Genomic DNA, 143351 nt, shown 5'->3' with positions numbered 1-143351 from the left:
TCTGGAGAAGACGTAGCAGGGAGAATGGCACACTCCATGAAGGCTTTATGGAGCCTTGGGTGTTCATTGGTCTGTCCCAGGCTTCAAACCCTTTGTGAACAGATCTCCCCAGATGCAGGTGAATGGAGCCCAGAGAGTGGGCCTGGCTCAGATGGCCACGTGTGGGTGGGCGCCTGCCTGCTGGACTATGAGGGAAAGTAGGCTAGATGGGGGACACTCACAGTCTAGGCAGAAGAGGTGGCTCCTATGGCCCAAGAGATGGGGGGAAGACAGGGGCAGTGGTGCCTGGGGAGGAGCAGCCATGTTCCTCAGGTCATCAGGGTCCGTGAGGAGGAGCAGGGATGGTGAGCTAGGCCTGAGGGGAAGGGGCTGGAGTATGTGGGGGGCGGGGCAATGTGAATGTGTCCCCTGAGGAGAGAAACAGTCAGGACGAAGTGGAGAGGTGCAGGGTAGAGAAAGGGCCTGCAGGAGGGAAGCATGGGAGCCCAGGGACTGGACACCGGAAGTCTCTTTCCGGGGCAGGCCAGGAGGAGGATGGCAGTGAGAACAGGAAGTTGGGTGACAGGAAGTTGGGGCACCTTCCCTGTGAAGCCAAGAGCGTCCTGTCTGATGAGGGCCAAGTGCCTTGAAGGGTTGATGGTGATGGACAGGGAGCTGACCAGAGCACACAGAAATGTCACCACCAAGGACCAAGCAGCCCACGATGCTGGTCATAGTTGTGGCGGAGGCAGTGGCCCCACAGCGTGAACTTTCATAAGTGCTACTGATATTTATGGAGAACTCTGGAAGCACAGGGCACGGCACCAAACCCTCTCAAAGCGTTAACTTGTTTAAGCCTCCCAATGGCCCCGCAAGGCCGGATCGGTGGATGCCACACACCGACACACACAGACACACCCGGAAGCATGAAGACATGCAGATACGCGTGGATGTGCAGACACACACTGGTTTCTACCCAGCCTGGAAAGGAGCACGTGGGGAGGGCTGGGAGCAGTGGGTCGGGAGGCCCCTCCTGCCTTCTAGCTGTCGGTCATTCTTTACCTCCCCACCCTCATTCTCCAGCAGGCACCACACCCCTCTGGTCTGTGTCTCCCTCGGACTGAAGATCCTTTGTCAATGGTTTTCAGACAATCCTCCCTTGCCCCCCAGAGCCCTGACTCATCCTGCTGGGAGAGTTGGGAGGACTGAGAAATCTAAGCCCCAGGCCCATGTGATGGAGGGTATAAAGCCCTCACCTCCAGTGTAGGCTGCCCGTTGTCGGCACGCCCCCATCTCTCACCTGTGGCCCAAGCACTTCTGGGAGAGACCCCCAGAGTTGGGGTGGCTGGTAGAGCAGAGCAAGACCCCTCCCCCATTTGACTGCTATGTAGCTGCCAAGTTCATTGTCCCTGCGCAGTGCCTGACTAGCCAGGAGGGAAAGGGGAAATTCTGCAGCAGCTGCCTGACCCCCAGCACCCTCTGCTACCTCATGGAAGCCCTTTCTCCCCTTCTCAGCCCCCAGAAATCACTGGTTGTCCCCTTCCCTGCCTCCAGTCCACCCAATCACACAGGCTAGAACACTTTCCAGGGGACCCTCGCCCTGGGCTGCAGATCCAACCACATTTCAAATTCTTCCTGCCTGTGTCCGGATCCAGTTGCTTGCCGCCCACCCATGCACCCACGCAGCCGTTGGACCACCCTCCCTTTACCCAGTGTTTAGAAGAGGGTGCCCGACTAGATACAACAGTGAGTGACATAGATACAAAATCTCCACCCTGTCTCTTCACCAGGCTGGGGTGAGGCTTGAACAGACGAATGTTGTGGATTGCATGCAAATAGCCATGAACACAGAATGGTCTCTGCTTTGGGACAGGCCTATTGCTCATCTCTAGGGCGGGGCGGAGCAGGGGGGCCAGTACTCCTCAGACTTGAAGCCACCTGGTGCCTTCTGGGAAGGGAAAGATTCAGTCTGTCTGGAACCCAGAGGTGAATTGAGGCTGGAGGTGGAGACGGGGCCAGGCAGGCAGGGCCTTGCGGATGGGAGAGGGAGCTCTGACTTTGTCCTATGGGTGATGGGGAACAGAGGAAAGGTTTCTAGTGGGGATCTATAGGACCCGATCTGTGTGACAACTGGTGGGGACAAAGAAGGAGATGATATTGGAAAGTGAGGACCGAGTCTCATCAGTGGGTGCAGAGGGAACTCTGGTGGTCCTTCAGTGTTGGCATCTGAAGCCATAAGCCAGGAGTTAAGCTGGAAAATTCTAGAAGATCCATAAACTTGGGCATTGTTCTTCCCCCTGCCCATATCCCAGGGAGCATCCTGACACAGGATGAAAGCCTGGGTTGGTCCTGGAGAGGAAGAAAAAGAGATTGGAGAGAGGGTGTCACTGCCAGCCACTCTGGGGGAGCCTCAGAGATAGAGTGGGACCCAGCTGCGTGGGGAGTGGAGAGGGGGGCTGGGCAGGTCCCAGCTGTGCAGGGTGTTCACTGCACAAGGTCATCTGGCTGAGGGGGTGATTGGGAGGTGAAATCCTGGCATGGGGCTGCATCTGTGCAAACAGGGCACCTTTCTTTATAACTTTCACAAAAGCACCATAGAGACTTGGTGGGGCCTTGAGGCCATGGGAGAGCAGAAGGAGCCCTGGAGGGGCGCCTGGGGGCTCAGTCAGTTAAGCGACTGCCTTCGGCTCAGGTCATGATCCCAGAGTCCTGGGATCGAGCCCCGCATCGGGCTCTCTGCTCAGTAGTGAGTCTGCTTCTCCCTCTCCCTCTGCCTCTCCCCTATGACCCCCCCGCCCCGCTCATGCTCTCTTTCTCTCAAATAAATAAAATCTTTAAAAAAAAAAAAAAAGTGGGAGGTGGGCTGAAACAAATTCAGAAGTTAAGAAAGCAGAAGCTTAGTTGTACCCATCACCATCTCTCTTTCCATCTCAAAACACAACCTGATTTTCCACTGGGCAAGGAGGGGAGATGACCCTTCGCTGAGAACCCAGCGTGAGGAAATGGGGCTGTGACAGAGGCCCTGGCTCCTTCTGGAGTCCCCAGCTGACACAGGCACAGGGTGGTCCCATGCAGAGCTGTGTGGGTTGGCCAGGAGAGGGGAGGTCTGGCGGCCCTGCTCCCCCACCCCCCGAGTTCTGCCGCCCCCATACGGGGCACTGGCAGGCACTTCCTAGATGATTCATTCGAAAGGGGAGACATCTGATGAGGCAATGACCGCCCCCCCGGTGTTTGTCTCCTAGAGGCAGTGTGGGGTGAGGAAGGCCTGCAGGGGGTAGAGTTCAGTGTCTGGCCTGGCCTCAGCTGTCTTTCCAGCAGGGGCTCATCACTGTCCCCCTTTGTAGCTCAGTGTCCCTCGTCTACATGGAGATGGTGTCTGAAGCCTGGCCCAGGTCTTCTCTCAGACCAGAATCCTTAACCTTTCACCCCCATCACCTCATCTGCTTTCATTCCCATCCGAATTAGGCAGAGGGCATTAGCCCTGTTTAACAGGGAGAGAAAATGAGGCCCCAAAACAGAGCCCCAAGACCACACAGTGGGCAGGCAATGAATCTGGAATCTGCTCCTGGAGCCTGAGGCTGTTCCCCTGCCCCTTGGTGCCTGGTGGCTGCTGTGAGCAGGGCCAGATATACTCCTGCCCCAACTGGAAGGATTTGGTAGGAAAGCTTAGCTGGACCAGGACCTGGAACAGGGAAAGGTTCAGGAGGCAAGAAATCCCTCAGGGCAAGTGGGGGCACCTTCTCCCCTGACTTCTGGGGAGCCCTGCCCCCTCCAGGAATCCCTGCAGCACCTCCTGGCTCCCAGCCACCCACCTTCTCCACTCCCCAGATTCCAGAGGCCCAGTCTGGGTGCGGGAGCCAGGCTGCCGTTTTGAGAGCACAGACCACACTAGGCCCGCTACTAGGCACGATATACGCATCATCTCATTTAAGCCTTGTAAAAACTGGAGGTAGTTTTATTCCCCGTTTATAGATGTGGAAACAGAAACCCAAAGAGGTTAAGTCACTGCCTGAAGCCACACTTGGCCCATGCTGGTTCTAGGAGGACACTGCTCCTCAGAAACGTGGCATCCTGTGTTCAGGCCAGCATGGCCCACCAGGCAGGCCCAGGTGCCCCACTCTCAGAGCGAATAGGCCAGCCGGCCCTGCGGGGCTCACACAGCACGGAGCCAACACAGGGCTATCTTCTGGATTCTGGCCCTCAGGCTAGGAGGCCGCATAGTTGCCCACCCAGCTGGCTTGAAGTCTGGGCATTTTTCTGCAGCTCTAAAGACAGAAAGGGAAGCCCTTGCTGGACCTGGCCCAAGGTCTTAGCTTGAAGAGGTTGCAGCCCATGAACTGCCCCTGAGGACCATAGGGTTTCCAGCCCTCTGTCCTGTCCTGGGGACTCCAGCTGCACAGCCAGAGCCCCAGCCCTCTGGTGTCTGGGGACGAGTTTTACACACATGGACGAGAACAGCTCCAGTGAGGAAACGTTTCTGCTTCTGCCTGGTCTCACACTCCATCAGGGTAAGTCAGTGCTGGAAGGGACCCGGGCACCCCTGAGTACAACCCCACCACCCAAAGGGGAAACTGAAGCTCCGGGAGGGGCCTGGACTGGCCCAAGGCCGCATGGCCTGGGAGTCCTCTTCTCTTTCCCCTCCCTTCTGCCAAGCCCTCCTGCCCCAGCTCAGCCTCCTCTCCCCACCATGGGGCTCCCACTTCTCCTGGCATGTCAGGGTCTGGTCTGCCACCTGTTCTAACCAGGTCTCCCCTAACTGCCACCACAACTCCCCTCAAAGCCAGGCTTAAGCCCCTTGCAGACCTTATCTCCCAGCTCCAGCGCTGGTGACCCTACTAGTGTGCGCATCCGAGGTCCAAATTCTCTTGAGTCACATGTCCTCCTAGGTCCAATCACCTATGGCTCTGTCTCACAGTCTGCTGTGGTGGCAAGACCACTGGGATACGGGGAAGTTCTCTGAGGAGTGGGAGTGGGCCCCAGGGCTATGATCACAGTGAAGACAGGACCACTGATGGGGCAGGCCAGTAAGGGCTCTCAGAGCTCCCAGGCCCTTGGGCTCACCTAATCCCAACTCTGCCTTGTTGACGTCAGGAGCTGAGTCCAGAGAGGGCCAGGGACGCGTCTGAGGCCACACAGCACATGTGTGATGACGTCACATAGTAGGGGCTTCATGATGACTACTGAGGCGGTCCCTGGTATCCCCAATTTCCAGATGGGTAAGCTGGGCCTCACATGGCTATGAAGGGGGAGAGCCAGGATCTATCTGAAGGCAGGGTCTTGGGCTCCTATGGTTGCAGACACTGCGGATATAATTAACGTCACTGAATTGTACATTACACAATGGTTAAAAGAGCAAATTTGTTCTTATATATATTTTATCAATTAATTTTTATAATTAATAATGTAATATAGCAAAAATCTCTGTATACTTCAAATGGATGCATTGTGGGGCGCCTGGGTGGCTCAGTTGTGTAAGTGACCAACTCTTGATTTCGGGTCAGTTCATAATCTCAAGGTCATGGGCTCGAACCCCACATTGGGCTCTGTGTTCAGCACAGTGTCTGCTTGTCCTTCTAACCTCTGCTCCTCCAGCCTGCATGTGTGCTGTCTCTCTCTCTCTCTCTCAAGTAAACAAAAAAATCTTTAAAAAAATAAATGGGTGAATTGTTTGATATGTGAATTATCTCTCAAATGCAAAACTGTTTATACAAAAGTCTTGGGCTCTTAACCAGGAAGGACACTCTGCATACTGTTGTCTCAAAAAGCTCTCCGTACAGTGAGGGGAACAGACCCCTGAACAGACATTCTCCAAATGAGAAGGAAGGAGCTTCGCAGGGGAAGCACAGAGAAGAAGGGTCCACTTGAGTTGGGGTGCTCAGCCCTAGCTGTGAGGCCGGTTCATCTGTGGAGACTTGTAGCTGCTGATTTCATCACACTGAGACCACTGCCCTATCTCATAGCAGAGGGTACGCTGAGTGGGTTTTGAGGGATGAATAGGAGCTCCAGTCTGGGGAGGTTTGAGGGAGAAAGGGAGGTCCAGATACAGGAAACCGAGGTCTAGGTGTGTGAGCACGAGGGCTTGGGTGTGGCGGATATGCTCAGACCCTGCCAGCAAGCCCCAGAGAACCATGTGACCTGCTCTAGAGCTGAAAGCAAGAGGGGCCCAGCAGACTTCCTCCCTGTCACCTTCCCCGCCCACACTGCCACTGTCACCTGAGGCCTTCTCAGCGCTTCAACCAATAGCCTACGTATGCTGGGTGACTGAGACTGAGCTCTGAACACAGCACCATCTCTCTGGCTTCTCAACTACCAGTAGCACCAAGTCTGCTGGGGGGTGGGGGTGGGGCAGGGCATCTGCCACAGCCTCCAAAGACACCTGGACACACGGCTCTCAGGTGCTGCTCTGTGGAGAGTGGGGGCACCAAGTTACAGGGGGAGGGGGACAAGGTGTACCAGCCATGCACACATGCGGTCCTCAGTTTCCCCCTCCAGGGACCCGGGGATCATGTGTCCTGCTTGGCCTGTATTAGAATCATCATTGAAAATGCTGTGAGGAGACTTGAGGTTGCCAGGGACCAGGAGGAGAGGGCAAGGGTGCAGGGTTTCCTTCTGGGGTGATGGTAATGTTCTGGAATGAGAGGATGGTAATGATTGCACAGCACAGTGAGCGTGCTGAATGTCACTAATGGCAGCGTTTCTGTGTTGTGTATTTTACAATAATAAAATGTTTTAAGTAAATGGACGGGTGAAAAGAGAGCGGTGAGGACTACCATGATCAGAAGTGGGGGCAATAATGGTTGCCCCTCATGGAGCACCAGGGACTGCTGAGTGCAGGAGGTAGGGTGTGTGGGGTAAGGGAACCCCTGGGGTAGTCCACAAACCTTGAGCCCTTAAGAGAAGGAGGGGTAGTTTCCTGGACCCAGTGGCAGGGCAGTGAGGCACAAACAGAAGGATCGTCGTCAGGGGTGCCAGCAGCACGGTATTTCTGGGGTACAGAGGGAGCTTATGCTGTTAGCCAAAGAGCCTACCCGCAGGCCCCCTTTCTGTCTGGGGGGAACCATCTCTGGATGAAGTCTTGGCAGAAGGCTGTGCTCCAGGCCTCCGCCTGTTTCCTCTCCCCTCAGCCTCACCCCTCCTGGTACCCCAGGGGCTGGCTTGGGACCCAGAGGCTGGCTTAGGACCCAGGCTCGGCCAAATTAGGGGCCCCGCCAGGGCTTTACATCTTGAGGTGACCTCTGTGCTTCAGAGACAGGGTGGGAGGGGAGAGGGGCAAGGAAGCAAAAAGGAGTGAATTTATTCATTCAACACATTTTGACTGAGTGCTTACTACGCGCCGAGTACCGAGTGAACGAGTGAGTGGGACAATCAGTGGGTGGGGGTATCTCCCAAGACCTCCGGGTCTGGCAGCCAGTGGGGCCAAGGGCCCGACGGGGGACCCTGAAAGGGCATCCTGGCTCAGTCTCTGCTTTCTCACAGGGGTGTCTGCTGGTGTTCTCTTTCAGAGGCAGTCAGGGGGTCTGGGCCCTGACAGGCCTCTTGCCCCATAAAGGCCCTGATTTACACCGCAGCCGCCTGCCGGCCGCCCCTTGTTTATTTATTTGTGGGAGCAGGCTGGGGTCTGGCTGCTCAGGCCTTCTCAGCACCACGTGTTCTAGCCCCACATGGTGAGGAAGACAGATGCCTTGGAATTATTTCACATTAAATGGCCGTAGAAAACTATTTGGCCTGCATTTGATTTCACCTCTGGTTACAGTATAATTTGTTATCCTGAAACGCGCAGCAGCTGGAGGCCAGAGGAACAGATGTTCCTGGGGCAGTGGGGGCTCCCCAGGCAGGGGAGGGGGAGTGGCAGGGAGGCTGTGGAACACTGCCTCTGCCCCAAAGGGCCTGGCCCTGATCCTGCCAAAACCCTTTCCAACACAGAAGCTCGTGGAGCCCTATCTGGGCCTCGGTGTCCCCATCTGTATAATGGGGATGAGAACGCCTAACTCCCAGAGCTGTTGTAAGGACTGAATGAAGAAAAAATAAGTAGAAGTGGACCAGAAAAAGTGCTGTATTTTCCAGCAGAGCGTGAGGGAGGACATGGAGGGGAGAACCAGAGCTATGGTTTGGGGTAGCCGAAACAGGAAACAAGGCCAGGACCAGTGATGGGGGGTCGTGGATACCAGGACAATAGGGAGCCATAGAAAAGGTGTGAGCTGGGGAGGGACCAATCCTAGCCCTGCTTTAGAAAGAGCACGTGGGCTGAGAGGAAAGGCAGGGCAGGTCTGCCAGGTCTGAAAGGCCCTAGGCCGTTGGCAGGGCTGTCACGATTGGGTGGCTTAAAACAGTAGCAGTGTATTCCGTCACCGTTTTGGAGGTTACGAGGCCAAAATCAAGGGGTCAACAGGGCCATACTCTCTCTCTCTCTGAAAGTTCTAGAGAAGAAGCTTTCCTTTCCCCTTCCTTCTTTTGGTGGGCCAGCCGTCCTTGGCCCTTCCTGGCTTGCAGGGGCCTTGCTCCAGTCTGGGGCTCTGCCGGCCCCTGGCGCTCTTTCCTGACTCCTTGTCCTCTCTTCTTCCTAGAAGGACAACAGTCATACTGCATTTAGGGCCTGCTCCTCTCCAGTATAATTGTAGCTTCTCTGATTAACTGCAAAGACCCTACTTCTCGATGCGGTCATGTTCACAGGTACCTGGGGTTCCATCACCCTAGCTGCTTGGGTCTCTTTGCTCTAGACAGAGAGGGGCCTCTAAAGCTGCCCCATTTAGTACATGGGACAGGGAAGTGGTGTCATCCGTGGGGAGGAAGGATGGGAGGACTGCTTGGGGCGGGGGGCTGGTTACTAGAGGTGAGGGCATAAAAATGCCTATGGAATAAAAGGAATGATCACTCTTTCAACCTTGGGCAGGGCATGTATCCTACAAAATCCAGAATTTCAAGGGTGATGGGAGATGGGGATGTCAGTGGGAGGTGATATTGGAGTTTGGATCCTTCTGGAAGGGTAGGGGTAGAAGAAGGTATGTCCGGGTGTTATGGCTTAAGGCACTGGACACAGGTATGTGTGTGTGCGTGCGCCTAGAGGACATGGCCCCGTAGGGAGAGAACACTAAGAGAAGGAGGAGGGTTTTATTTGTGGGGCGGTCTTGGAAACTGTGGGCAAGGCTAACGGTGGGTAATGTTGCAGTGAACTCTGAGACAAGGCCCAGCGGGATTAAGTTTTCAGATGCAGTAAATCCTCTGTTAAGACTCGCATGGCCAGCATGGTTAGTCACCTTGAGGACATGGTGTTCTGCAGACCCCCTGGCAGGGGTGAGGACCAGCATTGGTCTCCTGAGGGCTAGAAAAGCAGCCAAGAACTGAGGAGGGGGTCAGAGTACTTCTTACCACTGCCTCTCTCTGCAGCGGGCTTCCCGACAGACGCCCCTCAGCCCTCCCTCCATCTCTCCCGTAATATCAGCCAAGCTGCAGACGGAGGGCCAGGGCGGCTTTGAACCCCAAACCCCAAATTCAGCAAGAGCACACGTGACTGGGCCAGTGTGGGTCACGCGTGTCCAGCTGCCCCCCCCCCGCCACCGGAGTCAGGCTCACAGGTGGGTGAACGCAGCTGTCTGTACCCCACACTCAGCCTGAGGCCCAGGCCCGCCCAGAAGGGCTCGGCGTCCCGGCAACTACCAAAGCACAGTCAGTGAAGGGGAGAAGACAAGTTCAAAATTATTTTGAACTTGTTCAAATCAAACAAGTTCAAAATCAAAATTATTATACAAAAGCAGTAGAAATGACACTTGAGGAGAGAAAATCCCTAGACCCAGAGGGAATGCAAAGATGAAGAAAAAGAGTCAGACATGTTCAAAGCTCTCCACAAGGACAGTAGGGCCACAGCTGAGACCTCGTCCCAGCTGGCATTTCATGCTGGGTGTGAAGGGGGAAGGAGCGGGGAGCAGAGGCCTTGAGGCATGGCACAGTGGGGACACCCCCACCCGTGGCTGTGACCCCTGTCCCCCACCCCACTCACCACGGTGGCCCCCTAGCAATCTGCCAAGTGGGGGCTCTGGTCAGCCTCTCAGGCTGGGGTCAGGACTACAGGAGAGAATGTTTTCTCAAGGGACTGGCCCAGGGACCCAGACACAGTCGGCACTTGGCACTTGCTGGTTCTCTCCGTTCCTTTCCTCCTACACCAGTGTCCCACAGACTTGAAGTACAGAACCTGCCCACTTGGTGAGGCCTGGCCTGAGGTGCTGCTCACCTCGTGGTGTGAGTATCAGGACTGGTTTCCCTCGGAAACCAGGAGCACATGGGTGAGCGCAGACTGTGGGCCGGGAGGTGGGGGGGTGGTCCCTGACGGAGCTTTCCTCTAAACTAAGCACCCTAGGAAGTACTAAGGGCCGCCATGAGTCCTCCTCCCGTCAGTGCAGTGTGCCCACAGCCTTCATGTGGCTTGTCTGGAAGCACTGCTGCTGGCCGGGTCCTCCCACCCACCCCATTCTCTGGTGGCCGCTGGGAGACAGCAAGCCCCCTGTGGATGTTTGTCTGGCTGTTGTAAACACAGGCCCAGAGCAGCTCTCCCGCACTGGCTGACTGCAGGCTCCAGGCATGGAAATTCCATCTGCCTGGTTCTCTGAGGGAGGGCTGCTCAGCAGAGGCCTGGGAACCGCACGCCCCTTGGGGAGCCCTGGTTTCATCCTTTGACCCCCTCCCTGTCCCAGCCTAGCCTGGGGTGGCTTAGGACATCCAGTTCCTCCTGGAATCTCTATTTGGGTTTGATTTGGAGTTGGTGTTTGTTTCCATCTCAGGGCAACTTGATCCCAACCCAGCGCCCCACCGACCCCCACCACCACCCCCCACATCCCTGCCCCTCCGGAGGGGCCTTGACTTTGCTGACATGCTGATGGGGCAGGTCCTCCAGACCTCCCACCAAGGGCACGGGAGGCTCAGTTGACTTTGATGTCCTAAAAGGCGTCCCCCCTCAGCTTCAACCCCCTCTTCCCTAATATGTAAACAAGTTAGAGACTGGGAGCCAAATGCCACCCAGTGGAGGAAAACAAAAAAAAGAAAACAGCCTGAGGGAGACAGAAGACTGGGGTCCAGACGCCTCTTGACCAAGCTCTTGCTCTGTGACTGAGAAGAAAACCACCACTCTCTCTGGGAGGGGGCAGGAATGACAGCCCGAGTACCTGACCTGTGAGAAGACACACGTGACAGAGAAACCAGGTGAGCCCTGCTGTCCTTTCTGACGCACGGGGATAGTCTGTCACGTGTGTCAGGGCCTCTGGCCCACGCTGTGCTGTAGATTAAAAAGTGCGCAAATGTAAGCCTGCCCATGGGAAACTGTAGGCCTGGGGACTGAGTCCTGGATGAGCAAGCTGAGCCCTGGAGAGGAAAGGCACGGCCGGGCACGGTAGGTGGCTGGAGACTGAGCCAGGACCGTGGCTCTCTGGATTCCACGGTTGAGGAAACTGAGGCTCAGGCAAGTAAGTGAATGTCCCAGCTCTACTGTCAGGGAGGCTTTGTGGTTGGGAGTAGACGCTCAAGAAAAGCTTAACCAGAGGCCTCATTTGTGTCATTCCCCAGCAGACCTGAGATCAGCGTCCTCAGTGTGACCCACAGCCTGAGCCCGGCTTTGTCCCCAGGAAGCCAGTTTTCCCACCCTGCACCTCTGAACCACATCAGGTCACCAAAGCTTTTCAGAGAGCCTAGCACTGTTTAAAACCCCGAGTGCCTCACGTCAGGAGAAAGCTTAGAACAATGATAAGACACGAGCTAAGAGTTTGTGGATCACCTAAAATTCCCCTGTCCTTGCTGTATTGAAACTGTGGGGGGCGGTGTCAGAGAGCTCGAGTGCCTTGTCTGCTATTGTATGCCAAAGGATCATGGAGCTGGGGTCAGCCTCGGGTCCATCTGCCCACCATGGTCTTCCTCCCAGCCCCAAGGACGTGTGGGTCTTGTGTAGGGCAGGGGCCTCCCCTGGGAGGACCACAGCCGTCCCCACCTCTCACCTGCTGTGAGCCCAGGCAGAGGAGTTTTCATGGTGTCTTAAACCACACACATTTATTTCCCGTAGTTCTGGAGACTGGGAAGCCCAAGGTGCTGGCTGATTTGGCATCTGGTGAGGGCCCTCTTCCTGATGTGCCAATGGACATCTTCTTGCTGTGTCCTTGCTTAATAGAGAGGAAGATCATCTCTCTTGTGTCTCTTCTTACAAGGGCACTAATCCCATCCACGAGAGCTCCACCCTTGTGACCTAATTACCTCCCACAAGCCCCCTCAGAATACCTTTCATGCTGGGGATTGGGGCTCTAAGATATGAATGTGGGGGGTGGGTAGGGCAAACATTCAGTCCATAGCACATGGATATTGAAGAGGTGAACTCTTGGATCCAAACCAAAGTTTTTGGCAACAACAGGCTGGGATTCTAGGATTCCATAGACAAAGATTCCATGTTGTAAAAGGAAACTCTGGCTTCAATAATACTAAAATATCATTATTGTGGCTTTTTGTGATGCAGTGATTATAAGATTCTAGCATTACATTAGTCTAAGGTTCCATTATCCTGTTATTCCAAGATCCTAGAATTCTACATTCTCTTGAGGGCTTGGGCTCTGAGGAATAGGAAAATCCAGCTGGGGCAGGACCATGGTGGGAGGAGGGAAAGAGGCAGCTTTTCTATCCTACTGACTTTTCTAACAATGACAAGCAATGTGTTGTTTGGTTTTCATTGCGTTCAAAAGAAAGCACTGGGCTTGGCCAAGCCACATCAGAGTGTGAGTTCACCCACCCCCCGGGGCATGACAACCCAGGAGCCAGAGGAGGAGGAGGGGGAGGATGGGGAGAAGGAGGGGAGGGGGAGAAAGAGGTGGCATCACCTTCCCAAGCTGGAGGTGGCCAGTGCAAGGGTTTGTGTCATGCCTGACACTGTGCGGGACCCTGCAGCCTTGTGTCACCCTTCCCGGGTCCCCATAGAGACCCATGCCAGGAGAGGCCAGCCAAGTGCAGGGACAGGCGACGCAGATGAGAACAGTGGGCTGTTTGGATGAGAAAAGGAGTATGGGGTGTAAAGGCAGTCAGGGAGGCCTTCCAAGAGAAGATGATGTCTACGTTGGGAGTTGAGGACAGCAGATCAGCAAGGGAAGGGTGCCTGTGTGGCTGGGGAGTCACAGCCAGCTGCATGCTACTGCCACCTGAAAGGAGAAGGTGGGCAGAGGTGAGAGTTGGAGATGCTGCACCATCAGTGGTTAGCTCAGGCATGGCCTTGACTGCCATGCTGAAGAGCTTGAACTCTACTCTGAGGGCAGCTGGGAACCAGGAATGGCTTTTGTTGGTAGAGGGAGGCCACTGGGCACCCTGAGAAGGTAACTGAGGAAGGGCCTGAGATTGTGGGGTCCAAACCCTTACTGTAGAGTTGAGGAGATGAGTCCCAAAGAGGATTGCTCACAGCTGCCCAGGGCATGAGCTCAGAGCTAGGAGACCTCCCCACACCCCACCCCCCTCCCTCGCCACCGAAGATTCTGACACAGGCGGCGCTGGCAGAACAGGGAGTATCTCCTGGAAACCTCCACTCCTTGGTACCCAGGACCCAGAACCCAGCACGCAGGCCCTTCCTTTGGTCACAAGATGCTGTCCGTGTCCCTCGTCTCACACCCAGTGGGCCAGGTAGAGGCTGCCACGACTGGTGGGGCCAGGATGCCCAGTCTGAGCCTTGAGAGGAACATCCACACCTTCACGACAGAGGCCCTGGCCACACCGGGCCAAGACAGCACGAGCTGAGCCATCTTTGGTAAAGGGGAGGAGAGAACAGAAATGCAATCTCACGAGGGCACAGAAGTTGAGTGACAAAAGCAGACAAGAGCCCCGGGATGGTTTGCACATCTTGGGCCTGTTTCATGTTTCATTCTGAGGCCGAAGGACATAGCCACAGTGACCCGCGTGCCCGCCAGGTCCCTGCAGTCCCAAGCCCACAAACCCTGCCCCCTCTCCACTCACAGCCCAGATGAGGGGGACCCAGGTGGGGACACCTGGTTCAGAGGCCAGAAAGAGAAGGAAGGTCTGGGAGAAGGAAAAGGACCATGCAACACCCCTCAGCAATAAAGGGAGGAACATGGATGTGCGCAGCAGCATGCGTGATGCTGAGTGAAAAAGCCGATCTCGAAAGTTTACACACTGTCTGGTTCCATTTACATAACATTCTTGAAATGATAAAAATTACAGAGATGGAGAAGAGAGTAGTAATTGCTGGGATCAGGGACAGTCAGGCTAGAATGAGGGCATCTGGTGACACAGGTGGGACAGGAGGGGCAGCAGGTGTCCAGAGGCATGGAGACCATGAGGGGTGGGTGAAGGGGGAACCAGGGAAGCAGGGGAGTGCATAGAGCCCACACGGAGGGCCGGTGGTTGAGACCCACTGCACCCAGGGAGATCTTTGCCAGCAGGGGAGGCAACAGGTCTGTATCTTGACTGTGGTTGCTGTAACACGGGTCTCCACATGAGATGAAAGGACACAGAACCACACACGTGCATTCTATCAATGTCAGTTTCCTGCTTTTGATATTGGACTAGAATGATGTAAGATGTAACCATCTGTGGAGATAGGGTGAGGGGTACACAGGACCTTTCTGTACTATCTTTACAACTTCCTGTGAATCCATGATGATTTCAAAATAGCTTTTTTTTTTTTTTTTTTTTTTCAAGAGTCTAATGGCTAGGGGCACCTTGGTGGCTCCGTTGGTTAAAACGTGTCTGCCTTCGGCTCAGGTCATGATCCCAGAATCCTGGGATGGAGACTTCTCCCTGTTGCTCAGCTGGGAGCCTGCTCCCTCTCCCACTGCCCCCCACTTGTGCTCTATCTCTCATTCTCCATCTATCTCAAATAAATAAATAAAGCTTAAAAAATAAGAATCTAATGACTTTATTTGTGAAGGTCTATTTGTGGACTTTATTCAATGATCTATTTATTTGTCAATAGTATGTCGTCTTGGTTACTGTAGCTATATACTAAGTCTTGAAACCAGCTAGGTGATTCCTCCCACTTTATTATCCCTTTTCAAAGTTGCTTTATTCAAGTTTCTTTACCCTTCCTATAAATTTTGAAATAATCTAGTCTATACCTATTAAAAGAAAAGCCTTGCTGGGAATTTGATAGAAAATGAGTTAAACCTATAGATCAACTCCCTGTGAATTAAGTATTTCAATATAAAAACAAACAAACAAAAAGCCCATTAAAATATTAACACAGAGGACATTCAGGACTGAGGGAGAGCAGAGAGGAGAGAGTGATGCCTGTTCTCTCTGAAGGGTGCCCTGAGGCAGGGGTAAGGGGGCAGGAAAAGAATTATTTTGTGCTATTCTTCAGCTTTGCAGTGTGTGGAGGCCCATCATCTAATATGTACCTTTTCCTGGTAACGTGGCAATGGACACACATTCCCGCACTCCCATCCATGTGAGGTGAAATCAAAGAATCCTGTCTTGGGGCACCTGGGTGGCTCAGTGGGTTAAGCCTTTGCCTTCGGCTCAGGTCCTGATCCCAGGGTCCTGGGATCGAGTCCCGCATGGGGCTCTCTGTTCAGCAGGGAACCTGCTTCCCCTCTCTCTCTGCCTGCCTCTCTGCCTACCTGTGATCTCTGTCAAATAAATAAATAAAACTAAAAAAAAAAAAAAAAAAAGAATCCTGTCTCTGCAGAGGTCACCATGCTGATGGTATAAGCCAGAGACCTTGAAAGAAACCCTTGACTGTGTTGTGGCCTCCTTGGTCTGCAGAGCCCTTCCCAGAAGCTGGTCTGCCCTGGTCTTCCCAGGGGACTGGACAGAAACCGTTCCTGGAGCAAACCGAGGGTCAAGCAGCAGCTTCCACTGTTCAGCCCTGCACCCTGGCCCTTTGCACCTCCCCCACTGTGGGCCCCACCCTCTGGGTCCTGGCTGCCCCTCTTGGTCTCACCCACGTTGCCAGGTCCCTTCCTACGTCCAGCCCAACTACCTACTGGTCTCTCCTGGAAATAGAGCTTCTCACAGACCCTGAGCCTGACCTTCTCCACCCAGGTGCCTATTATGGTTTGGGTCATGGGAACAGTACCCCAAAACCTTGGCAATGCTACCAAAACCTCCTTATGATAGGATGGAGCCACCACCTGGTCCACCTGGTCCCCCTGGCATATTCTACCAGCAGGAGGAGGGGGCTTCCCCTGTCCTCAGTCCCTTGCCAGATGTCATGCTGCTGGAGGAGGTTACCCTTCCCCAAGCCCCCTTGGCTACCCAGGAAGCCCCTAGGGGTGAACTGAGTAGAGAGCACGGGAGAATGGCACGGCTAGCTAGCATCTGACATGACAGAAATAAATGGAATGTTGCTGATTTCCATCCCTTAGCTTGATTCTCCTTGAGAAAGGATAGGACACTTGGCAAAACTTGAGGCAATCAGTTGTCTTGCCCTGGGTGCTCTGGCCAATGAAGGGTCCCATATTCCCTTTTGGGCCATTCCCTAAAAACTGTCCTTTACAAGATGAAGAACTCTGAAATCTCCTGCCTCACTGATGCCCGCAATATAAATGAAGATCACACATCTGCAGGTACTAAGGCCGCAGTATCAGACCTTGTCAGGACATTCCTCACTCCCTTCAGAGGCACAGACATTGCTGGTAGTCACCAAGACACCATTTTTACTTCTCAAAATACACAATTCTGGCCTCTTGGAAGAGGCATTCAATCAAACCTTCATGTCTCCAACAGATCCCAGATAGCCAGTTTCCCTGAGGAACATAATTGTTCTCCTCAAACAACTCCTTTTAAAATTCCTTTTAAAACTCCTTAAAAACTCCTTTTAAAATTCCAGTCTAGCAAATAGACCCCCAAATGAGTCTCCATCTTGCCCTAGGCCTTAACCTGCCTTTATAAATTTTGTTGTTCGTTTTTTAAGATTTTATTTATTTATTTATTTGAGAGAAAGAGAGGGAGAGTATGAGTGTGCGTACGTGCGTGCGCATGAGTGAGAGAAAGAGCACAAGTCGGGGGAGCTGCAGAGGGAGAGAAGGAAGCAGACTTCCCACTGAGCAGGGAGTCCTGATGTGGGACTTGATCTCAGGACCCCAGGATCATAACCCACATTGAAGGTGTGTGCTTAACTGACTGAACCACCTACACGCCCCTCTTTATAAATTTTTGAACTTGCCCCTACCCCATAAGGGCCGGAGGCCAAACCTCGGGTACACCCTCCCATGGGACACATTAACCACAGATTGTCCAACAGGCCAGGCAACTGCTCACCTGCCATGGGACCCCTCAGAACTGGAACTTCCACCGAAATAAAAAAAACCCGTCAAGTGTAACCACACACCATTCTGGTGACTATGGTCTTATTACCGTGGGTCTGGCTGTGCTCATGGATTTATAATCTGGAGACCCGAGCCTTCCAAAGAAGTCATCATTGCAAGCAAACATGGCAGGTGCTGAGGCCCACATCAGCTCCATGGGGACCCACCTGGAAAGGATCCCTCAGTCCCACGTCCCAGATGACATCGCCCTGGCCTGGAAGCTCACTGCTGAAGATGACATCGTCTCAGACGCTCAGTCACGTCTGTAAATTAAAGTCCTGCAGGTAATGAGTGAGATGTCCTGCCCCCCATATCCTGCATCTGACCTCACTCTGCCTGTCCATTCTGGCAGGACCCACACCAGCTTCTAATCTCAGCACTGTCCCTACTACCTCTGAGCCACTTCGGGCCACTGGGTGGGGCTGTCCATTTTCCTGATGCCTTTTGTCCGGCTAGATTATGATCAGTGAGGCCTCCCACCTCTCTGACTTCCAGACCTCCTCCCCAGACCTACTGGGCCCCAAAGCCTTGGTGGCCGCAGAGTCTTTTGACCGCTTCTGCCCTCCGTGGGAAGGGGTACATCTGTCTCTAAGAGGAAGGGATTGAGCTTAGAGAGGACTTCACCCAGATCTAGAGGAACTGCTCATCTTCCCAGACCATTTGCTTTCATGGAAGCCACTGAACTTGACCCAGTCATAGTGTAAGGCTCTACTGCCTGGTGGGTGATTGTGCCCCAAACATACCACTCTGCCAGGGGACTTACTGGGGACAAACCAGACCCTGGAGAGTATCTCTAAGGGTGAATTTTGAGACAGGGGTCGGGCCGGAGGAGGTGATACTTTTAGGCTATGGAGTCACCAATCCTCCTAAAATCACGTAAGAGCAAGGTGTCAATCACCGGCTGAACTTGAAAGCACATCATCTACATCCATGACCTCATTGAAATCTTCCAACACTTTTTAATAAGGGCAGGAATGGATTTTCTCATGTCATGGAAACCGAGGCCTAGGGAGGTGTGGTGACTCACACAGTGTGCTTCAACAAACACAGACCAGTGCCGGGGTCACGGAGAAACCACAGGCTATGGGCAGACAGACCCTGGTCCAAATCAAGATCCTGGGTGACTCTGAACTAGCCTCTTCCCTGCTCTGGACTTCAGTCTCTTCATCTGTAAATGAGGCTAATAATCCCACTTCCTACAACTATCGGGAGATCAAATCCGCAACTGTCTGGAAAGCCCTGACGTATTTCCTGGTGGCTGGCCTTGTCACTGTTGTCATTCTTAGCACCTGGCTCCCCTCCCAGGATCCACACTTGCTCCTCAGGGAGCAGGCCAGGGGATGGGCCCTGAGACGGCCCTGTGCCTCTCCAGCTCTGCCGATGGATCCCCCAGCTGCCAGGTGACCAGCAGCCTATCAGTGACATCATGATGGAGGTCGTCAGATACCCTCCTCTCAGGCTCAGAGCGGCTGGGCCACAGGACTTGGTTTTCACCGAGTGCCGCCATCCTCTGCAGGTTGTTACCTCAATCTCTCCAAGGCTGACTGAAGAGTCCTACTCCAGCTGACACCATCCTCCAGCTCAAAGTACCTTCAGAATGTGGCACAGGCTCTTCCCACTGGCCCCTGGGTATGGATCCTGGACAAGTTGTTAAAACTCTCCCAGCCCTCGTCACCTTGTCATAGAAACATGAAATAAAAAACCTATCTGTGAAGGGGTGCTGGGGTGGCTCAGTGGGTTAAAACCTCTGCCTTCGGCTCAGGTCATGATCTCAGGGTCCTGGAATGGAGCCCCGCATCGGGCTCTCTGCTCAGCAGGGAGCCTGCTTCCCCTTCTCTCTCTGCCTGCCTCTCTGCCTATTTGTGATCTCTCTTTCTGTCAAATAAATAAAAAAAGCAAAAAACAAAAACCTATCTGTGAGATGGAGATACAAGAACGCACGGACTGTGATTAGCTCAGTGCCTGAAACATGGTAAGCCCTGAATTATTAACTTTGATGACTGGGGACTCATCTGAGTTTTGCCAAATGGATGAGCATCCCTCTACCCACTTCTCAGAGGAGGAAAACTGAGGCCGGGCAAGGGAAATGGCTGGCAAACACTAGTGGCTAATATTGAGTGTGCTCAGAAGCCAAAACTTTGGCCAAATCCTTCCCTGTCTCTCTTCCTTCCAAGGAGGCCCTTTCTGATTGGATTTTGGGGAAACCTTGGTCTCTCTGTCCATCTGGCAAGTCCCGGAACGTCTGGATCCGCCCACACAGCTGCAAGTGGACAGGCCTGGGGAAGGGGAAAGCAGTCCCGAATCCTTCCCTCTCTCCAGCCCGTTCCCAAGGCTGGACATTCCGGAAGCCACACCCTGTCCCCAGGTCCCTCTGGAAACTTTGGCAGCCTTATCTGCCAAGGCGGGAGGGAGGAGAGGGTCTGAGGTCAGCCAAGGAGTTCAGAGGGAGGAGGTAGGCAGGTCGGAGAGGGACGGAGAACACGCCATGTGACCACAGCCACAGCTCAAAGCACTTGCAGTCCTCCCAGATTGTGCACAGCCAGCAGGAGCTGGCCTCTAGCCCTGACTCTGTCCTGAACTTGGTGGGTGACCTTGGGTAAACCATTTTGCTTTTCTGGGCTTCGGTTTCCTCATCTATGTAATGGGAAATGAACTTGTGCAGGGGTCCTCAGTCCATTGGCAGGAAACAGAGTTTCCAGGACAAGGCCCGTGACCTCTCAGCCCACAGGCCTCACGCCCACCCGCGAGTGTCCAGGAATTTGGCAGTGGCATTTCATTTATCATCCATGCGGTTTACAGGTACCATGGCCGGCAGGCTGATTACTCAACGGGCTTATTACACTCCTTGGTGACTAATAGATTCTTTTTTTGTTGTTTGTGTTTTAAAGCCATAGCAATAATATTGGCTCTCCGTGACACTGCTGAAATCACCATTATTCAGCCTGACCCTACCTACACGATAAACACCAACAGAAACATCCCTTCTTAGAAAAAAGAGGCCCCTGCCTCTCTCACAATGGGAACAGGTTTTCTAATAGTAAAGCTGCTGTATGTTGGGGGTGGGGTGGATTTATGAACTGCTGAGGCTCATAGAATTAGGTCATTTCTCTGGTCCCTTCCAGCTCTGACCTACACACTGGACCTCACCAAGGGAGGAGTTGAACAGATACCATCTTCCCTTTGAAAGCTCGAGTGTGGGGCTGAGAGCCCAGTGGGGAGTCAGACAGCCTGGGTTCTGGTTTCACCACGTGCGGTCTGGGTGACCCTGGGCAAGTCATGCCCTCAATCTGAGTTTGTCTCCTTATCTGAAAAATAAGAGGACTTCCCATGGGAGGTGGAGGGAGCGGGATAACAGCAAACACTTAGCACAGTGCTTGGCATACAGCAGGAGCTCAAAAAGCTGGGCGGTGCTCATATTAGGCAGATGCTGAGTCCTTGGAAGTGGGCTGGAGTGCGACAGGGAGGGGAAGGTAAGGGGGCAATTTGATGGAGGGTCAAAACTCCCAAGAGGCCAAGTCAAGGGCAGGCCACTATCAAGGCCATCTGGCTTCTCCTTTTCTGACCAGCTTTATGTGTCAAAATAGAGAACAGCACAGGTCAGCCTAGGGAGGGAGCCATGGCTGCCTTTGGTCTGGCTCTGGTCTCCGGGGGTGGGGTTGGGGGTGGGCAGCCCCTCCTGTGGTTGCTTGATACCCCCACCCAGACCTCCTCTCAGGGATTTAATCTCCCTTCTGCAGGAGGCCACTCCTTACCTGCCCTGGGCAGGATATCCTTACCTATAAGCATCTGTAGCTCTTTTTCCTCCCTCTGTGGTTTTCCATCTATGGGGTCCAATGCCTCCTTTATTAGGCTGAAATGGTCTTCCTAGATAATGTAGTCTGCCTCCGGACACAACGAAGAAAGCTAATGTCACCCGTGGTGGACTGGTAAAATTTTAACAACGAAATTTCTGAAGGAAAAAAAAAAACCACCAAAAACCTTTGATTTACACCCTTTGCCAAGTTGCATGGTGTAAATACTTCCACCACGGCTAATTTCAAAACTGCTGACGTGATGACGCTGAACTCCGAGCTAGGGAGAAATACACGCGCTATGCTGTCGTGTGACTTGGCTCCCGCACACCACCGAGTAAAACTGAAATGAAATGAATGGAAAGTAATTTATAACAAAAATACGTATTTCATTATTTTCCTGCTCAGGGCCAGCTCCCCTAAGAAGCCATACTAGAAGGGCCTAGATGGAGGCTGGCCGAGTTGTAGGTCACTCTAGAGTCGTGAGAAGGGTTGCCATTCTATGGTGATGTCATTTTTCTGAAACGGTGAATCGGCCTCCAACATGTTCTAAAAAAAGGATAATCTTCCTTCAATTTACAAAGTAGTCACATTCCCAGAAAATCCGGGGTGTATCAGAATCGTGCAAAAAAATTGTTTGCAGGATGCCTGGGTGGCTCAGTCGGTTAAGCCACTGCCTTCGGCTCAGGTCATGATCCTAGGATCCTGGGATCGAGTCCTGCATCAGACTCCTTGCTCAGCGGGGGAGCCTGCTTCTCTCTCTGCCTCTGCCTGCCACTCTGCCTGCTTGTGTGCTTGCTCTCTCGCTCTCTCTCTCTCTCTCTGACAAATAAATAAAATCTTTGAAAAAAAAAATCCTTTGTGCTCATACAGAAAACGGAGTTAGGTTTGAGGCCTAGGCTTTTCGTTCACTCAAATGTTCTAAATGATTTTCAAATGTCCCCACTTGGGAGATGCTGGTGGACACCCCCAATCATTGTGACATCCAGAAATCATTCCCTCGGATCCAGTACAGCCCCTGGGCTTGGTACTTGGCACCCGCTGAGACCCAGTGCCCCAAACATATACCCCTGCACCCTGGACTGGTCATTCCCTGAGACCTGACCATGCCAGGCGCTTTGCTAACTTGCTCATGCACTTCCTTGGTATCCTGCCTTCCAGATTCTGAGCTAGACTTTACCCAGCCAGCCGGCCATCTCCTCCATGTCAGGCCCAGTACTGGGAACTAAGGACCCAGGATAAGACCCCCCTGCCTCCCATCCTAACAGAGCTCCCAAGTAAGCATGGAGACAACCAAACAGAGACATCACAGCGACAATTGTGGCGTGCAGGATAAGACAACTTAGGTGAGCACTTTACACCAGTATCGCTTATAGGCAAGAACACCAGCTTTGGGCTTGAACAGAAGTTTGATCCCTCCCTGGGCAGGTACTCACTGTGTGATCTCAGCAGAGTGACCATGATCCCTAGACGCCAGCTTTTCTTAGCCATAAAATCAGGGCAAGTAAAAAGTCCAATCCTCCATGGCTGGTGTGCAAATAAATTGGGATAAAGATCATGATGGGCCTACAGGCCCTGGCAGCGGCCCCAGAGAATCCAAAGTGGCCGGTCACTAGGGCTGCCTAGTAGACCTGTGTGGTTGGCTGCTGGTTCCTGAGGTAAAGTGGCTGTTCTGTGGAGACCAGGGTGGGCAGATTTCCACTGAGGGGACAATTAGTAGGTGGTCCTGAGTTTCCCACACCAAGAGGCATGGGGACTTAACTTCTAGGGCTGGCCTAATGGCAGCACGGTGCTCTTGGCTGGGTGGTGGGATGGTTGGCTGGGTGAGGGCCCACCACTCATCACGCCGAGCCCCTGCTCTGGGCCAGCCCTGATGTTTGATGATGCTGGTGATGTCAAGAGAAGCCAGACAGTCCCTGAGCCCAGGGAGCCTCCCTGGAGAGAACAAACTCATCACTGGGTCATTGGCCCCACCCTGTCCTTTTGGCTTGTCCATATCCCTCCCTAGTGGCTTCCTTCTTATTCGATGGCCAATGGCTACGCTTCCATCCCCATCATCTACAGCCTCTCAGATGCCTCTGGCCCTGCCGACCTCCCTCCTTCTCGGCCCCTGCAACAGCCCCCACGCTTTCCCAGGCCAGGGCACCTCCCTCAGAGGCAAGCTCCTAACTCTGGTTCTGGTCGTCCTCTGAGGCATGACGCCACCTCAGGGAGGAGGAAATTGCCCTACTTCCCTGACTTCCCCCAGCCCCAATACATTCCCGGCCCCACGGCCTACAAAATAGCAAACAGCTGCTGTGACCATGGGCTGCCCAGACCCCAGGGGCCTTGGGGGAAGCGGGCCAACGGGAACTTGGAGAGAGAGCTCTCTCTCTCTCTTAATAACATACCTTCCCCAAGCTGCTTCCAAAGAAACTTCTCCTCACAAATCATTCCATAAACACTTAGCAGGCTCTCAGGAAAGCGTGCACAGCTCTTACCCAGCTATTAGGAGGCTCCTCACAAGTAAATTGAGACCAGGCAGCAGAGGCCTGTGCCAAATCCCTATTCCTGCCCTCTTCCCACACAGCGTCCTCTTCCCCCACCCTGGACCCTTCAGCTCCAAGGGCCGGGGTCTCCTCCTTTGCGGCTTTGGCCTCTCCTCAGGTTCCTGCCCTCTGCCTGCCGGCCAGCGGGTACACTATCTCCCTGGAAACCAGCCCCCTACCCAGGGCAGCTCCTGGGTTTCCAGCGGCCTCTCCTGGGCTGCTGGGTAGGCTAAATCCTACTAAGACTTCTGAGGGCTACACCATCAGGCGAGGCGTGGACAGGCTGGGCTGGCCCACTCCCCGGCCCTGTCCCAGCCACCCTCAGCCGAAGCTGCTGGAGCCTCTCAGGCTGGGGCTGCTCAATGGGGAAATAACTCCAGGTTCATCCAAGTCACGAGCTGGAAAATCCCTCCCATCCAACAATCCCCCTCCAGGGAGAGTGTTGTGCAACTCGCTCAGCTGGCTGATCTCCAGCCCCTGGCTAATATCCAGCATGGATCAGGGAATTACTTGATTGTTGGTAAGTTGACACATTTGCTTACAGGTTAGCAGCTTGGCTTGTGTAATGACTTCCATTAGGGTCTTTGGGAACAACAGCAGGAGCTGGCATCCCAATATCGTCCCCCACCATGACTGGCTGTGGAAAACACTCCAAGAATGCTTGCCCCTTTTTCTAGTTTTGCCCAATAGCATTTTGAGAACAAAAACTCTCTAGCCCGGGCGCCTGGGTGGCTTCATCGGTCAGGCATCCGGCGCTTGATCTCAGCTCAGGTCTTGATCTCAGGGTACTTGAGTGTGGGCCCCATTCTGAGCAGGGAGCCTACTTTAAAAAGAAAAAAAAAAAAGCTCTATTGCAAGCAGAAATCATTGGTGAAATAAATAGAACATCCAGATGAAAATAAACACGCCGATTTGTGGGCACTGAAAATAGCATTAGATGGGCTTCGAGAGATAGGCCCTGGTCGCAGGTCTTGGATCAAGTCCCAGCCCACCACTCACTGGAAAGCTGATCTGGAGCAAGCCTTTGTAAACCGCAGTTTCTTCAACTCTAAAATGAGGATAAATCCTACCTGTCTCGGAGAGCTGCCAGGAAAAGCTCCCCTCACTCCACCATCCCTTCATGAGTGGCCAGTGGTGGTCTCCCAGGACCTCAGAGGCTGGGGCCTTTGCCCGTGGCCCTGGTGCCACTGTCTGTTCACTCTGAGAGTTCAGAGTGGGTCCTTGGGGTCTCAGGGGTCCCTCATTCGATCTTTCTCTCAGCAAATATTTAGGGAGCCTCATGCATACACCAGGCACTAAGCAGGACGCCGACCAAGACAGATACGTGCCGGTCCTTTGAGAAGTGAACAGAACAGGGGAGATGAATGTGAAAGGACATACACATGATGCGTCACTGTTGTGGTAACTTACAACATCCCTGAGTCAAAGGACTGAAGATGTTCTTTTACAGGCTAGGAATCAGACTCCAAGCTCCAAGTTGCTGGCAACAGGCGTTCTGGGCCCAAGAGACAGCAGGGAGAGAAATCAGGCTGCTGGTCCGTCAGCTGCCCTGGGAGAAAGAATGGGAAGGAGTGGGCCCACCATGATGACGACAACGATGTTGTTGAGGATAATCATACTAAGAGCTAGCATTCAGGGGGTGTCTGCTCAAGCTAAGATGACAGCAGACCCTTTGCCCCGATCTGAAACAGAGGGGTCCCCTCAGGAAACTGAGCAAAGCGGCATCACCCCACAGTGTGTGATCCGTGGGACCCGGGACAGACCCTATTGCCTCTTCCAAAGTCCATCTCCTCAGACATCAGGGGCCTCAGTTCCCACCAGCGGTGCTTTGCCCTCTGGGCTTAGCTTTGCCCCTTGGGACAGCTCAGTCCCTTATATCTCCCTGGGTCGGGGGGCACCAGGCCGGGCCAGCCTGCCCTGAACCATGTGTCCATCCCACTCCGTCACACACACTGCCACCTCCTGGTTTCAGCCTACCTGTTTCTTTCCTGACGATGTCCTTCCTGCTTTCTCCTCTAGGAACCCTACCTAGTCGTCAAGGCTCAGTGCAAACTCTACTTCATCCCAGAACTGCTTCTGATCCCTCACTTTTGGAGCAGTGACACCAGAGGGGAGAAAAAGTGTAAGTTTCAGCTTAGGAAACCTGACCCTGGAGTGTAACTAACGCACAGCCATCAGCAAATCAAATCCGCTCTCTAGGGCTATATTTTCTTATCCATGATCTAGGGCTGGTACTCCTTACTTCAGCTCAGCGATTGCTTTCCCAGAGTCATGGATATCAGAGTTCTTTGTCAATGATAGAGCATTTGTAAGTAGATCATTTATAATCACAGTCCATTGCCATATAAGTGACCAAAATTGGCTTCAGAAAAAAAAAATTTATTCATGGATCTAAAAAGTCCAAAGGGATGAGAATTTCAGGCATGGCTTCATTCAGGGGCTCTAATTCTGTCTCCAGAACCTGTTTGCCCCACTTCTGGATTCTCCTGGTTTCCACGTTGCTTCTTCTCATGCTCCAGGAGGTGGAAAAAGAACTAGGGGGTATATTCCTAACTCAGGTCCCACAAAACAGAGAGAGACAGTAGCGCCAGCAACTTATTCCAGTATTTCTGCCCTCTAGGTTCTGAGGCCGGGAGTGCCACCGTGGTCTGAAAGATGGACGCTCTGATGGCTCGGGCTTGTGTCTCGCGGCCAGTTCTGGGATTGGGGGTCGGGACTGCGCTCTCGGAAATACATGAAGTGGGGTGTGGGAGAGTGCATGAGAGGGATGATCGCCCCAAAGCAAAAGCAGAGTGCTGTCACCAGAATAAAAAGGGAAATGACACTGGTGGCAAAAATAAGGTCTGTCCATCCCAGTGATGGACTGGCATTCACAAATGCCCTTCTTCAAATGCAAGGTAAGACCTTTCCCTCTCATCCCTCTCCCCGGCTGGGAGATGAAGGGAAGACTCATGTATATTAGGTGACTTATATTCTTCTCATTCAGAGTCTGATGTGTCCTGGAGGCCCTGCACTGTGTGGTCCCCCCTCCCCCCGCCAATAACCCTGCACTTGGGAGAAACTGCAATGTCAACACCCATTTGAAAGAGGAAAGAAAGGAAAACAGCACTGGGGCCACCAGTCCACTAGTCTGCAGTACTGATGGGTTCCCACCGAACAGGAGTGGCAACGTTTCCCTTTCCCGAGGCAGGAACGTGGGACGAGAGTGGAGCAACAGGGAGAATAATGTCCCCCACGAAGCTGTTCCCCACCCTTGGAAGCCATAAATAGGTCACGTTAAATGGTGAAGGGAAATTAAGAGTGTGGATGGAATTGGGGTTGTTAATCAGCCAACCTTAAAGGGGGTTACCATGGATGACCTGGATGAGCCCACGGTCATCACGAGGGTCCTTGGACACGGAAGATGGGGGCCAGAGAAGAGTCTGAATGGTAGGCTGCCAGGCGGACTCAGTAGGCCACCGCTGGAGGGAAAAGAGGCCATGGGTACAGGAAGGGGGTGGCCTCTGGAAGCTGGAAAAGGCAAGGGAGTGGGTCCTCCCTAGTGCCCCCAGAAAGGAACGCAGCCCTGCTGACACCTTCCTGTTAGCTCTCTGAGACCCATTTTGGACATCTGGCCTTCAGAACCGTAAGATAAATTTGTGTCGTTTCCAGCCACGAATTTGTGGTAATTCATGACAGCAGCCACAAAAACGAATTCAGAGAGCGAGACAAAAAAATCCCACTATCACAATATTCCCTTTGATCTTATTTTTATGCCTCTGGTTGGGCACTTGACAGACATGGTCACTTGTGGTCCCCTAGCCATCCTGGGAGATGGGTATGATCATAGTTATGGCCCAGTGGAGAACACTGAGGCTACAGGCACAGCCTGCTTTCCAGAGTCAACCAGCTGGTAGAAGAGGGGGCCAAAATTCAAACACTTGTCCATCTGGCCTCAAGTCACACTGGGGTCCTCATTTTACTTCCTTGCCCCGGGACATCTCACCTCTGTTTCAACCCTGCAGTGCCAGGGGGTCACGTCCTGCTGAGGCCACCCTCCCCTTCCTGGATCTGCTCCCTGTGTGGTCCTGACATAAGGACCCCCGAGGAGGGGTAGCTAGAATGTCCCCTGGGCCAGCTAGTGAGGAATAAATGGGGGACGAGTTTGCCTGGATAGTGGGGATGAGACTGAGATCTCCCACTCCCGGGGAACAAATTCCTTTTATCCACATCTAGATTTCTGCTCCCCTCTGCGTCCCTAGCTCCAAGCTCCCCCAGCCGCACTGAGTGGGGATTGGAATGCACGACTTTGTATCAGATGGAGGAAAAGTGCAGCTTTGTCTTTCAGGATTTATTCTTCTCTCTTGTCACCTCTACTCTCGTCCGATCCAGGAATGTCCCGGAATTGGCTGAGGTGAGGAAGGGCAAGTCTGGCTCCTCCAATTTCTCCCTGACAAATGTGAACTGTGTCGGGGACCACAGGGGAGGTAAACAGATCCCTAAAAGTGCCTTGCACGCAATCTGGGGCTAAGCAGAGACTTCATGCTGAACTAAGGCTCAGCTGGTCCATCCCCAGGGGCAGGCCCAGTTGACTGATAGCCAAAAGCCAGCTGCCTACCCAACCCCCAACACACACAAGTCACAGAGGCTTAGACCCCTTGACTGAGTAGAAGCAGTCAGGGTCCCCCAACCTCAGACTGCAGAACCTAACCACAGACTCCAAGAGGTCAAATGAGACCCAGGGGAGCATCTAATTTGACTCCTTCTTTGGCCCAGAGAAGAGATGTAACTTTCCTAAGGTCACACAGCAAAGCCAGGGCTCCTGCCTCATCAAGCCTCAGTTTCCCCAGGGGTAAGGTATGGGTCTATTGATGAGGCAGAAATAGCTAAGTGTCAGACTGTGAGAAGGAAATTATAACAGCCCGCCATGGGTGGAGTGCACACAGAATGCCGGACACCATGACAACGCTCAAGGAGGCTCCTGGGCAGCACAGTCAGGTAAGGGTCTGACTCTTGGCTTTGGCTCGGGTCTTGATCTCCAGGTTGTGGGATCAAGCCCCGTGTTGGGCTCTGTACTGCTCATGGAGCCTGGCTTAAGATTCTCTCTCTCTCTCTCTCTCCCCCTCTGCCCCTCCCCCACTTGTGCTCCTGCTCTCTGTCCCTCTCTCTCTCTCTCTCTCAGAAAAATAATAAATAAATAAATAAATATAAAGAATAAATGCCCAACAAGCTTCCTCTATCTCATCTCCACCACACTCTGTGAGGCTCTTATTTCTCCTATTTTGCAGATGAAGAAACTGAGACTCACCCAGGGAATTTTCTAGGGGGATGAAAATGGGTATCTTAATTCAGGTGGTGGCTACACAGATGTATACATATGGAAAATGCAATTGAGATGTACACTCCAGATTGGTGTACTTAACTCTGTCAATTGCACTTCTGCTTTTTTTAGTATCCTGATTAAAAAATAAATAAATAAATAAGCTGAGGCTAAAGGAAGTTAAGTGATTTTGTCAAGCTCACACAGCTTATCAGTGGTAAAGCTAGGCTTTGAACTGGATCAGTCTGGGCAGAGAGCCCCCAGTTACTACCCTTGCCATATTGTTATGTCACTTTTTGGCATCATAGTAACTCTATCCATATCTCAAGTCTGCAGCCCTCTTCCAATGGCCTGAAGCCAGACTCAAGTGAAGTTTGGGGAGGCCTGGAAGGCTCTAGAGAAAGGTCTAGGTCTGGACAAAAGCTAGGGGCAGGGTTGCTGCTGCCCCATGTGGTGTCTCAGTACAAATAAAACAATCGCCTCCTTCCCCCTGGCAGTGCAGCCTCACTCCAGTTTGGACTACAGCTCCCAGCCCCTCAGGTGGCCCTTTGTGCAGTGCACAACCTGAACACCCATACACAGCCCTAGCAGGAGTGCCTCAGGAAAGGTAGATTGTATGTCACCCACACTGTGGGCTTTGGGCAGGAGAGGGGAACACCTTTCCCAACCCACTGTACTCTCCTACCTGGGCATTTCTGATGTTCTCCTATCTCTCTATCTGTCTGGGGCTTGAGGGACCTCTTTTTGGTTCAGGCCCTCACAGGGTTCTCAGCTGCAGGGCACACCCAGGGAGTTACTCAGGCACTCAGCAAATGCTTGGAAACAGTCTTCTCTGTGGCAAGGCCTGTCTTGGTGATCAGACCCAGCCCTTGCCTTCTAGTAGTCCCAGGCAGGTGCAAGAAATGCGTAAGAGAGATGACAAAAAGCAGGGAGCTGGCATCTTTGTATATAGACAAAAGGCGCCCCTTCCTCAGAGCAGAAATTTGTCTTCATATACAAATCACAGAATGACTGTAATGGAGAGGGTGGACCCTGGCACGGGGCCAGCCAGCAGAGCTGTATGGCCCTCCTGTGCCCCCTGTCTCCAGGCCAAAATTTGACCTGAGGCCTCTCTGACTTGCTGTACCTACCCTACTGCCTGACTCCAACCTCTCTCCCTGCAGCACACGCCTGCTGCTTCTCCCCGACCTGGGCCGGGAGCTCCCCATCCATGTCTCTCTGCCTCTGCTGAGTAAGCAGGGGCTGGATGAGGGATCCGCAAGGCCCCTGCCTGCTTGGATGGTCTGGGTTCTCTGCATGGGAGTGTGTGCAGACTGGCCCTCGAGCCAGGGCAATGGTCCTTGAAGCTCACGGGAGCATTCCTCGTCAATGTGACGTGACCACAGGGGTCACTGGGAAAGGGCGGGAGAAATGGGTCATGGGAGAGAGCGCAAGCATAATGGGAGCCCCTCCCATCCACACAGCGGTTTACCCCGTGCAAAGCCTATTTCCACACCTTGGTTCACTGAACCTGCAAAAGAAGAGGTGAGGCAAGGGGGGCTCAGAGAGCTCAAGTCACTTGCCCAAGGTCACACAGCCACACCGCAATCCAGCTGAGCCAGAACCACCAGCCTGCTCCTTTGTCCCAGGCTTCCTTCGCCACCCCTGGCCCCTATCTGGCTCACACGGGTGGGCTCAGGGAGGCAGGAGGCTGGGCCCCACCAAGCGCACTGAGGCGTTGGAGCGGGCGATGATGACGGAGCTGCCGTCTGCTGGGAGGAGGTCACGGTCTGCAGATGCCACGGTCTGCTGGCTTTGCGAGCAGGATGAACTGGGAGGCCCACCTGGGGCTAGGCAGGCCGGGGCCCAGGACTCTTACCTTGGGTAGGTCAGGGGGCTCTCTGCAGAGCCAGGGGAGACAAGCAGCACCACCCAGGCCCTCCTGCTTCCCCCTCTTGCTGGAGTGTGGGAGCAAATAGCCCATCAAAGCCTACTTTGCTGGGGCAGGTGGATGGGTGGTGAGCCAGGCAGGGGGTGGGGGAAAGTGGACCAGAGGGACCAGGGGGGACGTCAGGCTAACCGCAACATTCCCCAGCCCCACTGAAAGGCCAGCAGGCAAACTCTGAGTCAGTTCCAACTAGCAAGAGCAGAAGAGCTTAGCATGGGAGCTGTGGACCCGCACGAATGGGTTCAAATCACAACCGGCTCTGTGTGACCTTGGGCAAACCAGTTCGCCTCTCTGGGTCCCAGCCGATACGCAATATCTTGATAGAAGATATCAATGTCTACCTCATAAGGTTGCTCTGACAATGAACCACTAATCCTCACAAAGCAGGGAGTCAGTCCCGATCCTGGGATCAAGGGCTAGGTCTCCTTTCAACAGAGAAGCAGTGTTTGTGGGAGAAAGGTTGCCCTAGAACCATTTCCAACAGCCCTTCCCATTGCTGGGTCTTAGTCTTTCATCTGCAAAGTGAGTGGGGCAGCCTAGGAAGTGTCCAAGTCCCTGAGGATCTAGCCATACTGTGTCCTGTGCCCTCCTCGAGCCCAGCTGGGGAAGCACTGGCGTCCGATTATACAGGTGACCTACAGGCCCTGGGGCTGAGGACAGGTGATCCTTGCCAGAGGCTAGGGAGGAAGGACAGTCTCTTTGAGGTCACTGGGAGAGAGGCAGAGGCAGAGGGGTTTCGTGTGAGTGGGTGGGTACCGAGTCCCCCGCCCAGATCCCTGAGACTAGGTCCTTCAGACAATGAGAAGAGGATCAGGATTGGGGCACCCAGAGTGGCACCCAAATCTACCCTTCCAAAAACAAAATCTGGAAAAGTCCTCCTCTTCGGGACTAGATGGACGAGAGCCGTAGTGTGGTTTGGGGCCAAACAAACGTGGGTTCCCAAGCCACCTTTTCTACCTGCATGACACTGGGTAAGACAGTTGACCTTTCTGTGCCCCCATTTCCTCATCTGTAAAATGGGAATAACGGCCCTCCCCTCATAGGGAGATGACATATGCAAGAGTCCTAACCAGAGTGGGTCCTTGGAAGACAATGCTCCTTTCCCTCCTCTAAGTGACCTTGAGGCCACCTAAAATGACCGAGGACCTAGTGTGGGCAGAGGCACCCACATGAACCAGTCTCAGTCCCTGCTCTCCATGAACTCAAGGGTCCCTGGGGAAGCAGATGCTGTGGCCAGAATGCTGGGGTTGAGTGAGAGCTTCATGCCAGAGGTAGAGGTGATCGGATGTGTATCCATCATTGTTGAAGTTGGGGGATCAGTATGTGGGATTCATGATACCGTTCTATGTGCTTTTTATACAGGGTTTACATTTTCCACAATTAAAGTTGGTGAAGTCCCTCATGGATCCGCTAACATTTTGTTAAACACCGCCAACTATATGAAACAGGCTTCCAGAAAGACCAGACAATCCCCAGCTCAAGGATATTACCCTGGAACCCCGGGGTCGTCCGTCTCCCTCCGTGAGCCAGATCCGTCTTTCGGCCTGTGTTGGTAAACAGAGATTTACTGAGACCCAGCCCACGCCTTCACTGATTGCCGTTGGCTGCTCTCACCCCACAGAGACCACATGGACCACAAACCCTAACAACTTTACCATCCGCCCTTTTAGAGTGAACGTTTGCTGCCCTCTGGGCTGATCTCCCACTCACCTGCTCATCCTCCACAGTACACCCATAGCTCTGCTCTCAGGATCCAGCTGTCCTGTCCAGCCCTGGCCTTGGAGGGAGGTGGGTAGGCAGATCCTGGGTGATGGCTTGGACCTGCCTCTCACTTCCCACTGTCATCTCCACTTCCTTCGGCCCCTAGTCCTGCAGCCTCCCCTCAGCCCTCATCACTTGCCACAACAACCACCTTCAGGATCTCCGGTCCACACCCCACTGCTGCTACAGACACCCCCACTTCACTTGGTGCTGCTGCCCGCGATCTTCCTCTTCTTGGCTTCCACCTTATCCACAGTCCCTCATTCCAGTAACACTTCTGCTGATACCCCAAACCCGTTGCCTTTTTCCTTTGCACCAAATCTCAAAAGCATCTAGGGGTGGAGGAACCCAATGAAGCGTTCTTCAATGCCTAGACCAGCCAACGCTGTTCAGGGGACAAAGCCACACAGCAGGGCCACTTTGCACTACAGTTTCGTACCACACCCAGACAGACAGGCCACGCGGATCCAAACTCCAAAGACGCTGACCTAGTTAGCTCACATCTACCCTATTTCCAGTAGCTCCTTCAAGCCTTCTTCTAGTCCCAGGTGATGGAGTTTAACAGGCTGAGGTGGGACGGGAAAGGCATTGCAAGTGAAGGGAGCGGCAAGAAAAGGATGGGGGGTCGGGGGTGGGGCTATGGTCAGAGACAGTGAGAGTGAGGCTGGAGAGGGAGGCCAGCCCAAGGAGACAGTAGGCTATCTCCTTGTAGGCTGTAGCCTACATGTCTGTAAGAATGTTGTGGGCACTGGGCAGCCACAGAAGGTTCTGGAGCAGGCAGTGGCCAGATGGTGGGTGGGGAGTCAGGCAAGCGGCATGGGAATGGGGTACCCATTCACCTCATGCTCTGTGTTCATCTGACAGGTTGGGACTCCCCTCCAAGGGGAGAGTGCCTTTAGAGGTCTTTAAAGGCACCCCCGGTGCAGGACCCCTGACTCCTGACCTTCCCAGGGAGGCCCAGTCTGTCCACAGCACGTGGCTTCCTCGTCCCTCAGCCAGGTGGTACCAGCAGCTGGGTACTCCTGAGGGGACTCGCGGACAGATCACCAAACTGAAGGGTGCTGTAAAACAGGAGTAATTTCTTCCCATATCCAGCTTGTCTCTATGCGGTAGATGGAAACGGACATTTCCAGAGCACCTACTGTGTGCTGGGCCCCCTCTCACCCACTGCTCCACAGCTCTCAGAGGTGAGCATGAGCGTACCCACATGACAATTAGGAAACTGAGGCTCGGCAGGCCGGGGGACCTAGGTCAGAGCCCACAGTCAAGGACAGCGCCAGACCTGGAGGCCACGTGTCAGACTCCCTGCCTGGTGCTCTTTCTCCCCCACAGCTGCCCCCGCTGGGACGCACCGACCGTGACCAGTCAACACCTCGGAGCAGGAATTCGCATTTATCACCTCACACACCATCCGTGGAGGGAGCTCACCTTCACCGGGAAGCCCCCTTCCCACGGTGGGCTGGCTCCATCTGGGAGAAAGTCATTTTTCATGGCCTTCCATCCTCCCACCTTTGCCTCTCAGTCGGCCCTTCTCCCGGTGGGCAACCCCATCCTCCCAGCCAGATGTCCCAGGATGCACTTGAGGACCCAGCCAACTTAGTTTGTCTCCTCTGGACAAGCTCCAGTTTATCTACAGAGCCCAGAGGGCCTCTGTGCTCCTCAGTGACCCAGCCAGAGACGATCCGGGCATCCTCTGTAGCCTGGAACCTTGGCTCACAGCCACTAACCCCTCTGTTCCTACCCTGGGTGGCCTGCAGGTGGGCCGAAGCAGAGGCGGCAAATATTTGCTGACCGAGGGAATGCATTGTCACTGAAGACCCCTCGGCAGGTGTCTGCGTGCATGGGAGGTGAAACAGGGGACAGTGGCTGGGGAAGGAATTGAAGGAATTGCCCCAAGCTTCACACCTGTGGGGAAACTCAGACATTGGGTGACCCAGCCCCAGCCCTGGTCAAGTTCAAAGGCTGAGGGAGAAGGCTGGGGCCAGATGGGACACTTAAACAACGGAGTCCAGGTGAAGATATCTTTCAGGGCTGGGACGACAGCTTTGCAGCTGCGTCTAAGTGAGAAAAGTCTGAGTGTAAGATGGTTCCCGAATTGAGCTCCTGTATCCAGAGAGGGTGTATGGAGGGCTGGGGGCAGAGAAAAGGGTTCCAGGTGAGAGCCTCAGAACTTGGGATCTGGAAGGGGGTCTTGGGCAAGCCCCTTGCCTTCTGAGAGCCTCAGTTTCTGCCTGCTGGCCCTTTGGTTGGCGGAAGTATCCAGCAAGACGATGTATGTGAACTCCATTGGTGGTGGTGGTGGGAGGGGTCCCCTGTGTATCCTTCTTACTGTTGTTGGTGGTGGTAGGTCACCTCAGGGCACCCATGGGCAGGGCCCCAGGTGGGGGCTAGAGGTGTGGTCTGCTCAGATAAGGGGCCCCCCAGCTCCCTAACAGTATGGCAGGGGCCCAGTTAAGTGATTACTGGAGCCATCTGAACAGTAAAGGGAGCCAGGAAATTGTTAATCTGGCTGTTCCTTCCTGCTGTCAGAGACCGAAGATGGACAAGGGCAGGGACTCCTGGGGAAGGCCAGTTCCCTTGTGCCTGCCTGCTCGGGGACTCCTGGGAATGTTAACTGGGGGAGCCTGGGTGCAGGACGGGTCTCAGCTAACGGTGCTTCCAGCCTTCCCCTCGCATGGGCCTCTAGGGTGAGGGGAAGTCGCCAGAGCATTGCAGGGGGGTTGGCTGGGCTGGCCTGAACTAGGAAGACCCATGTCTCTGTGACTCTCCTTCTCCAAAATGTGTGATCCTGACCAAGGTTGGGGGTTAATGTACGGAAAGCTCCGTGGCTGAAACAGGCCTAGGAGAGAGCTGGGGTTGCTCTCTTGGGCCTCTGCGACTCGCTCCCGCCTCACCCCACTGTGGCCTCTCCTGCGTGTCCCTCAGCTGGCCTGTGCCACATCATTCCACAGGCTCCCTGCGCCCCCCCCGCTTCTGCCTCACTCCTGCCAGAGGCTGCAGGCATCACCCCCACACAAACAGGGCTCCTCAAAGGGCGGTCTCTTGTGGGTGCCTGGCATAGAAGAGGCCCCCAGGGTGGTGTGCACTGAAGGGACAGAATCCAGGCAGAGAGAACAGCAGGCAAAATGTTCACAGCCCGAAGACACCCGGTCCATTTGGGCCCCGAGTGTCCCTGGTGTGGCTCAAGGACCTCGATGGGTTGGGGACAGAAGTGTCAGAGCGCAGGGCTGGAGAGGGCGCTGGGGGCAGATTGAGATGGCCTTGAATGCCTGGTTGAGGCCTGGTGATGCGAGGCCACCTTACAGGACGCATTTGCTCCTTCAGACCCATCTGCTCCAGGAAGGGGCTGTCTGTCCACAGCGTGGAAGGCACAGCACAAGCCAAGAGAGGTGGCAAAGAGATGGGGGACAGCAGCCCTGGAGAGTAGGGCTGGAAGAGGAGGGAGCATTCCAGAGTCTTTCTAGAAGTGTCAGGATGGCTCAGAGAGTGGGTGCCCACCCCTCTGGATAGGGGCTTTGTTGAGCCGCACGGTCTCTCACCACAGGGCAGATATGGAGAGGGGTGTGGTGCTCAGTAGCCTCAGCCCATGGGGCCCAGGACAGCCTCTGGGGTGGACTCCACAGTCTAGGAGAGTCCCCTTGTGTGGGGCCTGGAGTAGGAGCCGTCACCACATACCCCAAGACGAGCTTGGCCAGTGTGCATTGGGAAGCCCTCCCTCTCTGCCAGCAGCCCCCTGTCTCCCCAGCCTGGGGCTCAGTGTGTCTGCGTCTGCCCTGTCTGTCTAGTCTAACACCCAGGAGTCTCCTGCCAACCAGCCCTCCTCCCCTGAGCTCCTCAGAGCTCATCTCCACACTTAAGACTCAGACTGACCGCCTCTGCTCCAGGCAGCCCCTCTGAGTCTCCCCCCAGTCCCCTCCTGGGAGTCCCACAGTCCCTGGGCTTCCCAGCTCTGATCATGCTGAGTCCGCACCCATTACCCGGGGCGCCTGGGGTCAGCCTGAGATCTGGGACTCCTGGGTGTGACTCCTCTCTCTCCCTCTCACCAGCACTGGGCCTGGAGCCGTGGTGTCCAGCTCAGTGCAGGCCAGCTGGTGGCTGGCTGGCCGGGTGGGGACAAGCAAGCATGTGACAGTACTTAGTAGTGTGAGGTCATGAGGGTGAGCCACGAGAAGGAGACACAGGTGTGTCCAGCTCCCAGCACTTTAGAATTCCCAGGAAGCATAAGAGAGGCTCTGGGCTCTTGATGGCAGCCATTCGGTGTCAGAGACCATACCAGGGACCCCAGTAGGACCCCCAGCAGATGGCCCCTCAAGGGCAGAGTCTGGAAGCCTGTGCTGGGCTGAGCCTTCCTTCCTTGCCTCAGCTGGCCAGACTCTGCTGACTTCACAGGGGGCAAAAGGGGTAGAGAGGAGGGCATGAGGAGGACGAGGGGATGGGGAGAGAGACCACTCCTGTGATGGGGTCTTCACCAGCGGCATCTAGTGATGTCCTCACAGCAGCCATCAAGGGAGGCAAGAGAGGGGAAGTGATTTGTCCAAGGTCACCCAGCAGGAAGGGGCAGAGCTGGGATTTGAACCCATGTGGACTTGACCCTAAACCCACACCCTTTCCATCTTTCTGGACTACTGAGAGACAAGAACACCAGATCACTGGGGCCCCTCACTCTGCAGCCTTGAGAGCAACCCAAGCAAATGGATGGCCTCAGTAGGTGGGAGGGGAGGGGAAGGCGGAGTTCACAGAAGCGTGTGCAGACCCACCGGGCACCTGGCACTCGGACCCTGGGCCAGGGAACCCATCGCACCCTCATGGGGCTGACGGTGCCTGCCTTGAGGTGACTGGCCTCTACCCCAGGTTCTGTGGAGTTGAGGTGAGAGCCCAGGAGGAAGAGTGGGCCATGGAGGTGTCTGAAGGGAGGGCCTGTGTGATGCCAGCAAACACCGCACCAGGGGTGTGCGTCCCAAACATGCTGACAGGCTGTCTGGGGCCTGTGGAGACTGAGGGGCCGGGCACGTGTGGGTGTTCTAAGCATCCCCCACAAGCGGGGATAGCAGGACCAGCAGCCTCCACACCCACTCCAGGAGAAGGGAGGCTACTCCCTGTCTGCTCTGTGGTTTCGTCTGAACCACCCTACCCTGAGGACCTTGTGTAGCCAGTGCCCAGCCCTGCCCCTCCCGGCCCTGCCCCCTCTGGTCCCAGAAGCCCCCACCCCCAAACCCCCATTGTTCCCAGCCCTGCCCCTGGGATCCCTGGGCCTGGAACTTGGAAGACAATGAACATTCCAAGGATTCCGTAGACCCCACCCCTGCCCTCAGCCTCCTTCAAAGAAGCCGCTGGGGTTAGGGTCTGTCTTGACAGAGGTGCCAAGCCACATGGCCCTCCCAGCTCTACCAGCTCAGCCCTTCTGAACTTCTTCCAGGGGCACAGAGGAAGGGCCCTGTGGTGGGCGTTGCAGCTAGGAAGGCCCAGCTGGGATGGTTTGCTTGACCTGGGCCCCAGGCCGGGCTCTTCCTCGGATAGGCTGGGCACCCTCGGGTAAGCCACTGTGCTCTTGGGACCTTAGTTTTCCCCTCTGTCAAGTGGAGCAGACACAGAAGGATGTGGTGGTCATGATCTTGGGCATTGGAATCCCTGATACTGGCTTTGACCGAAGAAGGTGGTCAGGCCTCCCCATGCCTCCATTTTCTCCTCTGTCAAATGGGAATGATGGCAGCACCCACCTCACAGAGGGCTGTGTGGTTTAGAAGAGCCAGGGCAGGGCCCATGCCCGGCCACGGTGAACTCAGAGGGAAACGGCCATCATTCTGAGGCCTTCCCAGAGTCCCTCTCATCATGTCACCTCCTAGCGTTCTTTGTTCCCCATCCCTGACTTTCCATGGGGTCCTGCTCTTTGTCTTTCCTCAGACTGTTGCCTACTGGGTGTGCTTCTCTCCCTGGTAGCTTTTGTCTCCCCAGAGACTTGCTGGGCCAGCCCAGCCCAGCCCACACTGATCTCTCCCAACCCAGACATCCCCGTCTGCTCAGTCTCCAGGTTGAGCACCCACCATGGACCTAGCATAGTCTACACCCCATTCCCCCATACCCAATCTTGGCTCAACAGAGGCATTTCCTGCCGGACGATTCAGCTCCCCTTCTGACCTCCCTGCCGGACGATTCAGCTCCCCTTCTGACCTCCCACTCCATAAGGTGTCCTGAGGTTTCTCCCAGTCTGCTGAGAGGACAGGTGTAGGACACCCTCTGAAACAGTGAGCTGAGCTTGTGGGAGGCCAGGGGCCACCCAGAGGAGTGCGTGTAACTCTGCTGGGAAAGGGGCTGATCAAGGAAGGCTGCTCAGAGGAGGTGTGCTAAATTGGATTTTGAATGATGCGTACATCAATTCTTCAGATAGACACAGGGTGCCAGTGGGAAAGCACATTCAAAACCCCAAAGGCTGACACTACCAATAGGAGCTGAGGAGAGCACGGTGGAAGGGCTGGAAGAAAGGAGAGGCCTAGAGAGGCGGCTGGGCTGGATCCAAAAGGGATCCACAGTCAAGGTCGGGCACTGGGGAGCTCTGGGCAGATGGAATTGGTTGGGGGGACAAGGACCCTCCTGGCTGCTGGCAGGCGATAGATGGGAAGGGGCAAGACTGGAGGCACAGGGGAAGGCAGAGGCCATGGCCTGGGCCCCACTGTGGAGGGAACAAGGGGACAAATTCATGGGAGCTTCTCAAGCTCTAGCCTGAGCCTCTTCCCTACGTGCCCGGCGTTTCTCCTCCTGGGCAACTCCTCACCCACCCTCAGCTGGGCCTGGAAAGCTCAGGAACCCCTCCAGGCTGGGGAGCTGAGCCTCACTGAGTCCTTGTACACGGTTCCCAGAGTACGTCAAGGCCTCCAGGGGCTGAGCAGGGCATGGGTGGCTCCCAGTGGGCCTCGTGTGGAGAACCAGGGTCCCAGGGAGGACAGAACCCAGGCCAGCCCAGGGATGTACCCACAGCCCTCTTCTGCCCTGCCCTTCTCCTCAGAGTTCCCTGAGGCCTGAGGATCTAGGCCTTTCCTCGAACAGTGCCTGAGAGGGCTGTGTCCTCACCTTCCCCTCTGAAGTTCTCCTCCTCCCACCAAAACCCAACTCGGATGTTACCTGCTCCCTGAGTCCCTGCAGACTGCCACTCAGGGTACCCCCATACCATTCCTTAGCTGTCTACCAGGGGCACCTCCCCTCCACATTAGGTCTGCAGCCCCTTGATGTCAGGCCCCGAGTCTGCATCTCCCTATCACCCAGTCGCGGCTCAGAGACCTCAGCGGGGTGCACGCGGGCGGCCTGGCTGGCTGGTGCAAGGACGGTGAGCCAATGGAGTGACCAAAGGAACACTCCAGCTTCCAAAAGGCCTCCAGCTAATTCCCGGGCCTTTCTGGCACCCCTGCGCTGGCCTCCCAGGCAAGACAACAGTGGGCCTTGCCCTCCCATCACCAGCCCAGATCTGTGGGGTCTGCAAGGTGGTACGGAGTCTGGGCGCCCTTCCCTTCCTGCTTGGTCCCCCTGCACCTCTTAGAGTCTCCAGGGTAGAGAACCCCCTCAGGAGAGGCATCTCTCAGCAGCGTGGGAAGGGACACGGGGAGCCCATTTGTCAACCTGCTGGTCCACACCTGCCCCCCACTCGCCTCACAGAGGAGGGGAGCTGCTGGCTCTGGCCCTCACCCCCTGCCCCCCATCCCATGGCCTGTTTCCCTTGGAACTGTTTCCCATAGCTGTCTGCTCCCCATGAGTAAAATCCACTCATTTCCTTCTGAAAATACAAACCGTTTCCTGGCTTCGCAGTGAACTGCCTGGGTGAAATGGGCCATGGTCTCAGCGTAATCTGTGTACAACACCCCCCCCGCCCCACAATGGCCCAGCTGCTTGGGGACGTGTCCCCCTCCTCGCCTCTCCCCTGCCCACTCCCCCATGCTCCACCCCCCACGCATCTACTTTCCCCAAGACGCACACACTCGGCCCATCCGCAGGCCCCATTCCTGGACTCTGCGGGGAGCCCTGTATGGAAGACTGGGCAAAGGTGTTATCAACTTTTATTCAGATTCCATCAGGCATCTCTTCCATGCCAGGGCCCGGGCGGGGCACTGGGGGGATGGGGAAGCAGGCCACAACCCTGTCCTAAGATGTCGCCAGTCTGGATAGGGACACTGAGGTAGGGAGGAAAGTGGAAAAGGAGCGAGAAGACACACAGAGGTCCGGCATGAAGTCTGGGGGAGCTGAGGAAGTACGGGAGAGCAGTGAGTAGAGGCGTGCAGCACACTCACCCCCAGGCCCTGGACCACATGCTGGCTGCTGACACACACATCTGGCAAACCCTGGACATCCCACAGGCCCTGCAGACCCAGCCCTGCACATCCAAAAATGCCCCTGACGCCTAACTGCGGTCTCCCCCTGTGTTCTCTCTGCCCCCCTGCAGGACCCCAGACAGAGGGTGGGCTTTCTCCAGGGTCCTGGCTCACCCTCCCTGCCCTTCGTGAGCCTGTCCACAGGATTGGCAGCCCCACCTCATGACAGCCTCTCCACAGTGAACGTGTGGACCCCCTTAAATTCTCACATGCTCCTGGGGCAGGGGGTGCCAGTTGGTACAAGAGCTTTGGAAAACTGCATTGCTTTTAGGGCGGAACATATCCAGGGGGCCAGCAATCCACTTCTGGGGACATACCCGGAGGCAGGCGGGTAAATGCTGACCTGCCAGCCCTTGGGGGGAGAAACAAACTCCCTGATTTGTGGCGTCTGCCAGTTCCCATGGTATAAATAATCCCAGCACGGCCCGTGGCAGACCGTCAGTGTCACGGCACTGGGCACAGCGTTGGGAAGAGATGCACTGAATGGGGTCTTGGAAGCCAGAAAGGGCGGTCTCCTGCCCATCACTGGATAGAGCCCGCACAAAGGGACTAGAACATTCGCAGCAGCCGAATTCCTGCTAGCCACTAAACGCCCACCAACAGCGGGAAGAGCTCACGAACCGTGCTCTGGTCACACAGCAGAATGACACGTGGCAACAGACATGAACACGGCACTCCGAGACAAGCAGTCCTGATTAACCCTCCTGGACACCGAGGCTCCACCATAGCAGCCAGACGCACGCAGGCACATCCTGGATGAAGAAGCCCCAAGCAGGCAAAAGGAGGCCGCAGTGACTGCAGATGGGACAGTGGTCACTTCGGGAGGAGGTCCTGACCTGGCAGGCGCGGGGCCCTGGTCTGTTTCTGGATCTACGTGGTGGCTCCTCAGGTGTGTTCACTCTTTTTTTTTTTTTCCTTATTTAAGATTTTATTTACTTGACAGAGTACAAGCGAGCATAAGCGGGGGAGGAGCAACAGGGGGAGGGAGAAGCAGGTCCCCGGCTGAGCAGGGAGCCCGATGTGGAGGTTTGATCCCAGGATCTTGGGATCATGACCTTAACTGACTGAGCCACCCAGGCACCCCAGGTATGTTCACTCTTGATAATTTATCAAGCTGTTACAAATTGTGCATTTTCCTGCGTGCGTGTTATGTTTCACGAACGAGTTTTCATTAACACAAACACACAAACACCTCATCCTCTTGGCTGTCCTCTCCTCTCCTCCCACAGCCCCAACCATCATTCAAGCCATCATACCAGGCCCTTATTACCTCCCTCCTGCACCACTGCCGGGCCTTCTCCTCATGGGTCTACCTCCCCATTCCTTCCACCCCTGCTCCAGATTAAGGTTGCCAAGTACACAAACACCAAAAAAAAAAAAAAGGAAAAAAAAAAAAAAGACTCAAACTGTTTATCTGAAAGTCACATTGAACTTGGTGTCCTATATTTTATTGGAAACTCTACCCCAGCCCATTTCCAGCCCTACCTCCTGAGTGCCCTTTCTCAAAGGCAGATCTGGCCACATCTCTTCCCCACCCCTTCAGCTCCCCCGTGGCCACAGGGTCCCACCCAAACTCCTTAGTATGGCCTTTAAGACTGTCTCAATCTCTAGCCCCTCTCCAGTTTCTTCCAACCCCCACACCCCCCCCAAAACTCCCACACTCCAGCTACACCAAACTTCTTAACACTGATTTATTCAAAAGATATTTACAGAGCACTTACTATGGGCCGGGCTCTCTTACTCAACCCCACTGTACCACTGTACCCTCTAAAGGACTGTTATTTTGCAGGTGTGATGCCTTAGGCCTTAGGGGCTTTCTCATAGCTGAGTTGTTGGATTAACTCATCTTTAAAATTCAGTTCTTGAGGCGCCTGGGTAGCTCAGTTGGTTAAGCCTCAGCCTTCGGCTGGGGTCATGATCCTGGGATCCTGGGATTGAGTCCCACATCAGGCTCCCTGCTCAGCCAGGAGCCTGCTTCTCCCTCTCCTTCTGCCTGCTGCTCCCCCTGCTTCTGCTCTCTGTCACACAAACAAAATCTTTTTTTTTTTCTTAAAGATTTTATTTATTTATTTGTCAGAGAGAGAGAGGGAGAGAGAGCAAGCACAGGCAGACAGAATGGCAGGCAGAGGCAGAGGGAGAAGCAGGCTCCCTGATGAGCAAGGAGCCCGATGTGGGACTCGATCCCAGGACGCTGGGATCATGACCTGAGCCGAAGGCAGCTGCTTAACCAACTGAGCCACCCAGGCGTCCCACATAAACAAAATCTTAATGAAATAAAATAAATTCACTTCTCCTTCTAGGGAACTCCTCCACCCTCCTGACCCCAGGCTATGCGAAGGGGACCCTCCTCGAGGCTTCCAGAGCCCCTGAGCTTCCCTGGGTCCCAGTACCGAGCACAGCGTTCTGTCACTGTCATTGCCTGGGTCCACACCTGTCTCCCCACCAGACTGTGACTTCATCCTGGTTAAAGGCCAGGTCTGACTCATCTTGGGGTCCCCAGCCCCAGCTTGGGGCTAGAATGGAGCTGCTTTCAGGAAAGGTGTGTGCAGTAAGTGAAGGGACTCAGTGATAAACGAGGTGGGAGAGAGTCCTAGAGTTTTCAAGGTGGTTGTGATTTCAAGGTGGTTGTGTTTCTTTCCAGTTGCTCCCATAAGGACTCAGATACTGTCACGCCATGTGTTTCGACTGATGTTTTGGAAAGCACCATCTGTATCTAAGGGAGGGCAAGGGCCTGTGGCAGGGATGGAATGCAGGGGGTGCCGTGTCCTCCCCAAGCCTCAGTCCCCCATCTGTGAAAGGAGACTAGCCGGCGAGGGCCACTGCCGTGCAGCCATTTCAGCCCCAGCTCTGACTTCTCCATGCTGCCCTGTGGCCTCACGCTTCAGCGCCTGCGGCTCTGGGAGGTGAGACCCATGGCAGCGGAGGTGGAGCCCCCCAGTACATTAATGAGGTCCGTGTTTACCCAGGCTGGCCCATAAAATGCTTCAAGCGGAACCGAGCTCAGCTTGGAGCAATCTGGCATTGTCCGTTCCGGCTCTTCAACCTTGGAATGGGCCACCCGGGTGGGCATCTCATTCCCTAGACATCTTGGAAAACTCCAGAGGGAGGCTTGGCACTACCTTGGAGCAGCGAGTGGACAAGGATGGGTTTGCCAGGCTTCGGGACCTGAGAAGTTGGTTTACCCGCATATCCTGCCCCCCACCCTTACCCAGCCCACGCAAGACTCCCCTGGGAGCTGCAACGTGGTGTGAGGGGAGGATTTGGGCTCATCTGTTTACGAAACTTCCAGTAAAAACAACTGGGCACCCAGTGCACCAGAGGATAAGGCAGGAATCTGTCCAACTCATCCACCCAACTCTTGACAACAGTCCCACCAGCTTCTGGGCGGCAAAGCTACCACCAGCATCGGCTCTGGAGTCACGTGGTTCTGAATTCAACACTATCCTCTGTTGTATGACCTTTGGCTTCCCTCTCCATCTTTCTCAGCCTCATCCTTAAAAATCGTATCTCGCAGGGGCTTGGGTGGCTCAGTCAGTTGAGCATTTGCCTTTGTTCAGGTCATGATCCCAGGATCCGGGGATCAAGTCCCACATCAGGCTCCTTGCTCAGCTGGGAACCTGCTTCTCCCTCTGCCTGCTGCTCCCCCTGCTTGTGGTCTCTCTCTCTCTCCCTAGCAAATAATATCTTAAAAAAACAACAATAAAAACCCCTACCTCACAGGGTAGGTATGAGATTTCCCAAGACAACACATATAAACTGACTAGAACAGTGCCTGGCACTGAAGCAGCTTCACCCAGGAGGTAACAAAGTCAGCATTTCAAGGCCCTTTGCTTGCATTTGTCCTTTTTCAAGAAGATACTCTCAAAATGTGCTCGCATGGCCAAACATCTTTGGGAAATTTTGTAAAATGGAAGCTATTTTAACCATAAAGTGTTGATAGCATCCTCTCTTTCCACCCCGAATCCCCCTCCATCTTTTTTCCCTGTTGAAGGCTGTTGTGGGGCTAAGGCCTTTTGGAAATCTAGCTAAAGGGAAGGTGAGAACACATTTACAGTAATTTGGGATTAATGGTTTATATTTATACGCTTCACAGTCACTTATAGGTATAGTTAATGCCAGCTGCCCTGGTGTATGTAGGAAGTTTCCAGAACCAAGTTCCCTGCTGCCCACTGAGCCCACTCAACTAGCACCAGGCCTGTGACTGGCCTTGGAGGTCTGTGGGTAGTGGAAGAGAAACAGGTTCGAAATGTATGGAGCTGTAAGTTCATCTGGGTGATATTCTTTTAAGCATCTGATGTGGCAAATTGCATGCAAATAATTTAGGCCTCATCAAAACAGAAACTCGTCCATCTATCCTGTCACTGATGACCAAGCCAATGGAATTAGACATTATAAATATGTCCTTTTTTCCTTGATGGGAATCTTGTGAAACAGAACTTACCAGAAGTTTTGGATTTGTGGAACACAATCTGTAGCAGGACAACAAACAGCAAGTGTATCTGCATGTAAAGTGGTGTATTTCATGCATCCCAACTACCCTAACAATGAGTATTCAGTAAACATAACCATACAAGAAGGGAGACTCAGTTGTCTTTCTAGTCTTTCCAGAGAAAACCTTGTGAAAGTTATTGTACTATGAGGAGGCAAATAAAGAGTATGTAGTCCAAAGTTGTAAAAAAAGAGGTGTCCAAAATACTAGCCAATAGGATCCAACAGTACATTAAAAGGATTATTCACCACGACCAAGTGGGATTTATTCCTGGGCTGCAAGGTTGGTTCAACATCCACAAATCAATCAAATGTGATACAATACATTAATAAAAGAAAGAACAAGAACCATATGATACTCTCCATAGATGCTGAAAAAGCATTTGACAAAGTACAGCATCCTTTCCTGATCAAAACTCTTCAAAGTGTAGGGATAGAGGGCACATACCTCAATATCATCAAAGCCACCTATGAAAAACCCACAGCAAATATCATTCTCAATGGGGAAAAACTGAGAGCTTTTCCTGTAAGATAAGGAACACGGCAGGGATGTCCATTATCACCACTGCTATTCAACATAGTACTAGAAGTCCTAGCCTCAGCAATCAGACAACAAAAAGAAATTAAAGGCATCCAAATCAGCAAAGAAGTCAAACTATCACTCTTTGCTGATGATACGATATTCTATGTGGAAAACCCAAAAGACTCCACTCCAAATCTGCTAGAACTTGTCCAGGAATTCAGTAAAATGTCAGAATAGAAAATCAATGCACAGAAATCAGTTGCATTTCTTTACACCAACAACAAGACAGAAGAAAGAGAAATTAAGGAGTCCATCTCATTTACAACTGCACCCAAAACCATAAGATACCTAGGAATAAACCTAACCAAAGAGGCAAAGAATCTATACTCAGAAAACTACAAAGTACTCATGAAAGAAATTAAGGAAGACACAAAGAAATGGAAAAATGTTCCATGCTCATGAATTGGAAGAACAAATATTGTGAAAATGTCTATGCTACCTAAAGCAATCTACACATTTAATGCAATCTCTACCAAAATCCCATCAATTTTTTTCAAAGAAATGGAACAAATAATCCTAAAATTTATATGGAACCAGAAAAGACCTCAAATAGCTAGAGGAATGTTGAAAAAAAAAGCCAAAGTTGGTGGCATCACAATTCCAGACTTCAAGCTCTATTACAAAGCTGTCATCAGTATGGTACTGGCACAAAAACAGACACATAGATCAATGGAACAGAATAGAGAGCCCAGAAATGGACCCTCAACTCTATGGTCAACTCATCTTCGACAAAGCAGGAAAGAATGTCCAATGGAACAAAGACAGCCTCTTCAATAAATGGTGTTGGGAAAATTGGACAGCCACATGCAGAAAAATGAAATTGGATCATTTCCTTACACCACACACGAAAATAGACTCAAAATGGATGAAGGATCTCAATGTGAGAAAGGAATCCATCAAAATCCTCGAGGAGAACACAGGCAGCAACCTCTTCGACCTCAGCCGCAGCAACATCTTCCTAGGAACATCACCAAAGGCAAGGGAAGCAAGGGCAAAAATGAACTATTGGGATTTTATCAAGATCAAAAGCTTTTGCACAGCAAAGGAAACAGTGAACAAAACCAAAAGACAACTGACAGAATGGGAGAAGATATTTGCAAATGACATATCAGATAAAGGGCTAGTGTCCAAAATCTATAAAGAACTTAGCAAACTCAACACCCAAAGAACAAATAATCCAATCAAGAAATGGGCAGAGGACATGAACAGACATTTCTGCAAAGACGACATCCACATGGCCAACAGACACATGAAAAAGTGCTCCATATCACTCGGCATCAGGGAAATACAAATCAAAACCACCATGAGATACCACCTCACACCAGTCAGAATGGCTAAAATTAACAAGTCAGGAAATGACAGATGCTGGCGAGGATGCGGAGAAAGGGGAACCCTCCTACACTGTTGGTGGGAATGCAAGCTGGTGCAACCACTCTGGAAAACAGCATGGAGGTTCCTCAAAATGTTGAAAAACGAACTACCCTATGACCCAGCAATTGCACTGCTGGGTATTTACCCTAAAGATACAAACGTAGTGATCCGAAGGGGCACGTGTACCCGAATGTTTATAGCAGCAATGTCCACAATAGCCAAGTTATGGAAAGAACCTAGAGGTCCATCAACAGATGAATGGATAGAGAAGATGTGGTATATATATACAGTGGAATACTATGCAGCCATCAAAAGAAATGAAATCTTGCCATTTGCAATGACGTGGATGGAACTAGAGGGTATTATGCTTAGCGAAATAAGTCAATTGGAGAAAGACAACTATCATATGATCTCCCTGATATGAGAAAGTGGAGATGCAACGTCAGGGGGTTGAGGGGTAGGAAAAGAATAAATGAAACAAGATGGGATCGGGAGGGAGACAAACCATAAGACTCTTGATGTCACAAAACAAACTGAGGGTTGCTGGGGGGTAGGGGGGTAGAGAGAGGGTGGTGGGGTTAGGGACATTGGGGAGGGTGTGTGCTATGGTGAGTGCTGTGAAGTGTGTAAACCTGGCAATTCACAGACCTGTACTCCTGGGGCTAATAATACATTATATGTTTATAAAAAAATTTTTTTAATTATTAAAAAAAAAGAAAAAAGAAAAAAAGAAAAGAGGTGTCCTAGAGGTACTTACGGCACTTAGGAAAAATATAATTTTTCTGAATTTGGTGAAGTTTGTGGTGTTTTTCCACTCTGAAAAATGTGTAATTGATTGTGAATTCTTTTTGCATTTGAAATAAATATTCACTTCTGGGCTTGATTTTGTATTCTTCTTAAAGAGGGCTCCCAAAATTGTATAAGTTTCAGGTTTCCCAAATCTGGATCTGACCCTGCCTAGCCCATAGTAAGTCTCATAAGTGCCGGAAATTTCTGACTTGGTCCTCTTACCCTGGCCAGGACTCCAGTCAAAGTCTTCCTCCTCCTCCCACCATGGAACTCAACATCTCCTACCCATGTTGCAATTATAAATATATAAATGGAGGAAGGTAAAGGGGCAGATGCAAGGTGAATGCTGGCTCAGCCAGCCAATGTCCCTGTCACACATCTGTCTCTTCCGCCAGGGAGGAGGCTCCCAGGCAAAGAAGGCCTGACTCATCTGGGTCCCCAGTGCCCAGTCCAAGCCTGGCATGGAGGAGGTCCCAGAGGAAGAATCAGTCTTGGGCTCAAGGTCAGCCAAAGCTGGGTCCCCTAGCTTCCTTCACTTTTCAGCTAAAGGACAAAGAAGAGTATGGCTTGGTAGTCTTTTTTTTTTTTTTTAAGGTCATATTTATTTATTTGTCAGAGAGAGATAGAACACAAGAGCATGGGGAGCAGCAGGCAGAGAGAGAGAAGCAGGCTCCCCGCTGAGCAAGGAGCCCAATGTGGGACTCAATCCCAGGACTCTGGGATCATGACCTGAGCTGAAGGCAGACATTTAACTGCCTGAGCCATCCAGGCATCCCTAGCTTGGTGTTCTTAAACTGAGCCCTCAGGATCCTGAGGGTACCAGGAACAGCCAAGAGGGTTGAGGGAAGGCTAAGGGGTTGGGGTTCCAAGCCCCTTCATCTCCTTTCACCCAGAGCATATGCACTGGGGTTCTGCTTGAGAGTTCATCGGAAAACAGAGTTCATCTGGAGACACAATGCTAAAAACTAGATGGAAAGCCACTGGTGTCTCTCCTGCCTCATGTGGGCTCCCAGAAGGCCAAAGCTGTGTTCCAGACTCATATCTGATGTGTAGAGAGAACCTCCCACCTGGCCTTTTGTGAGTTGACCTCACCCCCTGTATCCTGATATTTTTTTTCTTTCCTTATTGTCCCTTCTTCCTTTAAGAACTGGTTGTTTTCTACATACGTCTGTGGACCGCCTCCCTTTTGCCACAAGATGGGCCAAAAATAAATTAATCTGGAAGTTTAATAAAAGTCTCTTGAATGAAGAGTCCTGAAAACATCTCTTCTCTTCCAGTCCAGCCCTCCTCATGATCCTCTCCCTCTCCCTCCTTTCCGGCCTTCCTCATGCAGTCAGCTTCCTGGCTGTTGTCCCCTTGAGCTCCTTGAGGGCAGGGGCCATATGTACCCACCCAACACCCACCCTGGATGTGTTTACAGAAAGAATGAAGGGGGGGGTGTCCCACGAAATAAACATCTCTCACTCATGGTGCAGTAGCGGGAACACACTTGGGACTCTGGAATCACACACACCCAAGTTCAAGTCCTGGCCCCACAGTTGGCAGACTGGTTAACCCTGTAAGTCACTTCCTTTTTCTGAACCTCATCTGCAAAATAAGAAAGATAACCCTGCCTCGAAGGTCAGTGAGCAGTGAGACTGCATAGCCAGGGCTCGGCGCACAGTCGGTGCTCAGGAAAGGGCTGGAGAATGAGCTAAACCAACTGGGGAAAGGGAAGGGGCATCTGTGCACAGAGCCTGGCCTGAGATGGGGCCTTCCCTCTCCCATGAGTTCCTCAGCCCCAGGGACTCCACATCCAGTGGGGCAGAACCTTTTAACTGGGCCAGGCCAGGAGGGTGGGTGGAGGTAATCAAGCTTGCCCAACCTTGGCAGAAGGCCTGGCCCCCCGAGCCTGCCCGTGCTGGCCTCCAGACCTCCAACAGCGGGGTGTTCCAAGGCCAGTCTACTACCACCAGCCGGCCACTGGCCACTCAGCCTGCTTGGCTGCCCACCCTATGCAGTCGTTGAGGATTAGGAAGCACGGTTAGGAGCCCAGTAGGACAGGCAGGACGCACAGATAAGTTCAATACAATTACATTCTGCAGGCGCATTCCATAGAACACACACTTATTAAAGAAATGCTTGGCCCTATGTGGGAAAAATAAAACAATATAATAATATATATTGTATAATATAATTCAATGTAATTTATTGAATGCCTATAATAAGATGTATTTTTATTATTTAACTCTGCCTCTGAGTATTATTCCCATTTTATATGAAACTGAGACTCAGGGAAGTTAAAAACTTAAAAACTTGCTCAAGTTCACAGAGAAGGCCTGTGCTGTGGTCAGGATTCAAGCTCTATCACCCTCCCCCAAAGTGTGCACTGTCACCCTGCCCGGGACCACCCACCTCTCAGTTCACTCCCATGCTAACTAAACCCTCCTCTGTCCCCAGCCTGGTGTTGGGGCAGGGGTCCAGGACAGACCTTCAGGGCTCTTCCCCGGGCAGGTTTGATTCAGACAGAGACAATACTAAGAAGAGGTAACCATTCCCAGATAAGGAACTGAAAGACTATGAGCAGGGCCTCGGAGGGCTAGAGGTGGCCTTTGTCCAGGGCTTTGAGGGTCAGGGAAAAAGGATGACTGCCTCAATATCATCTGCTTTAAATTCCCTATTATACAGAAGAGACACATTTCTCACAGGGCACCCAGGCAGGCCCCCAGGGAGCAGACACAGAGCTACCCCAGGCCCAGAGCTAACCCCAGTCCCTTCACACCCCCACCTGGGGCTCTGGGACGGTGTGAGGTCCCAGTGGGTAAAGTGGGGGCCAACAGAAAAGCAGCACAAGGAAACAATAATTTGAACCAGTGTGTGGGAGGACCTGCTCCCAGGCAGAACAGCCCCACAGGGTGCAGCCCTGGGAGGAGTGAGCTCCCTGTCAAGGAACGGTGGAAGAGTCACTTTGCAGAGGACACTTGGCTAGGATTGCTAGAGCCAGGGTTCCCTCCTGAAGATCTGGTGTCTCTGGTTCTGAGGATTCTTTCCACAGAGCTGCTGGGGTCTAGAGCGGGCTCCCATCTAGAGGAAGAAGAGCTTGTAGGCCAGAGATCAGCCAGCTGAAAGGTGACCTCCCGGAAGGCCCAGAGGGGGTGGGGGCCTGCTGAGAATGACAGGCCTCCACACCAGACGGTCCCCTCGCCCAAATGGCCCCGGCCAGCCTGCCACCAGGTTGCCATGTGGCTTCGCATCGGGCCATCCCCTCCATGCCCTCCCCTTCCCTGTCTGCTCTCAGAGCTGTTCTGAGGCCAAATCAGTTCTTATTATCCACCACCCTGGAGCCTAAAACCTTGTTCACATTATTTCTTTCATATACAGTGGGGGGGGGGGATAAACTCTGCTTTGAGTACAATTTCATAGGGACGAGAACCCCCCTCTGTAGTGGGGGGTGGGAGGGGCCCCAGGACCAGCCCGCCTGGGTCATTTCATCGTCCCCAGCCCCCCTCACTCCTCTCTCAGCATCAGCTTCATCTCCTGTGAAAGGAGGATATGAGATTATTTTACAAAATTGAAACAGACCAAAATGTGTTCTTAGAAACGGAAGGGTCCCTGCCCTGAGGGCTCCAGGGCTGAGGTGCCTTGAAGGAGGCAGGAAGCCGCCCCCGGGCCCCTGGCAGGCACTAGCCCCGCAGAGATGCCGCTCCCTGGGGCTCCCTCTCCTCTGGCTTTGGCCTCGGGCCTGGGAGATGTGGAAACTCTGAGGGCCTCCAACTCCATGTGTTTTATGGGCCCAGAGAACACGGCTGCCCCATAAAGTCACTACAGGCGGCTTACAAGCCCTGGGACCGCCTGGGATCCCCTTACCCATGGCACCCCGAGCTCTCTGGGGAGCGACTGCACCCCCTAAACCAAAGAGAAGCTGCCAGGGCCCCTGTGACTGGACCACCGAGGTAAATCCCCCTGCCTGCCCTGCTGTTTCTGTGGCCCTGTGGGGAAAGGATCTCTATCCCGCCAGTCTGATGGAGGAGGTCCTGCAAGACTGCTGGTCTGGGTGATGGGTGAGCTGAATGACTGGCTGTGTTCCTAAGCAGAGAGAGCCCTGGATGTTCCTCAGGGAGCTGTAATAGGGCGGGAACTAGACGGGCCTCCCTCTGCTTCCTTTCTGTGGGAGGCCATGGTTAAAGATGCAGACTGACACTTTCTGTGCGGGTCACCTGTCCCTGGCAGGCAGCAGACCCCCAGACTCGTCCTTGCTAAATGATTTGTGCTCCCACTCCATTCCAGAGTGTCCACTTTGGCCCACAGGCAACTTCTTTCTTCGCCTGCCAAACTCTGCCAAAGCAGGGCTGACCATGCAGCCCGCTCTCCTCTCCCTCCAGTCTCAAGGCCTCAGATGGTGTTTTAGGGGAGAATCAGACACACGTCTCTCTGCCCCCAGACTCCAGGACTAGCCAAGAGGAGGGGACAGTCTCCTTGCACACCACGCCTGTCTTTCCAGCCTCTGCTGTATCTCATACTTAGGTTGGCAGTAAGTGCCCATCACAGAACTACTTCAGGGCCGACCCTTTCTCCATCTCTGCGTAGATGCCTTCAAATGTGGGGTACTAGGCATCTACGGGGTGCAATTTGGGGCCTCAGCACCCAACACAAAGAAGGTGTCCATAAATAGTCCCAGACCCTTCTCTTCCTAAAACAAGGGAGGAAACAGAAGAGCAGAAAGCAGGGCTACACGTAACATCAGGCAGAACAGTCTCCACAGGCTTCCAGAGACGCACGGAAAACCAGGATTGGGAGGGATTCGTATTTAATTAAAAAGCAGTTGAGGCCCAGATATAAGGTATCATGACACTAATGGTCCAGGAAATCTGGAACCTTAAATCACAGCAATCTCTCCCTGGAGGGCAGGCCTGGGACCCCAGGATGAGATCGGGGGCTTGATGTGTGCCAAGGCAGGAAATGCTGAAGGTGAGTTCAGATTCCTCCCTGCTAAAGCATTCAGATAAGCAGCTGGTGGGAGCCCAAAGGCCCTGGAGTCCAGTTTGGCACCATCCTTTCATAGCTGGGAAACTGAGGCCCGGCGAGGGGTGGCTCCTGCCCAGGGTCCCATAGAGAGCAGGGGCAAAGCCAGAACCAGCACCTGAACTGGAGGCTCTCTCTCCCTGTACCAGCCCTGTGGTCGTACTCTAGGATGGATGCTTTCCCATGGTCCCCTGCCAGGCTCCTCCAGCAGGGTGTGGGGCCTGGGACGCTGCCAGGGTCACTGAGCTGAGAGATTTTTTTTTAGTTTATGCAGGGTTCTTGGTGGTAGTAGTTGGGGGTAACCTCAAGACCTCAGCAATAGGATGAACCAGCTGTCCCCCTGGGTCCGGGGCCACCCACACTTACATCACCAACGTGGTTCTCACCACCTGCCAGCACTGTCTTCCATCAGGAACTCGCTGGTTGGTTCTGGGAGACCTTTGCCAGCCTCACTCTCCTCTGGCCTTGGTTTCACCCTCTATATGAGAAGGAGGTTGAACTGCACCCTCTGTGGAGGCCTGCAGAACCGACAGCCTGTGATTCCTTGAGTCTATTAGTCTTATTAGCCTGTGCCTCCATCCCCCAAAGAGGGGCATTATGAAGACAGAAAGCAACAAGCAGGGTGGGGAGATGATGAATGGGGAGACAGGAAGTGTTCTGAGCTCCCAAGGAAAGACTGCAACATGGCCCCCAGCCTAGGATCCTTCTGCGCCCCTAATTCTCTGGATTTCCTTCCTCAGGGCTGGCCTGAGCCAAAAGTCAGACACTTTATTCATTCATCCCACAAGGATTTATCACTTCCTTGGAATGCTCTGTGCTTCTACAAATCTTGAGATGTCTGAGAGCATTTAGCCGAAGTGGGTGGGTCTCCAGAGCTGCAGCTGAGTGAAAAGCAGGCTGCCAAACAACCATTGGCTTCTTTGGCCACATCAATAGAGGTTGTGCCCAAATCCAGGGAGGTGATTTTCTCAATCTACTCCATGCTGACTGGATTCCTAGAGAGTGGTGACCTGTGTGGGAGTGGAACTGTGTGGTCAGAGGAGGGATCTAGGGAGGTGAGAGTTCTGGAACCCAGAACATGTGGAGATGTCGAGGTTTCTGGGCCAGGTCACCCTGGAGAAAAGCAAACTTGGGATAAGGGTGCTAGTTCTAGGCCTCAATAAGGATATCTCAGGATAGATGGCCATATGTGTTTGGCTGAATTATAGATCTGAGAACTAGAAGACCTTAGAGATTTCTGGTTCAAGATCTCTGTCTATTGCCTCCTAGTGCAGCTCACATACCTCCCGTAACAGGGAACTTACTCCCTCCTTGGCAGCTTCTTCCACAGTAAGAAGATTCTGACAGATAGGAAACTATTTGTTGTGCCCCTACTGGTTATATGTGCACTGACCTCAACCAGACGTGGAGCTGGTGCTTCCTCTACCTCCTTTCGTGTAATTCTCACAACCCTGAGAAGTAAGGATTATAGCCCATTCTCTACAAACTCTGAGCCACAGAGCAATCAAGCAACCCCCCCTCCCCCCACCGTCCCACAGCTAGTGAGGATAGAGCAGGGATTTGATCTCGTGTCTCTCTGGTTCCAGAGCTGTTTACACCAGAAAACATTCATGTCTTCCCAGCTCTAGCCACACACAACCGTGTGTCCTTCTCCAAACCCACAATGCTCTTTCACGAGTCACTGCCTTTGCCTAGAGCTCTTTCTGCCTGGAATGCCCTCCCTCCAAGTCCATCTGAAAACTTTTGTTCTTTCTTGGTCATTATTTTACACACACATACAGAACAGTGAGAGCGGCAACACTTAGTGTATTTATGGCATACAATAGGCATCCCATGTTTGTCTAATCAATACACGAATGCATCAGCAATTCCAGTCCTCCACTCAGCTCTCACCCACGGTGGGCAGTCTTGCTGGCCTCCTTCCTCCGGCCTCCAGAGCGAACAAGTATGTCCTGGACTTCTTCAGCCCCACTCCCTGTCCCCCTCCTCACTCCCACACACCAGCGGGCCCTGGCATCTCTCTTGACCCTGGCCTTGGCACAAAAGAGAGGCTCAGAAAGGAATGTGGAATGCGGTGGAAAAAGAGACAATCAGTGAAACTTAACAGACGACTTTATCTAACCCCCTGTTGTTGAAGAGGAGATGAGGCCCAGAGAAGACAGAGTTGGAAGGTTGGGATTCTAAGCTCTAAGTCTCCATCCCATGAGCTGTCCTGACCAAGGAAAGACGCAGAGGAGGCCTGTGGAGGTGGAGGGCCCAAGCTGGCTCTGGGCTTTCAAGCCAGCCCTTCCTTAGCTCAGCTAGCAGGGGCTGCCTCTGGGGCCCGGGAGGGGTGAGCTGGGGGTCAGGGGGAGTGACGCAGGCTCCTGCTTCCCCACAGACGCCTTTCATTTTCCAGGCCAAAGGCCTGCTCCTCCTGCGGGCTGGAGGAAGGGCCCCTGGTGGGTGCTGAGTGTGAGGCTGAGGTTCAAAGCCTGCCTGCAGCCGGCCTGGTCCTCTGCTTCCGCTGTAAATTTACAACCCCAAAAAGGCCTGGCATCTTTGGGGGGTGGGGGTGGAGTTGGGAGAGTGGTGGGGGGTCTTTCCATGGTTGGAAATGCCTTGTTGGAAAGTCTAAGGAAGACAAAATAGCTCATCTATGCCAGAGGAAGAGATGGGCCTGCCCTGGGGGGAGCAGAGCCTGCCCACAGAGACCCCACGTGGAGGCCGCTCCGGACAGGCTTATCGCCCAAGCCCCGGGCCAACCAGGGCATTTCCTGCTTTTCAGACACCCACTTTTCTCAGGTGAAGTTCAAACTCCTCGATCTGGATTCAAAAAACAGGGGGTCCAGTCAGCAAAGAGGGGAGATTGATTCCTTATCCCTAGACCCTTTGGGGCTCTCTGGGGCTCAGACCCATGTGGGCCTGGGAGAAGCTCTCAGTCTGCAGAGGGCAGCGAGGGCTCCAAAGTGGGGATTCAGTGGCAGAGGTGGAGGCAGGACCAGCACACAGGGCACCTGATAAATACTTGTGGAATGAACCCCGTTTGCCAGGGAAAAGACAGCAAGAGAGTCGGAGCTCCCGGGCAAGCCCTCGAGCAGTCTGTAGGTTGAGATTCAGTTCAGAGGGCCCACCTTTGCCGCTCCCCCTCCACTTCACAGCAGCAGCACCGGCCTCCCCTTGGTGCAGCAAGACCTATGCCAAAGGCTGCCTGAGTCCCTGCACCCAAGCAAGTCCCACTTTTTGCAGAATGGGAACCTGAAACTGAGGAAAAGCGAGTAACTCATCTCAGGCCAGTGAATGAGATGGGCCACAAACAAGGCACTGGGTTCTTTATACAGGGTAGCCCGCGCCGCTGAATGATCGCCCCAGGCCTGGGCTAGAGGCCACGATATAGTCACGACACTAGTGCTGCAGGGGACACTTGAGATTACCTAATCTCCCCCAGTGCCACCTCTGTGCCAGGCCCTATCATGGCCCTGAGGCCATGGGGGCCATCAGATCTGCCCCTGCCCTCCAGACGGCCATTTCCTGGAGAGAAGACAGAACCTGAGACAGACCCCCACATTCGGAGTGTTAAGTGCAAGGATAGGGAAAGAATCAGGCACTCTCTAGGAAAAGTGGAGGGAAAGGCCATCCTGGACAGAACAGCAAGTACAAAGGCCCGGGGGAGGGGGTTTGCAGAATGGCAAATAGCACCAGCCAGGAGAATGGCAGGTGGATTCAGGGCAGCTAGAGAGTAGGGGGGCAGGCAGGTAGCACAGAAGGACGAGGGCCAGGAGATGAAGCAGGAGAGACAGACTGCGGCTGGATTGGGAGGGCTCTGTGATTCCTTCACACAGCAAGTTGCCATGTCCGGGGAACCTGGCCCTCCCTTTTACCCAGCCACTCACCACCAAGAGCCACATGTCCCCTTGACTGCAATAGTGAGGGACACAGGCCAGGTCACGGGCCAAGGGCGTCCCCAAATGATCCCTTCAAGGACCCTCCCTAGGACCTTGGGAATCGGGCCTCAGCCAGACCTACCGGTCCTTACCTTTGTTTCATTAGGGTCATTTTCTCTCCCAGCCTGCACATCAGATGGAAAACAAACACAAAACAACAATCCTGGCTTCTGCTCCCTCCCTCCGCCCCCTGCAGCCCCAGCCCTGCTGTTCCCATCATGGAAGGAGCGGCCTCAGCGCCCAACGCCAACCGCTATCCAAAACTCCCAGCGTGGGCTGGGCCTGAGGGCCAAGGTGCGGTGGGTCAGGCCTGCCCCGGCACTGAGGGAGGGGCCCGGAGCACAGAGTCCATATAAATTAATTTAATTGAGCCCTATTATCACTTTGCTCCAAGCCTGCAAGTCTAATCTAGCGTTGAAGTAATTCACTGGGTGTGAATGTCCTGGAGCCAAGACTTCCCTGGGCTCTCTCGGAACACACGCTCCCTGCCTGGCCCAGGCCCCCGGCCACGGCAGCCTGGCTCAGCAGAGGGGCTATGTGGGGAGCAGGGAAGGCCAGGGAGGCCTTAAAATAGCTCTTTACTTTGGCTGCATTGCCTGACTTTCCCAGAATGAGGCCCCAGTCCACACCTCCAACACATACACACACACACTCCGGCTACACAGTCACACATGGGCGTGACACTCCAGCCCTCACAAGCCCCAGAGATGGCCCAAGGGGTCCCAGGAGACCTGGGTGAACCCTGATTGACCACGAGCTGTTGGATAAGTCCATTTCCTCCTTCTGTGCCTCCGTTTCTTTCCCTTCCTGCAGACCTTCCTGGCTTCCCACTTGAGGAGCTCTGTCACCTTAGGCAAGGGATTCAGCCCCTCTGAGACTCAGCTTCCTTATCTGCAAAGCAGGGAATCCATGAATGCTTATCTCACGGGGTTATTAGGAGGATTAAATGAGTTAATAAACGCAACCATGCTTTCCCTATCACAAGTGCTCCGTAAATGGTTGCTCATTGTTATTGCGAGACGGGAGGTGTGGGGGGCAGGGAGCCCTTTGTGCAACCGTAATTGCTGAGGCCAAGGTACACACTGCAGTTATAATTTCAGAAAAGTGGGAGGGAGCTGGGCAGCGTGGTTCCCACGGAACTTTCGTCCCAGGATTAGGGCACCTGAGAGCTGAGAGAATGCGGGGTTGCCCAGCGTGGTGCTGTTATGATTAGATTTACATTCTTTATGGTGCAATTATTCAAACCCTGATGCCAAGCTCATTAAGCAATCAGGCACCATGAACAGAATCCTCTGGGTTGAGCCCGATCTAGAGGGTAGACGTGGCCTTGGGGGCCCTTGGGGCCCTGGTCGGAGGGCAGAAGCAGCACACTCATGCATGAAGGCAAGTGTGTGCACCACACACCCACAGTGGGGGGGGGGCGGGGGGGAGCGGGCAGGTCCTGCTGAGGACCTTGTCAAGAAGAGACAAGGTACACGGGCCCTAAAGGCAGCGCAGAGGCTAAGTATTTGCTGGTCTGTCTGCTTCTTCCCTTATCTACCCTGAAATACCAACCAACCTCGGTAAAACCCTCCTGTGCTCCAGACCCTCTGGCCATGCATTGAAGGGTATGGGAGCCCAGGGATGGCACTGAGGCCCGAGTGAGGACAGGGATGAGGCTATCAACACCAGCAGGAGGCCTGGAATCTCCCCCTTCCCTCTGTGCCCCAGAGATGACTTCGGCAACGCCTCTCTGAGCACCAGGTGAGACCATGTGATGGCGGGAGCACCCCCTCCCTGTCCCTGCGCTGGGATCATTGGATTATTTGAAGTATCCCTAAGACCCACTGGTGCTCGGCTGCCTCCACGGTCCTCCAAGTGCAAAGCGATGTCCACTTTATGGTAAGCTTTATGGTAAAACGTCCAGACAGGACGTTTGGGAGTAGACAGATAACTGAGGCTGAGAAACCATAGTCCCAGAGCAATCAGAGGCAAATCTCAGAAGCTCCGTGACCTCGTTTCCCCACACGCCATGGGCTATGCTGAGCCAGCCAGATCCCTCTGATTGGGCTGAAGGGCCCAGAGTCCTGAAGGACTGAAGGGCCCAGAGTCCTGCCTCAAATGCCCACCTTTGGGAGACTAGCTCTGCTAAAGACAACTGTGTCGCCCGAGGTCATACCCACTCCCAGGGCCAGGCTTTACCAACAACCCATCAACTTGCCCAGCTCCTGGTACCCCAGATTGGGACAACTCAGAGGTTCCTCCTCGTTCTAGAGGCCCCATGGGGTCAGCAGAGGCCTTCATGAGACTAGATCACAGTCTTGGGGGAGGGAGGCAGTCAGAGAGTACATACAGGAACCTAACTAGATTCAGGAGGTTGAGTAAGATAGCTCCAGGAAGGCAATGAAAGGAGGAAACTGGCCAGCAGTGGATGCCGTGAGGGGAGGGCAGAGGGGGCAGAAAGGCAAAGGTTTTGAGGTCGGAGTTTGAGGAGGTAGAAGAAGGCCAGGCGTGAAGAGCAAGGGGCACGATACAAGGCTGGAAAGGTGGCACAGCCAGTCACCGACCCATAGAACGTGGTGATTGTGTGTGGGCAATGGGGAGCCTCAAAGAGCTTCTAGCAGACATGGTTAGGTCTAATTTTGGAAAGCTATCCCACTGCCACGTGGAAGATGGGGGAGAGGGACTGGCTGGGCAACTGTCCTGATCACAGGGAAACTTTAGCGATGAGGGTTCAACAAGGTTAGTGATGGTAGAACTGGAGAAAACTGGAAATAGTGGACACTTATTTGGAGGGAGTCTCCCCAGAGCTGGCTGCGTGTTTGCTGAGGTGTCACAGTTGGGGGAGAGGGAGAAGGAAGTCTGTAAGGACGCTGAGATGGCAGGGGTCATTCACTGGCCCCAGGGAAAGCTGGAAAAGAAAGAGGCGGAGTGTGGCGGTCCTCAAGTGTTCCTGTAGTGGCTCCTCCATCTCTCCCAGCACCCTCAGGGCTCCTGGGCAAGTTATCTTCCCAAAACAGATAAAGAAATGGGGCCCAGAGGAAATTACCTACTTGCCCAATTTCACACCTTCCAGCGGCACTGGGGAATGAAATAAACCAGTCTGGAGTTTATAACTTGATTTCAGACTCCTGGCCAGGCCACCGGGCACTAAGCACTTGGGGCCAGTCCAGACCCTCCCTTTGCAGGTCCCATTTTCCTGGGTGACCAGATCTGGCCACCTGGGCTGTGGGGAGAGTGGCTGGGGAGTGGCGCAGGCTTGGTAACCTGGAGAGCACTGCAGATGCTGTCTGCCCCTGGGGCTGCATTGCGGAACCTGTCCCCAGCAAGCCCTGGCTGGTGTCTCCGGGTGGGCCGGCTGAGCAGGCTTGCTCAGGGCAGAGAGAGCAGAGCTGAGATGGAGCATTTTGGGGATGAGGCCATATGTAGCAGCGAGGGCCTGAAGTGACTTGGTGAGTCCTTCCACCACCCTCCCTAAGTGGGGCTTAGGACTCAGTGGATGGTGACAGCAGGGCAACTTGAGAATCTGCAGGTGCACTCCACTCTGCCCTCACTCCTGGTTTCTGAGGGACAGCTGGGAAGTTCCATGACCCCAGTGGGGAGATGGGGTGTTTGAAACCAAAGTGGAACACGGCTCTGACCGGTGTCCACCAGCCAACTGGTGCAGAATGGAGGCCCCAGGCTTGCCAACTGGGAATATTTGTGCTGCGCCTCTCTTCATTCATTCATTTCTTCATTCATTCATTCCTTCACTGGTTCAGCAACCTTCCTTCCTGGCCTTGTCATGGGAGCTGCCGACAAGCCCTGCCCTCAGGGAACTCCTGGTCCTACGGGGAAACCACCGCATAACTAGTCAATGACAACAGGAGCTTGGGTGGCAATTCCCAAGGCTGAGGGAGCCTGGGGGAGGCCCACCCCAGGCTCTGGTGCAAGGTGGAGTCTTCAGGAAAAGAGGGGTTCCTAGGGGTGTACTCCCAGCTGAGCAGGGAGGACAGAGGTAGGAAAGCAAGACACAGGAGCTCATGGAGGGGATATCCCACTGTTTATTCAGCCTCTGTTCATATCCTGGCCCTCATCCCCTCCTTTGAAGGTAGGGGACAAAGGGAGAGGAAATGCCACCCCAGCTAGTTGTGAGGGTCAAGGGTGGCTCTGCCCTCAGGTTCCCAAGGGGACTTTCCTCTCCGGGCAGCGGCCTGAATGCCAGTAAGGACAGGTCCTCATCCAGCACCCCCAACCACTGAGAACTAGTTCATCTACTCACTCATTCCTTCAACAAATTTTTATTAAGCCCCTACTACTACGTGTTAACTGAAATATGTGACTATTTGCACCAGTTACAATCACTTGAAGAAAAAACAATAATGATCTTCCCCCCAAACACAAATAGGGACATTCAAGTTCCCATTCCCTCCGCCACTTAATAGCCTGGCAGCTTGGGGTCTCAGCTGCTCATCTGGGATGGTGACACCCACGCTACACAGAGTAGCTCCACAGACTGCCAGAGAAGGCAAGGACCCTGGGTACCAGCAGGAGCTCAGCAAATGCTTGTCCCCTCCTCCTCCTGACAAGTGGGGTAAGTGCCCTCAGTGTGCCTTTCCCTGGAAGGGAGAGGCTGTTTCAGGGGTGAGGCAGAGCCTGAGGAAGAGCGAGGAGGCCAGGAACAGAGGCTCTGTGGCATGTCAAGACCTGCCTGAGTCCCCTGCTTGGGGTGGGATGATGCTTTGCCCCTCAAAAGGCCAGCTGGAGGCAGCTGGGGATTAGTGGCCAGAGGCCCCAGATCCAGGATGGGGTGTCACGAAGAGGCAGTCCCTCTGGATGTTGATGACCCAGGAGAAGAGTTACCTTCCAGAAGTGGCTGGACCCCTTTGCTGAGTCAGGCGGAAGACCTGACTGGGACCCTATGGGAGCCCCAGGGAGCAAGCCTCCCAGAGAGAGGATGACCTCATCCACCAGCAGGCGGGCAGGCATGGGGCTGAACTGGGTGTTGTCACCAAGCAGACACCCCACTAACCAGCAACTCCTCACACTGTCCAGCCCCAAACACTTCTCCAAGCAGATGACTGCGGCTAGAGGGACGTTCTCCAGTACTACCAGGAATGAATTTCCACCAGTAAGGCATTTTGAACCCTCCTTCCTTGGGGGTGCGGTTTAAGGTGGGGCTGCCCAGTGGTGGGGGTTGTACCAAATGACCTCCCCAAGGTCATTTCTCCAAAGAATCAGACCAAGTCTTGAAACAGCAGGAGAGAGTGCCCTTGGAGTCACCACCAAGTCACACCGGGAATCGGGAGACCTGAATTCTGCGCCTGGCTTACTGTGAGACTGGGCAGACACAGTCCTTCTTTGAGCCTCAGTTTCTCCTTCAGATAAATGAAGGGCTCCGGCTTAAGCGCGAGGGTCCTTCTATTTCTGACTTCTGTGTAACTTCAAGACTGGACACCCAGACACAGGGGTCCTTTGGGGGACTCCAGGCTAGAATTTTCCTTATGGGCGGCTAGAACACACCAGTGTTGCACAGCAAGTTGAAGACAGCCCAATTATTGACACTGTGACCCAGAAACCTGAAACATTCTATAGGCCCTTCGTTGCCCATCCCCAGTCCCTGGGTTTCTCTGCAGCAAATATTTCCAGCTTCTTACCACGTCCTGCCTTCTGCGGGTAGCCTTGCCTCTGGCTTCCCAGCTTCCAGCCTGCTGACCACAGGTCTCCTTGGAAAGTCTTGTTATTTTGACCCAGCTTGATCCCAGACCATGAGCCACCCACCGAGCCGCCGTGCTTCTCTCTGGATTACCAGGTCAGCCTCTTCCTTGGCTTCCAGCCACTGGTCTCTGCTTATAGTTGCCACATGGACACTTCTGGTACTCAGGTCCCAGGCCCCTGCCTGGCTCAGAAGAGCTGGGAGCTCCCCATGCTCTAAGACAGAATGGAAGCCTTATTTATTGAAGGCTTTCTGCCCCAGGCACCCCCAAGTGGCCTCCTGATTGCCCCAGAGTAGCCTTACTCTTATCCTCGGGGACACGTGGCTCCCACAGGCCTGCAGCCCCCTTCAGCTGTGGCCTGAGGCCTTACTGTGCCGACAGCCTGATGAGCTAGGTCCCACTCGCTCATTCATTGGCCACGTGACGACCTGTACTTCCATCTCCCATCTCCTCTTCTGTAAAATGGAGATGACAATTGCAGTTGACCCATCCCTGGCCACAGCAGTGTGCAATCATCTAATAACCCTCATCCCAGTGTACCTATCCTCTGTCACTCACCCAAAAAGACTTGAGTTCTAACAGGAGGCCAAACCCTGGGCCAGCCCCCCCACCAGCAAAGGAGACAGGCACAGGACACCCAGTCACACAAAGCAGTCACAGTCCTGGGAGCCTAGAGGAGCCCCTGAGCCCCCACATCTCAGAGGCTCACAGAGTGGTAGAGGAAAAGCTGGAGTTTGACGGTAAAACAGGGAAGGGAGAATCAGCATGGGCAAAGTGTGAGGGGCTCAGAGCAGATGTGCATGGCTGAGGCCTGGGAAAGGGAGAGGGTCTTGCTCCCAAGGCCTGGACTGTTGGACTAAGGGATCTCCAGGGTGGCCTCCGTGAAATGGGCCAGAAGAGCCCTGGAAGCCCTCCCTGCTCACACGTCCGGTAGCTCTGTAAAGCCAAGCAAGTGGCTTTCCCAGCTTCTGGAGAAGAGAGAGCAAAGCCCAGCCCAGCCTAGCCCAGCCCTTCTCAGAGCCTCATCAGCAGAAGATGGGGTCCAAAAGCACTTGGGCCAAGCTGGAGAAGGAGTCTCACCCGCCTAGGTGAGGGGCAGGTAGGCTCACCCCTGAAGCACGATAAACAGAGCTTTAGCGCCACCTACTGTCCACCTGGGAAGAGGCCACCAGTCCCAGGGGCCTGGCTGTGACCTAAGTCAGTCCCAGTGGACACGGAAGGACTGCGATCCCACGGGGCTCAGTACCTCCTGGGAGCTAGGGAACTCCTCCAGAAACTGACCAAGGGCAACAGTGGGATCTCAGGGGCGGTCCAGCCTATTTCGTCTTGTCCAAGGTAGACAAAGGGGTCCTGGCTTGCTTAAATAGGAAGTCTTCAGCAGGAAGTCAAGCCTTCCCATCGCTGGCCTTAAAATCTTTCTGTTACCTCACTGTTACTAACCTCTATCCAAAAGGCTCCAGACAAGAAGTTTCAGGAGACACTGTAGAGACCCTCGTTTGTTTTTCAGGATGACCAACTCCAGAGGAGGGGAAAAAAAAAAACCTCACTCACTCAGCACATACCATATGCCAGTCATATAGAATATTAATCCTTCAAGGGAGGGATTATTATGTCCATTGTACAGATGAAAACAAGGCTCGGAGTAATTTTGACTTACCCAGATCACAGAGCAAAGTCTGCAGGAGAGCTAAGATTCAAATGTGATCCTAACCACCATGCGGGGCTCCCTTGAAGATGGATGCACACAGTTCTAGAACTAACCAAAGAACTAATTTAGAACTAATCAAAACAGAAATAACCAAATACTAGCTTTGATGTTCTGAGATCTGTAAGGGAGCAGGGAAAGCTTCCTGGAGGTGGTGAGGTAGGACATGGAGTGAGGCCCTAAATCTAAGCTCGATGGATATGGGAAGGAGGAGGATTTTTCCAGGAGGCACTCACTGTGGGAGGAGGCACCATCCTCCCTCTTGCTTCCTACTGGGGGAAAGGCTGGGTTATCCACCATCACTCACTTTCTGATCTCCACATCCAGTCTATCCTAGCGCAGAGTCCTACCCATTCCACTAAGAAATTCTCCCTCCAGTCCATACCTTTTTCTCCACTCCCACTGCAGCTACCTTGGCCCAGCTTTCGTGAGCTCTGACTACAGACTTCTCAGCCATGTCCCTGCAACCCCTCAATTTCACCTCCCACACCAAGCCAGAGTGGTCTTTCTTAAAAGCAAATAAATAATCTGGCCAAGTCACATGTTCTGTTAAGAACCCTACAGTACCTTCTTAGCATAATTCAGAAGACCCTGCCTCCTTGGCCCTTGATGGTCTTTCCAGTCCCTGACACTTTGCCTTTGAGCTCAATACTTCAGTGACAAACCATAATGGTAACTTCCTCCAAATACCAACCTCTTGGGCTTTGCATACTCTATTCCCTCTGCCCATGTCATACTCTTTCATCTTCCAGAGCCTAGCTTAGATATCTCCAAGAAGCATTCCCTTACCCCTGGGTCGACTGGGGAGACATCCTGCAGATTCCCGTGGTGGATCTGGTTGCTTTGCTGCCCTCATCCACCGCACCCTGAACAGAAGGCGCCCATGTCCCATGCGCGTATGCCCCTCGCCCCTCGGGCAGTGCGGTAGAGAGGGGTGACTCGACCAGACTTCTGCATACAAGGTTCTACGCGCCGGGGTGGGGGTGGGGGCTGGGAAGAGGTGGGCCAGCGCCAGGAGGCACGCTGGAAAGTCGGTTTCCGCCTTCTCAGGGCCCAGGGAATATTTATGGGCTGCCGGAGGTCGGGCTGGGAGGGAGGCAACCCCCCGCCCCCACTCCTTCATCCCGCCCACCAGCCTGGCAGGGGGGATGAGCCATGCACTCGGGTTCCCTGCGGTCCCCGGTGGGGGGTCGGCGCGTGCGGAAAGCGGCCCAGATTCCCCCAGTCTCAGGGCCTGTCCGCAGGCGATTAGGAGGCAACCGCAGCCTGGAAGCGGAGAGTCCCCAGCTGTTTCCTTTCACTCCGGCAGGGCGGGACGGGCGGGATGGAGGTGGGAAGGAGCCTGGGGAGGGAGGCAGGTGTGGAGCTCGCTGTGCTACCGGGATGAGCAGGCCATGCATGATTCGGCCCACTTCACAGGCGGAAAACTGAGGCGGTCCTGCCCCAGAATCATAAAGGGTGGTGCTGCCTCCTGGGTCCGTGCTCTGACTACTGCGCCATTTAGCATCGCTGCGGGCCGAGGGCAACTCACTCAGGTGAGCAAAGAATCACGGGGACAGTTGTTAAAACGCAGGTTTTTAGGACCCCATCTCCCAGAGATTAGGCAGGCCTAGCTTGGGGCCCAAACAAACAGGCAGGCCATACACCACATACTGTGAAATATTGGTGAAGAGGTATTTTAGAATAAGAAGGCTTCCCTCAGCTGATGGCCAGGATAAAGCTAGCATGGACAGGGTGGGGGAAGCAGAGAGCCTGAACTTGGAGGAGATGGGTTTGAATTCTGATTTTTCCGCTGGGTAACCAGGAGTTGGTGATCAACCTCTCTGTGCCTTGATTTTCTCTTGTGGAGCGAACAAACATGGAGCTAACATTCAGCCCACGTTTCTTTAATGTCAAAGAGATTTGTGTAAAAGTGTTTGCAACTAAACCGCTACCATCTTTATTATTCTCTGTCACTGCCAATCCTCTAGGCAAGGAGAAAAGCCAGCCTGATGTGATGATGAGCTCAGGGGCTACCTCCTCCATAAAGCCCACCCTGATTCAGTCCCTTAGGATGAAGTCCCCCTTCCTTTGAACTGCACACCACTCAACATCTTTATTCCTATTTTGTTTTCCTATTCTATGCCTGGGACTGTCTGTGCAGTACACCTGACTTGTGTTCCCCCCACCAGAATGCAAGCTCCTCCTTTGGGCCTCCTCAGAATTAACAATAATGTCAAAAGGGGTTCAGTGGTAGAGACAGACCTGAGTTCAAATCTCAGTCCTTTCACTCACTGGCTGTGGGATCTTGGTCTGTGGACCGCCCCCCTCCCCAGGTCTTATAGGTGTAAAGTGTAAAGATTTAGATGGGATAATGTCTATAAAGTTCTATATAATGTTTATCACTCAGTAGACCCAAATTGGGTAAAACCAGATAGCAGCTTGGGAGACTGAGGAAGGCATCACAAAGGATGGCTCTTGGACTGGGCTTTGAGGGCCAGGAAAGTTCTTACCAGGTAAAGAACTAGTGGGGGAGGCACTCTGCCACATGCTGGTTACACGGCTTACTTCTATAAATTGGTAGCAGAGAATTGCTGCTTGAAAATGTGTTGTTTCTACTCATTTAAAATTGAAATAGGATAAGGATAGCAAGTTGAACACACACTGTGGTCTTTCCTAAAACCAACTAAAACAACAGTCAAGGGATTTATCAAAATATTAGAAACCAGACGCAGCCAACAAAGAATAGGAACTGATTGAATCCTAAATAGGCAACAACAACAACAACAACAACAAAAAGCTGAAAAGCAGCCCAATTTACACTGTGAAACCTCCAGATGGTTCAGGAGTTGGCTGTACCAGGAACTTCTGGAAATTGGATGGGTGGGGAGGCTTAAAAAGAGGAAGATTACTTGAAAATCCATTTTAGAAGCAGTTAGACTGGGCTGCCCGAGTAGCTCAGTCAGTTAAACGTCTGCCTTTAGCCCTGCATGGGGCTACCTGCTCAGTGGGAAGTCTGCTTCTCCCCTGCCCTCTCCCTTCACCCTCGCCCCAGCTTGTGCTCTCTCTCACATTCTTTCTCAAACAAATTTAAAAAAAAAAAAAATCTTAAAAAAAAAAAAAAGAAGCAATTAGACTCCCAGATACACTCCTTACCTGGTAGAATACTAAAGGCCCATTCTCAGAAGAGAGTAGCAGAAGATCTCAACTCTGGGGGCATTCTGACAATGGGAATCGAGTAATGACATGTATTCAATGCTGAGGTCTCCAGTCTTTTTTCTCCATTCAGCTACCCAAACTCTGGCCGCCAGGATAGTACCCCCAGACAGGAGATTGAAGGAGTTTTTTTCTTGACCGGCTCAGCAGAAAAGACAAAGAGTGGCCCAACCAGCTCCACATACTCAGCCCCAGTTATGACTGTCTGGTATCAGGTCTTTGTTTTAGAGTCCCCTTTTTATTTTTATTTTTTTAATAAAATATTTCATTTATTTGATATGTAACGAGAATAGGAGAGAAAGAGGGTGCACAAGCTCCGGGAACAGCAGGCAGAGGGAGAAGCAGACTCCATGCCGAGCAGGGAGCCTGATGTGGGGCTCCATCCCATGACTCCAGGATCATGACCTGAACCGGAGGCAGACGCTTAACAGACTGAACAATTCAGGCACCCCTAGAGTCCCATTTTTAAATATGAGCAGACTGCAAAAAATGAGTAAACATTTGAGGAAATTCTCTAGTAAGAAAGAGGTTAGAAACACATGGGGCGGGGGACTTGAAAGATAGCAACTAGGCATAAAGCAGAAGACTTGAAAGAGAAAACCTTTGTTAATGTCCTAAGAAGTGAGGTATTGCATCCATGAGTAAGAATGGGGGACTACAAAAAAGGACTCTTGGAAATGAAAAATACTGTTGCAGAAAACAAAAAACTCAAAAGAACTCAGACATAAATTTGAGGAAATAGAGCAAAAAGACTAAACAAGGGAAAGCAGAAAAGACAAGATAATTAGAGGACTAGTTTAAGCGAACTCAGCATGTGCATAACAGGAGTTTGAGGAGGAAGCAGTAGAGAAAATGTCCCAGAGCTGAAATACGTGAGTGTCATGGGGCGCCTGGGTGGCTCAGTGGGTTAAGCCGCTGCCTTCGGCTCAGGTCATGATCTCAGGGTCCTGGGATCGAGTCCCGCATCGGGCTCTCAGCTCAGCAGGGAGCCTGCTTCCGTCTCTCTCTCTCTCTCTCTCTCTCTCTCTCTCTGCCTGCCTCTCTGTCTACTTGTGATCTCTCTCTGTCACATAAATAAATAAAATCTTAAAAAAAAAAAAAAAAAGAAATACGTGAGTGTCAGACTAAAATGACCCACTAGGACTCAGCACTGAAGATGAACATAGATTGATACCATGACATCAGAATTTCAGAACTCTGAGAACAAAGAGAAGATGGCAAAAACTTCCAGGTAGAAGAACAAAAAAAAAAAAAAAAAAAAAGGCAGGCTTCATGCAAAGGAGTAAGAAGCATACTGGCATTGGATTGCTTTTCTTTCTTTCTTTCATTTTTTATAAAGATTTTATTTATTTATTTGACACAGAGAGAGACATCACAAGTAGGCAGAGAGTCAGGCAGAGGGGGAGGGGGAAGCAGGCTCCCCGCTGAGCAGAGAGCCCAATGTGGGGCTCAATCCCAGGACCCTGAGATCATGACCTGAGCCGAAGGCAGAGGCTTTAACCCACTGAGCCACCCAGGTGCCCGCATTAGATTTCTTAAGAGCAAGATGGGTCCTAGGAGCCAATGGCAAGGTGCCTTGAAAATTCTGAAGGGAATTCCTTCCATCCCAGAATTCTATGCCTAACCCAATGATTATGAAGAGTGAGGACAGGATAAAGACATTTAGTCATGTGAAGTCTCCTTGCCCACTTTCTCAGGAAGCTGCTAGAGGATATGCTTCAGGAGAAATGAGCAAGGGAGTAAACCAAAGAAGAGGAGCACATGGTATCTAAGGAGAAGATGCCATAAAGGAGGGGACAGAAGAGTCCCTGGGCCAATGGTTGCACAATAGAAAGCAACTAACCCCTCCTGGAACAGGATGGAAGGCTCTGGAAGAGATTTCTTCAAGAAATGAAACTGGTAGGCTATCCAACACATTTAAACATATTGAGAGATTACATAACTGTAATTGTTACGCAGGAAAGGAAAAGTAATCACAGAATATTACACGGCTCACTTGTCAGCAGCATTTATATGCCTAATAATGCAAACGGTGAGTACTCTTCCAGTCAGACTTGTAACATAATTATACTGGACAAGACAGACGGGAGGTGGAGGGGAGACAAAACGGACATGTGGGTATAGAGAGAGCAAAGAGAAAGAAGTCCAAAACTGACACATCGAGAAGGAGCAACGCAAGTAAAACGCAAGTTACCTCTGTAGAACAGAAAACGCGTGTGCGGGTGCGTGTGTTTTAAGCAGAGAGAAGGCTGCTTTCCATTACGAGACTTGTAGGCTTCCTAAACTGAGCTATGTGTGTGTGCAGCTAACTTTTTTTTTTTTTTGAGTGACAACAAGCCCCTAAGCCCAGGCCACTAGTGGCAGGAGGGCAGTCATTTTTAGCAGAAGGGACCAATACGGAAATGCTAGTGGGAGAGGAACATTCTGGCGGACTCCGGGGAGCTGAGTAGGTGGACTGTAATTCCTGTATTGAGAGCAAATTCAAATGCCATGCCTTCCAGAAGCCTTCCATGGTCCCTGCCACCTCTTGTGACACCTCCTTTCCCCCATCCCTGATCCCACTCTCATCACTGCCATCACTGTCTAGCTTCATCTATAGACATTTTGTCTGCCCTTACTTTTCCACCAGGCTGTGAGTTCCCCAAGGAAGGTGACTGAAGCCAAGTGGCACAGAGAAGTTGCTCAATAAATATTTGCTGAATGCGTGAATGGTCAGTAGGCAGTGAGGGCTGGGTACATGCTCATTGAACAGAATAATACTTGATACTTATTGAACAGAAAGGCTCTTTTTCAAGAGCTCCTTTCCTATGTTTTTGGCACAAAGCCGGTCCTTGACAAATGTGCATTACCTTGGTGAGCGGGTGTGGACTCTTGGAATCCCGGCCCGCTGTGTGATTTTGGACAAATTTCTTAAACTTTCAGAAAGGTCCCAGGATTTCCTCCTAGATCAATAAAGAAGTAAAAGAGGTCAAAAATGATCTCCTGGGTCTGGGAAGCGTGACCTGCAAATTGGTTGGGGTGGAAGGGATGGCCACTTTGGGGCACAAAAGAGCCCTTAGGGATTCTTAGGTGTCCAGGAAGGCAGGTGGGTGGAGGGGCAGAGTAATGGCTAATGAAAATGGCTGGAGAGAGGCCTGAGTGGGAGAAATGGTTCATTACCAAAGCCATTCCTCTTCACTGTCCCTCGGCTCTGGCTCTCAGCAGCCAGCAGTGCTGAGTTCCACATCTGGAGGGACATTTGGCCAGATTCTCCCTATCCTCTGGCATTGGTTGGGCAGAGTTCCAGGCCAAGCCTACTTCCCTCTGGTTGGTGCAGCTCCAAAGACACTGGCTCCAAGGGCTCAGACAGAACGGCAGAGTGCCCACACTGCATGGGTCATTAGATCATCTAGCCCGGAAGATTCCCAAATGTTAGGTTTTACAGATGGATCCATTTTAAGTAAATAGTGGGAGAACAATGTAAAGTTGCCAACTTCTCATTTTGCTTGGGGAAGAACATTAAAATAAGAACTATCACTGTGTTCTGTTTCTTGATCTGGGTGGTGAACCCAGTGTGTTCACTTAGTGGAAACACACTAAGCCAGACACATGTGAACAAGACTATTCTATGTATCTGACTTTGTAAAAAATTAACTCAGAGAACTACCATGTACTATCATACCACCATTTCATCTGAAAAAAAAAAAAAAGACATTTCATGCTATAAAGGGCATAAAAAATGGGAAAAGCATAATCTCAGTAAAGGACAGTGGTGAGTTTACAACAGCATACTTTATCTGATGATAGTAAAGAAAATCATATGTTAAAAAAGGTAGTAAAAATATGATAGCAGAAAAATAAATGTGATATGATAGTAAAAACTGATATGATAGTGGGAAAAAAAATCCCAGGGGAGAAACAGTCAAAGCTTTACTTCACAATTTTATTCACACATTGGTTTGTCAGTTTAAGGATTCAGACGGGAAGAGTTCTATATCCAGCTTATTCTTGAGCTTTATTGCAGTTGTGGAGGAAAACCCTGTTTTACTTGGTTATCTTGAAGGAAATGGAGTGTGGTTTACCCAGTGGAGTTCCACTGATTTCAGAATGTTCCATGAGAGCTGAGAGAGGCTGAGGACTGTGGGGTGCAGAGCCAGCCAGCACCCTGACCAGCCAGGGCAGAGCAATCAGACCTTTACTTGAAACTGTGTTGGAGCCCTAGGCCAGTCCATCTACAAGTTTCAGGGAACCACTCCTCTATCGGACTCCCTTATGAGAAAACTGAGGCCTCAAGAGAGGAGGTGATTTACCCAAAGTCACACAGCAAGTTAGTGAAGCGTTGGGACTAGAACCCGGGTCTCTGGGCTGTCAGTCCCATCTCCTACCACTCTGCCCCCTTGCCCTGGCTCTAGAACTCCTGGTAGCTGTTTCTCTTGATCCTGAAAACTGCTCCCAGGTCCTGCCATGTGGCTGTAAACTCTCCAGGGCTCCAGCTCTGGTAGCAGGGATGGGCTGGGGATGGGCTGCAGAAGATCAAGTTACCTGCTTGGAGAGGGTCCCCTTCTGGAGCCAACCACTCTCCAGTTTGGCAGGAGGACAACTTGGCGAGCTGGGCTTGTGAAAGATGCCAGAATGTCTACAACGGAGGGCTTCAGCCATCTAACACCTTCTTTAGGGCTGCACTCACCAAACCCAAGCTGGCACCCTGGCTCTGGGCAGAGGATGGCAAGGGTGGGGAGGGGTGGGGGAGGTTGTCCAGAAGGCTCTGCCAGGCAGGAGAAGGTGGGGTTCTTGGCCTCTGCAAGACAGCTTCTTTCCCACCTCCAGGGCTTTGCCCAGGCCATGTGTCCTCCCAGCTTCTCTCTCCCCACAGACATGCCCGGTCTCTAACAACTCTGCAAAGACTCTTTTTGTGGTTGTTGTTTTTTAAAGATTTTTATTTATTTGACAGACAGAGATCACAAACAGGCAGAGAGGCAGGCAGAGAGAGAGGAGGAAGCAGGCTCCCTGCTGAGCAGAGGGCCCGATGCGGGACTCGATCCCAGGACCCTGGGATCATGACCCAAGCCGAAGGCAGAGGCTTTAACCCACTGAGCCACCCAGGCACCCTTGCAAAGACTCTTTGATTAATGATGCCATGAAGAGACTGCTTCAAGGGACCCATAGCCTGGTATACTCTTTGGGCCTTTGTCATCTAACCATCTAATATGGTTGCTTGTGAGTGTATAAGATAGCTCTAAGGTTCCTGTCACCACAGTGAGCTTCTCAGGCCAACTCTGATGGCTAGGCTCCCAGATGAGGAAGTGGACCCCTGGTAGCCCAGGTGGCCGATTCCCATCCTGAGCAGAGGGGTGGGGACCCTTGATTTCTCTACCATATGCCAGAGTGCCTCACAGTAGGAAGAAAATCCAATCAACCTTACCTTCCAGGCACCCAGAAGGTCTCAAAAATATTTGTTGAATGGATGAAAGAATACTGAGGTTCAGTTTAAGATTATTTTGAAGAAAAGTACCACAGCTTAAAAGGAAAATCAAAGACCTAGTCCAGCTGTCCTCATCTGACAGAAGAGGAAATAGGCCCAGTTAAGGCCATTTCTTGCTGCAAGTATCCTAGGAAATATACAGGGCAAGGTGGGTGTCCTGAACCCAGCCACGTGAGCACAGTTCTTTTTTTTTTCCTCTCTCTCTTTTCAGATTTATTTATTTATTTGGGGGAAGGGGCAGAGGGAGAGAGAAAATGTCTCAACTTCCATGGGAACCTCTCTCTGCACCAGACACGTGCAGGACACGGCCATTTCCTGCACAAAGGACTATAGGGTTTAAGGACGACAGAGTTAAGGTCAAGATTTGCAGGCAGGGCTGACCCGAGTTAGAATTCTAGCCCTGCTATTGACTCACTATCGTCACTTAGCCTTTCTGGGATTTTCTCTTCTTATGTGTCAAATGGAAATGATGATACCTGCCTTGCTGGATGGTTGGGAGGATTAAATAGGAACCCTACAAATGCCCTGTATGCTTGGCATACAGTAGGTGCTCAGGTCAGGGCAGCTTCTATGTGTTTCTCTCCCCATGAAGTGCCCGCTGGACCAGACTGTGCACGTGCATCCCCTCCCCCAGGTCCTCAGGTGAACACTGGCCCCCAGCATTGACTACATCTTCAGTGTGAGACTGTGGTATTTTACTGGGGTCTAACAGGGAGCGCTAAAAGAACGAGGAATGAGGAGGCCCCAGGATGGGGAGCTCGGAGTGGGGGTGCTGTGCTGGGCTGGCAGCCAGTAGGCCTGGCCCTGAGCCCTGGGCAACCACCTTTCTGAATCAGATCCTTCCCTCCGAGCAAGCAAGCAGGCAAGCGGGCTCTGGTGGAAGTCCTGGCCAAGCACAGCGGAATCTTTGTGAGCTCTTGGCTCTCCCCACAGGTGCCCCCCCCGCTTCCTTGTCATTGCCTACAAGAGCCCAGGGAGTGGGGCTCCAGGCAGGAAAGGAGCTCCCAGGCCTCCTGGCCCTCATCACCTTCATCAGCCTCTAGCCACCTTAGCCTGGCATTCCAGGCCTAAGAATCGGCCCTCTCATCAGTTCTCCCTCCTCCCTGCCTCATCTTCCCCTCTGCGGCTGCCACCCTGTCTAGTACACGTGGTTCGCTGTCTCTTTGATTCTTCTGCAGAGGTGTGAACCAGGCCAGGACTGTGGATAAGTAGGGAGAGGACTTCACTCCCGGAGAGATCAGCATTCTGCTCCCATTGTCTGCTGCTCCTAGGGCAACACTTCACCCCCGCTCCAACCAGTCCTAAGCACTCGGACTTTGGTTTCGTCTTTACTGGCCGTGGCTTAGCCCCGAGAGTAACTTTCCTCCTCTGTACAAAGAGACAAAACTCCTACCTTGGGCAGGCCCTGATAGGGCAATTTTCTGTCCACTCAGGAATTTGAGGAGACTCCCTGGACTCTTGTCCTTGCCTTGCCCCCCAATAGCCTGGTGTCTCATCACCACCCAGAATGGCTTGGGCTCCAGGAACCTGAACTCTGAAACCGCCACCTCTCTGAGGTCTAGCTTTATAGGAATCATTGCTCAGAACTCTCCTCCTGCCTCCTGGACCCCTGGGTGGTCCTCCTCACTCCTCAGTCCAACTGAGGGACGTATCCCTGTGACACTCTTGCGGACCACTATCCTACTCTCCCACCATCACCACCATGCAGAGCCTCTGCCTATCTTGTTCACTACTGGATTCCCAGTGTCTGCCCAGGATCTGGAACCAAACAGGGGCTCTGCAAACAAAAACTGCCTGCTTGGGCCAGGTCCTCCCACCTCCTATACTGTCAGCACTTGAACTCACCTTCACTTCACTAAGAACATTTCTGCATGGAAAAAAACAAACCCACAGGGGCACCTGGGTAGTTCAGTTGGTTAAGCACCGGACCCTTGATTTCAGCTCAGGTCATGATCTCAGAGTTGTGAGGTCCGGCCCAGCCTCAGGCTCCGTCCTCAGCAGGGAGTCTGCCTGAGGAGTTCTCTCCCTCCGCTCTCTCCCCACTGCTCACTCTCTCTCTCCCTCTAAAATAAGTAGATATATCTTTAAAAAAAAAACAAACCCATAAAGTCAGACAAATGACAAATGGAGGAAACATTTGTACACAAGACAGACAAAATACTAATTTCTTTAATATTTTTATAAAGCAATAAGAAAAGTACCTTTGTTCAATGTTCTTTATCCAAGTAAGAAGAAATAAAATTTACAAAAAAGAGAAAAATAAACATTTTTATATCTGTAAAAAGATGCTTGACCTCACTCAAAACAAAAGGAAAATCAACTCAACAATGAGCTATGCCCCTCAGACGGGCCTAGAGCAAATAGGATGTATTTACGAGACATCTGCTTGCACATGCTTGCAATAACGGGGAAGAATATTCATGACAGCATTGTTCGCAGCTATTAAAGGCCAGACTGTGATGACTTTAGCTAGAGGACCATAGAGTTCACTGCTTAAAAAAAAGAAGAAGAAGAAGAAGAGGAGGAGCTAGTGGGCTGGATTTATCAAGCCGTAGTTTACCAGCCCCTAGTTCAGATGAACAAGAGACTAGACGTGATCTTGATGCCTCACTACAGGAATGCCTAAACACTTATCTCACGTCCCTGGGATGAAATGGGCCTACGAAAGGGAGGTGCTTATCAGTGGCCTCCATGTACATTTTGAAAGGAAAATATGCACATGCGTCGTGTGTACCGTAGGATTCTCTGGAAAGATACAGAAGAGCTACCCTGTGGAAGAAGTAAACTAAGAGTCTAAGGGAGCCAAGGCTGGAAAGAAAACTTTTCATGGCATACCCCATTGCTCTGTTTGAAAGGTATTCACACTGTAAGTACACGTTAACATTAAAAAAAAAAAAAATTAGCTCCCGAACTCCCCAAACAAAGATGTTCCTCGAAACAAAGGGATCCATGGTGAAGTAACTTTGGTCCACGCAGGGTTAAGCAAAGTTAATGTGTCTTTGCTGCAGGACTGGTGGGGGTGCGGGAGTGGCCTTCAGTATGCTACTGTCCTCGTGAATCCGTATATCTGCAAGGACACTGTATTGCAAGACCACAGAGAACCTCTGTGGGCCAGGATTCTGCGGAAGTGATGCTGAAAATCACCACCTCCAAGAGCAAGCACAGATGTCACAGCATTCACTAGTCTATTCTCTGCCATATGCGTGCACACATGCACACACACACACACACACACACACACACACACATACACACACTCTTCCTCTCTCTCTCTCTCTCTCTCTCTGGGATAGCCTTTCTTGAAGTGCTTTCCTCAAGTCACTCCTCTTGTGAGATGCTCCGTGGTCAAATATTCTTGGGAAACACTGTCTGCCTAAGTGGATGACAAATTATTGCTCATTATTGCTTCCCCCAGACTTTACTACTTCTCTTTGTCCCCACCATTCCTTCCATCTGACTGCTGTTTGTTTTAACCCATTTCTACTTGCCAAAGTTCCAACTCATCCATCAAGGCTTGGGTCTTACGCTTCTTGGATCCTGGCAAAATTCTCAAGCTGCCTAACAGGTGTCCTCAGACCCTTACTGAAAGAAAGGAGTTACTGAGTGCAGTAGAGGAATGACTGGGGGAGGGATGGAGGGTGGGGATTACATGACTAAGGGTGATTGTGTTTGGGTTAATAGTGAGTGATACAGTAGTGTGTTATGCCTCGGTTGGCAATTCTATTCACTATGGGTGGTGTAGGCTGAACTTCCCCCCATAGGTCTGACTGAGGGTCCCAAAACAGCTTACTGGCCCGATCTTGGGCAGTCCCAGGGATGAGCGAGATGTCCCTCTCTCTTAAGCCTCTCCCTCAGGCTCTTATCCCCATCTAAAGCCCCACTGAGAAAAATGCCCACCTCTGGATATGGATCTCCACGTGTCTTGCCACACTGTGCGCCCTTGGCCTTTAGACTGTCTCCACAGGCACTCCAGGGAAGGTGGGCACTCCCCTGAGTTGTTTTGACCAAAGAACCTTGTGGGGGGTCTGCAGAAACTGAGCTGTCCTCCCTTTGCACCCAGACTCTAGCGTACTGGCCACCCCAACAATAGCCCTCTCAGGGGCTGTGTGAGGGTGGACCCACATAGGGATCCAACGTGGGAGGAGGCCAGTTGACTGGCTTATCCCTATAAGCAATTTCCTCTGGAACCTTCAGCAAATTGCCTAACCTCTTTGAACTTCACGTCCCCTAACTCTACAATGGGTGCGCCTACCTTGGTGGCTACTTGAGAGGATTAAGTTACATAAAGCAGATGAAAGCAGCTGGCAAAGTAGGCACTCAGCAGCCATTTCCCTCTCCCTTCTTCCCCAGTGTGGATTCTAAAACTGCTAGAGAGACCGCTTCTTCATTTTCAATTGTACGGTGTGAGGACACTGAAAGGAGTATACACCGGGATGGATGGGAAGGCAGCTGTGGCCCAATCTATGCCCATATAGGTATGCGAATTTCAAAGCAGCCTCACCCCCAGGGAAGGCTTCCCTGAGCCTTTCCCCTTCAAGGGTTGCTTTTATCCTTCTGCTTGTAACTAGCTGGTATTCTCATCAGTCTCCCTCTGGCCCCACCGACCTCCCACACTTGTGGGCCCCCCTCAGATCAGGTACTAAGGATGACAAAGATCTGTGTTCCCAAGCCCCCCAGGCTTGGCACGGAGTGGGGTCACCGGATGGTACAGTGGGAAAGGCTAGTTTCTGCCGCTGCCACTGAAGGTCCCTGAAAGCACAATTTTACTTACTACCTAGAAGGTGCCAAGCTCTTGGCCAAAGTGAGCAGGCACTGGGAGCCCAGGCAAGGACAGGGATGAGGGGACAAGAGGCGGGGATGGGCAGAGCTGGAGAAAGGACAAGCCACTTTGTGATTTGCCTTTAGGCATTCTTTCATTAAACTCAATGAGTATGTATTAAGTGCCCCATGTTTTCCAGGCCCTTTGCACATTCTGCACATGCAGCATGTTAGTGAACAGTGGTGTGGACCTGGCTCTATGCCTTCTTGGGTAGGTTACTTAAGGTCTGAGTCCCGGTGCTATCATCAGTAATACGGACATTACACTCAATGTTTCACAAGGTTGTTTTGAGAATCACATGAGTTTATTTATGTAAATTGCTTGACACAGTTCTGCTAACTAATGGTTTGCTGATATAATTGTTTAGGATAATAATCCTCACTCAGTCCTGTATGGTTGGAGTTAGAGTTCTGGCAGAACATGGAGTCCAGGCTAGCAAGCCAGTTCCTTCGTCTACGTGCCAGAGAAGACACAGGCAGAGCAGGAACAGATCCCTGGCCAAGGGTTTGCGGGACTCTCTTCCCATCTGAGCTGTTGTTTTTCCCTGAGTTCAGAGCCTGCAACGCAGGCGTGCGTGCTGCTCCGCCAAGCACCCCTCCGGGGAAAGTGGTATGTGGGGCCGGGCGCAGCTTGCACATAACTATGCAATAAAGGCAACTTCCTGCATTCACAGCTGAGGATGTACTTAAGGTGCAATCCGTTGCTGGGCCTGCAACGTGCTGTTCGGAGCACCTCCTCTCTCTGTTGTTCCTTCTGAGTTACAGCCTGGCCCTTGAGAGTTCACTGCTTCACCCCAGGACATTGTCTTACTGGGGTTTGAGGCAATAATAATGACACAAATGTATTTGTGAAATTTTCCACTGTTCCCAGTATGCTATCATAGTCATGATTTCCATTTGATCTCCATAATTTTTTAACATAATTTTCAGTGGAGAAACTGAGACACAAGGCATTAACGCGCTTATCTGAGGTCCTAGAACTCGTCACCAGGTATATTCACAGTCTAGTTCTTATTCGATTCCTTAACATCTGACACTCACTGGGTGCCGCCTAGAAGCCGGTCTCTACCCACATTCAGTCCTAGTAATCCTCCCAACCACCCCATGTGGCAGAAACTGCTATTATGCTCCCCCAGATGACGGAGAGCAAGTAACTGACAGAGCTGGTAGGTGGCAGAGCCAGGGATCACATTCAGATAGTTGGGCTCCACAATCAACACTCTGAATCTCTATGTCAGGTTTTCTTGACCTCATGCTATGGACATTCGGGGCCAGAAAGCCCTTTGTTCTGGTGGGGGGTGTCCTATGCACTGATGTTCAGTCGCTTCCCCAGCCTTTGCACACTAGATGCCAGTAGCTTGCCCCCCACAGTGGTGACAACCAAAACTCCTCCAAACACTGCCAAATGTCACTTGAGGGTTAAAACCGCCCCCAGTTGAGAATCACCACTCTGTGTTATACTGTCCTAACATGACAATATATAGGTGTTTTTTTTTTAAACTATGGCAACCCCTAATTTTAGACAAAATATGTTTTATAGTCCTCTTTCCAAAATGAGTCAACATTCTGATTCAAATAATCTTAACTGCTCACCTCCTATGCCTGGGCAATTTATAGACCATTTAAAAAATGAATTGATGCTTGGGGAAATCAAGCAACTTGCCCAGAAGGATAAAGCTAGCATGTGGTAGAACAGGAACATGAATATCGGTCTCAAGGTCCACATGACGAAATTTTTGGGGTAGTATTTATTTTGAAGTGACACATTCAGGATTTTCTCATTTCTAAGATACACTTTCTCCCCATAACTTAATGGTTTTGAAACTGAGATGCAACTTAAAACCAGTGTGTGTTTATAGTGGAGATATTTTTTTATTCCCTTAAAAGCCGCAATTTAATTAAAAGCGTGTCTCGTAACTAATAGCCTCTTAGAAATGAGAGTTGAGGGCCAGAGCTGTGAATGTGGGAGAGATGCTAATGGAAAGGGAAAGATGGATGGAAAGGGAAGAGACAGAGCAGTAGCCCTTCCTGTCTGGGAAGACACCTGGTCTCCTGCCCCGGCAGTCCAAACTCTGCACCCCTCCCTGCACCCCTGTCCAGCTTTTAGGACCTACCTCATACCATACTCCTCCAAGTCTTTCCAGGTCCTTTGGCGTGAAGTCCATGAGACTTTCCTAATTTCATCAAGGAGCTTTTTTCTATCAGAGCATTTCAGTGACATGATAAATATAGCTGCCTAAACATTTTCTTCTTAATCATGGCAGTACTAGCATCCTTGATTTACAGATGGGAAGACTGAGGCCCAGAGAGGGGCAGCAACTTGCCTAACCTCTCTTTTAAGGGTACAGATGAGAAGTGAGTCTCTAGGTTCTTCATGTCCTCAGTACTTCCTGCTTGTTCTGGGATAGTCTCCCATAACCAAGAAGTCAGGTTTGCCAAGCCTTCTCTTGGACAAAGTGGCATTCCAAGTCGTGTTGAGGTTTGCCCGTGACTGCACAATCAACAGAGTGACATCTGAAGTCAGGAAGGTGAAATTGTTCACCCAATGCCACATAGCTCACAAGTAGCAACACCAACTGGTTGTCCTCCCACCAAACCTCTGCTTCTTACTGGTCTGTCCAACCCTGCCCCTTCCCTCATTTGGATGCTTTCAGGTCCCAGCCAGGCTTGCCTCTACTCTCACTAGCAGGGAAGGGACAGCAGTCTCATCCAGACCTCCCCAATGAACACCTACATCCCTGCTGTCATTGATGTCACAGGGGTTGTGGTCTGGTCCCTCCAGCATAGCCCACCAATGTTGAACTCTTCTAGAGATGAACTCAAATCCCTCATTTAGCAGAGCGATCTGCATGGGACCCTTCCCCCAAACACCAGACTCTGAGTCAGAGAGCCACAGAGCTAGAGGAGACATGAAGTTGAGTTCCAGTGGCGCTGCATTTTGGCAAGTCAGTTCGGGATGACACCACCATTCTCACAGGCTGTCATGAAGACTGAAATGACATAATGTCTGTGAAGACCCTTGGTACACTCTCAAGTGCTGTGGTAGAGTTGAGGCTAGCTGCATTGTGTTTTGCAAAGACACAGGCTCTGGCTTTGGACAGACATGGACCATGTGACTGCAAGCAAATAATTTCCTTGAAATTCAGTTCTCTCATGGGGATAATGTATCCATCTCATAAAAGTGTGGGTCTTAAATGAGATTTTATATATAAGGGATCTCATACAGTGCCTGGCTATAGGAGTCACTCAGTAAGTATTAAATCCCTTCCTAAGTATCATTATATGAAGCACAGCAGAAACCATTACCTTAGTTCTATTATTTAAGCAAGCTGATCAATTTCATACTATGGGGTAGAGACAAGAGTGCTTGAATGAGCACTGAGATTGCTAATGATTTTAAGCACCAGCAGCCATTTTGTGTTAGTCATCTATCACCCAGGGAGACTGCAAAGCTGGACAAGGAACTGCAGCCCAGAGGAAAATGCCACTACATAATGGAGGTAATTTAAAAGTGCACATCTCTCCCTCCGTACTGTTCCAGGTCTGCTCCCCTTCTCTATAAAAAGGCTGTAGCCGAGACGCAAACAGGTTCTAAAGAGGGCAATGAAAATTATATGGGTTGTGGTTTGAGAAGGGAAGGAAGAGAAGAAAAAACAAGGCAGAAATTACTTGACTTGGAAAGGAAGGGGTAAGACGGGTGATAAATAAGAGGGTATTATATGGCAGGGGAGGGTGGTGAATCACATGCCAAGGTCATTATTGTGGCAGGGCCTGGGGGGACCAAAGGGATCATGTCTCAAGACTTGGAACGCTTTGGAAGACTATACAAATCACAGACGTTATTAATTATGATTAACAGTGACCAATGTGGAGTTTGCTTTTTTAGTTCAACTGTGTTCTCAAAATTTTCTAAACATGCCCAGAAACTGCAGGCTGGAGTCTGCCATACACATCTATGAGCCTATGAAGGACTCTGTTCCTGTGGCAGTCCACACAGGCAAGAAGTCTAGGCTTACCATCTCTTGGAGTATGCCCTTACCAGGAGGTGATTGTTAATTCCTAAGCAGGAATTTCAATAGTTTTCAGAGATTGGACAGCTCCAAATGCCTTTCCATCCTCATCTCCAGTTGCTTTCTCTTCCCCTCAACCTTGAAGCCACTCTGAATTTCCCAGTGGTCCTAAAACACATCATTTGGACATTCCTTCAATACACACAAAGCTCCTATTACATGCCAGGCACTGTTTCAGGCAGTGAGATACAGCTGTAGTGAACACAAGGTCTTATCCTTTAGAGAACTTACATACAAATATGCAAAGACCAATAATTTCTAGTAAAGGTAGGCTAGTTTTAAAAGGGGAGGCAGAGAAAGCTTTTCTGTAGAGATATTTAAGCAAAGACCTAAATGCTGCAGAAGTGAATTAGCAGCTAACTGGATTGATAGCTTTCAAGGCATAGCGAGTATAAAGGTCTTGAATGAGCTCTGAATGAGCTTGGTGAGTGGGAAAAACCAGAAGGAAACCAGAAAAGCTGGGCAGGGTGAACAGGAATCAGACTAGGATATGCCAGAGGATGGCATGCACCAGATCATGGAGGTCTGTAGTTCATGTATGGTCAGAGCTTAGATTCTGGTCCGAGACCATTGAAAAGGTCTGAGAAGAGGACATCCATGATCACTCTGGCTATTAGTTGGAAAATAAACTTGGAGGGAAAGATAAGGAGACATGGCAGTGGTTTTAAATTGTAGTGGTAACAGCAGAGGTGGTTAAGGAGGAACTGGGGGCAAGAGGTGGGGGTGCATAGTGACAGACAGGACCTGGATCTTAAGAATTCCCAGCTTAACAACTTGCCACAGTGTCAACGTCTTATCTCTAGCAAAAACACCTGGCGTAATGTCTGGCAGGATGTGTGTTAAATGGAACTGGAAAAGTAGTAACAAATCTTCCGGAAGAAAAACGTCTTCACATAACTGATCTTGAAATTCCAATTTTCTATTTCAGAATGCTATTTAATCTCTTCCAAGATAGGAAAAATATACATATTACAGAAAACATGGAAAATAGAAATGTCAAAGAAGAATTTATAAATCTTCATACTCCCACCACCTGGAGCTAATCATTAGTATTCTGGTATGCTTTCCTCCAAGTCTTTTCACACACATTTTTAAAAAGATGGCTATTTCTACTCTGAGGAGCAAACTGGTTGACCCAAATCAGTTGGTCAGGGTTTGACTCCCACTCCACCACTGAATGGCCCTGCACAAGTCACTTTTGGATCCATGATAGGAGGATAGCAAGAGCCGCTGCACCAGGTTATGGTGAACCTAAAACAACTGACGAATATAAAGTCCCTAAGAGGACACAGGACATAGTAAGTGCTCAACATACAGCAGCAGCTGTTACTAAAAGTCCAAATCCCACAAGATACAATTATAAGGAAAGCTTTCAACATTTCATTTTTTTAGGAAAAAGGCTTTGCAAATCCATAATCTAACCACATGTCCTCTTCTTAAGAAAAATAATCACACTAAGAATAGGAATTTGCCAGTAAAGATGTAAGCAATATTTTGAAAACCAAACATTTTTAAACATTTTTAAAACCAAAATTTTACAGTAACACAAAACAGAAATGCGCCAGGAACTAACCCCAGGCCCTGGCCCGCTTAATAAATCTCTCTCCTGAAGAGCTGACATACTTACGGGATTACGGTTTGCATGAGTAATAGTTTAAAGGGTGGACACTACTCACCTGCCAAGAAAGAATTCTTTCAGGCTTTCCATTTTCAGTTACGTCTGTGTGGTACGACAGAACACCACACTATTGGGACCCTTCTGTTCTCCCTTCGGCCTCTGCCACCACCGAGTGGCATCACCCTGAGCAAGGTGTCCTGTCCAGTCCTCTGTAAAACGAGAGGTTGCCTATATAGTTTCCAAAACTCCTTCCGGGTCTAAAACTCTACCCTGCAGGTTTTACAGTTTAATATGTGTAAAAGTGGTTGGAAAAAGAAATATCCTCTTAGTCAGGAGGGGGGAAATGAATAACATTATGGTTGACCCTTGCACAACACGGGTTTGAATTGCATGGTTCCACCTACATGTGAATTTTTTTCAATAAATATATTGGAGGGGGCACCTGGGTGGCTCAGTGGATTAAAGCCTCTGCCTTCGGCTCAGGTCATGATCCCAGGGTCCTGGGATTGAGCTCCACATCGGGCTTTCTGCTCTGTGGGGAGCCTGCTTCCTCCTCTCTCTCTGACTGCCTCTCTGCCTACTTGTGATCTCTGTCTGTCAAATAAATAAATAAAATCTTTAAAAAATAAATAAATAAATAAATAAATAAATAAATAAATAAAATATATTGGAGAATTTTTTGGAGATTTGAGACAATTTGAAAAAATTCATAGATGAACTGCATAACCTAGAAATACCATAAAAATTAAGACAAACTTAGGTACTATTGTAAGAATAAAGTATATAATAGCATATACAAAATATGTGTGAATCGACTTTTTATGCTATCGTTAAGGCTTCTGGTCAGCAGGATGCTACTGGTTAAGTTTTGAAGAGTCAAAAGTTATTCACGATTTTCAATTGTGCAGGGGAGTCAGTGCTCCTAAACCCTGCATTGTTCATAGGCCAACTGCATATAGGTAGATTTCTAATACTAAGATAACAAATCACATTTTCATTGAGAAGCAAGAGACTAGCTTAAAAATATTTTGGACCATAAAGTCCCACAGACACACGATTTTCAAAGGTGGATATACTCTTAGCAAATGTCAATTTCTCAGTGGCTTCAAACCTATATTCCAACTGGACTTATTGGCAATTGTTGGTAAATCTAGCTTAAGTTTTATATACAATTATCAATTAAATGAAGCAATACGTGGGAAAAGAAATATTGTTTTTATAGGTTTCTGCAAAGGCTGTTTGTTGCCAACTCCCTACTCTCAGCTGCAAACAGGGAGACATGTAGAAACCACACGATTCTCACTCACAGGGACTTACATCTACTGAAGAGCCAGGCAAGCCTGGGAGCACATATAAGGGCTGCTTGACTCAGATTTCAAGGACGGAGAGCCTCCAGAAAAGTGACAACCAAGCTGAGGTCTGGAGGACAAACAGTGAGGGTGGAAGAGTAATGATTGGAGACAAGTGTACCTGGGGCGTCACCTCAAGTCTGCTCCACTCACACCACGGGTTCTCATCTTGCGAGGGTGACCCTAAGTCCTGGTTTGCTCTGGATAGTCCCGGTTTATGCTACTCTGGCATAACTAGTAAAAGTGCTTCCTTACACTCTCAAAAGTGCCCTGGTCGTGAGGATCTTATACCAATACTCTACCTTTAGCCCAGTTCCTGGAAGATCCTGACTTGCAGATCTGGCTTCCCCATGTGACTCAGCTCACTGAAGTATGGGCTCAGTTTTATTTACCCTGGCACCCATGGCATGGGCTCCGCCTCACTCTCATCTTTATATCCATGATGCTTAGCCTCATGCCTGGGGCTAAAGAGACTGACCACTACAGGCATTCAAGACAGTATTTGAAATTAGCATGAAAAGCCTCAAATACAAGGGACAAATTAGATTCGTAAATCTTTACATCATGCTAAAATGCTGGTTCCAACTTTCTCACCAGCTGCATGACCTTCTAATTCTTAGGTTTTCACCTGAAAAAAAGGTGGAGATACTATCGTTTTCACAGGGTGGTAAGCTGAAACCAGGCAATCCAGGTAAAGTGCTTCAGCACAGCCCCTTACAGGCAGTGAGCACTCTTAACAGCAGCTACCACAATGATAACCACTCCTCCTGCTACCACAGCCGTTTTTGCTGTAGGAAAATCAAACCAACACCTAACAAACATCCAGTAGGGACTCAGTAAGTGTGCACTAAATGAATGCGTGGTCTCATGCTAGGTGCTGGCTGCAGATTCTTGGACTACAAGATGCATTAATCAAAATTACAGTTTCTAAGTCACAAGGTTTGACTCCCTTGTGACTCCTTGACTCCCTAACACAGTCCAGTTTTAAGAACAATTATAAAAAGCCCACCACATACCCATATGCAGCACAGAACACAGCCACACTATCTGGCTGTATCTTAGATATGTTAGCAGCATTTAAACCTTATCCTTGTTGGAACTATGCCCTCTTTTAAAAGTTACTCTTCTATAAGCATGCCAACTTAGATATCTGGGTCCATCTTGACTGTTTTTGAACTGTCAGCCTCAAGTTTTAAGTGATTAATGCATATATAGAAAATTAGGAAGGCTTCAGATTGAGTCAATAGTAGTTTTCTTGATCCTCCAATTACAATATCCTCTTTGCAACATATCCTCATTGAACATTTGGAATGAATTAAGACTTTAAACTTCCAGATGTTTAAACTACTACTGTAAATCCAAACTCATTAAAAAGGGCAGATTTACTACCTCTACTTAGTTTTGAAGTCTGTTGTTCACCCTGTCCACATAATTTATGAAATCAAATACATTGACAGGTAGTGTACTCTATTTATACAGTATTCATGGTGAGAAATAAAGGGCATTTTTAAAAGTCTGGAAATTAACTGCCATTTTAACCTATAGATCACACTTATTGTTGTTTCTAAGCTAGTAATTGTTTCCTGAAACTGATCTAGTAGAGATTTTTATGCTAATCTGTACTAAAAATTTCTTTGCTTTTTCTGGCCACAAAAAGCTGGCTACAGAGGAGGATTTGATGACAGCAAGAAGACAGCTGCACCCACTCTCATGAAATAAATGGACCTGGATCTACAGTCCTTTGTGGTAGTGTCTTGGCAGCCAAACAAAGGTGGCAGCATTTCTCCACCCAGTTTGTGAAGTCTCAGAAGTTTCAGACTTTTTTTTATTCCCCCCAAAGAACCTACATCGACTATAATGAGCACATTCTAGAGATGCCGTGCTAAAAGCTGGCAATGGATAAAGCAGGAACATAAAAGGAGCCTATTCCTAAAGCAAATATTTCTTTTATAAATCCTAAGAATGAAGTGGCTTTCATAACCAATTTTAAGATTGAAGGATTGAAGTACATGGCTCTGGCACTTATTAGCTATATAATTTGGGGCAATTCATTTACCTCTCTGAGCTCAATTTCTCAACTGAAAAATGGGGATAATAGTTACTTGAGTTTTTCAGAGCACTGGAAATGATATAGTCAAAGTGCTCTGTAAGCTGTAAAGTATCATATAAATATGAATAAACACTGCAAGTACAACTTTCCTGTTTTATGAATCACTCACTTCAAATAGCACTTTGAAAGTAGCGGTCCCTAAAATGAAATAAAAACCAGATCCAATTAAGTTACTGCAGAGGAACTCGCCTTAAGAGGGGTCTCTTCAACTCAATCAATTACTATTTACCTCAGGGTTTTTGTTAGGAATTAAATAAAAATTACACAAAATTACTTATAAGCATTTGTTCGCATTTATTCTTCAGGTAACAAATCCTATGTTATGTTTCAACTGTGTAACTTTTTTTTTTCCCCCATAAATGAGAGTGGATAGGTCAAAAGCAAAAATTTCTCCAATTAGATTTGCTAAGTCTTAAATCTATTTTCTAGTATATTTCACAAACTGTTTAGATTTAATATAGAACTTTAAAAAAAAAACTGAACAGGCTTTTATAGATACCCTCTATGTCTTTTTAATTTTCGTAAATTTGATTCACTTAACTCTGAGTGTGTGTATGTACAGTTACAAATTAGTAAAATTATAGTCCAAGGGCCAACTCAGGACTGTAAGCTCTAGTAAGAAAAGTGCATCTGCTATTGCCAGCACTTAAATCTGGCACACACCAGGTGTTCACCTAGTATTTGTGGAACAGTCACAATACCTATCACTTTCTATCTAATCTTGCAAAAGCAACAATGTTTTATATGTGGGGAGACCACCAATGACTCAATCTATCTTCAAACATGAGTTTGTGAAAGTGCCTTAACAAATTAAGGTTTGGTGGTTTTCAATAAATTCCCAATTTAGAGAACATACACAGGTTATAAAAACAAATGATGGGCATCTTAAAAGCTTACCCAGTGCTAGCTGCAGGACTGTTTTACATATATTATTAAGATGGAGAGCAAACAGGGTTGTATTCTGCAGCTCCTCTCATCAAGACAAGGAGTCTTTCCTCACCCCTTGGATCTGCGCCAGCCTTATGACTTGCTTTGACCAAAAGAATGTGGTGAAAGCGATGTTCAGTGAGTTCTCGAGCGCAGCCTTTGAAGCTATTGCCTCTGCCTTCTTGGTACTCTGAGACCACTATGCCTTAAGCCCAAGATAAAAGACCACATGGAGAGACCCAGCTGTTCCACCCAGCTCCCAGCTCCCAGCCAATCTGCCAGCTGAAGGCAGAGTGCCCACAAGACACTAGCAAAAGAACCATTCAACCAAGCCACAGAACTGAGAAATGATGAACTGTTTTTTTAAGCCACTAAGTTTTGGGATGTTGTTATGCAGTTATAGGTAATTGATGATAAATTATCTACCCTTCAAAGCACAACCATAAGTGTGTTTTTTAGAGCTAAGGAAACATACCCAGGTCAAATAATCTACCAAGGTCACACCACTTTTTTTTCCCCCCCATGCAGGCTTTGAGTTCATGACCCTGAGAGATGAAGACCTACACTGAGATCAAGAGTCCCACGCCCAATTCAGATACCCAAAAGACTGAGTCCCACCTAGGGGCTCCAAGGTCATACCACTCTTAAGTGTCCTAAGAACTCCATAGAAGCAGGTATTAGGCGGGCAGCTGTCTCCTTCCTTGTCATTCTGCCACCATGAACCTGATCAGTTCTTTCTGCCAAAGACAGAGGCTCCTCTTAGAACTCTGGCTATAAGATAAACTGTTATCTTTTTCATAACCTGAATAGGTAAAGTGTCCTGATTTAACACATCTGTCAGCCTTGTCCCTGACAGGGAAATGCACTGCCACCTATCATTAAGACCTGTACTCTGCAAATGCACCTCAATCTGTTTTCTGAAACTCAAGTAACACTAACATATCCCAACATAAAATAATTCAGTGACATCTCGGCATAATTAATTCATTTACATTTTGGCTATCAACAATTACACAAACCCTGAAAATTTGTAACAGGGTCATAGAGCACATAATATTTTAAAAAAATGAGTTAGATAAACCTTATTATTTAGAAATTACTCAATTAAAATGTCATTTATATACCCCAAGCAGTAAACCATAAACCACGCCCCCCAAAAAAAACCTGTCTTCAATTGCAAAGGTGTTATTTTTGAAAAAAGAATTTACCACAAGAATCCACTTTTTCCCCCACCAAAAATCACATACTTGAACTTTAAGCAAAATTCACATTTTATTTAAGTTGAAATAAACTATACAAAATTGATCTTCTTCACCAAAAATAACAGCAATATTTTCTGTATTATTCCTAGATAAACCACAAAACACTTACTTTTGTAGGTTTTCCAGGTTTTGTTTATAAATCAAGATGAGGCAGTAGATATAGTCATGGAAAAAGACAGAGGAAAACAGACAAATCAGTTGTCAGTATCCATGGCCTCTGATCCTGCCTTGACCATGAACAGAGGCGTTCAACATATACCTGCTAAAAAGCTTATAAAGTCGTAGGTGTTTCAACATACACGTGCTAAAGAGCTTATGAAGATGTAGGCTCAACAAAGGAATGTAAACAGCAACAACCCAATGTGGAACAATGGCAGGCTCTCCCATTCAAACTTTAACTGTAACTTGTTCTGTTAAGTTCATTTGATAAAGATAAAATCTCTACTGCATCCTTGCTTGGCAAGCTCACGTGTTTCTGTCTGGTAACTCCCTGAACTGTCCATTACAGATTTTTAACATACTAACATTCCTACTACTCAAGGGTCACTCATGAGCTTCTTGTAACATTTTCTAAAATGTATCCCTTCCCCCCCATACCTCTTCAAAATCTTTATTTTCTAAGAAGTGATAACTCAATACCCGACAATTGGATCCAGTGATAATAAATGTTATGTCTAAAATGACTTAACTAAAACAATTCCCAAGTGCCACTAGCAGAAATCCCACAGAAGTGTAATGTGGCACTTTGAATGCTATCTTCTGGAAGAACAGTTATGTCTCCAAAGCATGAGAGTTTAAACAGGGGCCATTTAAACAGGCAGATTATCAATGGCTAATATACTCAATGAGAGGTCAGTATGTCAAGATATTCAGTGATTAAGTGGCCTACATACACCTGACAGCTTTTCCGTAAGATGTTTTCAAATTTCTTACAGATTTTTCCAAATATCAAACATAAAAGAAAGCCTACTTTAAACGTTTCTTAGGTATTTTCAATGTTTTCTGAGTTATCTGTAGGAAGCTCTGACTTAGTTGTATAGAGTTTGATATATGTGTCCACCATTAAATCGAGATCATGTTTTATGTCAAAATTTATGTTAAGCAAAGCCAAGTTACTTGACCTCTGGTCTGTCAAAGTGTTCCTCAGGTATGCTTTGAGACGCTTTCTCCCATTTTCATAGCGTTCATTCTCAACCTTCATCACAGGAAGAATACACAGGACTTTCAGCAATGCATAAACATTAGGAAAAAACTTGATGTCAGGTAGATGGAGGGCTTCATAAATGGTAGATGGAAGCTCTATATCTTTCCCTCTGTGTTTCCATTTGATTCTCCAGCAATGCAGCTCAGCTGAGAGTGTGTCAGGATTGGGCAAGTCACTTCTGTACATGTCAGCATGGTGTTCCTCTGATGTATTAAATTTGAGCTGTCCCATGACAGAGGGTACAAGAGATAAGCATTTAAGAGCTTTGAGGTGCTGTTCTGAGAATATATCTTTCAGTTCCTGAATAATGTGTTCCACTGTTGGAACACTTAGAGTTTCTTTATAGTAACTCTCAGAGGTGAGCTGAGATTCCAGGTTACCTTGCTGGGCTCTGCGGAATTTCCCGGGGAGTTTCATCTGAATATCAAGTTTAGTTGCCAAATTTGTGGCTTCTTCAAACCAAAATTCATGATAAACTTCAATATTTTCCATCACTTCATTTAGTGAATGCAGCACTGCAGTCAAGCTACTGGCTGCAAAGAAGACGTCAGAGGTCTGCCCTTGGAGATTTTTCCCAAAGGCTCTTGTAAAAGATAGAACATTTTTAAGAACAACAATGGTAACGATGAAATCAAAATCTGTTACTGCACTGCAGAGTACAAAAGCTCGACCAGCTATATAGTTATTCCACCTAATATTTGTATCACTATTTATACCATCTAAACATAAAACAAGTGCTTGTAGGAGGTCCACTAAAATTTCAAAAGCATCATGCCTGCCTGTCCACTGAGAATGGCAGATCTCCTTCAGTTCTTTACCCTTTTCCTCATTGTTCTGAAAGAGGACAGATATTACATTGTCAAGCTCCAAAAGCAGTTGTGGAGATCGATGGAAGAAAGAACAAACTTCCTCAATTGTTCCTAACGCAACAGATACTCCCACAACAGGCACTGATTTTGCCAGCCACATATTTAAGGCACAGGAAGAGCAAAGTGTGTAGACAGCTTGGGGATATTTCTCTAAAAGTCTAGAAGCAACAACTTTCATTTTGGAAGAAAATCCACTGGACACAATGTAAGCCTGGCCACGACAATACTCCATGTTTAACCCCCACTTCTCAGTTATCGTAGTGTGAAATTTCACAGCCAAAATTTCTGCATCAGCTTCATAAGGCAAGAAGCCCACAAATTCCTCTCTCAGGTTATGAGATTCATCAACAAACCTCACCAACACAGGCAAGTGTTCTTCTCCTGCTATGTCCACTACATCATCAGTGATGATGGAAAAGAAGTGCGAGTCTCTCACTTCCCTGAGAGTTTCTTCCCGAATGCAGCTCTCACAGATCTCTAGCATCTGTTTCTGCTGTGTTTTCGAGCAGAACAATGTGTTAACTGCTGTTGTCTCAAAGCGCTTTCTCAGAACCTCTTCACCAGAATTTATCCGGCACTCCAGCAGCGCTTGAAAGTTATCAGGAGTAAAGAGACCCTCTGGGATTTCATCAGTTTCATGCCCATCCAGAGGTATGTTTTGTTTTCCCATAAGAATCAAAATTTCAAATAGAGATTTTAAGTATTCTTTGTTTTCCTTCTCTTCAAGGGTTAAAGGTAAAATATCTTCATCCTGTTCCTCACCCCCTTCTTCTGCACTAGGATTCTGAGCGTTGCTATTGTTTATTTCTTTATGTTTTGGTTCCTGTTCAGAAGTTTCATCAACTGGAAAAAAAAATTAATTTTATAAAAAGGCTCAGGAGGAACCATACATACAATGAAAATTGTATTTTTGATTGGTTAAATATTTAAAATTCACAAACTCATCCATTCAACATTCAAAGGCACCTACTGGACCACAGACTAGGGTACAGAGGTTACAATAAGGCACACTCTAGAGGAGGAGACAAAAACCGTATTACAGATCTATTTTAATCCTACAGTGAATGTTGTAAGAGAGAAATGATTTCTTATATACTTAACAAGGCATGTGACATAAAATATATACAGAGCTCTAACAGTCTGTGCCCTCAGAAAAAAGAAAAGGAAGAGAACTAGTATTTACTGAGGCACTGTGTTGGCATTTTATACATATCACATTATTCCTTCTACAGGCAGGTGCTATCAACCCCATTTGATAAATGAGGAAAGTAAATAACCGCCCGAGGTCACAGATATGGTTAGAAGGATGGAAATAAAATTCAAATCCAAGCCTGTGTGGCTCCAAGATCCAGGCTGATGCAGCTTCTGTGAAATTAAGCTACATTTTTATATGGAAGAGGAGAGTGATACAAGCCAATAAAACATAAAGTATATTCAGGCAATTTTTTAAACTTTATTTATTTTATATTCAGGCAATTTTTAAGGCTAATATTAGACTACTAGAAGTATCTTTGTATTTGGATAGGAAAACCGAGGCTCTGAGGTGAGTGCCCTGCCCACTGTCATACATATAACCTTGCAAGTCCTGGACCCTGTGGTCCCATCTAGGCTCATTTTCCGATTAATCATCACGGGACCTTAGAAGCTCCAACAACAAAATGAGTATAATCGCCCAAATCTGGCACCCGGTGTCAAGCCACTCTTCTTCTGTCTAGAATATTCTAGAATATTCTGTCTAGAATACTCTAGGTCTCCTCTCTGCAGGACTACTTTGAGAATTAAGTCAATTAAGAAAAGCACTTAGAATAAAGACTGGGTACACAGTACACATAAAGACTTACATTAATAATAACAGCAACACAGTAGTAGGAGGAGACAGAGAAAGGAGGAATAATAGCAATCACTGACAAGAACGAAAACAACTTCTGGTCCTCATTTTTTGTTGACAGAGATCATCTATCAGTACCCTGCAGAAAGGCTTCTGACTCCCATTCTCTCTTAGGTTAAGTGTTCCCATAGCATTTACTCCTTAAAAATGTATCAGGAACTTATCATGAGGGTGCCTGGGTGGCTCAGTTGTTAGGCATCTGCCTTTGGCTCAGGTCATGATCCCAGGGTCCTGGGATCGGGCTCCCTGTTCAGTGGGGAGCCTGCTTCTCCCTCTGCCTCTGCCTTTGGCTCTACCTGCTTGTGCTCTCTCTCTCTGTTGGATAAATAAATAAAATCTTTAAGGAAAAAAAAAAGAAAAAGAAGTTATTATGCACCACACACTGGGTAGACGCAGATTCTGCTCTTGTCCTTCCTGCTGCCTCTCCTTCCCTATTCTGGGCCATTCTGTCTGTGTGTCTGCTACTCCTACCACACCAAGAGCACAGCCCTAGTGGGGAGAAGGCAAAATGTATGGCACAGAAGCACTCAATCAAGAAACTAAGCTAACACTTTAGTCTCACAGACAATTCCAGACCATGGGACAATGCCTACCACACACTTACATCATTCTCACGGCAGGTTTTGGACATAAAACATAATTATTTGTCCTTACCAGGTCAAGGCCTTTTTAAAAGACATTCAGAAGTTGAGTCATTAACACTATCACTTACTTTTTTTCTGTTTCAGTGTCCTGATTTCATCTTCACTCTAAATGACAAGAAAAAAGAAAACAACACCTTTAAGAAAACTGAACTCTAGCACATCACTGTAGACTCATAAGTAAAAAGCATATCTTGACTCAAATTTAATTCCTTCAAGAGCATAAATTCCTTATAAGGAAAACATTCTTCAAACAGAGATGACAGAAAAACCAGAAGTATAATTTACTAATGACTCCAAGCTCATAATAAAATACTAGAGGGGAAAGAATACATTGTTTAACTTACTTTATATTTAAATCATCATAATTTTGGGTTACAAGTGTTTGCTGGCTAATAAAAGGCATGAAAGTACAGGATGGGCATTCCAAAGGGTCACAAATCATGTTCCCTACTCAATCCAATCCTGGGGGAATGCCAGGTAAGAGACCACTGCTGGATCCCAGAATCTAACATAAAAGCTACGAACAATCCCTGGGAAGGAGAGTAACACAGCGCAGAATGAAGAGAAATGGATGCACACAGCACAGAGTGCAAGTGGCACATATATACAGGGTTAGACCGAGGAAGGACTTCCCAGTCATGTCCTTTTCTCTCCCTCTAACCCCCAACAATGCTTAAATCACAACCCACCCCATTACTATTCTTGGGCAGACAAACAGCAGTACCAGTGGCAGCTGGAGTTAGCAGGGTACCTGCTAGGCAGCATGGAAACATGATACTGCTAACAAGAAATGTCAACAGGCTAGCCAATCTGGAACATTCCCTCATTAACCTGTGAGTTGCAATTGCAAGGATGGCAGGCAGATCTGGAAGAGTATGTCTGCAATAAGGTATCTGAGGTTCCCAAGGGACAGAATATGGGGAAATGATAGCTATAGGATGGGGAGTTGCTGAGCGTCTTACCGCTGGTACGTATTACTAAGAAGAATGCTGATGTGGAGGACTGTTGTGGAGTGTCAGTGTTCATCTAAGAGAAGTCCCAGAAAAACAAATAAATAAATAGAAGGAAAGAAATGCATGAAGAAATAAAAACTGAGGACTTCTCAGAACTTAAAGATGTAAATCCAGATAATTAAAAAAACCATCTAGACCCTGTTTAGCAAAAATTCAAAATGTCAAATATAAGGAAAAAAAACTAAAGACTTTGAGGGAGAAAAGCAGATCATCTAAAAAGGAGCCAGAATCAGCCTGGCATCAGACTTTAATAGCAATAACAGATGCAAAAACTAGAAAGAATCAGTATTGCACAGACTGTGCATATCCTCTTATGTATCATTTAATTATAACACTCCAAATAAAAATTACAGTAAGGTCTTAAAAATATAAACCCTGTAAACCAAAAACAAAAATAATCCTATGTTAACGGAATAGGGGAATTTACAAAACACTTCTGGTTAATCAATGAAAGCACTACATGTCTAAAATTGTGGGATACAACTAAAACACACTTAGACATTTACAGCTTGAATATACATAAATATGAACTAAACATTCAAGAAGCCAGAAAAAGAGCTAAAAAGTAAATCCCTCAAATCAAGAAGAAATCAATAAAATAGCTCACAAGTGCAGATATCATTGATAAAACTAACCACTATTTTTTTGCAGACTATTAAAATAATCTTAGGTTCAGAAAAAAACAAGCATTCCAAAATCCTAGCTGCAGTTCATAAACTCTTGAGAACAAATGAAACACAAGAAGAGAAAACCAATAAATAAATCAAAATGGCAATCAAAATATTCCCTCACCTACCCCAAGCCCTCTGTTTTATGGTTTAACTTTCAAGAGCAGACAGTATATATATACACCTTACATTAAGTTTCTCTAGAAAAATTAAGAGGAAAAAAAGGAAAGCTATACAACTAATTTTATAAGGCTAATAGAGCCTTGATATCATAACTGGGTAAGAGGAGCACACAAAAAGAAAATCAGAGAACACGTAAAATTATAAATGCAAAATCCTAAATAAAACATTAACTAACTAAATCAAACAAATGAAGAGAGATATACTGCAATCAATTAGGGTTCATCACAGGAATGCAAAGATGGTTCAACATTAGAAAATCCATCAATGTTGTTCACTGCTTTAAAAAAAAATCATGAACTTTTCTACTCAACAGATGCAGTGAAATCTTCTGATAAGTTCAACAAGGTATGATAAAAATTCTGAACATGAGGACAAAAAGGGAATAAAAGGAATTTCCTTAACTTCATAAAAATTATTTAACAATATCAACAACAAATGGACATTTAATGCCACAAATGTACCAGCTGTGACATTCCTGGGATTGTTCAACACAGCACTCTTAGGGGTCTGGACTCAACAGGAACACAGGCAACAGAAAAATTTTAATTATGAGGATAGAAAGAAGAGGCAAATTTGGAGGATGATATACAATCAATCACACAGAAAACTTGGTGGACTATTAGGATTAATAAAAAGGGGTCTTCAAAATTGCTAGAAACAATCTCAACCAGAATACATAATCTATACCAAAAATAACCATAGTGTATTTAGGAAGTAATTTAAGGAAGAATGTACATATTGTTCTCTTTTAAAGAACTGCAGCAAAAACCCTGATTTTTTTCTAATTTTTTTACTTTGTGTACTCCTAAAAGTATTTTTTAAATTTTAAATTTATTTTAAAGATTTTATTTATCTGAGAGAGAGTGCACAAGCCAGAGCCAGAGCGGGGTGGGAGGGGGTAGAAGGAAAAGCAGACTCCCCACTGAGCAGGGAGCCCGAATCAGGGCTCAATCCCAGGACCCTGAAATCATGACCTGAGCCAAAGAGAGGTTTAACCAACTGAACCATCCAGGTGCCCCTAAAAGTATTCTAATAGTGTTTTCAAAGAACTAGTATTTAGTTTTGTCAATAACTGCTATTACTTGATAGCCGTTTTTTTCTGTTTATAGACAGGACTAATTAATACTGCAAAGATGGTAATTCAAAGCATTCATGATGAAAATCCCCATACAATTTCTATAACCTGACAAAAAGAATTCTCAAATTCATCTGGAGGGATAAAGATCCACAAACAGCTAAGACAATTTTGAAAAAGAAGAGTTAAGAAATCACTGTATTTGAAAGCAAGATATATTATAAAGCTATGGTAATAAAGACATACAAACTCCAAATCAATGAAAGATATAAATATGAAAGGTAAACATAGAAACAGAAAAAATGAGGAATATTAGATAAATGTTGTCTTTAAAAAGCACACAGCAGGCAGAATGAAATGACAAATATTAAATACACTAGCATGGATACCAAAAACAGAGGAAATGAGAATGGTAATACCGGAAGGAGGAAGAAAAAATAAAATAAGGGTCTCGCCAGTGGCAACAAAGACAGAAGGTCATGGACTGAGGAGTCTCAGTAATTTAATGTTGTTCACCTAATGTCAACAAAAAAAAACCAAATAGGTTTCAAGCATTAGAACTAAAGGATATCGGGGCGCCTGGGTGGCTCAGTGGGTTGAAGCCTCTGCCTTCGGCTCGGGTCATGATCCCAGGGTCCTGGGATCGAGCCCCGCATCGGGCTCTCTGCTCCGTGGAGAGCCTGCTTCCTCCTCTCTCTCTGCCTGCCTCTCTGCCTACTTGTGGTCTCTGTCAAATAAATAAATAAAATGTTTTAAAAAAAAAAAAACACTAAAGGGTATCAAAGGAATATAAAAACATGCATAAATGATGCCATATACAGAGATTTAAAAGCTTTTTCTAACTCTGTCAGTACTTAATAGTGACTGAACCTCTACATAAAAGTATCCATGTCTTAACTTTTATTTTTTTAATTTTTATTCTTTTTTAAAGATTTTATTTATTTATTCATGAGAGAGTGAGAGAGAGAGAGAGAGAGAGGCAGGCAGAGGCAAAGGGAGAAGCAAATGTCCCGCTGAGTGGGGAACCAGAAGCAGGACTCAATCCCAGGACCCTGGGATCATGACCTGAGCCAAAGATAGACGCTTAACCAACTGAGCCACCCAGGCGCCCCCCACCCCCACCATGTCTTAACTTTTATACCTTCCCTTTCTTTATCCCTTTGTGCTGAATTCTGGAAATACCCCTCAGCTCCAGTTTCCTTACTGTAAAAGAAAAGGTAGTGTTTCCCTCCCCCTCCCCTGGAAGGGAATGTGCTAGTGGTCTATAACTGACAGCATATTTTGGCCCAAGGCAATGAGTATCAACAGGCTAAATCAAAAGGCTAAATTAGAAAAAGACTTCCCAATTTAAGTATTAAACTAATTGTCTCACATCCATGCTACTTCAATAACCACAGTACTCAATTCCCATGCTACCTTTGAAATAAAGACTAACTTGGGTTCAATTTTAACATGAACGCATCTATATTTGATTTCATAGTATTATGGGGCATGGGAAAGCCAAAACTATATTGACATACCAATTCTTTTATTCGTTTTCTGTGTCTACTATGTGGATTGTTCAAATGACTGGTAAGATCAAATATTGTTGGTATTGCATTATCTCGAAGAACTGTCCTATAAGGACTCTGAAAAAGAAAAATATGTTAACTCAGAGACAGTCTGTAAGAATGTATTCCACATAAAAGAAAATGCTACGTTAATGACTTCCCCAGTACTCCTTCAACTCCAGCTCTAAAGTGTAGAGACTTGCAGAATGACAATGTCAGTCCAGAAGAGCTTATTATTTCTAACTCTTTTTGCATTTGCCCTTCTGGCAATCTTACTATTTAAAAAAAAAAAAAAAAAAAAGGGAACGGAACTGATGGTATGCATAAAAAATTAAATGTATTTGCATCTTGCATATATACTTCTAATTCATCCTCCCAGTGACTTCATCTATTCTGCCCTTCTATGAGCCTACCAAATCTACAGCAGGAACAAAAGTTTCTCAATCTATCCTTTGTATATTCTTAGTAATTTTTTCCTTCTTTACCTGATGTTCACTCCACTTTCACTACTATTACTGAGAAGCATCAAGGTATAGTGAAATAATATTGGACTGGGTTGGACCCAGGAGACCCAGGAACTAGTCCAAATTCTACCAGTTACTCACTGTAAGATCCTGGTCAAATACTTTCCCTTTCTGGACCTCAGTTTCCTCTTCTGAATAAAATTCAAGTATTAAACTAGACCAATATTTCCTAAAATGAAATGATTCACATACTAATGATAAGGCTTGCATTCCATCATCTGCACTTTTACATAATCCACTCGTTTTTAAAGTTAGCATTGTCTTAGGCAATACAAACTATAAAATAATGATTTTGATGAGCTACGTATATTTTTAACACATAGTGAAACTCCTAAAATAAAAATTAACTCATATGCCACTTGAATTCATTCACAACCATGATATACATAATTGGATTTTGCAAACACTACACTAGGTATTTCTAAATTTCTAATTCTAACATTCTTACACTGGAGGATGACTATTCTCTATTCTAATTCCTGTTAACCTAATCCAACCTGGCTATAAACTGGATGTTGACGATCTTCAACAGCCAACCCAGAGGTCAGGTAGGGTCAAGAAGCTTATTAACAGGAAGAGTAACATAACTGCAGTCTAGTCTAAAGAAACAGTGCCTTTAATTTCTTCACAGGTCTGCACTGATAAAGACACATACTCTTCTTTTCAAAAAGCTTTCTTGGGAGCAGTGATTATTTCAAAGCTAACTATTAAAGCATGTTCAAAGTATATGCCAAAGAAAAATAACAACTGTATTTTTTTTTTTACCAAGGGAAGGAAAATTAGGATGATATGAAGAAAAAAATACATCACTAAAGGGAACACACTATCTCGGGTATTATCTAAAGAGTGTTAAACATATTTGGGAAGTACTTCTATTCAGAGTCAATATTTTCCATTTCAACCCCATGCCTCATGGAAAACACAAAGAAGAAAACCTTTTTTTTTTTTTTTAATCTATTTCTTAATGATACTCAACTTCTAGTGCTGGGCCAATTATCCTGAGTCTACCAGGAATTTTGAATAAGATTGATTAGGGATACAATCACTGAAGGGAGCAGAAACTATACCATACCCCAAACATTTCACCTTTCCTGCTTAGCAAACATGTCACGACATACAAACATACACAGTCAATTCTTGATACCTTACCAATTATTAAATAAGGAGAGGAGGGATAATACATTCCTAATGCATTTCTTAAATTTAAATCAAATTGATTTGCTATAAAGCAAAGATATTACAGACCAAAAAAAAAACATGAATTAAAAATATGTTACTTTTTATAAATACTGACTTAAAAGTTCACATGCAAAAAAGAGCTATATTCAATTTATGTGCACGACAATTTTAACTCAGTATCAAGATTTAATCGTTAACTGCTGAACTAAGGTTTGAGCATAAAGCAATGCTCTTACTCTAGCATTAAAGATAATATTTGGCTTTGGTTGAAGTAGCCATGAATGTTTAGTGATGAAACTTTCAATGCCAAATTAATCAAATCAAACCTCTCAAACATTTGGATATCTATACCATATAAGCCCGTTTTTAATAGCAGTGTCTTCTTCTACATGTGTAGAAAGAACTTCTTCTCGTACTTGCATTAACTTATTCAAGACTGAAGAATCATGTGGAAATTTAAAAAGCAAAAATAGCTCATCTTTCTGTTCTATGCTCTGACTAAACAAAAATATGGGTGAACTATTAATTTTACATTTCTTACATTAATCTCACTGGAATTGTCTAATAAAGAGACCATATTTATTACTAAAATAAAAATGCATATGGCTTGTATATTTAAAATAATAATTTGGGATATTTTTACTTAATGTCAAGAACATAAAAATGGTTTGCCTTTTAAACATATGAAATCCCTTATTTTGGTTGATCATTATTACCCTCTTAACAAAGCAAGGCAAAAATATCCCTCAAATATTTGTGATTAAACTGTTGAACCGGAATTGGCTCACCTCCCAATGACTTCACAAGTATCTGCTTCAATTAATTTTGAGAAATAAAATAACCCAATCATTCTTTAGTTTTCTGATGCCTCTGCAAAATGTATCTGAAAAAAATATCAAAATAAATTGCTGCGTAACAATATATAGTGTATCTTCAAATCAAGTTTATGTCTATCCCAATATCTGAGATGATACATTAGTTATACCTAAACAAGAATATATTATTTAACAAAACTGTCTTCCTAACTAGTTTTTAAAGTGTTTCAAGTCTGCTTCATTTCAATCAAATCTGCCCTATTTGTGTCTCTAATAATTCACAGCAACGACAGAACCACAGAGGGTTAAAAATGTTAAAATCTCAGGAATTATGTGGTTTAATCTCCTTATTAGATTTTGGGGCCCAGAAAGGGAAAGTGACATGGCCAAATTCACATCGTTAACAGTAGTAAGGATGAGAGATCCTGGTCTTGATATGAAATTGAAAAATACTGATGGAAAATTTTTTTCAAATTAAATATATAATTTGCTTCTTGTTGTAACTTGAACATAAAAATAAGGGTGGGTTCTAACAGTACATATGAAAACATGAAAACAAAGAGCTCCATTTCTCAATGAAGATTTCACTCATGAAAAAAGCTCTGGAGAAGATGCTCCAAGTAAAAATGCAAACTCTACCTTAAACATACACTTTAATAATTACCAAAAATTTTCTGAAGGTTGCATAAGAAAAGTAAAAGTGGCAACCTCTGGTGAGTAGGAATGGGGCATCAGAAACAGGTGGGGTTAAAAAAAATCTCAGGTTTTAAAGAACACAATAGATACCAATCAGCTCCGAATTTGTCTTCGACTTTAAAAAAAGTGGTAGGGTGCAAGGATACACCCCAACATTAATAAAGATTTACATTTTCAACCGGATACTGAGTGAGAGAGAGAGAGAAAACAAACAACTCAAGCCCTTCTATTACTTACAGTTCTACAGATCATAGAGGTCTCAAAGTGTTTGGCACATAATCGATAATGTTTATTTAGTTGATCAGGCGTTTTATCTTCTAAGTCTGCTCTCCTACAATTCTCCACCCACTTCTGGCATCTATAAATAAAACCAAAATACAGTTATGAAAATGAGTTCAATGTATATTTTAGCATTCATCTATAAGGCAAAGATATATCATAGACGATGGATTCCTGCTCCCCTTTCTCTGCAGAACATAATTTGGAGAAGCTGACTGATAACAAAATGAGAGCTAAAAGAAACCTTAGAAATCATTTAGTACATTCAATTATAGACAAGCTTAAGAAGTAACATGCTCAGAATCCTGTACAAAATCAGCAGTAAAACTAGAACTTAAATCTGAGTCTTTCAATTCCCAGGACATCCTTGCACCAGAGAGGACTTAATTATCAGCAGTTCAACCAAAAACTCGCACAACCATGAGACCCATGGCCTAACATTTCCCAAGGATATGAAACAACACTGTCATTGCAAAAAATTAGTAAATAGATGTTCTAAAAATCATTTAGAGTTTCTTCTAGGAGCATGATGGCCTGTGTTCATTTGCCTTATTATGAACATGATTTATTCTCTACAATCTTGTACAACATGTACAAGATTAGATTGGCAAGCTCCATGACTGCAGGGATTCTACACAATCTAGTACACAGAAGGTGTTGAAGTTAGTGAACAAGACAAAGTCCATGCTCTTTTGGTGTTTATAAATCTGCAGAAAAACAAATAATAATAATGACAACAACGATGATGATGATGCACACTAAGCACTTGCTATAAGCCAGACACTGTTCTAAGTCCTTTACAAAAGGGGTACATTATACCCTGTATGTAGATGAAGAAATGAAGGCACAGAAATGTTAATTTGCTAAAGCTCACAACTAATCTTTCTTTCCTTCATTCCTCAAGTTTCTAGGAATAAAAATGCTGTCACAGTCACAAATTTGAAAACATGGGGGGCCTGGGTGGCTCAGTCATTAAGTGTCTGCCTTTAAGTTAGTCATGATCCCAGAGTCCTGGGATCAAGCCCAGCATTGGGCTCCCTGCTTGGCAGGGAGCCTGCTTCTCCCTCTCCCACTCCCCCTGCTTGTGTTCCCTCTCTCGCTGTGTCTCTCGCTATCAAATAAATAAATAAAATCTTAAAAAAATATTTGAAAACATGGTTTATTTTATAATCACATTATAGTATATTATGTCTTAATATTACAGCTTACCCCTCCACACATACACGCTCTGACACTTAATTCCCTCTACTCTCAATATGTAAAACCATGGTGAAATGTTGATTATCTAACTGAAACTAAAACCACACCTAAATTGCACAGCATTTCATTCAGCCAAGAAGTGTTACTGCACAGTAATGATACCTAAGATGTCCATATTTTAATATTTTTACACGGTTGTGCAATATGATTTCATAAACATTTCATGTCTCAACATCTAAATATTTAGCACAGAAACTGCCTCACTAAAAAATAATTTGCCATACTGCTACAGCTGTTTGTTTTTCAATTCTTAGATCTCTGAAGAACTTCCATACAGAATACTACTGTCTGTATTATCTCTGAACTAAGTTGAGACAGATTCCTGATACGACAAGCATTCAGATTCAGTCAAGGATAGGTCGGGCAGACAGCTCAAATAGCTACATCTATGTCTGCCATATCAATACCTAGAAGTAAATCTAGTGAAAGATGTGCAAGACCCTCTAACTGAAAAAGATTTTAAATAACTTCAATGAGGGATATACAAGTTCATGGATTGGTATATGGAATTCTAAAGATATCAATTCCCCTCAAATTGATTTATGAGTTCAAGCCCCATGTTGGGTATAGAGATTACTTAAATAAACTTAAAAAAAAAAGAGAGAGAGAAATTAGATGTCATAAAAAAATATGCAAAACTCATCTATGGTGATTATGCAGAAAAAAAGTTAATTAATATAGGAGCTCTGAGATTGCTATCCTTAGGAAAGGCCCGCTCGTAAAGACAGCCTTTTGGCTGGTGCCTGGAAGAAACTTGGTTAATAAATAGTTAATTTATAGTTCCCTACACTGGTTAATAAATAATTAATAAATAGTTCCCTACACTGACATAAAACTTAATAAATAGTTAATAGTTCCCTACACTGACATAAAACTTAATAAATAGTTAATAAATAGTTCCCTACACTGACATAAAACTTTCCCTAACTGATAAGGTGGCTCATTGTATTTAGGACTGTAGGAACAACATGATTTATTTTTTTAAACAATATTTTTATACTGAACATCTGCCTTCCTTCTGGGAGTCTAGAATTTTAATATACCCTTGTCAGAGAGTGTCTGTGTGACTACCTTGCAATAAAAACTTTGGGCACCAGGAGCGCCTGGGTGGCTCAGTTGTTAAGTGTCTGCCTTCCTCTGCCTTCTGCTCAGGTCATGATCCCAGGGTGCTGGGATAGAGCCCCACATCGGGCCCCATGCTTGGTAGGAAGCCTGCTTCCCCCTCTCCCTTGTGTTCTTGCTCTCACTGTCTCTGTCAAATAAATAAATAAAATCTTTTTAAAAGGGGGGGGCACTGGATCTCTAATGGGCTTTTCTAGGTGGAAATATGTTCTGTATCTCAAACATTACCTGGGTATTCATTTTATAAAAATTCATCAAGTTCTAGACTACTGACTTTACATTCTTTTCTATGTATGTCATGTATCAATAAAAGATTCCCTCACTCTGTCCCTCATTCTCAATAACCAACTAATCTGATTGTATCCAGTAGGACAATGACTCACACTAGGGATAGTGGCATAATGACTGAGAGAACCTCGGGGGAGAGGGAGTTTGGGATATTAGTAATAGACTATTTTTTTTCTAAATCTGGGCGAAAGCTTCATGGACAGGTCACCCTGAAAATCCAACAAGCCATGCAACACTTATGATTTCTGATGGTCTTGCATATATACATTTTATATCAATAAAGTTATAAAAATTATATATGACAAGCTTTTTACATATATGTGTACACAGATGTATACACACATGTGTATATATACTTAAATGCTTTTAAGGATATACATAATTATCTCTCAAATTGACCACTGTCTCCCCTTTCCTAGCTCTCCCTCTTATTATTTTGCACCCTGTACTCCCAGACTCTGTAGCCTTTTCCCTTAGCAGAGTGAAATGATTCTCTGAATCCATCTAACTTCCAAACTGGTCTTTTGCCTTTCCCTAACCCTTTCTCTACACTGCAGAGTAAACGTTTTTGTTTTTTATTTTTTAAGATTTTATTTATGAGAGAGAGAGAGAGAGAGAGAACGCACACATAAGAGAACACAAGTTGGGGGAAAGGGAGAAGCAGACTCCCCACTGAGCAGGGAACCCAACATGGGACTCACAGGTCTCAACCCCAGGACCCTGGGATCAATGACCTGAGCTGAAGGCAGACACTTAAAAGACAATCACCCAGGTGCCCCTCAAATATTTCTTGAAGGAAACTTTTCCTGATTCAGGTGTGTATACATATGTATAGAACTATGTATACGCACACATAGGAAACACTCTCCTTCCTCTCTGTATATGGTCTCTCAACATCCTTTACTTATCTATATTATTACCATCAGTATAAATGTGCCCTAGTATCTCCCATCTAAAAAATTCCATTAACCTGGATCCTCTGCAAAGCAAAACTTCAGCCCATTTTCACAGTCTCCACTTTGTCTCACATTCTTTCCTCAATCAATTCCAAGGAGGGTTCTACTTTACCTCTTTTCCACTGAAATTGCTCAGTGTATGAATGATTTCAATCCTGCCAAATCCAATGGTCACTTTGTATCCTCATTTTAATCACCCTTTCAGAACCATTCAGCCTTTTTGTGTATTTTTCCCTTTGATGGTCTCCTACTTGCAGCATTTCCAAAAACATATTTTAAGAAACTCTAGTCAACTGTTTCATTAAAATAAAAAAAGTTTCATGGTCAAATAAGTTTCAGTAATATTACATATTTTATTATATTCTTGGGGTTTCAGATGTTTCTGTGGAACTTTGAACACATTACTTAATTTCTCTGTGCCTGCTTTGGTCATCTGAAAAGCAGGGACTATCTCAAAACCTATTGCAAGGGTTAAATGAAATAATGTACATAAAACACATAGAACACTGCCTGGAACATAGAATATGAAGTATTCTGTAAGAAGTATTATCATTACAACTCACAGCGTTGGTTGGAGGATTAAATGAGATATGAAAACACTTTAAGATCATATTTTATAGATATGATTCTCAAACTTCACAGTCTTTTTACCCTCTTACTGAGGACCCAAAGAGCTTTTGTTTATCAATATTTATCACTATATCAATATTTATCATCTATAAAACCAAATACACTTTTAAAATAGCTATTAATTCATTAAAAGTTGCAATCCCATTATATATTAATATAGGTAATATTTTAATTAAAAATAACTGCATTTTCCAAAACAAAAAAAAATTTTGTGAAAAGTGGCACTGTTTTCCATCTTCGCAAATCTCTTTAATGCTAGATTCTCACATCTGCTTTTGTATTTTATCTGTTGCCATATGTGATTTTGGTTAAAGTATATGAAGAAAATCTGGCCTCACACTGCTATGCAATTAAAAAGGTAATTAAAATATTCCTCTCTTACCCACATTACTATGGATACTCTTTAATACTACACAAAAACTCCACAAGTGGTGGTTTCTTAAAGATGAGTTGTGATATGTAATCTAACACCAGACCAATGAGATTTCTCACTTTATTACACTGAAATCTCTTGGTGTATCTTATACTTTGAATAGTGCTTTTTTTTTTTAAGATTTTATTTATTATTTATTTGACAGAGATCACAAGAAGGCAGAGAGGCAGGAACAGAGAGAGGAAGGGAAGCAGGCTCCCTGCTGAGCAGAGAGCCCGATGTGGGGCTCGATCCCAGGACCCTGGGATCATGACCTGAGCGGAAGGCAGAGGCTTTAACCCACTGAACCACCCAGGCGCCCCTGAATAGGGCTTTTATCTGTGCATGTCTTTGTGAAATTATGAATTGACCAATTTGGAAAATATCAGTTCAGCCAGTTATGCAAACCACCCTTATACAATTTATTTAAGAAATCACGTTTATCAATATCACCATCAATCTCAACAGGAAAGTCTTAGAGAGTTGTCAAGCTCAAAGTGGTGCATTTAAATTTTCCAAAATTCTAATTTTTGCTTGAATGTCCATTGTTTCCCTTGAAGGGGCAGCCTTCCATTCATTTCTGAGAAAATGTCTACCACACACTGGCATCTGTATAATCATACTTAGGAAATTTAGAAAATATAACAGACAACTTTTCAGAGCAATGATGTTACCATGTTATGGACCTCCTCGGAAACTTCAGTGCACATTCCTGAAAGAATGAGCATGAAAAAGGCAAATAATGTCAGTTTTTACCCTGTGGATTCCTTGAAAGTCTTGGGGGACCTTCATGAGTGCCCCAAAAAACCACTGTTCTGCATTTTACAAGGCAGAGTACATCAATTCTCAATTTACTTTGATTATGGCCAAAAGAACCTTGGAAGACCTCACCACCTTAGGAGTGAGTTAAAACTAATTGCCTGAGAAGGAAGAAGAGGGCTTCAGTTGCCCAACTCGCTCTAATAGGAGCAATTCATTAGTTCTACTTGTACCTTCACCTCATCTGGGTATGAGCTCTACTATAAGCTGCCCCTAGATTCCTGTCAAGCCTTGGCATTAATCAAGCCATCCTCGAGTGATCCAGTTTTAGGCAGGTTTTTTTTTTTTTTTAACTTTAATTTTAGGTAATCTATGATCTCTCTACCATTGTCTTAAAGTAAGTAGATTCAATTATTTTATAGTTTAAAAAAAAAGAAAGATATGTAATGGGGATAAAAGGCACAGCATAGGGAATATAGTCAGTGTTACTGTGACAGCACTATATGGGGACAGGTGGTAGCTACACTTGTGGTGAAACTGCATAATGTATAGACTTATAGAATCACTGCACTGTACATCTGAAACTAATGCTGAATGTTGTCAACTATACTTCAATTAAAAAAACTAAAATTAAAATAAAAAAATAAAAAGCACATTAATGCCACTTTTTCTGAACCAATAAAAGGTACTGTATTTTGGGAAATTCTGCACTGTGCCCTTTATTAACTACACTTTTGAATTTTAAATTACTTCAAATAGCTCTTTATAAAAGCGTCCATGGAATTTACAAATAAAACAAAAAGAAATATACCATTTAATAACATTAAATATACTACATTTTTAGTTAACAATTATTAGTTAATTTTTCAAGGACAGGTTGGCAATGTCACCTTTTATCAACCTTCCCTACAACTCATTTACAGAAAAAAAAACTAATTATAATTAATAACCCTAAAAATACTATCACTAATTCAATGCACACTTCTGAAAACTACTTCTTTATTATAATTCTGGGCACAGTAAAGAAGAAACTGTCAAAAACATAAGAATCTGGAATCCTTAGTATGAGGAGATTTGGTTTGGATAAAATAGGATCTTGAAGATATTATGTTAACTAAAATAAGGCAGACATAAAGGACAACTGTATGATTCCATTTTCATGACGTACACAGAACACACAAATTCATGGAGACTGAAAGCGGATGGAGCAGGGTAGGGGGTAGGGAAAGAGTTACTGCTTGCTTGGGGTAATGAAAAAACTTTTGAAATGGGCAGTGGTAATGGTTGCACAACACTGTGAATGTAATTAATGCCACTGAATTATACACTTAAAAATGGTTAAAATGACAAATTTTATGTTATATATCTTAACAAAATGTTTAAAAATAATGTATACTAAACAATATACATTAATACTGTATAACGTATATTAAAATGCACTTAATACACATTTTAAATGGGTGAATTGTATGGTATGTGAATTTTATCTCAATAAAAATGTTTTAAAAAATTAAGAAAAGTTCTTAATTTAGTCTCGAAATATTCAAAGCAGTCTAACATAGAAAATGGCACAGATTTGCTCAGTATGACTGTAGGAACATAACTAGGACCTCCAAAGCATAAATTATAGGGAGGCATATTTCCACTCAATACAAGGAAGAAATAATAGCTAAAGGTGTCCAAAATCTTGAAGCATCCCTTCACAAAGCAGAGAACAGTCATTGGAGGTGTTTTAGCAAAGGCCCCCGTCAGGAATGCACAGGGCCCTAAAGGGTCCATAAATACCTTGACAGTGGAATGCAAAATTGTGTCTCTGTCTTTTCTCAAGTTAGGTCCTTATGTTAGATTCTCAAAGGGGATAGAATGCACTAGATCTAAAAATTCCTTCCAAATTTGAGACCGTACACCCCTATAGGTCATACCTCCTCCCCTCTAAGGAGTGTAATGAAAAGAGCATTTGCTACAGTATACAGACACAAATGACCTGTGGTCCAGAATCAACTAATGTTGCCCTTATTATGAAAGTGAAATATATTCTCAAGATTGCCCTTGGGCTAAAATTTGGGTAAAAGGAAGATAATGCTTAATGGGGTAAGGCCCAGTCAGATTCAGATGTTCCCTTTCTCTGCTCCCATGGAACCCAACAGCTATTCCTCAGTCTTCCAAAGTAGTTCATCCTCACCACCCTGAACTTTAAACACCAGGAATGCCCCAGGGCTCAATTCTCAGACCTATTCCGCTTTACTTACCCCAGAGCATGACATTAAATACCCTCTATAAACTGAGAACACCCATATTTACAGTATCTAGTCTGAAAGTCTCTAAATTCCAGACTATCTTTTTATGGCTTTAGCTCTAAAATATTTAGGTTACTGATCTAAATATGGGCCATTTAAGTTCATTTCTGGATATTCCTAAACATTTATTAAGCTCTTCAAATTTCACATGTCCTAGACCAAACTTTGAATGTCTCCACCAAACCTACTCCTCCCAGACTTCCATAGCTCAGTAAATACTCAGGTTAAAAAAATCTTAGGGTTATTCTTGACTTCCCTTTTTCTCTTACAACCTACATCTAAACCATTAACAAATCCTGTTGGCTTCACCTTCAAAACGTGTCTCAAACACCAGCAGTTTACCACCTCCTCCTCTACTAACCTGGATTACTGCAATTGCCTTTAACTGGTCTTCCTGCTCTCACCTTTGCTTCCCTACAATCTAACAAGCAGCCAGTAATCCTATTTAAAAATATAGTCTCGGGCGCCTGGGTGGTTCAGTGGGTTAAAGCCTCTGCCTTCAGCTGAGATCATGATCCCAGGGTCCTGGGATCGAGTCCCACATCCGGCTCTCTGCTCAGCAGGCAGCCTGTTCCCTTCTCTCTCTGCCTGCTTGTGATCTCTCTCTCTGTCAAATAAATAAGTAAAATCTTTAAAGTATAGTCTCCCTTCTCTAAACCCTTGGATGACTTCCTGTCTCAATCAAAATAAAGACCATAGTGCTTTACATTGCTTATAATGTCCCACACAATTTGCCCCTACCATACAAACACACACTTCACTGGTCTCATTTTTTCCCTCTCCCTCCTTCCTTAAACCAGCTCTGTTGTCCATGGACTTTTGACTGTACCTGTTACATGCATGCCCTAACTTTGCATTTACTGTTTCCACAGACCAGAATGCTCTTCCCCTAGATATCTTCATAGCTGGCCTTCTCAGCTACTTCTGGTCTTTCCTCAAATTCACCTTCTTAGTGAGGCCTTCTCTGATCACCTATTTTAAAATAACAATTATGCCTCCTCTGCTACTCCTTATTCTATGCCCCAACATTTGTCCTTTCTTCAAAGTATTTATCACCATAAGACATACTGTACATACATATTTATTTGTCTATTTTCCTCCACTGGAGTGTCAACTTCAAGAGAGCAGGGGCTCTGATTAGTTCATCTGTACACTTCCAGTGCTCAGAGCAATGCCTACCACATGGTAGGCCTTCAATAAATATTTGTGGAACTAATAAATAGAATGCTATATATTATAATCGCCTTCTTCTATATCTGTCTCCTTAACAGACTGTGAGGTTTCTGCAGGCAGCAACACTGTCTCACTCACATATGAATTTCCAACACCTAACACTAGTGCTGGGCACACAGTTAAGTGTTGGTTCGAAATGAACGAATCAAGAAGAGAGGCCAAAGAAAATTCTTCAGACTTTCACAGTCCCTTCTCCATCACTCTTTAAATATGCGTCAGAGCGTGTGAGTTACCTCAAGGAAGACATTTCAATACCCATTCCCACGCCCACAGGCGTACCCCTCCCCCCAACCCTACCCTCCGTTATCCCCAGGATAACCATCCCCAGGATAACCAAGTAAGACAATGAGTAACGGTCAGAGCCAGAATTTAAACCAGGATCAAATCCTCCGAAGGAAATAATTGTGACTTGACGAGATAAAAGGTGACCGGACTCCAAAAAGAAACACTGCTCCCGGGGGTAATGGCAAGGAGAAGGGCGGGCCCTGGTGACCCTAACTATAGACTCCAAGTCCCTCTTTTGACAGCTGAGGAAACTAAAGCCTAGAGGAGAAAGCGACCCGCCCGAGGTCACCCAAGCAACCTAACCAGGGCGAGAACCCCGCTCATCCCGCCTGCGCGCCGCCCCAGTAGCCTCTTCCTTCGGGTGGTGCCTGCCGCGCCGAGCCCCCGCTGGCGCACGTGCTCCGAGGTCCCCGGGCGCCCGCCGGCCCGCTGCTCCAGGTCCGGTCCCCACCAGCGGCCGAGGCTGGGGTCGACGACCGTGGCCCACTCCCCACGCAGCCCCGGAGCCGGCGGTTGGCAGCGCGCAGCGCGCCCCGCGAAGGTGGGCCCGGGCCGCCGGCTCCGCGCCCGCCGCTTACCTGGCCGGATCCCGCGGGAACCTGAAGAAGGCCAGGTCCGACTGCGTGCTCTTCCTCGTGCAGTTGGGGGCAGCGCAGAAGTTCGGCATCGTCGCCCACCCGCCGGCCGGCCCAGCCCTCCCCTCCCCGCCTCCTCAGGGCAGCCCGCCCGCCCGTCGGGGCCGGGGAGGGGAGCCAGGCCGGCCGGCCGGCTCGGCGAGGCCGGCGCGCCGGGGGGAGGGGCGGCGGGAGAGAAGCCGCAAGGGGCAGGAGGGGCGCCGCGGTCCGAGGCCGGGCTGGGGACGCGGCTCCACAGTGCTGTGAGTGGCCGGGAGGATTTACCGCCGCCGCCGCCGCTGCCGCTGGTGCACCTCCCGCCCGCCCGGGACGCTGCCGCCTCCTTCCCACAATGCACCCTGGCGCCCGGGGGTGCCCTCTCTTCCCTCAGCCTTCCTCCCCCGCCCACTCCTTTCCGCCGACTTCTCCGCAGGCGGGCAAGCGCAAAGAAGCGCGCCGGCCCCGGGTGTGGCGAGGTGGAGGCGAGGCCTGGCGCGGGCTGCCGCAGTGCGCGTGCGCACAACCTACCCCGCCAGGAGATGGCTTTGCGCATGCGGGCATGTCTCCCGGGACTCTAGAGCTGGCGAGCCCTCGGCACCGTCGGTAGGTTTGGCGTGCGGGGGTTTCCGCAGACCTGGGGCCGCGAGCTTGCACGTTATATCTCTCCTTGCTTGCTTACGTTGCCACCACTTAGGTCTCTATTGCAGAAATCGTCATAGACTCTGAAGGGCCGCGGAATTGAAAGACCTTGCTGACTGATTTGCCCACTTTCCGCAGACTTGCGTGCACAAGTTGAACGGAGACGTGTAGGAGATTTCATTTTCCCCAGTTTTGCAGCTACTCTTAAGCCCTGTTGGCTTTTGAGGACGGGTTTTCCCCGCCTCAACCGGAAGCTTAGGGACGAAAACTTAAGCAGTTACTCTTCCCCTGGTGAGGCTTCTGGAGGATCGTTACGAGCGACATGATTCCACTTGCAGCCTTATAAAGATTGGTTCCGCTCGCTTCCCCTTACAGCTGTGGTCTTTTCACTTTCGTGTGCTGTTTAAGTGCCAGAATGAGTGACCGCTATCTAGAACAAAGGATTAGTATCAAATTTTGCGTGAAATTGAACAAGTCCGCAAGTGAGACCCACCACCTTTTAAAAGAAGCTTATGGAGATGAAGTCATGTCAAGGGCCCGAGTTTTCGACTGGCACAAAAGGTTTAAAGAAGGGCGGGAAGATGTCCGAGATGACGCCCGAAGTGGTCGTCCAGTCACCCACCGGACAGATGAAAATATCCAGAAGGTCAAGGACTTGGTTTGTTCAAACAGGCGGTTGACCGTGAGGATGATGGCGGAAGAGTTAAATTTAGATAAAGAAACCGTTAGACTCATTTTGAAAGAGAACTTAAATATGAGGAAAATATCTGCAAAAGTTGTATCAGGTATTTTGAAGGATGAACCCAAACCTCAGAGATTTGACTTTCAGTCTAACCTTTCAAAGGAAATGAGGAAAAATAAAAATAGCTTGTGTGTAAGGAAAAAGATAAGTTCTGAAACACGGACTCATCTTGAGTGTGAAGCTGGTGGGAAGATACCTCTGCCTGTATCCCATCCCCCAAACCACTACCCTGCCAACCAGCTTCTGCAGGCTTCATCATCAACAAGCCTTCCCACCAGGACTGCTCAGGACTGGTTCACCCCGTGATAAAAGGAATGTGAGGTAGCTGAGCCTGAGCTAGAAAGCTGCTTCACAGTTAGGCACCTTCATTTGCTGCTCATCCATTTTCAGTCTTTATCACTCTTTCCCACATGTTACCACCCTCCTAGTTACCCTTGTTGGACTACTGGGCGGTCTTCTGGTTTTGAGGAACTTTGCCTGTTGACCTCTGGTACTTGCTTGTTTCTTGATGTCTTTTGCTTGTTAAAGTTTGGATCTCCTCACTGCCCAGGCCTTAGCTTGTTGTGGCTATTGTGTTCCTGTGTTCTCAACATTCTGCCTCAGGGGATCATACCACTGAAAGGTGGGAACAGGACCTCCTGGAGTTCTTCTGTGCCCATGAAGGCATATTATGGGAGGACCTCAAAAGAAGGCCTATAGTTCCAGCCTGCTTCACAGGCAGGACCTGAGGTATGGTACAGAAGGTAGTGACATACTGACCTAGTGAGCATTGCTAAGGGCATATCTAGCCCAAATAACTCAGTGGGAACCCCTCAGTACTCAGGGGTTGGCCACCTATACTCACTTTCTCACACACCTCTTACAGAAAAGCTGGATTCGTTTCATGAGTCCTGTGCCCTGGACCCCCCCACTCATTTGTGTATCCCCTCTGCTGGAAGAGGAGGATTTGGTCCTAGAAAATAGAAGCCAGTGGACTTAGTCCCAGGCCGCAGTGTGTGAGGAGAAGACGAGGTGATATTCTAGACCTTGACTTAAGGGAGTCTGCTGCCTATGTGCTGATTTCCACACAGCAGCCTGTTTTTAGTAACTAATGCCTACCACTGTCAGGTGGCTTTTGAGCACATGCAGTTTTTAGAACGCTGCTGGGCATTGACACTGTGAAGGTATAAAACAAAATCATCAAGGGCTGGCTGGGTGGACATCAAGATGAGATGATTCCTGACTGGATCCATAAAGAAGGGTGAGACAGGAGGCTAGGAAGTTAGGGAAAGCTTCCCAAAGCAGGTGGAATTGCCTGACTCTTCGAACCTGCATTGGTATGAAAGTGATGGCACTGTTGGCTGAAATAGCAAAGTCTGGAGGAAGTTAATGGTGTTTATTGTACCAGATGAACAATTTCGGATAATTTGCTTCCTCTCCTCTGCCCTAACTATGCCATAAGTTTATAAATTGCTTCCCCTGAATCTGAAGATAGGTTTATAATAACTCACTTATCTAGTTTTCCCATCAATTGCACCCACCCCCTGGAAAAAGTTCTGCAAGTTTAGAATTTTTTTTTTTATCTCTTTCTGCCTCTCCGCAAGGATTTATGGAATGGAACTTTTCCCAAGTGGCTTCCAATAGACTGGAAACATCTCAGAAATACCTGACGAAGTGCAGTGGAGGTATGGTTAGAGCATTTCACAGGATTAGCCGATGTCTGTGTTTTACCCAAGGATTTTTATGGGTAACAGTCCCTATTATTTAACTAGCAAGTAACTAAACCATATTGGTTGATAGAAGCCCAACACTTATTTATTCAATACAGTTATGTTTAGTTCTGTTCTTTCACTGTCTCTATCTCTTCCAAAAAATGACAAGTTCCCTACTAATACCTGTCAGTTTTGAAGTGCCCTGAAACCTAGACCTTATCCCACAAATAAAAGGTCTTGTGCAAAAGAACTCTTAAACCAAACAACAGCTTATAGATTTCTACATGCTTAGCCATTTGTAGCATTCCGTTTCAGGACCATTACATCTTCCACATCAGGTGAGGCCCTGGTTCCCCACAAGCACTTGCCACCAGGGACCCTACACTTCTGGAACAAAGCCCCCATAGCTGGCTATTGCAACTTGGTGGCTGAACCTCACATTAATCCTTGGTAGGCTCAGTGGTAATTGTTGGAAAATGGTATGCTCCTTGGCCAGGGCCAGGATCCTACAACAGTATCTCAAGGCCTTAACTCCAACCTGAGAGAACTTATTTCTGGACTTAGTCCTGTTCTGTGAACAGGGCTGGAGTGAGCCTTCCAAAGATGCCGGACCAAGACCATGCTGGAGCATAGGGTACCAGAAGCTTTGCTGGTCCAGACAGGGTTTGGACACAGCAACCAGAAGCAGGTAATCAAGAATGTGAGTTCAAAATGTTACTAGTATCTAGAATGAAAAGGACTTAATTGTTTACTTTAGATCATGTGCTGAGTACTAGTCAGGTCGAAACTTGGCTCTCCCTAAACCAATTACCTGTTTGCAAGGCTTCCCAGGAAATATTCATTGAAATGATAATAGACCCGGGGTGCCTGGGTGGCCCAGTTGGTTAAGTCTCTGCTTTCCCCTCAGGTTGTGATCTCAGGGTTCTGGGATCAAGCCCCACATCTGGCTCCGTGCTCAGTGGAGAGTCTGCTTGTCCCTCTCCTTCTGCCCTTCGCCCCAGCTCAGACTCACTCTCTAGCTTTCTCTCTCTCCAAAAAAATAAAAAATAAAATCTTAAAAAAAAAAAAAAAAGAAATTATAATAGACCCTAACATGCCTCAGATTTGGGGAAGTAAAATTTCTGCCTGAATACTCATCCCACAGCAAACTATCCATACATGGCTGCCCAGAGTCACTAAGCCCCAGGCCAGAGCATGAGCTCCTATGATTATCCCCAGACAGGAGAATTCTTGTATGACAGTACCCCTCATGTGCCCACCCACCCACCCACCAAATCTATTTTTTTTTGAGATTTTATTTATTTATTTGGCAGACATCACAAGTAGGCAGAGAGAGAAAGGGAAGCAGGCTCCCTGCTGAGCAGAGAGCCTGATGAAGGGCTCCATCCCAGGACTCTGGGATCATGACCTGAGCCGAAGGCAGAGGCTTAACACACTGAGCCACCCAGGCGCGCGCCCCCCCACACCAAATCTGTTTTATCACTGACACAAAATTTACCCTGAACTACATCTTGGACTTCCACCTGCCCCACAGGTTTCCTGAGTCTCAAGAATCCACTTATCATCATCCCCCAGGCTCTTGTCCTTGGCTTTTCTTAACACACCTCTGTTTATTCTCTATCAGTTTGCTCATTCTCCTCTGTTATACTGGTGCTTTGTTTTCTGGTTCAGGATCACACCTCCCTCCCTTTTGGTCAGGATTTTCCATTCAACTTACAACTCTCTAATTTTTTATCCTTTTTCCAGCTCCCCACTTCAGCCCTATAGTCTTGAGTAGGGAAATTGTCTGTCCCTAAGTTTCTTTCCTATCCTCAAGAAGCAGGGTGGGACAACATGAAGGGATGTGTTCTTGTTTTTGTTTTATCTAAGAGACAGACAGGGAAGAGGAAGCAGCTCCCTCCCACCCTTAGCCACCAGTGGTTCCACTCCCCAGAGGCAACCAGTGTTACAAGTTTCTTAAGGAGGCAGTTTGGTTATCTCAGGTATTCAGGAGTCATGAATGTTTTTCAGAAATACAACATCCAAATCCCATTCTCTCAGGGTAAGCTCCCCTAAATGTAGAAGATGAAGCCTGGCTCTCTGTAGGACATCAGGAGGAGAGCTGGCTATCTGCAAACCTTGACTGTAATTCTCAAGCTCAGCATACAGTCAGTTAATGAAATCTCTTTGGCTTTCAGACTGATCTCTCTCCTCATCCCATTCTGGTTCAAAATCCGTATGGAATGTTATATTCCACAGCTGGAAGTCCAGGAGAGTAGACACCTTCCAGGGCAGATCATCCCATCAGTGATTTTATCTAATTCTTCCTCCACCCTTCACCCCTCCCTACCTTACTTCCACTTGCCCCACTGTTAATGAGCAAAAACAGAGAATATTCACCAATGTTTGATTTCAAAAAAAAATGGGAAGCTCTGCAGTCTCCTGAATTCTGCCCCTGGCTCTGAATCCTCACTGAAATGTTATTGTTTGGGAAGAATGTGTACCTGGGACCTGCTTTTCAGAGCCTTCCTTTCAGATCCATTTCTTAGAGTTCAGATTTGCCCATGGAGATGCCTGGATCAATTTGGGTACCAACTGACTTGAGGACATCTAGTAAAGGAGGAGGCTACTGTTGGGGAACTGTCTGTCTCTGCATCTCATACACTGCTACCCAGCCTGCTATTTGCAGAACACCTTGTCAGCAAGGCTCACTAGGCTTCTTGGGATTGGGTCTCACCAGGGTCCTGTGTAGCTCAATTAGCAAGATGTTCCTTGCTATTGGAACTGTATATGCAACCCTGAATTCTCCAACTGCTTCTTGGTTGGATCAGACCTCTCAGATTTTACCGGCCTCTACACAGTATCCCAAGCAATCTGCATGTCTTTATCTTCTCTCGTCTCTGCCTTATCAGATCCTTGCAAATACTGTCCCAGTTTCATCACCCTTCTCCCAGTATTAATATCTAGAAATAAAAAATTTGTAGTGGGAAACTTCAGTACCTCTAAGGACCCTTGGGTCTAGTGAAAGGGTCAAAAAATTTTCTCCATAAGGGAAATGCCTTAGGATTTGTGGGCCATACATTCTGTTTAATAACTGCTTAGCATTTTATTGTTGTAAAAGTAGACCTAGCTAATACAGAAACAGATAAACATGGCTGTGTCCTAATAAACCTTTACTTATGGATACTGAAATTTGAGTTTCATATAATTTTCACATGTTACAAAATACTATTTTGATTTTGTTCGACTGTTTTTAAAAATGTAAAAAGCCATTCTTAGACTTCTTAGCTTACATACCAGAGAAAAACAGATGGTGGGCCAGATTTGGTCCATGGACCATAGTTTGCCTACCTGGTCCAATGTATATAAAGTGTATATACAAAATGACAGAAGATTGATCCTTTTCCATCAATAACGTTGTTAATGCCATATTGATCCAGCAGTGTCTGACAGTTTATGATATAAAAATTATGGAATATTGAAGGGAATCTTTACAGTGCCAGGAGAGTGAACTAGAACTGAATGAACTAGTTTATCTCAACCATATTGACTAAAAATGGTATTACGCAAATTACTACTTATATTATGCCCTTATAATATCTCAAACAGTTTGGGCAATACTGCAGATAGTTCAGAGTTGCAACCGGTGTGGTAACCGAATGAACTGAAGGTGGGTCCAAAATCACCACGGTCATAGGCAGCGCTTGAACGAGTTTACATTCTCACCTGTGGAAGTGACTACTGTGGAGGTGACAACACTCACTGAATCATACACTTCTCTGCGTGCTGGTGCCCAGGGTGTACCTTTCAGACATGTTTACTTGTTTTTCCCCTAAAGAGAGCCTTATGGCGTCACCTTCAGTTAAACCGATTTTCTAAAACTGAAGTGGAATCTCAGGATCGGACAGGGTATTTATAATCCAACCAGTCAAGTTTCCCTTGAATCCAGGAGTGACTAACTCCTACAGCTGCTGGGGGAACAAATGCATCTGAAAGAAGAGTCTGTGTTAATTCAACACATTTCTGTTGTGTGACTGTATGTGCCAGGCACTGTCCTGTGTGCTGGGTGTAGCAATGGACGAAACAGACCCAGGCCTTAGATCCAACAATCTGACATCTAATTCCTTTACTCTCCACTTCGGTACAGCTCCTCTTCCATGCCCCATGTGCTCACACGAACTCATTGTTAATTGCATACCCAGCAATAGGTGTGACCTTTGCCATAGGCCTCTGTGCTGTGGTCATGAAAGCTCTCTAGCTGCATGAATAGCTTGAGGACTGTGTGTTCTACTTAAATTTTATTATCCTCTAGACAGATCTGGATTGGTAGAGAAACACGCTGGCAATGTTAGAAGTGTAAATTGGCAACAGCTTTCTAAAAAGCAATTTGGCAGTATCTATCAGGAGCTTTAAAAATGTTTATATCTTCTGATCCTCTAATTCCGCTTCTGGGACTCTGTCCTAAAGAAATAGTCTAAAATGTGGGCAGAATTTATACTTAACAATCCAGAAGTCCAACAGTAGAAAATTGGTTAAATAAATTACCGTATGACTGAACAATAGACTATTATGCGGTCATTATAATTAATGTTTATGAACAGTTAAGACAGCATGGCAAAATGCTTGTAATGTTAAGTGAAAAGACTGGTACACAAAATAGTATATATAAATCGAAAATGTGTGTTGTTTTTTTTTAATGACTGGAATGGGCATGCTAACTCTGGGTGGCTCGGTTATAAGTGTTTTCTTAATTTCTCTGTTTCTTCTCTTTCTAAAAATTTCTACAAAATATTACTTACCACCTCTACCATCAGAATAAAACAGTAGCACCAAAAGGTGGCAATGGAGACAAGCCAAACCACTAATTTGGTCCTCGAACAGTTAACAGCCTGGGTGGACATGGAGGTTGTATGATACTGTATCAGTAGTAAGAAGGGAAAAGGGCCTGCCCCAGAGGAGAAGGCGAGGGACCAGAATCCCTACCCAAAAAAAAAGCTGAAGTGATATGGGAAGTTGCCATGAGTGGCACGCTCCTGTTATAAAATCCTAGATAAATAAAAGAGCATGTATGGATCAAGAATGTTCTGACAATGGGAAAGGATATGGAAATACTCTCCCAAGCAAAAGTAACCTCATTCTCTTGCATTCTTTCATACAAAGTGAGTATTCTCAAGATGGATTTTATTACAGCTGATTCTCTGAAGAATCCTCGAGCCTTCCACATAATTTTGTTAGACTAGGAGTGGCTTTTGATGGGCCAGGCCTACCTCCTCCCATACCGGGACGCTCACACAGCATGGATGTACATGGGAATATTTGGCATCCCACCCTGAGAATTCCGAAGCATATCATTAGTCATCTTACCATTGTAACTTACAAAACTAAAGTTTGCAAATGTGATTTCAATGGAATCCGGGATTGCTGTGCTTTTTGTTTGTGTCTGAAGAGTAAACATGTCCTGGGATTTTAAAGTGAGAAGTGATGTAGATAAGGCCTATCCATAGGTGAAAAGTTCATCATCTTGGGAAAATCTGTCCTTCATTGTTGCTTTAGCAAAATGTTTATCATTAAAATGCCAAATATACCTCTTTGGTAAAATTTCAGACCTTCAAATGAGTATATGGACATATTTTGGGGGGATGCATAGATTTGTCAAGCTGAGATAGTTCTTCAAGATCAAAGTTTAAGTCTCGTGGTCCGTAGAGAGAACAGAAGAGCAAGAACAGGTACTGGCTCCTTAACGACCCATGTGCCTTTCATTTTGCACCCTCGGAGCACTCCAATATACTCATCTGTAAAAGGAGAATAATAACACTCCTCTCGTAGATTTGTTCGTTTTGTTGGTTCGACACGTATTTATCGACTGCTTCTGTGTATCTGACATTGTTCTAAACACGGAAGATACAGCAATAAACGAGACAAGAAAACGTTCCTCCTCCTGAGCATACTTGTAAGTGGGGGAGACAGGCAAGAGCAAGAATATAGCAGGTTAGATAGTGATTATTAGATATGAGGCTTACTTTAATGCAGGTGTCCCCCAGCACAAGACCTGGCACACGGTAAAGGACTCAGTAGATAGCGATTTCCTTTGGTTCTTTAGTCTTCCTAATGGCTCTTGAATTACTCCACAAAATGGCAATAATAGGCAAAGCCTGACCCATTGCCTTCTAGCTCTTGCCAGTTAATAAAGCTTAAACCTATTCTTGCTTACGACAAATAATTCTTACAGTTATGTTTTGTACCTTCCTGTATAGCAGATTAGTCAAGGTGGTGCCTAAACACTGTTGATAGATGGCCTTTTCTGAAGCCAGTTGGCAGGGGTCTTGGCCTGGGACTAGATGGCAGGTGTTAGGTCCACGAAGACAAATGGCGTGGTGTCATTGCTGTTTAAACAGAACAGATGCAGAGGCTGTCATGGCTGTTTCTGTTAAAGATGTGTTCCCCATGTCCTGTTCCCAATGCTGGTGAACTGGGCAAAGTTTGCATTATTTGTGGGAGGCCAGGACATTGTCGGAAAGCCAGGAAAAGGAGTTTAATGCTTGTGGTATGTTTATATTCCTGCCCCATTGTGGAAATTTTGGAAGGTCCAGGAATGTTGGATAATAGCAGCCAAAAGTTCACCCCTAGAGTTCAGGTATTTCACCAGACCCATTTCTCTGCCTCATCTTCCTCCAGGAGCATAGTGAGCATTCATTTGGTGAATTCCTTCAGGTCTGGGCCTGCCTGAGGCAAAGAGGGTTGGGCCCTTGCCCTTAGGCTGTGCCCAGCCTTGTGGCATGGGGAAAGGGCTCTAGGTGGAAGGACCACTGAAAATGGGCTCCCACCTTAGATTGTCCATCTTTCCCAGAGGACAGCTGTAAGGAACAAGCTTTTATAAAGAATCCAGGACAGAAAGTTAGAAAGATCACACATAGGGTGATTGTGGGAAGGAGAAAGTTGAGTTTAAAGAGGAAAAACACAAAACAATGGTTAACTGGCCTGCTGGCTATACCATCCCCAGGATTTGGTGTGAAGTTGTACCTCAGAAGAAACTGGATGTTGGGCTGTGGGCCAGTCCCCCTGAACCTTGCTTTAAGAATCCAATAAGTGAAAATTCAGAATTACAGCTCTGCTTAGATGAGGAAATTGGCATAGCGAGGTTGTGTGACTTTTTTTGAATCACACATCTAGCTGGTGGCTGAGCCAGAATAATAATGAAGGACCTTGAATTTCACTCAGCCCAGTGAATTTTTTTTCCATTACTCCACTGGTAATAATTGCCTTTACCAACATATACATTGTTAAGATATCTTTGAAATAGCAGTCGACATCCCATTTGATAAATATGACTTACCAACAGTTGATTTACGGGCAATTTTTTGGGAATGTATTTTTTTTTAAAGATTTTATTTATTTGACAGAGAGAGAGAGATCACAAGCAGGCAGAGAGACGGGCGGTGGGGGAAGGGAAGCAGGCTTCCCGCTGAGCAGAGAGCCCCATTTGGGGCTTGATCCCAGGACCTGAGATCATGACCTAAGCTGAAGGCAGAGGTTTAACCCGCTGAGCCACCCAGGTGCCCCTAGGGAATGTATTTAAAGCATCGAAGTAGGACAGTTTTTTCCAAGTTTCATTGGTGTGTCCAGGCCCTCTGGTTGTTCCAGAGGTGCGTATTCATAAGTAAATGCTGGCATTCTGTCATTAATTTTTTTCCAGATGTCCTTCCCAAGTACTGTGTTAGGTTTTATGTTTTTTAATATTTCTCATATATATTTTTAAAATCTGGGCATATAGGGGCGCCTGGGTGGCTCAGTGGGTTAAAGCCTCTGCCTTTGGCTCAGGTCATGATCCCAGGGTCCTGGGATCGAGCCCCGCATCGCATCGGGCTCTCTGCTCAGCGGGGAGCCTGCTTCCTCCTCTCTCTCTGCCTGCCTCTCTGTCTACTTGTGATCTCTGTCTGTCAAATGAATAAATAAAATCTTAAAAAAAAAAAAAAGACATATGGTAAAATCTGGGCACATAAATCCTAATGAAGTTCTTAACTATCTCCTCTATGCTGTCTCAAATTTCCGGGTATGTTTATATTTATGACACAGTGTCTATAGGCATGAATGCTATCATATCATTAGGGTTTATATTCCTAAACCATAGAGTTATATTTCTAGATGTTCTGAAAATTCTTTACACTTCACTTGTAAATGCCACTATACTGTGCCATGACATTTCCATAGTAACACATATTTTAAACAGGAAAACAGAGGAAGCCCAAGGAAAAGGGAAGTAGGTTTCAAATGAAAAAAAAAAATCATTAAAAATAGAATACATAAGATGGGGAGGAGGGGAGTAAATTCTGGTTGGATGTGCCCTGAGAACACAATGTCCCGCAGACCCACCTTAGGGACCTACAGCGTCCACCACCCACCAAGTGGCCTAATCATGGCATCACGATGGCATCTTGGACCCTCATGTCCAGTGGGTCCATGTCATTATCCTTGTATTTCTTAGTTACCACCTGCTGAGACCAGATTGAGGTGGTTACCCACCTGTCACCTCACTGTCCTGAAGCCCATCCTTCACACTGCTGCACATGTGCTATATGGTTTGGTGTTTACTGAAAACCGGTGTCTTTTGGACCCCAGCTTTTTGAACTTCCACAGGTCACACCCTCCGCCTGGAATTCCTTGTTGCTGCCATGCACCCAGCAAACTCCTATTCAGCACTCGAGCCTTAACCTTACCATTGCTGTTCTCTGCAATGGCAAAGCAGCCATCCTGAATGTACATACACACTCTTAATGTTAAAGAAACATTAACACTTAATTGAACTTAATTGTTTGCAGAATGTTTTTCTTCCCTTACCAGCCCATGAACTCCTCAAAAGCCAAGACTGTATTTGATTGTTCTCTGTATTCCCTGCATCCAGAATAGAGCTTGTCTGGATAAATGTTTGATGGGTGAATAAAAGAATAGACTTTTATGGTAATTGCTTTTTTTATTGTGCAAAGTTCACATAACAAAATTCACCATTTTAACCATTTTAAAGTGCACATTTCCGTGACATTTAGTATATTCACAGTGTTGTACAATCACTACCGCTGTCTAGTTCCAGAACATTTTTACTACTCCAAAAGGAAATCTTGTATCCATTAAGCAGACACTCCCCATCACCCCCTACCCCAAGGCCCTGGCAACCAACCACTAATCCACTTCCTGTCTCTATGGATTTGCTTAGTCTGAAATTTTTACATAAATGTAATCATGCTATAAGTGGCCTTTTGTGTCTGGCTTCTTTCATTTAACATGTTTTCAAGACTCATCCATGTTGTAGCATGTATCAGTACTTCCTACACAACTTTTTAAGGCTGAATAATATTCTGTTAGACCACATTTTTAGACCACATTTTCTTTATCCATTCATCCACTGATACACATTTGCTTTTCTACCTTTTGACTATTATGAATAGTACTGCTATGAATGTGTGTATGTACAGACTTTTGTTTGAACACCTATTTTTAATTCTCCTGGGTACATACCTGAGAATGGAAATGCTTGGTTATATGGTAAGCTTATGTTTAACTTATTAAGGAACCACCAGACTGTTTTCTACAGCAATCGCCCATTTTACATTCTCAGCAGCAGTGTATGAACTGAGGGTTCTAATTTCCCCACATTTTCATCAACAATTTTATATATATATATATATGACATATATATGACAATTATTATCCTCCATAGATATAGATATAGATATATATCTCCATCCATCCTAGTGAATATGAAGTAGAATCTCATTGTGGTTTTGATTTGCATTTCCCTAATAACTAATGATGTCAAGCATGTTTTGGTGAGCTCTCTGGTCATGTGTGTATCTTTGGAGAAATGTCTATTACACAAGCCCTTTGCCCACTTTTTATTTGGGTTGTCTTTTTGTTGTTGAGTTGAAAGAGCTCTTTACATATTCTGGATACTAGACCTTTATCTGATACATGATTTGCAAATATCTTCTGCCATTCTATGGATTGTCTTTTCCCTTTCTTAATAGTGTTCTTTGGTACAAAAGAGTTTTAATTTTGAGGAAGAGTTTTGGTACAAAAGAGTTTTAATTTTGGTACAAAAGAGTTTTAATTTTGAGGAAGTCCAGTTTATTTATTTATATATATTTTTGCTTGCTTTGTGCTAAGAAACTGTTGCCAAATCCAAAGTCATGAAGATCTGTCCCTATGTTTTCTCCCAAGGATTTTATAGTTTTAGCTATTATATTTAGGTCTTTGATCCATTTGGAGTTTGTTTTTGTATAAGGCATAAAGTAAGTGTCCAACTTCATTCTTTTGCATGTTGATCTCCAGTTACTCCTGCACAATTTATTGAAAAGATTCTTTTTTTCCCATCATCACATCTGTTATTGAAAGATATTTTCACATTATAAGTTGACAGATTTTTCTGTGCCTTGAAGACTTTGCTCCAGTGTCTTCTGGCTTGCATTATTTCTGCTGTAATTCTTATCTTTGTTCCTCTGTATGTACTGTTTCCTCTTTTGCTGCTCTTCTGTATTACTGTATTCTGTATTAAGACCTCTTTTGTATTACTGAGTTTAGTGATTTGATTTTATATACTCTGGTATAGTACTTTTTGTGTTTCTTGTGCTTGGGGCTCATGGAGCTTCTTAGATTTGTGGGCCAGAACTTTTCACCAAATTCGGGAAATTTATGGATGTTATTTCTTCAAATATTTTCTCTGCCCTTCCTTCCTTTAGGGGCACCAATTGCATGAATAGTAGGCCGCTTGAATTGTCCGATAACCCACTGATACTTGTTCAATTTTTTTCTTTTTTTTTCCTCCCTTTCTTTTAGTTTCTATTGCTGTGTCCCCAAATTTACTAATGCCTTCTTCTGAAATGTCTACTCTATTTTAATCTCATTTTGTGGATTCTTCATCTCAAATACAGTGATTTCCATCTCAAGAAATTTGACCTGTTTTTTTTTTTTTAATATATATTTTTTATTTTGGAATAATTTTAAACTTACAGAAAATTTGCAAAGATGGTACAGGGCATTTCCAAATTGCCCCTCATCCAGTTTTAGTTTCTCCCAATGTTGTTATGTTACTGTGGTGCACTTACCCCAAAACTAAGATACCAACGTTTGTGCATGATTGTTAATGAAACCCCACACCTTATACAGATTTCATCAGCTTTTCCAATAATGATTTTTTTCTATCCCAGTAATCAATCAGATATCAGATCTCATTTACTTATTATATCTTGTTAGTCTTTTGAGACCCATGACAGTTTCTCGGTCTTATCTTGTTTTTCATGACATTATCATGTTTTTCAATGACATTTCATGACATTGAATGTTTTAAAGAGCACTGGTCATGTATGTTATAGCATATCCTTTAATTTGGGTTTGTCTGACGTTTTTCTTATGATTAGCTGGGGTTATAGGTTTTGAGAAAGAATAGCAGCTAAAGTGTTCTTTTTATTACATCAAATTAGAGAGCATATGATAGCCACATGACATCATTGGTAACCTTCACTTTAATCACTTGATTAAGGTAGTTTTGATAGATTTTCCTACTGTAAAGACACTATTTTTTCCTTTCCTTTCTATTCTTTGGAAGCAAGTCACCCAGTTCAGCCCACACCCAAAGGAAGGGGAATGATTATATTCCACCTCCTGCAAAGGGAGAATATCTGCATCTGCTATTTGGAATTCTGTATAGAATAATTATCTTTCTTCCCACTTTATTGATTCGGTCAGTATTTATATCATTTTGGGCTCATGTATATTTATTTGATATTTTGCATTATAATTCAATGCTATGTTATTTATTTTATTGCTCAGATTGTTTCAGTTTGGGCCATTGGATGCTTTTTTGGGTTGGCTTCTGTATCTCTTTGACATGTTCCCATTCTTTTGTTTTTGAACACTTCCTTACTTTCTAGTACTTCAGTGTGCTCCAGAATCATCTTGTATTTTCCCTCTTCTAGATCCACAATCAAACATTTCTCTAAAGAATTCTGGTTCCTTTTATTGGAGAATGGTATTCAGAAATGAAGAGATGGGCACTGAGCATGTTTGTGGCTACTGTGACTTGGACCTCTTCAGCATCTTCTGTGTCTCTAACAAGCTGAGTGTTTTCTCTAGCTTCTTGATCACATGGAGTACAGTTGTGACTGTTTTAATGTTTTAAATCTATCCATCCTAGCTGTCTTGGTCAGTTTCAGTTGAGGGATTTTGAATTTTTGGAAGTAGCTTTTGGCTATTATCTTTAAACATTGTGAGATGGGATCGGGGCAACATTAGTCTAGGGCTAATTTTGCCCCACTATTGTGGCAAAGCCCATCTGATGCCATGTGAAATATGCCTGCCACTCTGAATGCTGGGAACAGGAACTGGACCTGTGGGTTCTTTGTGAGTTGTTCCTTCTATTTCCTTTGGATGGTTCTTTCTGGTCTCAGGCATTTTCCTCACATGCATGTTGAAGACTGCAGGGGGAACCTCAGTAGATAGCCAGAGCTTTCTTTTGGTGCATATTTCTTCTCTTTGGCAGTCTTCCCTGTGAACTCTTGCTACCTTGACCTCCCCAGACTCATAGCTCCATCTCTTCAATTCAGGAAAACTGCTGGGTTCACCTGGGTTTATTCTCTCAGCCCTATGGCCTAGAAACCCTCTCTAGGAGGTAAGCAGGGACAATCATAAGGTTCACCTGGCTTGTTTTCTGTTTTCCAGGGATCACTGTTTTTTCTTGCTTGATATCCAGTGTCTTAAAAATCACTGTTTTAGGGGCACCTGGGTGGCTCAGTGGGTTAAAGCCTCTGCCTTCGGCTCAGGTCATGGTCTCAGGGTCCTGGGATGGAGCCCCGCATCGGGCTCTCTGCTCAGTGGAGAGCCTGCTTCCTCCTCTCTCTCTCTCTCTCTGCCTGCCTCTCTGCCTACATGTGATCTCTGTCTGTCAAATAAATAAATAAAATCTTTGAGGAAAAAAAAATCACTGTTTTATATGTTTTGTCCAGATTTGTAGCTGCTTTGTATAGGCAGATAGGTATAGTCCCTAATACTACATCTTCTTAGCCAGAAACCACAGTATATGCATAGGAAATTAATGGAGCCAGGGGCTATGATTAGCACAAAGGCAGGCATATCATAAGATTTAAAAAGGTAATGTCATATTGTGGTTAAGAGTATAGACTCTGGAACCAGACTGCCTGGGTATGAATTCTGGCTCACCATCTTACTACCTGTATATCCTGGGCCAACTATATAGCCTTTCGGGGCCTCAATTTCCTCATCTTAAAATGGGGCCCATAATGGTCATATTTCATTGGCCTGAGATGGGGGTTAAATAGCTTAAAACACCTAAAGCATTTGGGACAGTGCTTGGTTCAAAACTTGTATTCAATAAATATTAGTTATTTCTGTACTTGTTAAAAGCAGCCAGCAAATATGTGAGTTTCCTAGTGACTCTAGAAAAGTGGAAATATCAGTTACATGATTCAGTGTCCATAAAATATAAACAAATTGGTTGGACAGGAAAAGTACAGATTTCAGAATCGCATCCCCCCAAGATTCCTCATAAAGAGAATACAGTATGTACCTGGAATAATATACCAGCCAGAGGAAGTTTCCTAGGATTTTGTCTTTACCATTCCTCCAAATAGCCAATAACTTCATAATAGAGCTCAGTATAGTAAAAGTGCTTCCACTGTGACTGAAATATCGCAATACCTTTAGTCTGGCTTATTCCAAAAATAAAATGTATAGCATCAAAATGAAACTACTGAACCACAAGTCATTTGGGTGATTCTCTATAAATATGGGGGGGGGTCGTTCAATTAGAAGATAATTATAGTGGTTCAGGGAAGAGGCAACTAAAGCCTGAGCCAAGAAATAGCTAAGGATGAAAGGGGGTTGGCACAGAACCAACCCACTGTACTGTGAGATTCCACAAATTTTGGCAATTGACTCAGTGTGTAGCAATAGTGAAAAGGAACTTTTGAGGCCAGGAGTATGGAAAGATGAAAAAGCTTGACTGTTGTGTTCTTCAAATCTTCTATAGCCTTATAAATATTTCACCAGCGTACCCCATCAGCTGCTGAGGGAGATGTGTTAATTCTCAGTATATGGGTTTGTCCATTTCTCCTCATAATCTTATATATTTGGAGGCGTGTTTCCAGTTGGTACAGAGAGGTTCTGGGTCATATCTTCCTGATGAACTATCCCTTTTGTCCCTAAGTATATGCCTGTAGGGCACCTCGGTGACTTGGTTAGGTGTCTGCCTGCCATGTGTTTGCTTTATTCTTGTACTGTCTTTGGTTTAGTTGTTTTCTTTACTCCCTTTTTATTCTCATGAGTGATTTGGAAGATATACATTCTAATTCTGTTCCTTCAGTGGATGTTCTTACATTATTAATGTGCATAATTGAGTTAACAGTGTTAATTACCATCTCTAGCTCATTGTGCAGGTTTTAGGATCCTTCGAATTCTTCAGTTCTGATCTCTACCCCCTTCTATCTTCCAAGTAATTTGGGTTTTAGTTTTTTGGTCCTAACTTACTTTTAACAACCCCCCCCCCCCAATTAGATGATTTAATAGCCAACATTTGTTTGGATTTACAGGCCTGCATATTAATTTCTTTGTCTATCTTTCTTTGGTGCCTTTTCTTTATTGAAATATATTTCATGGGGCACCTGGATGGTATACTCTGCTAAGCATCTGACTCTTGGTTTCGACTTGAGTCTGACCTCAGGATCATGAGATCAAGCTCCACGTCCAGCTCCGTGCTCCATACAGAGTCTGCCTGAGTTTCTCTCTCCCTGTCCCTCTGTCCCTACCCCGACCCTCCATGCTCTCTCTCTAAAATAAATAAATAAATCTTAGGGTGCCTGGGTGGCTTGGTCAGTTAAGCATCTGCCTTTGGCTCAGGTCATGATTCCAGGATCCTGGGATTGAGCCCATGTTGGGCTTCCTGATCAGCGGGTAGTCTTCTCTTCTTCTCCCTCTCCCCCACTCATTCTCTCTCTCTCAAGTAAATATGTCTTTTTTAAAAACCTAGTTTTTAAAAAATAAATCCTAAAACTAGGTATATAATTCACATATAATGAAATTCACCCCCTTTAAGTGTACAATTCCATAGTTTTTTAATATGTTCACAAAACTGTGCAACCATCAGCAATATCTGATTTTAGAACATTTCCATCATCCCCAAAAGAAATCCCATATCCATTACCAGTCCCTTCCCATTCCCTCCTATCCCCAGTCCCTAGCAACCATTAAACTACTTTCTGTATCTATGGATTTGCTTATTCTAGAAATTTCATATAAATTGAATCATGTAATATGTGGCTTTTCATTCTGGCATCTTTTCTTTTCTTTTTCTTTTTTTTTTTTTTTTAAGATTTTATTTATTTATTTGACAGAGAAAGATCACAAGTAGGCAGAGAGGCAGGCAGAGAGAGAGGAACGGAAGCAGGCCTCCTGCTGAGCAGAGAGCCCGATGCGGGGCTCGATCCCAGGACCCTGAGATCATGACCTGAGCCGAAGGCAGTGGCTCAACCCACTGAGCCACCCAGGCGCCCCATTCTGGCATCTTTTCAAGTAGCTTGATGTTTTCAAGGTTCTTCCATGTTGGGGCATGTATTGGTACTTCATTCTTTTTTTTTTTTTTTTAAGATTTTATTTATTTTATTTGACAGATAGAGATCACAAGTAGGCAGAGAGGCAGGCAGAGAGAGAGGAGGAAGCAGGCTCCCTGCCGAGCAGAGAACCTGATGCGGGGCTCGATCCCAGGACCCTGGGATCATGACCTGAGCCAAAGGCAGAGGCTTTAATCCACTGAGCCACCCAGGTGCCCTGGTACTTCATTCTTTTTTATGCCTGAATACCATTCCATTGTATGGATAAACCGTATTTTATTTACTAGTCATTAGTTGATGGACATTTAAATTGTTTCCACCCTTTAGCTATTATGTATAATGCTGCTATGAACTTTTGTGTACAAGTATTTTTGTGGATATGTATTTTCAGATCTCTTGGATATACACCTAGGAGTGGAAACTTATTTCTTGTTTTCAGTGGTGTGCTGATATTTAACAACCAGCTCTTACGTGGTAAGGGGTAAGGGGAGCTCTGGTTTGTAGCATTTGTTGATCTCTGGGGTGTAAATACTCAAATTGCCATCATGACATCTCTGAATTATGGAGATGGGAAAGAAATGCACAGTAACACACCATTCTATATTCCTTCTACTGTATAGGTATGGGAGATAGAAATTACCTCAAGAATGTAGATAATAGCAACACTGTATCAAATAATTAGGAAGTGATGCATTGCGAGGATTTTTTAACCTTTTAAAAAATAACTCATTTAATTGTAAGTTTATATAATCTAATGCTGAATAATGACCATGTTTAACAACCAATTCTCAAAACTGCTAAAATTTTAGCAGTCGGCTCTCTGGGCTAATGGGAGTTGGCTGTGGCCCGACCTCACTTGTATCACATTCCTTGTAACTTCTTTCTGGACTGAATTTTCTTACCAAAGTATATCCACCAGCACTCTTTTCAGCAAGTTTGTGTGAGGTAAATTCATTGGCTTGCCTTGTCTGAAAATGTCTGAAAATCTGGCTCTCACTTAGGAATTTCACCGTGTCTAGAATTCTGTGTCGAGATTTATTCTCTTTCCACACTTTGAAAATATTATCCTCCTGTCTTTTGGTTTCCATTGTTGCTGATGAGAAGGCTGCCGTCATTGCAGTTAACACCCCTTTTGGTAATCTGTCCCTTTCCACTGAGAGCTTTTATTTTCTTTTTTCCTTGTGGTTTTGCAGTTTCACTGGGGTATGAATGGGCTAGGTAGGGGGCACCCAGATATTTGGTCCTACCTTATTCTGTGTGTGTCTCTGAGAGTGTTTGGAGAGGACACATAGCAGAATGCCCCACCCCCCCCACCCCCGATGGGTGGCCCTCATCCGATCAGGTCTGCCTAGAACAAAAATGCTGACATCCTGCCAGTCCCCCCGCCCACAACAGGTAAGAAAGAATTCTTCCTGCCGAGCTGTTTGTGTTGAGATATTGGCCCTTTCTGGCTTCCAGATTCAAACTGTAATATCAGCTTCTCTTGGGTCTTGAGCCTGCTGGCTTTCAGACAGGAACTTAAACCACTGGCTCTCCTGGTTCTTGGGCCTTCAAACTCACACTGGAACTATACCATGGGTCTCATGGGTCTCCAGCTTGCCGACTGCAAATCTTGGGCCTTGTCAGCTGCCATAGTTGTGTAAGCCAATCCTTATAATGAATTTCTTTGTATGTGTATGTGTGTGCTCATATACACATATACATATCTACACACACACACACACACACACATATGTTCTATTTCTCTAGAGAACCCTTACTAATAGCTATAGTACTATACTATAGCTATAGTATTTTTTTTCAAAGATTTTATTTATTTGACAGAGAGAGATCACAAGTAGAGAGAGAGAGAGAGGAGGAAGCAGGCTCCCTGCCTAGCAGAGAGCCTGATGTGGGGACTCGATCCCAGGACCCTGAGATCACGACCTGAGCTGAAGGCAGAGGCTTAACCCACTGAGCCACCCAGGCAGCCCCTAATAATGATTTTCTACTGTTACCTCTATTAAATCTTTCTGGAACTCATATCAGGCATATATGCTTGACTTCCTCTTTTTATCCTTCTTATCTCGTAAACTCTCATTCAGCTCTTCTGCCTCTTTCTGTCTTTACTCTATTTTGGGTGATTTCCTCAAATCTGTCTTCTAATTCCCTTCTTAGTTAGATCTAATACGTAGTTAACTCATCCTTTGAGTTTTTAATTTCAGGGGCTGTTTTTCATTTCTGGAAGTTCTGTGTGGATCTTTTTTCAAATCTCCCAACTCTTTTCTCTCATACCATCCTGGTTTTTTATTATGCCTTTCTTCCTTCTATTTGAGTCATCCGAATTCATAGTCCCTTTCAGATGGTTTCTGTCTTTACCCTTTTTCCATCTAGTTAGTTGTGTGCATTGGCGCTCCGTTTTGGTCATTTCTTTCCACATTTTGTGAGCACCTTCGGTGGGAGTTGTTTTTCCTAGTGGATCCCTCAAGCCCTGGATTGTTAAGCATCCCTAAGGGGCTATCTTGAATACACCATCAGCTCTGACCTAAGAATTTTAATAGGTCTTACTTCAGCCCTAACCTAATTTTTATGTTAATTTATCTCAGTTGGTGCCTGTGCATACAGGCAAAGTAAATTTAGACCCCCATATGCATTTGGCAGAGATTAGGGGTTTTAGTTCTCGTGAGTGTCATTTTTCCCCACCTAAGACTTCAGACATCAAGCTTCCTGAAACTTCACTAATACTGGGGCACAGTTTTCCCAGTTTCCTTTGCGCGGATGGGGGCGGAGCTTCCAATGTCGGGGCTTTAGGCAGGGGGCTCCGTTCCAGCTTCCTCACCTGGCTGGGACTGAAGCCCCATCTCCTTCTACTTGGTGTGCGGCGGAACCCTAGCCTGCAGCTCTCAGGATCCATAGCTAAGTGTGAAATCCCTGTGTGCTGCTAAGGCACGTCACCTGCACTCTGTTCTGGCTTTGCCTTTTCATTTCTGACATCTGTTCTGGCTTTGCCTTTTCATTTCTGACATCTGGGGATTTCTCTACATTTTTCAAATTTGGTGGTAAAAATAAAACATTTCTTAAATAAATAAAATCTTTAAATAAATAAATAAATAAATAAATAAATAAATAAATAAATAAAACATTTCTGTTAAAGTTCACCCAGCCTCTCTATGTGTCTGTAGCAGGGGGTGGAATAGGAAACCTATCTCTATTAGCAGAGTTGGTCATGTTTCTGGAAGTTGCCAGATCAGAAATAATAATTCTGTGAGGAAGACATTTATTGTTTCCATTGTGTAGATAAGAAAAGTGAGGCTCAGAACGCTTGTCTAAATTGCCAAAGCCTTAAAATTTTAAGTGGGGAAATAGGTTTGTTTTTGTTTTGTTTTGTTTTGTTTTGTTTTGTCTGCCCACTAATCCCATGTAAGATACCTAGGCATCTCAAAGGTAGCTTGGTACCTCTGGCATCTCTCTATTGTTAGCCTTTATGGGCAATTCTCCCGTGGCATTTTGCTGAAGCAAATACTCTGGATAAGATTCCTCCTGCTTCCTAGGTAAGGCTGTTTGGGAGAGAAGAGGAGGAAGTCAAAAGCAAGCTGTGGAAGCTGGGCTGTCTTAAACCTGAGAGCCACTGGTAGGAGCATTTGGCTGGGAGGAGGTAAAACATCTCCCACACCATCCAGAAGCATCCTCAAGTGTGCTTATGCAGTAGATCACGAAGGGGACTTACAAGGCTCCTGCACATTGTTTTTGGCTTGATTCTGGAGGCAGGAGGAAGCCCAGGTCATGGCAGGACTTACCTGTAAGTTCTGCTGGGTTTGGGGGATGTCTCAGCAGAGGCTGGCATACTGTGAGACTTTTCACTTAGCTGCCTAGCCTGGGAGCCCCTCTTTCCCTGTGCTTCTGGCACTGAGGCCCTGAGTGGGTGCATTGCAAAGCTGTGGTGGATTGATGGAGATCGGTTCAGGTCTGAGGAGAAAGGAGGTACTTCAAGTATGTAGAGTAGAGTGGCCTCAAAGAGACTGGTTGCACAGGTGAGGGGATAGGAGACAGAGAGGCATCCAGAAATTAGCAAGAGCGGGAAACCACTGCTGCCCATAAGGCAAAGGAGCAGGGTGGGGAGCAAGTGTCATCAGGGCCCAGGAGCCAGGTGATAAGAAACCTGAATGCTAGCAGGCCTGTTTGTGGTAGCAGGAGCCATGGATAATGAGGAGCCAGAGATGGGGAAGAGAAGAAACACCCTCATAAACCTACTCCCAGTCTCTGGGTAGTACCTCTCTTTGGCCAAACAGCTGGAAACCAGATGTTCTGGAGCCTGGATTCATAGGCTAAGTGGATCTACCTTGCTGTGTCACAGAACAGAAAGAGCAGGAGATGGCTAGGGAATAGGACTGAGAAAAACAGGCCCAGGACTGGCAGGCAGGCAGGCAGGAAGGAAGGAAGGAAGGAAAGGAGAGAGGGAGGAAGGAAGAAAGGAATGAAAGTAGGGAGGGGAAAGGGAGGAAAGGAGGAAAGGGAGGAAGGGAGCAAAGAAGGAAGAAGAAAAGGAGAGGGGAGAAAAGTCAATATGTAACATATAAGCCATACTAGAATAATTTGATATATCCTTTTGCAATTGAAAAGAGTCTTTAGGATAAAAATTTGCCTTCCTTGCAGAGTTGTGAGGATTAGATTTAAAAAAAAAAAAAATGGATGTGATGGGGCGCCCAGGTGGCTCAGTGGGTTAAAGCCTCTGCTTTCGGCAGGGTCCTAGGATGGAGCCCTATATCGTGCTCTCTGCTCAGCAGGGAGCCTGCTTCCTCCTCCCCTCTCTCTACCTGCCTCTCTGCCTACTTGTGATCTCTGTCTATCAAATAAATAAATAAAATCTTTTTTAAAAAAATGGATGTGAAAATCTTCTGAAAATAGCTAAGTACTGCATACATATGCAATAACCATCATTAATATCATCAGTTCTTTAGAGGGAGGAACTGTATGTAAATAATAGTGTAAATAGAAACCCTTTACTGAGCATCTATTATGTATGAACACTTTTTGTGGATGTGCATTGAGTATTTCCAGCTGCAAGTCATGATAATGAGCAATGACTTGAACAAAGAGGTATTTTCTGACATATCAAGAATTCCAGAGGTGCTCCTTTGTACTTTCCATCTTGATTACAAGATGACTGCAGTGCTTAGCCTTCACCTCCAAGTTCAAGGCAGGAAGCCACTCACCATGGGGGTGAGTGGACACTTCAGACTCAGCAGTCCTGTTTCATCAGGAAAGCAAAAGCTCCCCCAATAACTCCCAGCCGAGTGCTACCTAAATCTCATTGGCCAGAACCAGGCCTCACGACCACCCCTAACAACAAGGGAGAGGCAGTGGGAGGTAGTATATGAGAAATGGTTTCTGGATGGTCAATGACAGGATGTGCTGCCTGCATATAGAACACAGTACTTGGTGCCTGGGTGGCTTAGTCAGTTCAGAGTCTGCCTTCCACTAGGGCCATGATCCTGGAATCCTGGGATCTAACTCTGCCATCCATCAGGCTCCCTGCTCAGCGGGGACTCTGCTTTTTCCTCTCCTTCTGTCCCTCCTTTTGCTCCTTTTCTCTCTCTCACTCTCTCTCAAATAAAATAAAATCTTAAAAAAAAATAAAACACAGTACTTGGCAGAGGAAAAGTGCTCAATACATGTTTTATGCACCTCTGTGTATGTCTGTCCATCTGTCTTCCTATCTGCGTCTGTGTCTGTGTGAGGTTATATGTGTTCTCCATTTCTCCTAACAATCCTGTGAAGTAAGTTCTGTTACAAATGAGAGCTAACATGGCTGGTAATAGGCAGAGCCAGGCCTCTGACCCAGTTCTTTATGACCTCATTCTGAGGGCTCTTTCCATTGCCATGCTGTGTGCTCCCTCCCACTAACCTGGCCGTTAAGCTCTTGGTGTTGGAGACCTATCAGGCCCAAGTGGGCTTGATGAAAAGAAAAGGTGGAAAGGGATCGGCTCCAAAATAAGTTGGCGCCTAACCCCGGGGCTGTACACAGAGTAACTATGAAGTCACAAGAAGGGTTCCATAATTGCACATGCTACCCCATGCCCCCCCTACATGCAGCCACTTTGGAACAGTCACACTGGGAGCCTCGGCACTGGAGCCAATGATGCCCCCACTGCCCAGCACTCCTGTGGGACACCCCTTTGCAAGTCATGAAAAGATCTTCATCATTACTGTCAATTATACCTAGTTTCCTACCCTAAGTCCAGCTGCAGCTCCTCATCTCATTTACCAGAAGCTCCAAATGACTTATGAGTATTACCAGAAAGTAAAAAATCATTCTCCAAAGACAGAATTGTACAATTTAGATACAAAAGTCCAGGTGATCTGCTTCCCAGGCAAATTTTCAAATCAAATTACAGAAATGTTTACAGTAGCTGAAGCACTGTTGAAATAAATATACCCTCCCAGGTTGATATCTCAGAAGAAAAATCTGAGTTTGGCTGTGTACTTTCTGCTGTGTTTAAGAAAAATTACTCACGGGAGCCCGGATGGCTCAGTCCGCCTTTGGCTCAGGTCATGATCCCAGGGTCCTGGGATCGAGTCTCCCATAGGGCTGCTTGCTCAGTGGGGAGACTTCTTCTCCCTCTGCCTGCTGCTCTCCCTGATTGGGCTCTCTCTCTGTCAAATAAATAAATAAAATATTTTTTAAAATTAATTAATTAATCAAAAGAAAAAGAAAAATTACTCATTTTGAGGGGCATTGTGAAAAGACCACTGAACTTGGTAAAGATACCAGTGGGATAATACTTAATGCAGGTCAGGACACTGGAATATGGGCCCACTCATGTACTGGTGAAATTATAAATGGTATCACTTTTTCAGAGTAATTTGGTGTGAAGCATCGAGAGAGTTGACCTAGAAATTCCCTTTCTAGGAATCCTTTTTAGGAAAATAGTCGAAGAAACAGACAAAGATTTATGTATATTCATTCAGCTATTCATTTTATTTCCAAAATAGTAAAAAGAAGCAACTAACCCAAATGTCCCACAATGGGGAAATGGTCAGGTAAATTGTGGTATATTCATTAAATGAAATAAGCAGTCATTTTAAAGAGTAGTCAATGATGGGGGCGCCTGGGTGGCTCAGTGGGTTAAGCCGCTGCCTTCGGCTCAGGTCATGATCTCGGGGTCCTGGGATCGAGCCCTGCATCAGGCTCTCTGCTCAGCAGGGAGCCTGCTTCCTCCTCTCTCTCTGCCTGCCTCTCTGCCTGCTTGTGATATCTCTCTGTCAAATAAATAAAAATAAAATCTTATATATAAAAAAAAGAGTAGTCAATGATGTAGTCAAAGTATGTCCACAATAGAATAGGGTGATAAAATAGGACTAAAACTACGTGCATTATATAGATAGACCCATTTTTTACTTTCTATATGCTAAAAAAAAAAAGGCTCAAGGTATACCTAAGATACAGTCAAAATGTTACCAGTTCTGGAGCAACTGGGTGGCTAAGTCCTTGGGTATCCAACTCTTGATCTCAGCTCAGGTCTTGATGTCAGCATCGTGGGCTCAAGCCCCACGTTGGTTATACTGGGTGTGGAACCTCCTTAAAAAAAAAATTTGAAGTCACCTATAATTTCATCACCCACATAAAAGCACTGATAACATTTTTTTTTAAGTAGGTTACATACCCAGTGTGGAGCTCAACATGGGGCTTGAACTCCCAACCCTGAGATTAAGACCTGAGTGGAGACCAGGATTGGACACCCAACCAACTGGGCTACCCAGGTACCCTTAAATTTTCTTCATTATATATAATTTTTGATCACTATAACTATAAGTACTTATTTTATAATTAGAACAATATGTATAATGAAAATTACTTTTTAAGAAAGAAAAGAAGTGGGTTTTACTAGAAGAGAAGAGATCTGCCCCTGAGGAGCTGATAGTTTAATGGAGGAAATTAGACATGTACACAAATAAATTTATTACAAGGTAGCTAGGGGTATAATGGAGGTTTTACAAAGTGTGGAGGGAAGGATTAGCTCGGCCTGGGAGAGTTGAAGGTTGGTGAAAAGAGGTAACATTTGTACAGGGTCTTGAAGGATGAATAGGAGTTCTCTAGGGCTTTGTAAATTGTTAAGCACTCTGTAAGTGTCAGTTAGTTTTTGGCTGTTATTATTATGGTCAAAGCTTACTTCGTATAAAGCTCTCTTTCTTGTCTCTTTCCCATGCTCCCTGAAGCCCAGGATCCCTGGGACAGGAAGCAGCAGCAGTTAAATAGTCACACATCAGTGCTTGAGCAAGTGAACTGAGGTGCATCCAAGTAAGGAACAGATCCAGGACCAGAGGACATAAAATTATCTGGGAGCAGGGCCAGGAAGGTGCTGGTGGGTAAACAGTTCCCCCTTATTTGCCACCCCATGGAAAGGCTGGCTCTGCTTGTGGCCTCCACCCTGAGTTATGGGACCATCTCCACCTGGGGGATGGTAAAAACCAAGAATGAGCATCACACATCAGCCTGTGATTTACATTGGCAGGAAACGGTGTGTCAGGTGCCCTTAAAGCCTCCAGACAGGGTGGAGTGGAAAGGAGGGATGAGGGTGAGGGGACCAGGAAAGGTGGCAAGAGATGATATGTTGGTAAGAAATCCTTAGAAGCTCCAAGTTTGGAAAGGATTTGTAAATTATCTCATTTAATCCTCCAATCCCTTTCCCAACATTCCCATACTGTTGTCATCCCTCTCTGCCTTCAGGGCCCAGCTCAGGGGCCACCTCCTTCTATCACTTCCCACCTGAGTTCCTCTGGGCTGTGCTTCAGGTGTAACTGATTGTTTAGCTTTATGAGAAAAAAAGGTCAGTGCCCGCTATTCACCCTACATGGTGCTTCTAGTTCCTCGATTGCAATATATGCCCTCCTGTGTTTCCTTTTGTTTGTTTATTCATGCAACTAATATATATTCAACACCTACATTGTGCCAGTCAATGTTCTAGATGTTGTAATAGAGTGGAGAAAAAGACATCCATGATCTCCTGTTCTCATGGACCTGTCATTCTAGTGGGGGAGACATAAAATAAACAAAGGAACAAATAAGAAAATATCAGGTCAAGAAGGAGGCAGCTTTGGGAATATCTAAGGGAAGAACTTTCCATACAAAGACAGCAGCTCTGGGTGCCTGGGTGGCTCAGTAGTTAAGTGTCTGCCTTGGGCTCCGGTCATGATCTCAGGGTGGTGGGTTCTAGCCCGGTATCAGGCTCCCTGCTCTGTGGGAAGTCTGCTTCTCCCTCTCCCACTCCCTCTGCTTATGTTCCCTCTCTGGCTGTCTCTCTCTGTCAAATAAATAAAATCTTTCAAAAAGAAAGAAAGAAAAAGGAAGAAGGAAAGAGAAAGAAAGAAAGGGAAAGGAAGAAGCTGATCTAACAGCCAAGGGGAAAACCTTTGCTTACTCTACCAACAAAAAGAGAGAAACTGGCATTGTGTATAAAATGCTTTCTCTTGCTTCATCTGCAAGTGAAAATCTTTTATCTGGCTCAAGCATCACCTGTTTAGGCAAACGTATCCTGACTTCCCCAGGTCGAAGTAACTGTCTCCCTTTCTTCCCATTGTCGGTGAGTACGCTTCTGTCAGCCTACCTGTAACAATTTGCCATTCCTTCCGTACTACAGCATTGCTACTCCCCCATGGACCTCAGTCTCATCAATGGTAGAGCTTCCTATCTAAACTCCTAATGCCCAGCATGGAGCCTGGCACAGAGTCTGTGATCAGGAAACATTTATTTGTTCCTCGAATAAATGAGCTCTCACACGGTTCTCTATCAGAACCTCTCTGGCAACACTCAGAATTAACAACCACTTATCGATCAGTGCCAGGCCCTGTGCTGGGGACTTTCATCTCTGCTTTTACAAGGCTCATGACTACCACAGGCAGTAAGTGTTATTATCCTATTTTGTAGTTAAAACTCAGAAAATGAAAGTGACTTTTTTTTTTTAATTTTGTTTATTTGAGAGAGAACACAAGCAGGGGGAGCTGCAGACAGAGGCAGAGAGAGAAGCAGGCTCCCCACCAAGCAGGGAGCTTGACATGAGGCTCAATCCCAGGACTCTGAGATCTCGACCTGAGTCAAAGCAGACACTTAACTGACGGAGCCACCCAGGCAACCCCCAACTGACTTCTGAGGTGGCTTAGTAATAAGAATCAGAGCTAGAAGTCAAACCCAAGTCCTCTTGGTGCCAAATCCCAAAGCTTCACCTTCTATGTGATGGTCTTACCATGTATTAGTTCATCTGTGGACCTGCCCTCTCTTTTCTTCTAGATAACCATTTCCTTGACACAGGGGTCTGTATTTCACTCCCTTCTACATTCCTCCTGACACCAGCACAGTGTTTTGTATTTAGGACCTACTCAGTCCGTGTATCTTAAATCTCCAAGAGGTGGAAAATGATGAATGTATGAATGAATGTTTCACCCAAAGTGAACCAGCCTCTAATATCATTTCACAGGACCGTAATGAGCTGGAGGGAGCGACATTTCCGAGGGGAGGGGCCCTCCCAGATGCCTCTGCGCCCATCTGGGAGAGCCAAGCGTGCTGTCTCTGTACTCAAGCACTCATTTCTTAGAAATCACACCTTTTGCTCAGTTATACATCTCAGCAGGCAGGCCTGGGTGCAGAGAGGAACATGCCTGGCTTCCACTGAGTTGGGAAAATGAGGTTAGGTTTCGATTCAGATAGTTATTTGTGTTTTCTGGGTCTGCATGGTCAATAAATTTTCAACGAGCAGTGATTCTGTTCCTCATCTTTCACGGCTTTATGGGACTTCAGGGAACGAAAGCATAACATCCTGCTTTCCCATAAGTTTTCTGGCTGCTACCCTGGCACCAATTAAAGACATGTCTATGCAATTAATCAAGACCAATTTGGAAGCCTTCTGGCGCTGCCCCTCTGATGTGCTGCCTGCGGCACATACAGTAGTTCCTCTGCCGCAGCGATGGAGCCCGGCACAGAGGAGCTTTTGATGAACTGGCTGTGCTGGCCCCAAGTGTTAACTATGTCATCTGACATGACTAACGAGGCTCCCAACTTGATCCGTGTGAGTGCGGCAGCCCCGCTGTCTGGAGGAGGCGCCGTTTCTGCAGCCAGCCTGGGAAGAGGCTGCAACGTGCTGAGTACACACGCCATCATGTCAGCTGGAGTCCTGGAGGCCTCTAGTGTTGGAGCTGGGAGTCATCTGTGGGGAAGGGGGTGGGCGCTGCGAGCTAGGCTCTGCACTGGGCACTGGTGGGAGTGTGACCCGATTTAAACTTCGAGCTCAGCGTCTTTGTTGGACAGACGTGGGAGCCAAGACTCAGCAAAAGTTTGGGGCACCTGGGTGTCTCGGTGGGTTAAGCCTCTGCCTTTGGCTCAGGTCATGATCTCAGGGTCCTGGGATCAAGCCCAGCATGAGGCTCTCTGCTCAGCAGGAAGCCTGCTCCCCACCCCCCAACCCCCTGCCTACTTGTGATCTCTCTCTCTCTCTGTGTCAAATAAATAAATAAGATCTTTAAAAAAAAAAAAAAGTGTGGGGTTTGCCAAAGACCTGAGTCTTTGCAGGGGAGAGGGGGTTGGGAATAAAGGAGTAGGTGTGGTCCTTACCCTTGAGGGTAAGATAGATAAGATACCCTAGATAAGCAGATAAACACACACTTTACCAATGCTTAAGCCATGGGTTTCCTTCTGCAAATGTTTATCAGGAGGAGGAGAGCCTCTGTCCTTGTCACTTCTACAATATCAAGAGTATGATGTGGAGTCAACAGATCTGGGTTTGAGTCCCAGCTCAACTTTAACTTGATGGAATCTTGAGCAAATCACTTCGTTTTTCTGAGTTTGGTTTTCTCAACTATAACATTGGGACAAGCCAAATGCTGCCACCCAGCCTATTTCCTAGAGTCCTGGTGAGACCCAGCAGAGTTAATGGGTGTGAAAGTATACATAAGTAAGTGTCTCTGCACATGTTAGCTATTATACATATTATCACCCCCTCTCAGGATCCCTGGAATATGGATCCACAGATAGCTTTAATTCTCTTCCTCTTCCTGCCCCTTTCAAAATGCACAGGAGAGAAATGGATATAAAACCAACTGGTCGGGGCACCTGGATGGCTCAGAGGGTTAAGCCTCTGCCTTCGGCTAAGGTCATAATCTCAGGGTCCTGGGATCGAGCCCCGCATCAGGCTCTCTGCTCAACAGGGAGTCTGCTTCTCCCTCTCTCTGCCTTCTTATGATTTCTGTCAAATAAATAAATAAATAAATAAAATCTTAAAAAAAAACACTGGTCATCTGTCTACCATCTCAACAGCTTTCCCAGAGAGTCCATGGCATGGAAAGTAGAACTCAGCCATTGTCATTTAATGTCATTCCACACATCGACTGAGTACTTACCATATGCCAGAGGTTGGTCACACTGTGTGAGCAGTCAGAGTTGGATAAGACAAGTTCCTTGGCCACCTTCAGAGGCTCACCATTTAGCGGGAGAAACAGACATGGACATGATTAACTATAACACACTACAGAAAAATACAATTGCCATAGGAAAGATACAAATCAAGCCCTGTGGGAGCCAGAGAGGGAACAATTCATTCCCCAAAAGGAAATTGGGGAAAGTTTCATCAAGGAAGTGGTATGAAAGGATGGACAGTGTTTGGCTCTGGCAGGAAGCATTAAAAAGGGCACTCCAGTCTGAGAGAACAGCATGGGCAAATGCACAAAATTATCAAAGGATTGGTGGTCTAGAGGTCACAGTGAAATCAAGTGAGGTATGGGGTGTGAGCAGGAACAAAAGAAAAATCACTGGGCCCCAGCTCTGAAACCCAGTCATGGATGTTGCTACCTCAACTCCTCTTTTGCTGGCTGGGGACACCTTGGCCTCTGTCCCTCCATCAGGAAAATCTCATGCTAGCCCTTCCTCCAGCAAGGCGGAACCTAACCCCCAAGCAGGAGAGCCCACTCCAAAGGAACCAAGAACCGCAACAACCATCAGAGGCAAAGAGGCTGGGGCTGGAGAG

The 143351-nt window shown here is 47.4% G+C and overlaps 2 protein-coding genes and 1 long non-coding RNA gene across 11 annotated transcripts; 1 reads left to right on the top strand and 2 right to left on the bottom strand.

The window, feature by feature from the left end:
• Positions 1-78305: 78305 nt before the first annotated feature.
• Positions 78306-84050, bottom strand: LOC125078468 (uncharacterized). The gene is made up of 3 exons (XR_007120902.1): positions 83668-84050; positions 81961-82099; positions 78306-80412 (listed from the first exon to the last, which is right to left on the bottom strand). It is a non-coding gene; the product is annotated as an uncharacterized LOC125078468 (long non-coding RNA).
• Positions 84051-89248: 5198 nt separating this feature from the next.
• Positions 89249-111798, bottom strand: THAP12 (THAP domain containing 12). 2 transcript variants are annotated; one of them, XM_047691219.1, is made up of 5 exons: positions 111665-111798; positions 101803-101923; positions 98322-98429; positions 93931-93967; positions 89249-92173 (listed from the first exon to the last, which is right to left on the bottom strand). In XM_047691219.1, exons 1-5 carry the CDS (start codon positions 111751-111753, stop codon positions 90240-90242), a joined length of 2289 nt encoding a protein of 762 aa, XP_047547175.1. In that variant the 5' UTR covers positions 111754-111798; the 3' UTR covers positions 89249-90239. The 2 variants fall into 2 exon arrangements, with proteins under 2 accessions (XP_047547175.1, XP_047547176.1); XM_047691220.1 differs by lacking the exon at positions 98322-98429.
• Positions 111799-112224: 426 nt separating this feature from the next.
• Positions 112225-141723, top strand: GVQW3 (GVQW motif containing 3). Of its 8 annotated transcripts, XM_047691226.1 has the most exons (3): positions 112250-113810; positions 115354-115460; positions 130147-130164. In XM_047691226.1, the coding sequence occupies exon 1, from the start codon at positions 112755-112757 to the stop codon at positions 113385-113387; it is 633 nt and encodes a 210-aa protein (XP_047547182.1). In that variant the 5' UTR covers positions 112250-112754; the 3' UTR covers positions 113388-113810; positions 115354-115460; positions 130147-130164. The 8 variants fall into 8 exon arrangements, with proteins under 8 accessions (XP_047547185.1, XP_047547182.1, XP_047547181.1 ...); XM_047691229.1 differs by lacking the exons at positions 115354-115460; positions 130147-130164 and adding an exon at positions 141044-141723 and having other exon boundaries at positions 112225-113229; XM_047691225.1 differs by lacking the exon at positions 130147-130164 and adding an exon at positions 130423-130456 and having other exon boundaries at positions 112250-115460.
• Positions 141724-143351: the final 1628 nt, after the last annotated feature.

Source organism: Lutra lutra, chromosome 10 (genome assembly GCF_902655055.1).
Source record: "Lutra lutra chromosome 10, mLutLut1.2, whole genome shotgun sequence".
Classification (NCBI taxonomy): Eukaryota; Metazoa; Chordata; class Mammalia; order Carnivora; family Mustelidae; genus Lutra; species Lutra lutra.
Note: the sequence above shows the minus strand (reverse complement) of the source record. Positions and strands in the feature narration are given on the sequence as shown.

Coding starts and splice junctions, on each gene's coding strand:
- THAP12 (XM_047691219.1), bottom strand. CDS start 111,753: ATGCCGAACTTCTGCGCTGCCCCCAACTGCACGAGGAAGAGCACGCAG. Junction 101,924..111,664: donor TTCCCGCGGGATCCGGCCAG/GTAAGCGGCGGG, acceptor TTTTATTTATAG/ATGCCAGAAGTGGGTGGAGA. Junction 98,430..101,802: donor CCTCTATGATCTGTAGAACT/GTAAGTAATAGA, acceptor TTTCTTTTTCAG/AGTCCTTATAGGACAGTTCT.
- GVQW3 (XM_047691229.1), top strand. CDS start 112,755: ATGAGTGACCGCTATCTAGAACAAAGGATTAGTATCAAATTTTGCGTG. Junction 113,230..141,043: donor GTGTGTAAGGAAAAAGATAA/GTTCTGAAACAC, acceptor CGATTCAGATAG/TTATTTGTGTTTTCTGGGTC.